The 144,179-nt window shown below is 36.3% G+C and overlaps 1 protein-coding gene across 1 annotated transcript; it reads right to left on the bottom strand.

Annotated features, from left to right (window-relative positions):
* Window positions 1-26,039: 26,039 nt before the first annotated feature.
* On the bottom strand, window positions 26,040-79,662 carry NAA11 (N-alpha-acetyltransferase 11, NatA catalytic subunit). The gene is made up of 4 exons (XM_063107458.1): window positions 78,958-79,662; window positions 69,557-69,690; window positions 54,179-54,500; window positions 26,040-26,129 (listed from the first exon to the last, which is right to left on the bottom strand). Exons 1-4 carry the CDS (start codon window positions 79,660-79,662, stop codon window positions 26,040-26,042), a joined length of 1,251 nt encoding a protein of 416 aa, XP_062963528.1.
* Window positions 79,663-144,179: the final 64,517 nt, after the last annotated feature.

Below are 144,179 nucleotides of genomic sequence, written 5' to 3' on the forward strand. Positions count from 1 at the left end.
TATAGGAGTAAACTATATTCAGAATGCTGCACTTGGAACTGTTTTGAAATTTGAAAGATTCATGGTTTGGGGTCAGTAAAACTAATAGTCATATTTACTGTACACTTACTATGTACCAGGTATCATATTAGGTTCTTTCTATATATTACACCAAATTCTTAAGTGATAAATCTGAGCAATAACAATTCCATTTTACAGACAAGGAAACTAAGATGGAAGTAGAGGAAATGTAACTCAAACCCAGATAGGTCTTACTCCAAAATGAGGGCTCTAGTGACTCAGCAGTGAAAATAAAAGCGCCTACTTTAATGAGCGGACTTTATAGAGACGGTGGAACCAATCAGGTTGAGCTAAAGTGTTTTTTCAAGCTAGGCTTGAATTTGAGACTGCTTTGTGTAAACACTTCATTCATTTCATGTCTGAAAATAAAAATTTCCAGAATTTTTAGTTTTATGTTTTGGTTAATAATTTTGTTTTAATTCAAGTGGAAAACCATGAAGAATGCATAGAAAAGAATTGATCAGTATCAATAATAAAAATGAAAGTATTAGTTCTGGGCACAAAATGAATTCATTCTTTTTTTCTTCTTAAAGAAATTTATTACTGCTGGGAATCAAGAATTTTTGGCACTATCTTCCCTTATTCACCTATGGTTTTGTCATAGTTACAAGAAAACAATACCTGACCTCTAACCTACCTTAGCCAGCTCCCATGCTTGCCTAATTTAATCTTTACAATAGACACTATCAATTAGATACTATTTTTTATTTTATTGATTAGGAAACAAGACTCGAGAAGTTATCATTTGCCTAAATTCGTTTAGATAATAGGTGGCAGAAGTGACATGTTAATTATGGTCTATGTGACTCTGAAGTTCATTAAGCATATTCATTGTAAATTATAGCAATGACAGTCACTATAACTGCTTAACTGTTTAGAAAGCACTTCCATATCCTTTATCATATTTGATCTTAACAAAACTGATGTGAGATAAGCAAGTAAGATGAAAGAAAGACCTGAAAAACCTTAAGTTGAGATAAGCTATTTATGTATTTAATATTTCCAAATATTTACTGCTAAAATAAAGTTTATAAAATAATATTACATGCAAAAAAGGAAAAAAAATTTATAGAGAATAAATTCTCAATTACATACATATAAATTCGTATGTTTCTACGTACTATGGTTTGAATATGTCCCCCAAAAGTTCATGTGTTGAAAACTTGATCCCCAATGCAACAGTGTTGGGAAATGAAGCTTAATGAGTGGTGATTGGGTCATGAGGGCAGAGCCCTCATGAATGAACTAATGTTCTCGTCCCAGGAGCTGCTTACTTATCTTGAAAGAGTGTTGTTATAAAGTACGTCTTGTCCCTGGTGCTTCTCTGTGTCACACACGCTTGCTTCTGCCCTTTGCCTTCTGTCATGGGATGACCCTCACCAGATGCTGGTGCCATGCTCTTGGACTTCCTGGCCTTCAGAACTGCAAGCTGAATAAGATTTTATTGTTTATAATTCACCCAGTCTGTGGTATTATGCTTTAGCAAGAGAAAATGGACTATGAATTAAAAAATTTGAAAGAAAATGAACCAAAAGCTTTATTTTTATTTATTTATTTAAAAATTTATTTATTTATTATTATTATTTTTTACATTCTAAGATGCTGTTACAGAACAGTCGGGGTGGAGGGGAGAGAGGAAAGGGGAAGAGGATAGAGTGAGAGGATGAGGAAGGGGGGAGGGGGACATGGTTGAGGCCCGTGACACCCCCCTCATTGTGGCAGAGGAGTCCAGAGGGTTTCCAGTGGCAGCTCCGTCACGGCTGGGCTAGATGTGGATGTCAAAGGGATGTGGCTTAGGCCTTCAGCTCACCCTGCCCCTGCTCAGGAGCCCAGGTTGCTTCCGGAGGTGGCCTGGTGGTTGTGGCTGGGCTGAATGTGGATGTCGGGGGAACATGGCTGAGGCCCTCGGACTCTACTGCGCCGGCTCGGGAGCTGTGGGTGCTTCTCATGGCTTGGTGATCATTGCTGGGCTGGATGTGGATGTTGCGGGGGTGGCATGTTTGAATCCCTCAGCCCTGCAACCTGGCTTGAGAGCCCAGGGTGCTTCCAGTGGTGGCCTTGTGGTTGTCACTGGGCTGAATGTGGATATTAGGGGGGCATGGCTGAGGCCTTCAGTCCCCTCCATCCCTGCTCGGGAGTCTGTGGTGCTTCCGGTGGCAACCTGGTGGTTATTGCTGGGCTGGATGTGAACCTTGCAGAGTCCTGGCTGAGGCCCTTGGCCCCTCCACTGTGGCTTGGGAGCCTGGGGCACTTCTGGTGGCAGCCTGGTGGGTGTCACTGGGCTGGATGTGGATGTTGGGGGATGTGGTTGAGGTCCTTGGCACCCCCCCACCCCAGCTCAGGAGCCCAGGGGTCTTTGATCGAGGGTTTGGTCATCGCTGGGCTGAATGTAGATATCGGGAGGGCATGGCTGAGGCCCTTGGCCCTCTCCTCAATCCTGGCTTGGGAGCCCAGGGGGCTTCTGGTCCTACTAGGTTTTACAGATGTTCTTTGGTGGTGTTAGACTTTTACAAGTTAATATCAAAATTTTGTCTCTGATGTGTGGGTATTTTGTTATTTCTTTCAGTTCTGTGTTGGATTATTAGGTACCTTCACTACTTAAAACTCTGCACTGGAACTAATTTGTGGTCCTTTGCTTACTTCTAAAATGGGGGAACTTCCTGTGGGGACCAGCACTTGAACTCTGTGGTTGAGCTAAACTGCTGCTTTGCTGCTGATTTCCTGGGGAAGGCTTTTTGTGCAGCTCAGGTTTTAATTGTTGACCTTTTCAGCACTTCCAGGTCTTCTGAGATTTGGTACATCTGTGTTGTGTGGGAACTCTGGTCTGGCCCTGAGTCTTTTTGGCAAATTGCATTCCCCTGAAATTATATATTCCTGACCAGTCTCCACTGAATGGGACTGTGCTGATTGGAGAGCAGATCAGCTTTCCATGCTGTGCCCCAGTGTTACCCTGGTAGCCTGTCTCCCCCACCGTCCATGCTCCAAACACTTCCCATGGGACAGGCCATGCACTGGTCCCTTGCAATGACTCACCAGCCTCTGAGTGGCTCCTTTTTTCCGTTGTCTATTGCTCCTTACTCCTATGTGGGTCCATGGTGACCCTGTTAGTGGTCTTGCTGTCCTGGGGGTCACCAAAGCCCTCTTCTTCCCTGCAGCCTCCGAGCAACTTCATATGAAGGTCACAGCAGTGGCTTTTGCCGGTTCTTGGTCTGTGTCCTCACCAGGGCCAGCACTGAAGTGGCTGGGGCTTGAAAAAGTTGGACTGGTTCTTTCTTTCTCTCATTGTGGTTTCTCCCACCTTCGTGAACTCTGTAGATCTCTCCTCCTCTTCCCCTGAGCTCTAGCAGCCCCAGCTTGGCTGTCATTCCTTTTTAAAAGTTGTAAATTGGTTGATTATGGGATAGGGTGATGCTGGGTACTGTCTATTCTGCAATCTTCAGTGGAAGTCAAGAGACTAAACCAAAACTTTTAAATAGTTGAAATTTTGTGGTAGAGTAATATGGATTATGCCTAATTGTTTCCTTTACAGATTGACTAATATTCTTAATACTGTAAAACTAGTGCATGAAATCAAGAGCTCATTTCTTCACCTGTAAGTTATAAAGTGAATTTACATAAACCTTTGAGCTCAGCTCTCTCAGACCTTCCACCCCACACATCATCATATAGCCATCTTCCTCCAAAGGGACGAAAAACCAGGCCATTACCTTTCAGTAAGGCAGGCCAATTAGTACTTTAGACAGAGTCCACTTTTCAATTCCTCTGTTGATTATTTCATCTTGAGAATAATTTAGGCATAAAAGAGAAAGTAGAGCACTACTTTCATGTGGTTCAGGAAGCCATTTTGATTTGTATTATAAACTGAAAGAGGAAGGAAAAAGCCCTGTTATGACCAAAATTGGCAATGCATTGATAAGGAAAAATAAACAATATGTAAGTAGAGTTTAAATTGATCTTTTTTTAAAAAAATGATGTGCTTAAGGATTTAATAAAACAGAGTAAATTTAAAGAACAGATGGCAGCAAAGGGTAAGGTGTTTATTTTTTTTTTCAGCTTTATTGAGGTATAATTGACAAATAAAAATTGCATGTATTCAAGGTGTTCTACATGAAGTTTTGATATGTGTATACATTGTGAAATGATTGCTACAATCAAGATAATTAAATTATTTATCACTTCACATAATTACCTTTTTTGTTGTTGTGATGAGAATACTTAAGATCTACTCTCAGCAAATTTCAAATGTATATTAGTTCTTTCTAACTTATTCATCTTATAACTGCAGGTTTGTACCCTTTCACCAACATCTTCTCATTTCCCCCAGCCCCAGCCCCTGGTAACCATTCTTCTTTCTGTTTTCTGAGTTACACTTTTTTAGGTTCAACATTTAAGTGCTATTATACAGTATTTGTCTTTCTTTTCTGTGTCTGGCTTATCTCACTTAGCATAGTGTCTTCAGGGTTCATCCTTGTTGCCGAAAATGGCAGAATTTCCTTTTTTTTTTTTTTTTTAATTTTATTTTGTCGATATACATTGTAGCTGATTAATGCTCCCCATCACCAAAACCTCCCTCCCTTCTCCCTCCCCCCCTCCCCCCCAACAATGTCCTTTCTGTTTGTTTGTTGTATCAACTTCAAATAATTGTGGTTGTTATATCTTCTTCCCCCCCCCCCGGTTTGTGTGTGTGTGTGTGTATGTGTGTGTGTGAATTTATATATTAATTTTTAGCTCCCTCCAATAAGTGAGAACATGTGGTATTTCTCTTTCTGTGCCTGACTTGTTTCACTTAATATAATTCTCTCAAGGTCCATCCATGTTGTTGCAAATGGCAGTATTTCATTCGTTTTTATAGCTGAGTAGTATTCCATTGTGTAGATGTACCACATTTTCTGTATCCACTCATCTGATGATGGGCATTTGGGCTGGTTCCAACTCTTGGCTATTGTAAAGAGTGCTGTGATGAACATTGGGGAACAGGTATACCTTCGACTTGATGATTTCCATTCCTCTGGGTATATTCCCAGCAGTGGGATGGCTGGGTCGTATGGTAGATCTATTTGCAATTGTTTAAGGAACCTCCATACCATTTTCCATAGAGGCTGCACCATTTTGCAGTCCCACCAACAATGTATGAGAGTACCTTTTTCTCCGCAGCCTCGCCAGCATTTATCGTTCATAGTCTTTTGGATTTTAGCCATCCTAACTGGGGTTAGATGGTATCTCAATGTGGTTTTGATTTGCATTTCCCGGATGCTGAGTGATGTTGAGCATTTTTTCATATGTCTGTTGGCCATTTGGATATCTTCCTTAGAGAAATGCCTACTTAGCTCTTTTGCCCATTTTTTAATTGGGTTGCTTGTTTTCTTCTTGTAAAGTTGTTTGAGTTCCTTATATATTCTGGATATTAATCCTTTGTCAGATGTATATTTTGCAAATATTTTCTCCCACTCTGTTGGTTGTCTTTTAACTCTTTTAATTGTTTCTTTTGCTGTGCAGAAGCTTTTTAGTTTGATATAATCCCATTTGTTTATTTTTCCTTTGGTTGCCCGTGCTTTTGGGGTCGTATTCATGAAGTCTGTGCCCAGTCCTATTTCCTGAAGTGTTTCTCCTATGTTTTCTTTAAGAAGTTTTATTGTCTCAGGGTGTATATTTAAATCCTTAATCCATTTTGAGTTGATTTTAGTATACGGTGAGAGGTATGGATCTAGTTTCATTCTCCTGCATATGGATATCCAGTTATCCCAGCACCACTTGCTGAAGAGGCAGTCCCTTCCCCAGTGAATAGGCTTGGTGCCTTTGTCAAAGATCAGATGGCAGTAAGTGTGTGGGTTGATTTCTGGATTCTCTATTCTATTCCATTGGTCAGTGTGTCTGTTTTTATGCCAGTACCATACTGTTTTGGTTATTATAGCTTTGTAGTATAGCTTAAAGTCAGGTAGTGTTATGCCTCCAGCTTTATTTTTTTTGCTGAGCATTGCTTTGGCTATTCGTGGTCTTTTATTGTTCCATAAGAATTTCCTTCTTTTTTAAGGCTGAATTACATTCCTCGGTGTGTGTGTGTGTGTGTGTGTGTGTGTGTGTGTGTGTGTGTAGCACATTTTCTTAATTCATTTATTCATTGAGGGACATTAGGTTGTTTCCATATCTTGGCTATTGAGAATAATTCTGCAATAAATATGGAATTGCAAATATCTCTTAGAGATAGTGATTTGATTTACTTTATATCCTTCCCCTTAAGTGGAATTGCTGGATCCTATGCTAGTTTTATTTTAATATTTTTTGAGGAGCCTCCAAACTGTTTTCCATAGTGGCAATACCAATTTATATTCCTCCCAACAATGTATAAGGGTTCCCTTGAGAAAAACTTTAAAAATGCATGAAAGACTGTATTAAAGTTATGTACTACCATTCATCAAAATATATCTCTAAGAGGGTGAAAAGTTAAGACAAAATGAGACAAAATAATCTTAAAACATATATCCACCAAACAAAATAATTTTTAAAAAAGCAAATAAGCCATTAGAAAAATGAGAAAAGACTTCAATAGGCACTTCACTAACACAAGGATATTCATAGACCAATAAATGTAAGAAAAGATGCTCAACTTGATTTGTCATCAAGAAATGCAATTAAATCTATGATGCATACCATTTTGTTTAAAATAAAAAGATGTTAGTGAGGGTACCAGACCTCTCATAAACTTCTGGTGGGAGGATGCATTTAAAATACTTTGTAAAGCTATTTGTCAATTACCTACTAAAGCTGAATATATGCATACCCACCACATGTCCTAACAATACCACTCTTAAGAATACATTCAACTTAAATGCATATATATGAGCACCTAAAGACATGCAATTATGTTTCATAGAAGCATTATTTGTAATACTGTAAAATAGTAAACTATCCAAATGCTCATTAACAATAAAATGGATAAATAAGTGTGGCATATAGTCACATAATGAAATGATACACAGAAATGATAATGCATTATAATTACATACAGTAACATGGAAGAAACTCCCAAACAAAATGTGAAGTGAAAAAAGGCAGACAAAAAATAATACATACTGTATGGTTCCATTTATGTAAATTTCAAAAACAGTGAAAACTAATCGATACTGTTAGAAGTCAAGATAGTGATCACACTTGGGGTGGTAGTGACTGGAAGAGGGCTTGAGAAGGGCATGCATTTCAACAAGTTATTCTATTGTTGATGGATATTTGCACTGTTTTCAGTTTTTGGTTATTATGAATAGAGCTGCTATGAACATTTTTGTATGTGTCTTTTGGTGGGCATATATGTTTTAGTAATATTTCTTTCTTAAGTTTTCTTTTGGCTAGTATGTCTTTTTTATCCTAAATGTGACCTTAAAAGACTATCTCTTGTAAACTGCATTTAATTGAGTCTTAAAAAATAAAGACAATATTAGTCTTTTATTTGAAGAGTTTAATCCACTTCTATTTAATGTAATTTATTAGTATAGTTGTTTTATTTATATCATCTTGCTATTTGTTTTCAATTTATCCCAGCTGTTCTTTAATTTCTCTATTCCCTTTTTCTTGCCTTATTTTGGAATAATCAAATAATTTTATAATTTAATATTTTTCTTTTATATTAAGTTTTTAGTTATACTTTCTTATATTATTTCTTTCATGTATTTTGAGAACTACAGCAATTTCTTCTGTCTGGAAAATGAGTTGAGAAGTAGGAAATATTTCTAGTATTTTCAGTGTTGCACTTATGACTTTGAGTACTTTTGCATATGATTCAGTTCAACATGTTCCTTTATCCTGAAAATGGACATATGCACCAAAAGATTTGATTGGACTCTGGTTGAACCCCTTTGACAAGACAATAAATGGTGTCATGTTCCTACATCAGAGACACATAGAAGACATATGAACTTTATTTTCACGTTAGCAGCTATTGATGCTCAGTGACTAAATTCATTAAGTCTTTGAGGGTTCCAAAATGGTGATATTCTAACTCAGTGCTATCCAACAGAAATAATGTAAACTGCAGAGTGAACCATGTATGTAACCATAAATATTTTTGTAGCTATGTCAGAACAGTTTACAGAAACTTGTAAAATTAATTATAACACATTTTATGATATATAAATATATATTTAATTAACCAAATATATAACAAGATATTACCACTTCAACATGTAAATCAAATGTCCATACTACCCAAAGTGATCTACAGATTCAACACAATCCCCATCAAAACACCAATGACATTCTTCACAGAAATGGAAAAAACAATCATAACATTCATAAAAATTGTTAATGAAATATTCTACCTTCTCTTTTTTTGTGCTAAACCTTTGAAATATGTTGTGTATAAGTTAAAATTTCTTTTGCATATTCCCTTTCCACTTTTCCCCTATGTTTTATAGTTGTACTATTACTACATTGACAGAGCATAGTTGTTACATTATATACTCTTTCTTTTAACTTTTAGTCAAAATTAATTACACCAGTTACTGTATATTTAATGCTTACCACCAGTCTTTATGTTGATGGTTCTCTAGTCATTTTGGTTGTCTGAAGCTTGTTTCTAGAAGATTTCTCAGAGAGAGATTCTGAAAGCAAGTGCATGTTTCTGACAAATTTTCTATGCTCTTTGTTTTTGAAAATAAGTTTTCTGGAAATAAAATACCTAGCTCACATTTTTTTCCCCTTGAGAATTTTAAATATGTTGCTTCTCTCTTATATTTTTGGCCTACAGTGTTGCTGTAAGAAAATAGAATAATAATTTTATTTCTGTCCCCTATATGTCACTTGCTTTTTTTTAGATGTGCAAAGTTTGTTTTTATTATATATCTTGGTGTAGGTCATTGTGTTTCAATATTCTTGGGTATACACTGTGAAGTTTTAATGGGTAGTTTCAAGTATTTTAAAAAAATTATTTTGCAAAAGTTTTCTTGAATTACTGCTTTTAGTTTAGTATTTAGTTGATTATTTCATTCCCTTGCTTTGGTTTTCTTTCTTAGATCTTTTATATTTGTAAGATGGATCTTCTTTTCCTATCTTTATTATGTGCCACTTTCAAGACCTTTTAAACTCTTCATTTCATTTTGATTCTAAAATACCCCTATTTTTATTTTCTATTTTGTTTAAGCTGTTATTTTTTTGTGTTTATTTTTCTATTACTTCTAATTTGATCTTCCTTTTAAAACCTTTTTTCTTTTTATTTCTAATTCTTCCTTGAGTTCTGTCACCTCATTTCTGAGCTTTTCTAATTTTCACTTATGCTGTTATCACAAATCTTGCATCATTTTATTAATGTTTATTAGCTCATTTAAGAATGTATCCTGCCATTTTATCTATATTGAGTATGTTTTTTTTGGTGGCATACTTCCATTGCTTGCAGGGATATTATTCTGCTTCATAGTCTCTTCTTTAAAATTTTTATTTTATTCTATTTTTTTAAGTTGACAGAAAGTTAAATGTATTTGTCATGTTCAACATGGTGTTTTGAAATATATATACATTGTAGAATGGCTAAACTCATAGAAAGTCACTATAAGAGAATGTGAAGCAAATTAACATATGCGAGGTAATGTGTATATTAATTTGCTTCACATTCTCGCGTAGTGATTTCCTATGAGTTTAGACCTTGATACTTTCCTCTTACTCATATTTATGTGAATCTGTTTCCTGAAATTGCAGAAGGAGGTTTAGTTCAGATAGCTTTCTGAGATTTCCTGGCTTTATTTTCCTCCCTCACATTTATCCAAATCTTCACATTTTTTCATTTCATGGGTCCTGTCCTGCTTATTTTTATCCCACTCACAGAAGTTTCTTGTCGGTGTGGAGATCTGTCTTGGAAGGAGCCCTCCTAGGTCATTTTTGAGAGTTCGTGGGGTTCAGAGTGCAACAGACTCTTTACGACTTATTGCAGGCTTGTTAGATTTACCCTCATTTGTTTTTTTTTTTTTTTTTGTCTTTTTCGTGACCGGCACTCAGCGTGCAGCGTGCACCGGCCATTACCCACATAGGATCTGAACCCGCGGCGGGAGCGTCGCCGCGCTCCCAGTGCCGCACACTCCCGAGTGCGCCACGGGCTCGGCCCTACCCTCATTTGGATTGGGCAAAACCCGTTACAGTTTTAGCTGTGTCAGTTTGGCTCACTGCACTTTCCAGTGAGTATTTGGTGTTTTGGGGTTACCCTAATCTGAAGTCCATCAGACATCCTGTTGTTTCCTTCTGCTTTCTCCTGCATACATGCCAGTAACGGGCACATATTGTGGTCTTGTGGTTACTGGTGGTTTGTCCTCATCCACTTTTATTTTGAGGTTAATGGAAACACTTTGTCATTTAGTTTTGTTGTAAATGTCCATTGGTTTTGGTTTTGCCATATGTTTGGATGTGGCAATTTTGGAAGATGCAAAAACTGTGCTGACACCACAGCTTTCATCTTTCCATAATAGGAAAGATGAATATGAAATCTGTTTTAAATCACTTTCCAGATTATCCAAACCACAATAAAGAACCCTTAACTGGCACCTGACTAGCCCATTCTGGGACCCTTTGTAGGGGAGGGGAGGGCATTTGGACATTAGGTACAGTGTACATAAAGTCCCTATTTTGGCTATCCATCCTCTGGGTTACAAAAGCATATACAGGAGTATAGCCAGCTGATTTCCATTTCTGCTGAACGCTGATTGAGTCTAACCTGAATATAGGCATGGCCTGGAAATAAACTCTAAGAAGGGAAGGGAAACTCAACTCCATGCAAAAAAGTTGTATTAAAATCTTGATCATGAATGTACTATTTCTTTGACTTCGAGGAAGTCGCTTATACTCACTAAAACTTAGCTTTTTATTCCTAAAAACATTTTCTTTATTTGGCTAGGAATAATTGGAAAATATTGGGAAAGAACAAAAGATGCAATGTTTTAGAGAGCTCTTTTAAAACCAGCAAATCACTTTCTCATTTAAGTTACTTTTGTAGAGTCTTTTCTAAATATTACTTCTGTGGTGTTAACAAAAACCAGTTGTGGATCTTCTTTGGCCTTAGGGCTGTATGTCACTGTTTAGAACTATAGCAGCAGGCCTTGAAGTGAAAATGAAAAAGACAGGTTACCAATTGTATTACTAAGCACATTGATACATGGTTTAAATTGTCTTTGGAATGGGCTAAAATAAAGTGGCACCACTGAGACATTTGAGAGTACTCTAGCAAAGATTTTATTCTGTGTAATAAATAGCCTAGTTATTTTTTTAATGCAGCCCCTTGTTGATGACACTGGTGAATTTTGGCTTTAATTTTTAGTCTGGCTGGACACCCGTGGGCCAGACAGCCATCTGCCTTGTATGCTTCAGGTGTTGTTTTGGCTGAGTAGGAGACCAAATGACCTCTGAATCACTTTCTAGGATTCTACTATTTCATTAGGAAACAGTGTGTATATTCAGAAGTTGTATTATATGAGGGGTCTTCAGAAAGTTAGTGGAAAGATTCATATTTTCTTTTAATTTGTTTTTACAAACTTTTTGAAATACCCTTGTACTGTAGTCACCATACTCTCCAAGAAAACTATATAAATTGGAGTCTAAGAATCAATGGAATAGAAAAGCTCAGGTGGTCATGATTTTCATATTAATCTGCATCACTGATTTGGGAGAAGTGATAAGGGTAGGAAAGGGGCACAGTGCACGTTTATTATGGACTAGAGCTAAAGCCCATGAGTATGTATCAACTGGAAAATAGATAATTATTCAGAAGTTCAACTTTGAAGAGTATAGGGCTTCTGGGACCTCTGAGGCCATGAGGTTATAGTTGGGTAGCATAATTGTATTCTGTGCCATTTTAAGTTATTTAAGGTCTTGAATAGAAATGGCATACAATTGTATAGAAATACCTAGATCAGCATTCTGAAAGATTTTTTTCTTTAAACATTGGTTCTACAAATGTTGTCCAAAAAGACAAATCCTATAATTAAATATATTGAAAACAATGTACGTGTATGTTGTATACTCCTTTCAGAGAGTTGATTGAATATTACCATATTAAAGGAGCTAAAAAATATTCAAGTTTAGAAACCTACTTATCTATCTGTAATCTAGTTCTTCCAGGTGATACTCTTCCACACTCTCTTTTTATTTTCAAAAGGCTACTAATATGTTGGAGAGAACTGGATATCTAAGGACAACCTAAAAACTTTGAATTTAATGGTGTAAGCTGAAAGTTTGCAGGAATAGAAGTGTCATGGATTCATAACCAGGCTTTAATCAATTATAATGATATTTCGGTGCCTAAATCTGAAAAACAAGCGACCAGAAGTATAATTTCCAATTATATTAGTGTATATGAGGAAGAACTAGAACCCCTGCTGAAATACATGGAAGGACAAACTTGTTAAATAAGAGGAGAAAAGGACCTCCAGATATGGGACACAGCATGATGGCATAGCGATGTTTTTGAGTTTGAAATCTGTGCAAAGAATAAATGGGTTTGTTTGGAAGAAATGAGCTAAACAAATTTTGTAAACAAACAATTTTTTTGTTAATACAACTGTTATTCATAATTCCCTCTGTCTTTGCCATGTGTATATGGACGCTGAAGAACTCTAGATAGTCGCTTTTCTAGTCTCACTTGTAGTTATGAGTGACCATGTGACTGAGTAATGATTAGTAGTAAGTAGGCGGAGGTTGGGAAACTTGTGAGAAACATCTTGTTTTTCAACAAAAATGGAGACATCTCTGTCTTTTATAAGTACACGCCCGTCTTACATTCTTTTGTGGAACAAAGCTTGCTTCCAGTGGGAAGCCTAAGGACAAAACGATAGCAGAGTCTGTGATAACTAAGTAGCTGGACCAATTACAAGTACCGCCTTCATAGAAAAAAAACCAAAACCCTATTTGTTTAAGTCATTGTTAGTTGAGTTTCTGTCAATTGACGACCAAAACACCCAAATTGATATAGTAAATGTATTCTAAAGGGCATAAATATGAGATATTTTGTAAACTCTACATTTCAAAGACATGCAATTCCTAAGTCCTAATAAGGTTAGTAAGTCAGCAAGTATTTATTAAATGAGTACTCTATATCTAGCACCATGCTAGGGAAATATGAAAAACATAAGTCTGCCCCTGTTCTTGAGAAACTTACACACTACCAGGGATGACAAGATTTAAATAAATACTCATAAAATAGCTAGAGAATACCTAAGGCATAAATAGTCAAAATACATAGATTCATGTTGTAAACTATAAATACTATAAAAATTCAGACAAGGGAGAGAATAATGTTATCTGGATCAAAAAGAGCAAGGAAACTCATGAAGATTTTATCCTTGTTATGTAGAACAACAACTGGTACATAATAGGTATCCACTAAAAGCTTATTTTTTATTGAAACAATTATCACACATATTTGTGGGGTACAGAGTGGACCATCAGTATTTGTGTACAATATGTGATCAAATAGGGATAATTAGAATATTTGTCATTACAAAACATAATCATTTTTTGTGTCCATTAACCAATTTCTCCCCAAGCCCCTCCCCCATCCCCACTTCTAGTGACCACAGTTCTGTTCTTTCTGAAAGTTCAACATATTATTGTGATCTTTGTCTTTCTTTCTTTTTCTTTCTTTCTTTCTTTCTTTCTTTCTTTCTTTCTTTCTTTCTTTCTTTCTTTCTTTCTTTCTTTCTTTCTTTCTTTCTTTCTTTCCTTCCTTCCTTCCTTCCTTCCTTCCTTCCTTCCTTCCTTCTTTCTTTCTTTCTTTCTTTCTTTTCTTCCTTCTTTCCTTCCTTCCTTCCTTCTTTCTCTTCCTTTCTCTCTCTCTCTCTTTTTCTTTCTTTCTTCTTCCTTCCTTCTATGATATGGATTGAATTGCCCTCCAATGTCATTTAAGCTTAATTCCCACTGTAACCATTTAGGATGGTAAATCCTATTATGGTAATTGAAAGGTGGGACCTTGAAGAGGTGATTAGATTCTGAGGACCATGCCCTAGGGAATAGATTAATAACGGTGGTCATGGGCATGGTTCTGAGGGCTTTACAAGGAGAGGACGTGAAAGTCTCTCTCTCTCTCTGCTCTGCCATTTTGCCATGTGAAGCCCCTGTGTCACTGTTGCCATCAACGAGCCCTTCACCAGATGTGTCCCCTGGCTTTGGACTTCCCAGTTTCTGAAACTGTAAGCAATAAATTTTGTTTTCTTATAAATTACCCAGTTCCAGATATTGTGTTTTAAGCAACAGAAATGGACTAATTTTCTTTCTCTCTCTCTCTCTCTCTCCTTCTTTTTCTTTTTCTTTCTTTCTTTCTTTCTTTCTTTCTTTCTTTCTTTCTTTCTTTCTTTCTTTCTTTCTTTCTTTCTTTCTTTCTTTCTTTCTTTCTTTCTTTCTTTCTCTCTCTCTCTCTCTCTCTCTCTCTCTCTCTCTCTCTCTTTCCAATCAAAGCTTATTAAATTGAAATGTGATTTTAACACTCTTGAAAAAAGTTCAGGATCTAGATGTTGTGCAGGAAGAGGAAAACCAAAACTATCGGGTCTATACATATACTGGTGCCTGGGTGTGTGAAGGTAGGGGTGTGGGCGTGGATGTATATGTGTATAAGCTAGGGATATTCACAGGGAACAATGACCTGAAGAATTGACACAGTGCATGCTCAAGGAAATGAAAAGTATGAGCTCTAGGAGGTCTTGAATGGCAGCCAGGATTTGTTTCTAGAACAAAAAGGAAGCAGTGTGAGTTCTTGGTCCAACTGAATGAGATCATGAATGTAGAGTTCTAGCAAGAATCATGTGGTTGTAGTATGCAGGATCCATTGGCAAAGGAAAATCAGTTAGGGAATTATTACAGTAAATAAGACCTTTAACAATGAGTGCTTTTACAAGAATGTTTGCAGCAGAATTGTAGGAGGGTGTATTTATCCGAGAGATGCTATCAAAAAACACTTTCTCCTCCTTTGCTTTCTTTCCCCCTGTCATACCCTCTCTGACCCTGGTTAAATACAACCCTTCTCCTATTCCCCGCCTGCATCCAAGAAGGCATATTTGGTAGGAGAAAAATATACATCTATGTCAGCTGAACTAACTTTAAATTCATGACTCCAAATCTCAGGTGAGTCCTTAGTACTACTTGGCAATCCCACTATATTTCCTTAGTCAATTTTTACTCTCATTCTCATATCTTCTACTTCATGTCTTCTCTCTCTTCAATCCTCCAACACCCCATCCCTCATCTTCACTCTCGCTCTATCCTCACTGAGGAAGCAGAAGCAAGAAGAAGAAACCCTTAAATGCTCCCAGAAGTCTTCCATTCTATCTTCATTTGAGCCATATACTCTGCCTTCCCAATATTTAACTTTGGATGTACTGTCCATTCTCCCATTTGTCAACACTTTTTGGGCACTAGATCAGTATTATTTAAAGTACAAATTATGGACCACTGCTGGTCATGGACTTGTAATTGTTGCTAGCCTGTGATGAGGCAATACAGAAATGAAGAATAGATTTATAGAAACTTTCATAACAATTTGACATTTTATTTTATGTCTGTTGAATCTTATTGCAGCAACATGGATGACCTTGGAGAAAATTATGTTAAGTGAAATGAGCCAAGCACAGGAAGAGCAATACTGCATGTTCTCACTTGTAAGTGGGAGCTAAAAAACAAACAAACAAAAAAAATTAAAAAGGAAGATACAACAGTCACAATAACATGTTGAACTTTCAAAAGGAGAGAGACTGTGGTTACTAGAGGTGGGAAAGGGGGAGCAGGAGGGGCTAGCAAGAAATTGGTAAGGGGTCATGAAGAATGACTACGTTTTAAAATGATGATTATACTAATTATCCTGATTTGATCACCACATATGGTAAATAGGTATTGAAATTCAACTCTGTACCCCACAAATATGTGTAATTAATTATGTTTCAATAAAAAAAATGGCCTTATATATGATGTGTCTGCAATTTCTTATTTCATCACTCTAATAATTCTTTTCTATTATATTTTTGAAAAGTATTGGTCTTTGACAGATAGGGGAAAAAACTGGTTTTTCGTTACCAGGTAGTTTTGAAAACACTGCATTAGGTTTTATCCCTTTTGAGGACTTATCTTCTGCAATTGTTCCTTCTCTTGTAACATAAAATTTTTCTTTAAATGTTTATCATTACCAATGTTATACAAATTAGCCCTGATACCTCCCATATTAAAATAAACTTCCTTTGATCTATCATTCCTCTTCAATTCCTGCTCTGTTTCACTGCTCCTTTTGCAGGAAAACCAACCGAAAGAGCTGTCTATTCTCACGGTCTCTCACATACTTTCCTCTAATTCTCTTTGCATCATTCCAATAAGACTTTTTCCACATCATTCCAAAATACTTGACTTTGTCAAGCACACCCGTGATCTCCATATAGCCAAATGTAATGGTTAATTCTTATCCTTGTGTTTCTTAAGTTATCACCAGCATTTGGCACAGTTCTTCACCCTCTGCCTTGAAACAGTTTTGTGTGTAGCTGGGGTGGTACACTTTTGTTTTTCTTCCCTTGCTGGCCACTTCTTAATTTCCTTTATTGGACCATTCTTACCTTTCTCTAAGTGGTGGGTTGCTTCAGGAGTCAGTTGTTGAACTTTTTCTAATCTGTGCCCTTTTCCTGGATGATCTGATCCAGTTCCATTGCTTTAATGACCATCTCTATATTCTGATGAGACTCCAGCCCCCACTTCCTTCTTATTGCTAGATCCCATTGATAGGGCATCTCTGCACTGTGAATTCCATATTCACATGACCAGTTTCTACTCAACTTCTCTGTTCGAATATCTAATTGACATTTCGAACTTAAAATGTCTAAAATAGACTTCTTAATTTTCTACTAAAACCTTTTCTTCCCTCAGTCTTCCCATCTCAATAAATGCTCAGATTAAAATCTCCAGAGTCATGCTCACTCCATTCATTTTCTTAAGCCCTGTATTCAATTTATCAGCCTCCCGTTGGATTTCAGGTCTGACCTTTTTGTTTTTTCCTACTTCTGTTAATACAACTGCACTCCAAGCCACCATCATTTCTCTTCTGGATTCTTCAGTAACTCCAAACTGGTATTCCTGCTTCCATTTTTGCTCCCCAGCAATTTGTTCACCACACAGCAGCAGGGCGATTTCTTTTAAAACCCTAAGTCAGAACAAGTCAATTCTCTGTTCAAAACTCTCCACTGTTACCCCTCTCACTCAGGAAAAGCCTTCCCATTGTCACACTGGACCACTGGCTCTCCTTGGCCTGGCCCCTGCTGCCTTTTAGACTCTGCCCCTTTGCCCTCCCTCTAGCTTACATTGTTTCACCACCCACAGGGGTGTCTTGCTGTTCTTTGAACACACTAAGCCCTCCTGCTCAACAACCAGTGTGTTCCTACCTCAGGACCTTTGCACTTTCTGTTCTTTCTTCTTGAAATGCTTCCTCCAGTCAAATGCATGACTTACTTCTTCTCTTCATTGCTCCTCAGCTCATGTTACCTTATTAGAGAGGGATTTCCTGACCAAGTTTTATAAAACAATCCCCTCTGTTTCACTCTCTACTCCCTGACTCTTATTTTTCTTTAGAACACTTTTCACCACCTGTTTACTGTTTGTTTCTCTCCTCTAGAATTATGATGAAATCCTAGTAAAATTTTTCTTTGTTCCTTTAAACTAGTTGAGTCTATGCTTGGTCCTTTTGCCAGTTGGGCAAACTTGGTCATAAGGGTACATTCCGGTACTCCCCCTCTCCAGGGGTGTTGTCTATGCCACTTAGACATGTCTCTCTCCCACCCACCTGTCCTCATTCACCACTTCTCCTCAGTATCCATTACATGGGCATTCAGTTTTATAACAGAGCATGGAACTTGCAGCCCTCTGCCAAAGCCCTGCTCATCCAAAGTCATTTAGTGAAGGAGTCCATTATGATTGGCACATGCAGAGATAAATCCCCCGTGATGGCGGTAGCTCACTCACAGCAGACGCAGCTCTCCTCGTAATGGCATTCTGTTCTGACTGGCAGGCAACCTGATGGGGACTCTGCCCCTCTGGAAATACACCAATCAAATAGAAACATCCAATGATGACAATCACCACAGCAATAAAAAAAACAAATACTCACAGGATTGCCCGAAGAGACACAAAAGAAACCAGCTTTCCAATCACAATGATTGTTCAGGTTTTCGCCCCTCAGCACAATGGAACAGCTAGTTCAAGCACCCGGGCTCCCGAGCTCTCTTGCAGTTTGGTGTGCTGGTCCCTGTAACTGGCTGACTCAAGTGGACAGAGGCAAAGTTCTTGCAGAAGCTGACAGTTTTGCACCTCCACACTCAAGAATCCTTTTGTGCAGGGAAAGGAGAATTTTTTTTAAAAAGTCTTCTTTTAGTTGAAGGCAACTGAAGAACTCTTCCAAATGACTAGTGCAAGGAAATTTCATTTTTAGGGTGCAATCAGACCACAGAGAATCCCTCTCTTCCCATTCTTTATTAGCTTTATTGAGTCACTACTCCATTGGGTATAGAAAGCAGGCACCAAGAGGAAGCAAAGGGTACATTTATTAAAAGTGCAATTTTGGCTTCACTCTTCCAATGAAGATATTTTCTGTAAAGTCTTTTGGAATAACATACTCCACCCAATGATGAATTTCAAACTGTTCATTTAAATAGAAAGTACACTGAAAGACAAAAAGAATGTTTGGTTAAATTATCTTTATACCATAGACTTCCTAGAATGGAGATAATTCAGTCGTATATTATCAAGTTTATATTTTTAAGCAATAGGAATCCTTTGAGTAGAAATAAATATAAATAGTCAAAAACATAGACTTAGATCACAACTTTTTTCCTGGAGCAACTTCATTTATGTAGTTTGATGAAGGGAAAGTTGAGAGAAATTTAATAACAGTCTTGAAAAAGATCAGGTTTATTATATACCAAATGTACTTTAGTGCTGCAGAGAACAGAATGAAGAAAATGAATCGCAACAGTAGAGATTTAGGTAAAAGTTGGATGAATTTTCAGTAGTAAAGATCATTCCACTTGGGAGAGGCTTAGTAATGAAGGACGGACCACTTTAGCAGTGCAATTCCAGGGAAGCTGAAAGCGTTTAATATTCATCCAGACTTGGACTCCGAACATTTGGACAAGTCATAGAATGTTCCTGTTTTGTTCACTGTAAAATGAATGAGGCAGATCCTGATAACTCCTTCTATCTATAAACACATACTTGTTTAGAGGCAAAGAGCTAAACTATTTTCATGGTTGAGGTCTTCCCTCGTGAAGGTTTTTTATGATGAAATCTCATAACTGCGAATTTTGTACTTTGACACAACAGCTTCCACAAGAACTTTTGATTATGTGTCCTCCTATTCTTGGAAAAACAGACATTCGGTTCCTGTAGCTGCTGGCATGACATCACATATAGAATTTATTTTCCATCCTGATGACTGGAAAACGGCATGTGCACTAAGCCCTCAACAGCACTGGAGAGTTTTAGGGTATGTGTCTTCAATACTGTGGGAGCTGACGTTTCCGTAGCTGTTTCCTAGGAGGAAACAGCAGCTTCTGCTTGCCATATGTTCATGTAACACTGCATGCCAACTTGCATGCCATATCATGCCAGCCTGGAAGCAAGTATGTTCACCAGTACTATATTAGCATCATTCTACTTGCAATCTAATTAATAATTAGCTGTCTTCCTGCAGCCCTAGAAGACAAATGTGAGAGCAACTTTGTCATGTTTATTAAGAGTATACTTATCTTCTGGTATTTTATTATGGAAAGTGTAAAGGGATAATTTCAAAATCTGTGGATCACTGGTGAATCTCTGTGAAATGTCCAAAGGACTCTTTCTTCTGTTTTTGAAATGTCTTGTGAATCTATAATCATTTCAAAATAAAAAGTTAAAAAAAATCTGTGATACAAACTTAGGGTGGTATCATCTATCAATAGAGTAAGCAATAACTTATATAGTATCAATTCAGGCATTTACAAAGAAGTACATGTAAAAATTATCTTCCATTCCATTAGATCTTCTAAATATCACCTTAGCATAAATGAAAGATCGAGGGAAAAGTTACTAGAAGGTGAATGATGAATATCATGAAGGCTGATGGTCAGACCTTTCCCTGCTTTATGACCATGCCCAAAGTTAGCCCTTAGCAAAGTACTTTATTGTACTAAGATTGGACAGTTGGTGAGAAAGGAGTCTGATTTTTTTTTATTGGAGTACAAGTTATCAGGACCATTTTATAATTAAAAATTTAAAAAACCTGATTCCAAGAAAGTGATTATATATCTTGGACATCTTTACTTTGAAGATATCTCAATGAAGGGTCAAATAATTGCACAAAGAATTTTTTCTTACTCTTAATCAAACTATATGCAGGAGTAAAGACACTATAATTTTTTTCTTTTCGTAAAAATGGTTTTTTTTTCTTCTGCACATTAAATGGTGTGATTTCTTGATAGTATAAGAAAACTTGTGCCATTGCTAAATGACTGAATTCAATTAAGGGAAATATTTCTTTTCAACTTAAGTGAGTGAGTTAATGTTGGTACTTTGGCATTTTAAAGTAATTAAGAGCGAAGTAGCTAGCAGTTTCCTGATTTTGCTACAAAATGAGACAAAATTAAGAAAACAATTTTTATTTAAGTAAGTTTGAAATGTTAAATTTCTTACTAAAAATGTAAAATAGAAATTAGGCTGTATAAATCTATTTGGCTAATGTATAAGCAATAATTGAGGTAAGAAAATGCAGTAAGACTGTTATAATGAGTTTTAGTAGTGAAAGGGAACGCACAGCGTCATGCCAGTCTTCTGAGTATCAGGTGAAGGATGTGGTAAGAAGGCTGGAGTGGTGAGTTAGAATCCTGAGTGTCTATGTTCTAGTGCAATACATTCTCTTCTCATGACCATTAAGCAGATGTAAAGTGGATGAAAGAATGCTATACATTCGTTAATGTATTTTAGAACTATTCTTAACTAAAAGATATATATGTGTATATACACACACACACACACTCCACACACAAAATGTATGCTGTATACACAAATAAGGCTTTATTGTAAAAAGAACATATTTGTAAGTAACACAAATCACTTCTTAAGGTTTCAAAACTAGTGCTTTTCCCCAATAGCATCTACAAATTTATATTTAATATTGCAAAAAGAGAATGTGTACAATTTGCCAAACTTGGAGTTCTATTAAAAGGACCAAATTTCCTGGAAGTAAGTGAGAATATTTTTCTAATTCAAACCAGACTGTCAGATATTTATATAAACCAGAAAAACTAAGTACAGTGATTTGAATTGATACCTTGTGCTGTAGCAGAGACATGAAATATATAATACCTTATTTTATGGACAAAACTATGTAGTAAACCCCTCATTGACAATGGAGTGAGACATGGATTTAGAGGAAAAGGAAAGTAGTAAAGTCATTATGAGTACTTACTTTTTTTCTTTTTGTTCCTTGTAATTAGAAACTACGATGTTATTTATTGTATAAATTATGATTTAATAGAGAGATTTCTCATCAGTGTTGTAGAGCAATGCTAAGAAAGTGACAGATAGTGATTCATAGAAAGTAGGGTGGGGACCGTACTCTAGTTACCAATTGATACAGAACATTAAACAACTTTATTATGCTCACAATTCTGTGGATCAATAGTTCAAGGACGTCCTGTCTCTACTGCATGATATCTAGAGCTTCAGCTTGGACAGTTTGAACTGGTAGAAGATGGGATCCCAGAATGGCTGGCACAGCTGGAGGAGGGCTGTTATCACTTTTTTTCCATACAGTCCCTCCACTTGGCTACCTTGGGCTTCCCCAGAGCACGGAGGCCTGAGTTCTTATATGACATTTGGCTTCCCTCAAAGCAAGACTTTCAAGAGAAGGGAAATAGAAACTGCAAGTCCTCTCAAGGATCAGGCCCAGAACTGGCAAAGCATCACTTCTGGCATATTCTATTGGTCAAAGCAATCAGAGGCCAGCCCAGATTCAAAGGACTCTGTAGATTCCACCTTTTGATGGGGAAATGATATGCAAGTACATAGAAGGGAGGAATTGATGATGGGCACCTTGGACATAAGCTACAACAAGCAATAAAGAAAATTTTCAGTTTATGTAGCTTTGTAAATACTCACGTAGTTTTAAGTAATGACAATCTTTTTTTATAGGTTAAAAAATCAGTGTATAAAAAAATATGTGTTTGAATGTATAGAAAGTCAATTTTTTTGGGGGGGGGTATAATTTCCCTCTGTAAATTTTTGCTTAGTTTTATTTTTTTAATTTATTTTTTTTAAATTTTATTTTGTCGATATACATTGTGGCTGATTATTGCTCCCCATCACCAAAATCTCCCTCCCTCCCTTCTCCCTCCCCCCTCCCCCAACAATGTCCTTTCTGTTTGCTTGTCATATCAACTTCAAGTAGTTGTGGTTGTTATATCTTCTTCTCCCCCCCCCGGTTTGTGTGTGTGTGTGTGTGTGTGTGTGTGTGTGTGTGTGTGTTTCAAACATAAATTCAGAGGAAACTGGATCACAAAGTTGAATTAGACTCTGGAATAGTCTCCACAGAAAACATAGTAAAGACCAATTGCCTGGGTCACTTAAAAGTTGACTGGAAAAGATAAGCAGTAGGGATCAATGTTGCATTTGGCAAGGAGCTATCATTGATCTTTTTAACTCCAATGTCTATGATGTGTTGTAATATTTGTATTCTTTTGTGACCAATAAAACTATGTAATGAGGTTCACTGAACTGTTAACATTGTCTGTACATTTTGGGGATTGTAGCCAAGCATGTGACCAGGTCCCTGGGATGCTATTGAACTGCGTAATCTATCACCTAATACAATTTGTTGGTGCGTTAAAGGAAGTTAAACACATTGCAGTTACAAAACTCCTCTAAGCAGAACACTTCCTCTTATGTGAAAAAAGTGCAGAAATTCTTTCATCAGGCTATTTGCAAGTCCCTTGCTTCTCCATGTCAGCTGCCCTTGGCTGCAAGATAACCATAAAACATTTACTGCAAAGCCATGAAGAATCCATATGTCCATTTGATGTGTCAGGCCACCAAGAAGCCAGAGCTTGTGGGGTAGCATAAGGATATCTGAAGGTGACACATGCTGTCAGTTGATGAACAGAGATGCAGAAGGGGATTCTGGCAGCCTCTATCTTGGCCTTGACAACTTGTGATGGTGACCAGGTGGGGTGTGTTATCTTAATAGTCTGGAGCTCTTGTGAATTATTTGCTGATAGATGTAAACAGCTGTTATTCTTGGTAATGGAAAGCAATTAGAAACATCTGTACTCTTGGCTATGAGTAATGCCTCCTATCCTCACTGCTCCCAAGTGCCAATTGGAAATAACTACATCATCGGGATGGTGTTGGCAATTCTACACTGCATTATGGGCTGATGATTAGTACTGAGCTGTGAAGAACAAGAGGTGAAGTGTGGGAGAAAGAGGCTTTACCTGGGATTTGCAAAGCAAGAAGGGAAACTTACTGCTTTATTTCTGCAACAGAAGGCAAGCACTACGGCTTTGGAAAAGGTACATTTGCGTCAACCCCAGAGCCATAACAATATAAAAAGTTATTTGTTCCTAAAGAAACAATGTTGATTCATTGTTATTCATTCAAGGAGTCTAACATAGTGATTAAGCATGGGCTATAAAGTTGGATTGCCTAGGTTTCTGTCCTAGCTCTGCCACCTGTGTGACCTTGGGTACATTGTTTCACCTCTCAGCTTCAGTTTTCTCTCCCATAAAATGGACATAATGCCTCTTCTATGTATAAGCATGAGAATCAAATGACTTGGTATGTGAAAAGTGCTTATAAACGTGCATGGCATATAAGTTCCCAGGCAATCTTAGCTACTGTTATTGTTATTGAACACTTACTATTGTGTTTGGTGCTCCTAGAATCTGGGTACAGCCTTGAGTATCACGGTCAAGATGGCTGCTTTGATGTTGGGATCACAAGTTAGTGTAATATTCATAAGTATCTAATCTACAGCCAAGCACATGGTAGAAATTTAACATAGTTTATTTCCTTTTTTTCTTTTGCTTTCTAGGATAGGGTCTACGTGCTAGTTTCCTAAAGACTGAAGAGTAGGCCTTATATGGGGTCCTACATACTACTGCAGGTCCTAGTTGTCGATGGCTTAAAAGAAATATGAATTTGTGTATAGTTACCTTCAGGGCAGATAAAAAATTACTCAGAACAATTTTGTGGCTAGATATGAGTAATTACACTCCAATTCTTATTTTCTCCTTGCAAGGATTCCTGTGGATTTCTTCTTTCTGATGCTCATGAAGTTAAATAGTACACACACACATTGCCACTTTGAAATATAGTATTATCTGTGTGCCTCATAATTTGGAGAAAATAAAGACTAAATTCTGTCCCTGAATATAATTGTCATGGTGTATAGTTTCAAGATAGGGATTTCCAAGAAAGACACATGTTTGCCATAGGAAGAAGTGAGGAAGAATTGGAAGGAATTCTGTCATACGAAAGAGGAAACTTGAGGCAATTTTTTTTCCTATTAGCTGAGTATCATTTTAAGAATTATAGTCTACCAGACAGAGACTTTGTTTTAGGGTAAGACAATAGTTTCACTTACTCATTCAACAAACATATGGGTTCCCCTTTTCTGTCTTATGTATACTAGGAAAATAAATACAAATAAGACATAGACCCTGCAAAGTTACATAGATTTTTATGTGCGTTCTGTTGATTTGGAATTTATATTTGCTGTTTGTATGAAGCTAGTGGGTTATCCTGAAATCTCAGTATACAATCAGATCTGGAATTATTAAAACAGAGTAGGGCTCTAGTTTACTAGAAATAAGGATTACAAAATTAAGATGTGAAAATTAATGGAAAAGAAGTGAAAGAGTTTCAATAAAAATGAGAAGATTCTCCAAGGTAGGTGAGTTAGGACTTAACAAGATATGCTGTAAGCAGCGTCCTAAAAGCTATGGTTTGAATGTTTGTCCCTTGTTAAGCATGTTGAAACTTAATCCCCAATGTGGCAGTGCTGAGAGGTGAGGCCTTTAGGAGATGATTGGATAGTGAGGGCTCTGCCTTCATAAATGAATTAATTCATTCATGGATTAATAGATTAATGAGTTAACGGATTAGTGGGCTGTCATGAGAGTGTCACTTCTGCTTCATAAGGAGTGGAAGAAGCACATTTGGACACTCTTGCCTCCTTTGCCATGTCATGCCCTGAGCCACTGCCGGAGTCTGCAGAGAATCCCCACCAGGAATAAGGCCCTCACAAGATGCACCTCAACCTTGGACTTTCCAGTCGCCCAAACTGTGAGAAATAAATTACCCAGTTTTGATATCATCAGCTGTCCAGAGCAGGTGCTTCCCGGAGTACCAACATGGTCCCGAATCATGTGCTGGCAGCTTGTAGTGGAACCTGACCTTCAAGCTGTCCCTGAAAAGACAGCAGAGAGAACCCGGTCGCCCAGAAACCCAGGTGTGGAGATTGATTCTGTGGGAGGAAAGGGTTCATCAAGGCGGATGACCTAAAGTGATTCCTGTATAAAAAGTTACCAAGTGTTGAAGGGCTCCATGCTATTGTGTCAGGAAGAGAGAGAGTACTTGTTATTAAATTGGCCAATGATAATGCTCCAGGCCATGCTTTGAGACCTGGTTTCTTATCTACTTTTGCCCTTGCAACAGGCCAAAGGAGCAAACATGGACTTTCAAAAAATAAAAGTATCATCTGTTACTACAACACCTCTCAGGTGGTTCAGTTTAATTATTTGTCTTTGGTGGTGAGTTTTGTAGCAAGCAGCAATGCCAACACAGGACTCATTGCCTACCTAGAAAAAGAACTTGCTCTAGTATTTGAAGAATTGAGACAAAGTTGTGGAAGCTTCTTAATCTATGTGTTCTTTATCATAACAATGCAATATCAATCCAGTAATCTTTAAGCCACAATGATACTTTTATCCATGTACACAAGAAATGGCCCTTTTTCCACGTTATACTAAAGAAAGAGCCTGTAGATACAATTTATAGACAGACTGATTGTTATATTCCATTATGTAGGGTCTTTTCTTATTTAGTGAGATCTGGGGATAACACAAAAATGGTTAAGTCTATCACAGCTCTTGTGGAATTAGTCCAGTCACCAAATAAAGATGAGATTCTATTCAGGGGATCAGAAACAAAATAGTACATTGATCCACTCAAGCCATCAAGTGTTTGCTATTGTACAATATGCCCAGGTCTGCAGAATGACACAAACCCTTTTTATTGCGAAAAGTAAGAAAGACATATTTTCTTCAGATAATGTCTTATTTATTTGCATTGAGTGTGAGGAAGATAAAATGGCTTGGTAAAAATAATAAAATCAGTGCAATCATTAAAAAAATAAAATTAAAAAAAATTACCCGGTTTCAAGTATTCTGTCATAAAAGACAGAAAATGGACTAAGATGCTAAATTTACAGTGAGTCTGGCATTCTGTTTGGATACCAATAAATGCTCGTTTATTTCGCTATGTTTAAGAGCCTTACAAAACAGGGAGAGGAGACCTTCACCAAACCAATGCTTTATCATCCTGACAAGGCATTTGCTATTTTAAAAGGACTAGATTATTTTACTGATTTTTTTGTTGTTGTTGTTGCCAAGCATTCTTACATGTCTTGCTCAATTGCTCACATGAATGGGAAGTGTGGATTCTGCTATTTTATTGGCTATAGAAAGTACGACTTAGATCCTCTAATCCATTTTATAGTGATTAATAAAACAAGAATGACTTTCAAATCTTCTGACTCCTACTCAGAAATCTTGTCTTTTGGTCTTGTTCTTGCTTTCAAGGAGAACACATCTAAAATTCAAAGTTTGACTAGAAAAGACAGTAAACGCCAGTGGAGACTGGTAAGTCCTCAAAGACATATCTAACTACCATGAGATAAGAGACAGGCATATGATACCACAAGAACAGCTGAAAACACACTCTTTCTTACCAGGTATGCTGGAGTGATTTGTTTACAAAGTCCTCTAGAAAGAATTTGGTCAGTGGAAGTTTTCCTTTTTAAAAATTTCCATTTGTTGAACTTCCCATGACTACTTCCCTTACCAGCCTCAACCTGACCCCATCCAATCAGCCAGTTCTAGAGATTTGAATTTTTTCTTTAACCTCTTCGCCCCTCTCCACTGCTTTACTTTTGTCCCTTGTTGTCTCCCACCTCAGTTCTTGCAGTAACTCCCCAATTGAAATCCCTGTTCTTGTCCCTTTAAATTCATCCTCATCCAATTTTCAGTGATTTAGCCAATGTGCATCTGATCATGCTCTTTGCTTTCTTAAACACATCCTATTATCTCACAATGCCAAGAGAAAAAATATCAAGTTTCCTGTCATGTTGTACAAGGCCCTGAATTACCCAGTTTTTACCTCTCCAATCTAATCTTTCACCTTCCCTACTTTGAAATGTTTTCCCTAAACTGCTTGTTATCACCCTGCATGTATGCCTTTGTTCATGCTGTTATTTTTGATGACAATGCCTTGTTCATATGTATTTACCTGAAAAACTTATAAATAATCCCATAAAATCTCCAGCATTATCTGCCAGAAAGCCCTTTGGGGCCCCTCAGGGCATAATAGTGGTGTTTTCCCTGTGAGTATCTTTGGCTTACCTCAATCATATCATATATCATGTCATATCATATTATATCATAAATTGTTGTATTTAATTTATCTGTTTGAGGTCTAGACTATGAAATAATTGAAAGCTGAAAATCAGATCTTATTGATATTTGCGTCCTCAATACCCTTTATAGTAAGCATCTTTGTATGTTTGTGTTGCTAGAAGAGAATATCACAGACTGGGTAATTTATAAAAAACAGAAATTTATTTGTCTTGGTTCTGGGGTCTGGGAAATCCAAGATCAAGGTGCTGGCATCTAGTGTCAGCCTTCTTACTGTGTCCTTACATGGTGGAAGACAGAAGAGCAAGAGAGAGTGAACCCATTTCCACAAGCCATTTTATAGCAGCATTAATCCACTTAAACATCTCTCAAAAGACCCCTCCTTCCAACACTGTTGTACTGGGGATTAAGTTTCCAGCACATGAATTTTGGAATACACTTTCAGATCATAGCAGTAAGTCCTCAACAAATGTTTGTTTGATAATAAAAAAATGAATGATGACTATAATAGTGAAGTATATTGGTTACTTACTATGTGCCAGGCACTACAGTAAGTTCTTTGCATGAATTTTCTTACCAAATTCTCCTAACAAATTTAAGAGATGTGCACTGCCTTTATTCTCATTTAACAAATGAGAAACTGAGGCTCAGAGTGAACATATAACTTGTTTTTGATCACACAGTGGAGCTAGGGTTGTAACGTAAGTCTGACTGGCTCTCTTAAGTGCTCTGCTAAATTGAACTAAATTTTGCCTAGGTCCTGGGTTCTCAATTCAGCTCTGCAATTTGCTTGTTATGTAACTTGGGGAATTTGACTCCTCCAATTCTTTTTTATTTTTTAATTTAAGGAAATTTATGTTTAATTAAAACATATTGATTGTACATATTTATGGGGCAGAATTATATTTCAATATAGGTATACAATGTGTCATGATCAAATCAGGGTAGTTAGCAAATTCATCACTACAAAAATTTATCTTCTCTTTTTGGATAAAATTTGAGCTCCTCTTTTCTAGCCATTTGAGAACATATAATAAATCATTGTTAATTATAGATGCCTAGCACTCCTGTATACCACTAGAACTTATTTTTACTATCTAGCTGTAATTTTCTCTTGATTAACCAACCTCTTCATACCCATCTCCCCCTCCTCTTTTCAGGTTCTAGTAACCACAATTATATTCTCTAATCCTAAAAGTTCAACTTATTATTATTTTTAGCTCCCACATATGAGTGAGAACACTGTATTCATCTTCCTGTGCCTGACTTATTTAACTTAACATGGCATCTTCTGGACTCATCCATGTAGCTGCAGATGATAGGGTTTCATTCTTTTTCATGGCTGAGTACACATATATATTGTGTATATATACCACATTTTCTTTATCTGTTCTTCTGTCAATTGACATCTAGGTGGATTCCATATCTTGGCTATTGTGAATAGTGCTGCAGTAAACATGGTGGGGGGCAGATATCTCTTCCGTGGTGTGATTTCCCTTACTTTGGATAGATACCCAGCAGTGGGATTGCTGGATCAAATGGTAGTTCTATTTTTAGTTTTTTGAGGACCCTCCACGCAATTTTCCATAATGGCTGTACTAATTCACAGTCCCACCAGCACTGCATAAAGAATTCCCCTTTCTCACGAGCATTTGTCATTTTTTTGGTTTTTTTGATAATAGCCATTCTGCCTAGGGTGATATGATATCTCATTGTGGATTTGATTTGCATTTCCCTGATGGTTAGTGATGTTGATGGAATTTGGATGTGTTGTCACCTCCAAAACTCATGTGGAAATTTGATCCCCAATGTGGTAGTGTTGGAAACTGATCGAGTCATGGGGGCAGATCCCTCATGAATGGATTAATGCTCTCCCTGGGGGAGGGGGAATTAATGAGTGAGTTCTCACTCTGTTAGTCCCCATGAGAGCTTGTTGTTTAAAACACCCTGACACCTCCCCTCTCTCTCTGGCTTCCTCTTTCTTGCTTCCTCTCACCATGTGATCTGCTTGTACCCACCGGCTGCCTGCCACTTTCCACCATGAGTAGAAGCAGCCTGAGGCCCGTGCTAGATGCAGCTGTTCCAGAATTGTAAGACAAATATACCTCTCTTCTTTATAAATTACCCAGTCTCAGGTATTCTGTTAGAGCAACACAAAATGGACTAATACAGATGTTGAGCATTTTTTCATGTGCCTGTTAGCTATGTGTATGACTTTTGAGAAATGTCTATTAAGTCATTTGTCCAATTCTATTACCTTATCTAGAAGGCAGAATAACGATGTCTTCTCTATGTACACATAATGGTTGCTGTTGCCCCAATTAGTTTGATATCTCTATCCCATCCCCACCTATGAACAAGGCCAGAGAGACCCTATAAATAGCTCTCTGTCTCTCACTACCAAGATTTCACAAAATCCATCCTGGCTTCACCCTCGCATGCCTTGTCCATCTAGACTTATTGCAACAGAGTGTCCTGGTGGTTGCTGAGCCTACTGAGCCTTATGATGGTCTTTTGTGTTTCTTACCCATTGACTCTTTTAACAAATATTTATCAAGCGCCTTCTCTGTGTCAGATTTATTCTAGAGACTTGGAGTACATTAGGGAACAAAGATCTCTGATCTTGAAGAACTTGTATTCCAGTGGAAGTGACAGAAAGTAAAAAGCAAAGATAATAAATAAGTTGATTACATAGTAGATTAGAAGGTGATGCTGTGGGTATCCCAATTCCTGGTCATCACTTTGCTACTCTGATGGCCAATCTTGACTTTGAGAATCCAATGCTGGCCAAAGCCTCTGAGCTCTTCCATGTACATAATAGATTATTTTGGATAAATGATGTGATCAAATGAGTTAATAAATTTGAGTGTGTGTTATAAATTATCTCAGAACCTCGTTGCCTTCTAAGGTGTTAGTGGACAAGGTCTTAGAGGAGATAACCCAGGTCCTCTCAGGTAATAAACAATAGCCTTGGCCTTACTGTCTAAATCAAATCTCTGGTGCTATGTGTGGGGGGTGGTAGAGGAGGGGTGGGTGGGAGATAGGGATTCAGTGGAAAAAGAAAGCAAGCATAAAAGACATATTCAGGGAAAGGGAAATACATCCATCTGCTGTCAGACAACCAGTACCAGCAAACATTCACAGCCATTTTTCTGCCTGGGGTATACTAAGAGAAGTTCTAAAGGTACCACAGTGCTGCTCCACAGAGAGGCTATGATTGTCATTTTCTTGAGGATTTATAATATTTACATAAAAACATATAAATGACTATGCTAGAAGACAATGCTAAGTGCTGAATGCTAGGTGTAAATCATTAACTTACATAGATATTTGCAGAAAAAATAATGATGATTGAAATCCAGGGCAGATTGTGAAGCCTCCAGGAAGGCAATAGGGCTTGAACTGTACATTGAGGAAAGCGTTGAAGGACAAACCAAAGTCTTAATTATTTGGGCATTGGGAGGCTTTGAGAGTTTTCTTTGCAGGGTTGCAGGGTAGGATGGGTGAAGAAGTAATATAGAAAGAACAGTGTTCTAGAAAGCTTAACTAATCAGGCAGGGAAGCAACTAACACTTATCAATGCTTTCTAGGCTCTGGTTCAAATGCTTCCCATGGATTAACTCACCAATTCCTCACAACTGTCTGTGAGATGAGTACCATCATTATCCCCATTTTACAGTTCATGAAACAGAGACACAAACTGGCCAAACAATTTACGCAAGGCCGAGCAGCTAGCACGTGGCAAAAGTGTGATTAAACCTACAGGGAGTCTGACCGAAGAGCCCGTGCTATAACCACTCCATGGTGTGCCTTCAAAGCATGGTTATGCAGGTGGGGAGAAGAGGACATTTTCAAGGAGGCAGTGAATCCAAGTTATAAGGATCGTGGCAAGCTGTAGGAATGGAGAGGAATAGATGAATAGATTTTATAAAGAAGAATTGTCAGAACTTGACCCAGCTTGATGTGGGCTGATATCAGAGAAAAATCAAGGCCCACCCAATTATTAATTAATTAACCAGTAATTTATGCATTAATTCCACAAACACTTATTGAACACCTACCAAATGTTATGCACTGTTCGATTGGCTAAGGATACCATGTGAGCATGGCAGACAAGTTCTTTATTGATGTGGGGTACACATTCTACTAGGAGGGAACTGAGAGTAAACAAATGAACAGACAAAAATATCAGATAGCAGTAGTGCTATGATGAAAATAGAAGAGTAAAGGTGTAAGAAAGGAATTAGGGTCTGCTCACATGAACCAAATGTCAAGGAAGGCTTCTCTGAGGAACTGACATGTACACAATGAGGAATTGCATCCCCATTACCTGCCACAGAGCACAGGGCCTTTAACAAATATTTGTTGAATGAATAAATAACATAGTATGAGAAACATGGAAGGCAAATTTATATTTTTCCAGGATGAGTGGGACAGTACATAAAGGAAACAAAGCTTTGTTCAGAGATCTGAAGGATGGGACGAAACAATCCTCTAAAGATCTGGGGGTGAAGTGTCCCAAGTACAAAATCCCCAAGGAAAGATTGAGTTTGTTATGTGTGAAGAGCTCAGACAAGGCAAGTGTGTCTAGGGAGTAGTGGCCAAAGAGTTACAGGAGATGAGGAAGACAGAGAAGTAAACAAAGCCCACATTATGCAGGGCACTGGATGCTAGGATTAGGTTTTAATTTGGAAGGTTTAAGTAGAACAGTTACTGATAAAGATTCTGCTTTAAAGGAAGTCACTCTGGCTAATGTGTGAAAAAGGAATTGTAGCATGACAAGAGTGGGAGCCATGCAATGTAGTAGGAGACAATAGTAGCAGTCCAGTTTGTGGCTATGGAGATGGAGTTCATGGGTTTGAGAGATATTTCAGAGGTAGAATTGACAGGACTTGCTGATGAATTTAGATATAGGGTGGAGAGGAAAGGAAAGAATTTCTGAACATTTGCTAGCGTAACTAGGTAGATTGTGGTTTTATGTATGGATAATGTTAAAAAAAACAAGAGGAAGATAAGTTTTGTAGGACTTATCAGTTTTGTTTGATGTATGTTAATGAGATGCATACTAGAAATTCCAGTAGAAATATCAAGAAGTCAATTGGATTTAAAAGTCAATTTCAGGTAAAGTACAAGGCTAGAGAAATAAATCTCAGAATCACTGGAAATATGGATATACTTTAAAGCCATGAAACTGTATGAAAGCACCTAGTGAGAGGGTATAGATAAAGAAGAGTGGGATCCCCAGCTCCTGACTCTGAGGTTTTCCAATGTTTCAGATCTAGCAGAGAATAAAGAGCCAGCAAGGGAATGTCCAGGAAGAATAGAGGAAAAACCAGCAGAGTGAAGTATCTGAGAGTCAAACAGAGAAGCCTTCCAGGATAGAAACGGTTAATTATGTCCAGTGCTGCTGAGACATCTATAAAGATGAGAACAGAAGTGTTACTGTTGGATGTGAAAACAAGCAGATCATCAGGGACCTCAACATGCAATCTCAGTGGATGGTGAAGCAGAAAATCTGCTGGAATGGGTTGAGGAGAAAATGGATTGATTGATGCAAGAGTGGCAGAGACTGTGGACATACTTTTCAAGGAATTTTGCTGTGAGGGCGGTAGTATAATGGGGTAGCAGACAGTAGAATGTCAAGGAGTTTTGTTTCTTTTAAAGTGCAAAACTAAAGGTTCTTGTTATCTTAATGAGAATTATCCAATGGAAAGGGCGTAATTGATAATGCGGTATAAGAAGAGTTACAATAGCAGGAGGAAATTTTTTTGAAGAGGCTGGGGCATGGTGTAGGGTGCAGTGGAGATGAGCTTTGATAGGAGGGACACATCTTCCATTGAAACAGGCAGGAAGGCAGAGATTACAGTCACAGATGCAATTAGATTGGTAGATTTAGTGTGGGGAAGATGAGGGAATTTCCATCTGATTGCTTCTATTTTAATCAGAAAAGCTAAAGCAAGATTTCAAGTTTGGATAACTGGGAAGATAATGGAACAAATTATATACCAAAAAGAAAATCACCCAGGGTATATGTAAACCTCACAGAATATGTAAAGAGAAACAGGGTTTAGAACAGCTGTAAATCACTTCATCTGTTTGCGATTAAAAAATAGCCTCACTTTCTGTGCATATAATTCAAACGGTAGAAGTTGGGAAAGGGGATATATGATTTTGCAAAATCTGAAAAGGTATTTCTAATATCAGTATTAGAAATTTTGGTATAGTAGTATATTTCAATTCTTTGCGGAACCAAGGAACATATAAATTAATAAATATATTTAACCTTTAATTATGTTAATTAGAATTGTATTTTTTACATTCCCATTGCATGCCACCTAGCCTATGGCTTTTATCAAATGTTTGTTGAAAGAATAAATGAAGTAATTTGAGGAACTTGCAGAAGAAGGAATTACATTTTTCCAGGATGGGACAGTACATAAAAGAAATAAAGCTCTTATAAATGTAATTCTTTGTCACTAAACTTAAAAAAAAAAGACTTCATTCGAGAGGGAGCAGAGCTAAGGCATCAAGTTCTAAAAAAATGTAACTCTTATTCAGCTCTGGAAATTACTAATCATAGTAATTTGAAAGGCTCCATAGATGGTTGTGGCCCTAGGCTACAATTCCATGTCCCTTTCAGGGCAGTAGTATTTCACTAAAGTCAATGCTAAACCCTGGCTATTGAGTAACGGAAGACAACGTGAGTCAGTATAAAAGGGCTGCATCAACAAAATGTCTTTCTGTTTAGTTCTTAAATAGAATCCTGACTGCCATAAGGTATCTTCTTCTGTGGCAGGGCACAAATTTTGATATCCCTGTCTATCAATCAATTCTGATCCGAGGGTGTCAGGCTTATTATGTGAAAAAAACCAAAAAACAAACAAAAAAACCCTGTAGCTAATCATCATAGGGGACAGCATCTAATATAACAGATCTTAGTTATTGTAGTTTCTTGAAGAATTGTTCATTTCTCTAAGAATGTGCAAATGAATACTAAAATATTGGTTAGGAGGAAAGTGACCAGTTTAGCAAATTCTTTGAAAGAGTGCTTATAGACTTTTCAGTAGGGTGCATTTAGAATCAGTCAGTTGGATATTACACTGATAGCTTTTGCAGCATTGGGCAGAGCCAGTAGATGGTGGTCTTAAGTTGCAAGCTGCTTTTACACTAACACCTGTCAGCATGTAAAATAACTACTAATTCCCACAAAATGTCAAAATTCACTTTTCTATTCATCAGATGCTATAAATTTGAATAAGGTGGCTCATGAGAGCATTCTGAGTCGACATGCTAACTGTTGTTTATTTTTCAAAACTACACTCTTCTTAAAAATACACACAGGAATTTTATTGCAGTATGTTAAAATTATGCAGCGTTTTTAAAATCAGACTCTGATATAAATAGCTTTATCCATTGTTAATCTTTTCTTCAAAAATGCAAGAAATTGTTAATTTCTGAATTAGAATGCTGTCTGATGGAATGCTGAAAAACCAAGACCAACTCTAAGCTACACTACCTAAATAAGATATCCACTTATCGTCCCCTATTGTTAAATGCACTTCAGAGATTCAATTGCAAGAGTATTACAATACCTTGTAATTATGCAGACTGACTAGAATTAAAGACTTTGGAAATTAATTTTGAGTTGAAATATTAAATTAAGTAGACTGTTTTATCATAATGGCATAATTTAAAACTAACTAAAAATAGAATTAATAATAATCACGATCACTCTCCTTTCATTAAAAGAAGAGATTTAGCACTAAATTATTAAATGATCAAATTTATGGTGCCCAAGTTAGTAAAGATTTTGTAGTAGTGTAAATCATGCTACATGATTTCTGTCCAGTGACTATAGCAAATTAGTCAGTAGAGTAAATTTTAGAGGGTGTTAATAATACAAACACTTTGATGTTGGAAGCTTTGGTAGAACGATACTGCATGCAACCTTGGGCATTCAAATATTCCATTTTTTTCTCCCAGCAGTGTATTATACAACTGCCATGGGTAGTAGCAGGGATGGACAATTACACCTTGAGCCAAAGAGAGGAATAAGCCTTTTATTTTTATAAGCCAATGATTTATGAGAAGTGATTTCTTCTTCCCAACATTAACCTTCATCCTCTTTCTAGTCAAGTCTTCTGATTTTACTCTGAAATTGTATTTTCTATGTTCTAAGCAGAAAATATGTTGCTCATTTTCTTTAATAAATTCTCAGATCAACTCAATTTAAAAGAACTCTGCAAACCCAAAAGGGCAAGAAATAATATGCTTTTAAACTTATTTTAAGTCATCCTAATATATATGCAAGAGTTTTTTTATAATTGAACCAGCTGTACTAATATACAAGTTGAAATGGGTAAGCAACCTAAAATAGAAAGCAAATACACACACCAACCTCTTAGTATTGATTACTTGAGCAATGGCTGGCGGGGGGGGGGGGGGTTGTTGATAAGGCTGGTGATAAAGGGATTTGTTTTATTTATTCTATATGTTTCTTAAATAAAATTTTTATCAGTGTTTTAAAGTATACTTATGCTGTAGATTTTTGTTTAATACCTTTGAATGTCTCCTTCTTCTTTAACCATGGACATGAATTTTATTATATGATCTATATTTTAGAAAGTTGTCAGATCTGAGGATCTCAAAAGTCACATGAGATTACAATCTACTAGAACATGTGTAAAAGTGTGACTCACCCAAATAACTCCTGAAAATTTTAACTCTTCTGGTTTAAAAATCAACGTCTATGGGAGTTCCGTACTACAAAAATATGTATTGCTTATCTGTTAATACAAAATGGAGGTTTTGGAAAGTTGTGGGCAAATAAGTCACCTCACCAGATTTACCACTATGGAACAACTTTTGAGAATGCTAGAATTATTTTGGATCAAGAATGTTAATTTAGGACAAACCAGGCACTTGTTATTATTATTTTTTAATGTAATAACATTTTGATGATGAGTCTTAAACAGTACTCCCAAATCGTTTTGGCACAAGGGAATACCTGCTGCTGAAGAAAGTTCTAATCAAAAATGTGGACTGAAGATGGTGTGGGCAAAACCCAGGTAGTTCACTCTTCCTCACAGAGCTGTGAGGTGTCATTAACAAGACACTGGTTACTAACAATCGCACATTCTTGGCCATTTATTTAGCACGTTCATTGCACTTTATAAGGAGCTATGTGAATGAAATCAACACAATTGGCATTATCTATAGTCTCAAACTCAATATAGCCTAAAATAATTGTGTATATGTATTTTTGAAATATATTTATTCAACAGCTGGGATATTCAGTAGAGAACCACATATGTCATATGGAGACATTTAACTAGACTCAGGAGTCAGACGTACATCTGAAAACATCTATCGACTCATTAGTATTGTTTCAGTAACTCCTCTGGCTTTTATATAACTCAGGAAATAGGAAATCATAACATCGTAAATAGTGTTAATCTGAACCTATCGATGTAGCCAGAGCAATTTTAAGCCAATCATTTCTCATTAGGCTAATGCTAGTAAAGTTTCTTATTCAGATAATTTTTTTTCTTTTTTCTTCTTTTGGCTATTCAGTGGCCAATGAGGTGTAATAAGTTTTAGCAAATTGGGGTTGAGGTCTCTTAGGTTAGCTTTATTCTTTGCTGTAAATTACAGCAGTTTTATAACTGCTTAACACAGCTCTTGAATCAAGAAATGTCACACCCGAATTTTTCTGTTCAGGCTGAATGACTGGCAGTAAAGACAGAGGGAAAGAGAGAGAGAATAAGAGAGAAAGAGAAAGCTCCTGGAATTTATGATTAAAACTGCTGCTCTCAGATTGTCAAACTGATTTATATTTTAACTATTGGGCAGCTGAAGTGGCACCTAATAGAATCTTAATATGCTTGCATATTCCCACATTTTTTCTCTTTGCAGATTGTAATTTGGTAAATTGTTAAAATTTTGAATTGTACTCTGTGTACCATCTTCGGCTGACATTGAATTGGATTTTGGATTTTAGATTTTATTTTGTATTTCAGGCTCAAAACAATAACGTGAGATCTGACTGACTTGCTTCTCAAACTTCACATTTGTTATTGTAAGCACAAGAAAGCCAGTCACTGCTATGAGAAGAACCCTCACTTATTAAGCAGCAGGCTTATGTAAAGCAACTCTGCAACAATAAAAAAGAGTACTGGTATAGAAGTGCCCTCTCTCTCAGCAGCTTTCAGTAAACCAGCAATTGTGCATTGTTTGCTGCTTTCCTGCATTGATAGTTCATTACAAAATGAGGTGGGTTTTTTTTTTTTTCGGACTGGATTAGCAAAAACAGAAAAGTAATTAAAACATAAAGTACCAAATTTGAAATATTACTCTACACAGAGGCATTTCACACTTCATTGATTTCATGAGTAGGCCAGAGGTGCCAGGCAATAATTAAAATGTTGTAAGGGAAAAATTATCATGCAAGGTCAGCAGCATTGGAAGACTTTGCAAAGAAGAGGCATTAAAAGATATTCTGAAACTATTTCTTAAATAGGGCTTTAAATTGGGTTTTAAATGAATATTTGAAGAAATACACAGATTTTTAATGAGAAATTAGGAATTTTTCATCTCAGTGAAAGTATGCATGTGTATGCAAACATAATGCATGTCAATATATGGCATTTTAGGGAAAATAAAATAAATATATGTGGATTTATATTTAGGTGTACACATATGCTATTTATATTTCTAAATTTTCAATGAAATAGTAAAATCTAAAACTCAAGAAAATTCATTTTATATTATTTTAAAATTACTAACCAAAACATTTTTTTCAAAAAATAATTTGAATTTCAGAAAAGTGAAAACAAAACCCTGAAATAAAATCATCCATAATTCTATCATGTTGAGATAAAGGTGTTACTGTTTTGTTGCACATCCTTTCAATATTTTTTCTCTATGAAATATTTTTAAAAAAATTGTATACAGTAATTTTTTTTTCAGTTTGCTTTTTTCACTTATTAAGTGATTGTTTCCTTATATCATTCAATATTTTTCTACAATATTTTTAATGGCTACATAATGCTCCACTGGATATATCATAATGTATTTAAGCAATCTTCTGTGGATGAATATACAAGTGGTTTCCAATTTTTAGCAAATTGCAGTGAACACCACTAGAGCTATTTCTTGATCATGCCCGTCAGACACCTCTTTAGAAATGGAATTCTGATTGCTTTGACAGATATTGCCAAATTGTCCTCCAGAAAGGTCGTCACAGTTTACTCTCAAACCAGTGTCTGTTTCAAATTTACTCTTAGTTGCAATTATAAAGCTCTTCTTTACTCCGACATTATGTAGTAAATAATGGATTTACCAGGATTAATTGAAGGCAATTGAGAAAAAACCTCTTGAAAGAATTTCAAAAGCAAAATATTTCCAGTGATTGTCTTAAGACCAAAATAAGCAGATCATTTGACACCATATTTTTGTCCCAAATTAAAAACTGCTAATAGGTTATTATTTACTGAATGCTTACCATGGATCAGTAATAACTTTGCAATGGTTCTATGTGCTTTACACCAATTATCTCATTTTTTATCCTCACAATTACCCTGTGAAATAAGTTTTTTATGCTCCTTTTAAAGGCAAGGAAGCTAAACCTCACACAATTTATGAATAAATTTTCCAAAGTCACACAGCTAGTTGGTGGAGAGCTTGGATTCGAATCCAGAACAGTCTGATTCAAAAGATCATATTTCAGCTACTGGAAAGATTTTAAACTTGTAGTTCTGAAAATATTGTACCTCAAAACAGCACATATTGTACCATATTTGTATGTTTGCAACAACAACCTTTTATTTCAATTTATTGTCATTTGGTATTATGATTGAAGATTCCTGCTTGGATAAACTATAGATGTTTACCACCTGGACCTGCATTAACAAACAGTGGGTCTCTCATTTCTCAAACATGAGGTGTTAGGAAGACTGCTGCTGGGTTGGCAAAGGAGATTCTCACCCGTTCTCGGTGCATATGGCTCTTTGAGGTAGAAAGCAACCACTGGCCCTCTCTTTTTCTCTCCTCTTCTCACAAGCTGTAGTCCATAATGATAGTTTGTCTTCCTTGTTAACCTCCTTTTATATGGGTGAACTTGAGATGACATAAAGTAACAGAAAGCCAGAAAACTGACAGTGGGGCAATATTGGGTCTTCCTGGAAAGGTTTCCTTGGCCCACAAATTTTATTTTCTGAAATTGGACCAAAGGAGAGTGGCTTCTGTAATGCGTTGTTTCTCTGGTGAGACAGTTGTGGGAGGGTTAGGATGGGGAAATGGGAAGAAGATATGTTAGAGACAATAGTCAAGCCTCAATGTAATGGGACTTAGTAGAGGGAAAGGATGAGGGTGTGCTCTATTCCAGAAATGGAGCTCAACAAAGTAACATAATGCGGGACAGAAATTATCCTGTTGTGGCATTCCAAAAGCATACTGAGCCTCTGTCCTGCTCATTATGAATCTTTATCCTTTCCTCTCCCTCTGCTCCCTCTCTCATCAGCAGGCTAAAGAGAGGATACATCTCTCGCTTAAGCTTGGGGCTTTTTGGCACGAAGCTTGATTGTCTCCGTTTCTTCTTGGCAGATTTAAATTGTTAGAGAAATGAAACTCGTTTGAAAACAGTAGGTCCTGGCAGGCCCTCTCCCAGGCATTGCCCAGGACTCCAGGAACAGTTGTCAACTTGCTGCATGGCATTTGTCTAGGTTGGGTTTGATCTTAGTCTCAGATCCCATATGGTAAGAAATAATTCAGTTTTAAAGTTTTGTGTATTTATGATTGTGGGGAGTGAGGTCAGAAGAGGGAGAGATATTGCTGCATATGGAATTTACAAGTTTTTATACTGAAATTAAAGTTTAATGAAGATGGGAGATTAAGAATAAAAATTCTCTTGTTTGCATGAAAATGAGACAAAACTGAAAAGGATACTTTTCTTTCATCTGAATGTAAATTTCTATTTGACTATGATGCCCTTATTTTGATGATATTTCTACCATTATGGAAGTATAAGGATACTGATGACTAACATGTGCATATGTTGCATTAGCTATTAAAAGCACATTTGCATATACATTACTCACTTTGAAAAAAACAATTTTACTATAAATGGAGAAACAAAATAAAATAGTACCATTTCTGGTAGTATTAGTTCTAATATAATCAGTTATTCAAGTTTTTAGCTTATTTTACAAGTGCACGTACAGCATCATATAAAGAAACTAGTAGTAAGTAATAGTGTGCTTAGTGGTTCTAATGAGGTATGTTCTTGCATATACGCAAGGTCTTTTTTTAGCCTTCTAATAGGACAAAGTAATACACCTCCTGAAAAACTTGGGATAAATTTATAAATAGGTATAATTTTAGAATAAATTTCTAGTTAAATCTATACTGCAATTTAATTATTTAATTACAAATTTCATCTTTCCTCCTCTATCCTCATACCACCATGAGGGAAGAGAGAAGAATACTTAACAGCTGGAGCTGTGAACACAAAATGTGTTTCAGGGCCACTAAATGTGTATGCTTCTCCAAAGAATATTTTAAGCATCAGAAATAGCCAGTGTTCTCTACTACTGTCTCACATCTGCTACCTCTTTTGGCCCTTTCACCACTATTTTTCCTTTTTTTACATGTGATGTCTTCTTATTTCGGCATCTCAAAGAACCAAACACTAGGCCCTTTTCACAGATTCAGCTTAATATAGACTAATATGCACAATGATACACAAAGAACTGTCAATGAAAACTTTCTGAATTCGGTGGTTCCTGAAGTTAAAATCAGTTTGCCACCTGACATTACAAATCTGATTTTTGACCTGGATTTATTCCTTACATACACACACATATGACTATCTACTTCAGTTAACCCAGGTTACACAGAAGCTTGTTTGAGAGTAGACTAAACCAAGGGGGAGAGGACCAATCTGATTAAATCTAACAATTTGTACATCTGTGTCTGACTTTCATCACTTCTTATGATTGTGTGTAAAGTACCTGCTGTTGAATGAAGGATTAAGCCCATTCCAATTACTGATGCCTTTTAACTTTACAGATGTCAAATGCATTCCTTCAAACCTGTTCATTTCCAGAGCAAGGCTTTTCCAGATGGGAATTAGAAAGCAAGATTTGACAAAATCTGCTTCTCTATTACTCAACACAAAGGAATATTATAGTAACGCTCTCGTTTCTGCTAATCCATTCATTTCAGGTTTGATTTACCTTTTTTGCCTTGATCTGAAAATCTCTGTGGCTTTATAGGATTATATGTTGCTATATTCAGGTTTTGAATGAATCACAGTGTATGCATTTTAATATGATTTTTCTGATTCTAAAGCCGGGATTAACCTGTTGTTTTTTATTAAAAAGATTTTATGCTTAGAATTTAGAGGAAGAGTAGTGTTAAATTTCTCTAGTTACCTACTGTTTCTCTTCTGTTTAAATAGACAAAAGAAATTATATTTGTTGGCTATACTGATGTAATAAAGGAAGCAGAGTTTTGTAAATAATTTAAAATATTAATACTCGATGTAAACTTGTGTAAATAATAGTGGAAGATTCCTTAGCACCAAGTTTTGCATTCCCTCTGTTGAAATCTTGCTAAGTTGAGAAAACTGAAGTAGATTTCATTTGAACCATAGTAGAGAGAAATTTTGGTGACTGGTTAGGTCATAGAAATTGGATATATGTGTGAAGAAAATTGTTCAAGTTTAGACGGCAGAACCATGGTCCAAACTTGGGAAATGTGGCTCTAGTCCATGCTCTTAACCACTGTGCTAGTTATGTTTGCGTGGTCACACAACCAGTTGCTGATCAACCCAGGAATTATATAAAGTAAATTAAATTCAATCTAAGGAGAAATGGTAAAGACCAAATGAGAATTGAATAAATAACTGGTTCATTTTTATCTCCTTCACAAGCTCCCTTTTTTAAAGTAGAAATTCCAAATATGGGTTCAGTGACACACCATCTGCTGAGTCCATTACTAGATTTTAAGCACAGCTCATGTGCCAAGCTGCTAAGGTTTTAGCCTGTGACTCATCAGCTCTTTGGACTCATTGCCTTGTAATCTCCCTTTGGTCTCCCCCCTACACTTGAGGAACAGAAATATAGGGTGGAAAAGAATCTAGTTGTGAAAACTACACTCAAACAATTAGCCAGTGTTCGTGGAGGGCACACACTAATTTTCCTAAGTCAGTGATGGGGAAGAAAGAGAAGTTTATTTACATATTGTTAAATAAGGGGAGGAACAAGGCAACACAAAATGAATTTTGACAAGTTGAAAAAGGAAATGTTTATAAACACATGTAAAGGAAAACTAGAAACTAACCATTCCTGATTAGGATTAATTTTACTTAATCTTTGAAATTTCTAATATTTACTAGGAAAGACCCCTTTCTTCTATTTACATCTGATGGCTTTTTCAAATCACTCTCTATGGTCCTTTTACCCAGTTTCTTATAAAGAAATCAAACATTACTTGATCTAGTTGAAAATACACACAAGAGTACACAAACTGTGTATTCCCAGAAAACTATAGATCACAATTTAAATTTCACATTTAAATGTAAGTATCTGTAAGCATTTTAGTGTATCTGAAAATAAAAATGAAGCTAAACGAACAGCCTAAAACCTCTACAAAAAAACTGTTGGAATTGATAAATGATTTCAGCACAGTAGCAGGATACAAAATCAACACACAAAAATCAGTAGCATTTCTTTTCTCCAATAGTGAACATGCAGAACGAGAAATCAAGAAAGCCTGCCCATTTACAATAGCCACCAAAAAAATAAAATACTTAGGAATTGAGTTAACCAAGGAGCTGAAAAATCTCTATAATGAGAACTACAAACCACTGCTGAGAGAAATTAGAGAGGATACAAGAAGATGGAAAGATATCCCATGCTCTTGGATTGGAAGAATCAACATAGTGAAAATGTCCATACTACCCAAAGTGATATACAAATTCAATGCAATCCCCATCAAAATTCCAAAGACATTTTTCTCAGAAATGGAAAAAACTATCCAGACATTTCTATGGAACAATAAAAGACCACGCATAGCCAAAGCAATGCTGAGCAAAAAAAATAAAGCTGGAGGCATAACACTACCTGACTTTAAGCTATACTACAAAGCTATAATAACCAAAACAGTATGGTACTGGCATAAAAACAGACACACTGACCAATGGAATAGAATAGAGAATCCAGAAATCAACCCACACACTTACTGCCATCTGATCTTTGACAAAGGCACCAACCCTATTCACTGGGGAAGGGACTGCCTCTTCAGCAAATGGTGCTGGGATAACTGGATATCCATATGCAGGAGAATGAAACTAGATCCATACCTCTCACCGTATACTAAAATCAACTCAAAATGGATTAAGGATTTAAATATACACCCTGAAACAATAAAACTTCTTAAAGAAAACATAGGAGAAACACTTCAGGAAATAGGACTGGACACAGACTTCATGAATACGACCCCAAAAGCACGGGCAACCAAAGGAAAAATAAACAAATGGGATTATATCAAACTAAAAAGCTTCTGCACAGCAAAAGAAACAATTAACAGAGTTAAAAGACAACCAACAGAGTGGGAGAAAATATTTGCAAAATATACATCTGACAAAGGATTAATATCCAGAATATATAAGGAACTCAAACAACTTTACAAGAAGAAAACAAGCAACCCAATTAAAAAATGGGCAAAAGAGCTAAGTAGGCATTTCTCTAAGGAAGATATACAAATGGCCAACAGACATATGAAAAAATGCTCAACATCACTCAGCATCCGGGAAAAGCAAATCAAAACCACACTGAGATACCATCTAACCCCAGTTAGGATGGCTAAAATCCAAAAGACCCTGAACGATAAATGCTGGCGAGGTTGCAGAGAAAAAGGAACTCTCATACATTGTTGGTGGGACTGCAAAATGGTGCAGCCTCTATGGAAAATGGTATGGAGGTTCCTCAAACAATTGCAGATAGATCTACCATACGACCCAGCTATCCCACTGTTGGGAATATACCCAGAGGAATGGAAATCATCAAGTCGAAGGTATACCTGTTCCCCAATGTTCATTGCAGCACTCTTTACAATAGCCAAGAGTTGGAACCAGCCCAAATGTCCATCATCAGATGAGTGGATACGGAAAATGTGGTACATCTACACAATGGAATACTACTCAGCTACAAAAACGAATGAAATACTGCCATTTGCAACAACATGGATGGACCTCGAGAGAATTACATTAAGTGAAACAAGTCAGGCACAGAAAGAGAAATACCACATGTTCTCACTTATTGGTGGGAGCTAAAAATTAATATATAAATTCACACACACACACAAACACACATACACACACACAAAACCGGGGGGCGGGGGGGGAAGAAGATATAACAACCACAATTACTTGAAGTTGATACGACAAGCAAACAGAAAGGACATTGCTGGGGGGGGAGGGGGGAAGGGAGAAGGGAGGGAGGTTTTGGTGATGGGGAGCAATAATCAGCCACAATGTATATTGACAAAATAAAATTTAAAAAATAAAATAAAAATAAATAAATAAAATAAATAAATAAATAAATAAATAAATAAAATTTCTGGCAAAGATGCAAAAAAAAAAAAAAAATGAAGCTAAAAAAGGAAAAATTGTGATACCTCACACTATATTGCTTTCAGTGACGTGCATGTTGTAGGTTCTTAATAAATATTTGCTGTGTGAATAAATTGCTTTCCATTACCAAAGCTACATTTGGGATTATAAAGGGGCTCAGAAAGAATATAGTAGACAAGGTTTGAAATAGGGTTTTAATGTATATCAAGCATCTGACTCCAGGTACGTCTTTGATTTTGACATAATCCAAATGCTTGACTGTAAATCAAATAGGCCTACCAGTGCATCTTCTCCTGTGGAAGGGGCTCAAAAGGTGTAATGAAAAAGAAGAGGTGATGTTGGAACTTGCTTTCTGGGTGCATGCTTTGCCTTTCCCGTACTGAGTGAGCTGTAGCATAAGGTGTGAAATTAGGACAAATGTTCCAAGTACTAGAAAGTGAGTATTTTATTTAACTCCATCTTGCTCAGGAAATCTGTTTCAGGATTACAGGCTTTCAGGAGAGATTGGTGACTAAGTGATGTTCAGGTTGATAAACAGAGACAAGAAAACTATGTGATCATTGACAATGAAAGCCAAAATAAATGCTGACACACAGGAGCAGCTTTGAGAATGATGCTCGCAACAGTAATTTAGAGTTTAGTTTCAGACACGTAAGAAAGGACCCTTCAATAAGGGTAAACTCTTAGGAGTTTGTTTGTTGCCCCAAACTCTAATATCCCTAATGTTAAACACTGGGAATGTATATTACTCCAATTTTCCAGGTTTTCTGGATAAACTCAAAGTTTGCAAGAATCAAGAAAGAGGCAGCCCAGTCAGAAAAGGTGGAGCAAGAGAGAAAATGTTTGAAATGCTACACATTCTATGAGTAGTATAAATAATCATCAGTTGCAAAAGATCTTCTTGTTCAATCAAAAAAAGACAGCTTAGAAAACCTAGGTAGTCAAGGATAAAGTATTAGGCTTTTCATAATGTTTTCTATCTCCATCTCCATCACTGGTAAAGTAATGCAGAACAGATTGAATTATTACAACCTATTCCTCTGAGAGATAACAGGTTTTTAAATTATTGGATTAGATGAAGCCTCTAGTAGCTTGTATTCAGTCTTGAGTTGAGCAAATATTAATAGTTGGATTCTTAAAAGCCACTTTAAAAAAAAACATTTCTTTTTTTGCTATTTGAAATGTCTTTTCTTCACCTAACCAAAATTCTTCCTTCTGAAATGAATTCATTTCGTGTAATTCTATGGGGAAGCAGAAGTAGCTGACATACACTGAACACTTTGTTTTATGGCAGGAATTCTTTTGCGTGCCTTAGCTTACTTAATCGTCATAATAATGTTATGAGGAATGTTATCAATTATCCCCGTTTTACAGAGTAGAAAACTAAGGCACAAGGAAGGTAAGTGACTTGCCCAGGGTTATACGTCTTATAAGCTATGGAGCCAGGCTTCAACTCCGGGAAGCCATACGTTTAACCAATAAGCCATTCCTGGGCAGAGAGGACAATGTATTGTTCATCTTTGTGTTCTTACACCTAACCCAGTGCCTAGTACACTTAGTAGCCACTTGCAAAATATTTGTAAAATGAAATGTTTGTAAAACAAAACACTTAATAAGCTCTAAAATGTACCTCTCTTCATTTCTGTTTTCATTTCTGCAGCCAGATCCACATTTTGTCCCTTCTTATCTGGATAAGAGCTCCTCATTAATTTCCACATTCAGTCTTCAATTGATACCAGTTCCAAGTACAGTTTTGAACTTTTCATTCCCTTGGCTCAGAAACCCACCATGGATCTCCATTACTTCTGAACTCTTGTGTCTGGCATTCAAGGCTCTCTATTCGTTATCCGAGCCCATCTTAGTTCTCATTTCCCAGAGCCCTGTACACACATTCAGCATGCCAAGTTGTACTACTCAGTGTTGTCACAGCATGCCCTGTAATTTAACATTTATCTCCATCCATAGACTGATGAATGTTTTTTCCTTGCTGCTGTATGCTCCTGAGATTCTCACCTTCATCTAATCCCTGTCTACGACTGAGGTTATTGATTCTTCCAGGCTCAAGTCAGACGTTGAAACTTTAATAACATGTTCTTTGCTGATTTCACTTGATTATATTTCCTTCCTCTTTGATACTCAAATAGTACTTTACCACATTCTGCTTTATATTAAATGCCTTTGTCTTTTTCTTCTTACTAGATTGTAAAACTCATGAGAAAAAGGATCTTACTCATATTTATTAAGAACTGACAATTGAACACACAAGAAAATCCATGGATGCACTATCAGTTTATCACCAAGTATTAAAAACTATCCTTTTTCTATGAGGCCTATTTTGATAAAACTTGCTACCACAGAATCATTAAACTTTATAGCAGGAAGGGACTCTTGCAATGGTTTCATTTACCTGCCTTCTTTTACCAATAAGTAAACAGATATGTAAAAGTTAAGAGACTTTCTGAATGCTGATGCCTAATCTTCATGATGACTTATGTTCAATCCTGAGTCTTTTCCTCCACATCATGCTGCCATATCATATTTCTGAAAGATGAAGAAATTTGATAACAACAAGATCAAGGATTTTGGAAGTTTACAGATGGCCTCAGGCTATCTTTTTATAGACTCTTCAATGATTTGTCTGACAGAAAGAAGCTAAAAAGGGTGGTAAGTGTATTAAGGCCCCAGTGTTGTAACTATGGTTTGACTTTTTAATTAATCTCTGACTAATGGTTTTTATAGAGATTGGTTATAAAAAATCACTTGCTTGAATTGAATCTTGGCTTATACTTTATCTTTTTTTTATATTCATTGTGTATCAGTTGACACTTCAACCTCCCTCTCCCCAAACAAACAAATAACAGCCAAAACAAAAACTGTCAGATATTTTGGATAGATGTTATTTCCCAATTTATGGATAAAGAATCTGAAAGGAAGCAACTCTGACAATATTGGGATCATGGCCTTAGCCAGGTCAGTAGCCAGGAGGAATCTGCTCTCACATTGTGGATACCAGGGCATTGCGCTTCCTCGAGAGGGTAACTCTAACCTCTTCATGTGACTCTGCAACATGCTGGGAATAATTTTATTAGCAATGGAGGCTGCAAGTGACAGGTGCTGTGAAGTCTGAAGTCAGTACTGTAGAAGCACCACTATCAACGAGCTGTGGCCTTATTCAGCTTGGTTTTCTATTCCCTTTCCGGTGATGGAGATGTCATGCTTTAATATGTTTGGTTATGCTACTAATGGCAATCTGTTGTACCTTCTCAAAAGAGACATTGATGCCCATAGAAGCAAGTGTTTCTAAGCACTAAAATGTAGAACTGTTTTGAGAAGTTGTGATGATGATGTGGAATGACATTGAGAACTGCTTCTTCTGAAGGATGTAGGCAAATGATTTTCCTAAGGTGCGGTGCATAATCCCTGCCTGCATTTGTGTATGGGAAGAATGAAATTTACAATTAAATTTGGTTTTCTACCTTGTCATATATTTCAACACATGGTTCAACCCAAAGAGCATTTTGCTGACTATTTCAAGTGAAAATACAAACTTCTTTTTTTTTTTTCCCCTTAATTTTATTTTGTCGATATACAATGTGGTTGATTACTGTGGCCAATTACCAAAACCCCCCTCCCTCTCCCCCCACCCACCCAACAATGTCCTTTCTGTTTGCTTGTCGTATCAACTTCAAGAAATTGTAGTTGTTGTGTCTTCTCCCCCACCCCCGGTTTTTTTTGTGTGTGTGTGAATTGATTTATTTATTTTTAGCTCCCACCAATAAGTGAGAACATGTGGTATTTCTCTTTCTGTGCCTGACTCGTTTCACTTAATATAATTCTCTCAAGGTCCATCCATGTTGTTGCAAATGGCAGTATTTCATTCGTTTTTATAGCTGAGTAGTATTCCATTGTGTAGATGTACCACATTTTCTGTATCCACTCATCTGATGATGGACATTTGGGCTGGTTCCAACTCTTGGCTATTGTAAAGAGTGCTGCAATGAACATTGGGGAACAGGTATACCTTCGACTTGATGATTTCCATTCCTCTGGGAATATTCCCAACAGTGGGATGGCTGGGTTGTATGGTAGATCTATCTGCATTTGTTTGAGGAACCTCCATACCATTTTCCATAGAGGCTGCACCATTTTGCAGTCCCACCAACAATGTATGAGAGTTCCTTTTTCTCCGCAACCTCGCCAGCATTTATCGTTCAGAGTCTTTTGGATTTTAGCCATCCTAACTGGGGTGAGATGGTATCTCAGTGTGGTTTTGATTTGCATTTCCCGGATGCTGAGTGATGTTGAGCATTTTTTCATATGTCTGTTGGCCATTTGTACATCTTCCTTAGAGAAATGCCTACTTAGCTCTTTTGCCCATTTTTTAATTGGGTTGCTTGTTTTCTTCTTGTAAAGTTGTTTGAGTTCCTTATATATTCTGGATATTAATCCTTTGTCAGATGTATATTTTGCAAATATTTTCTCCCACTCTGTTGGTTGTCTTTTAACTCTGTTAATTGTTTCTTTTGCTGTGCAGAAGCTTTTTAGTTTGATATAATCCCATTTGTTTATTTTTCCTTTGGTTGCCCGTGCTTTTGGGGTCGTATTCATGAAGTCTGTGTCCAGTCATATTTCCTGAAGTGTTTCTCCTATGTTTTCTTTAAGAAGTTTTATTGTTTCAGGGTGTATATTTAAATCCTTAATCCATTTTGAGTTGATTTTAGTATATGGTGAGAGGTATGGGTCTAGTTTCATTCTCCTGCATGTGGATATCCAGTTATCCCAGCACCATTTGCTGAAGAGGCAGTCCCTTCCCCAGTGAATAGGCTTGGTGTCTTTGTCAAAGATCAGATGGAAGTAAGTGTGTAGGTTGATTTCTGGATTCGCTATTCTATTCCATTGACCAGTGTGTCTGTTTTAATGCCAGTACCATACTGTTTTGGTTATAATAGCTTTGTGGTATAGCTTAAAGTCGGGTAGTGTTATGCCTCCAGCTTTATTTTTTTTGCTCAGCCTTGCTTTGGCTATGTGTGGTCTTTTATTATTCCATATAAATGTCTGGATAGTTTTTTCCATTTCTGAGAAAAATGTCTTTGGAATTTTGATGGGGATTGCATTGAATTTGTATATCACTTTGGGTAGTATGGACATTTTCACTATGTTGATTCTTCCAATCCAAGAGCATGGGATATCTTTCCATCTTCTTGTATCCTCTCTAATTTCTCTCAGCAGTGGTTTTTAGTTCACCTCCTTGGTTAACTCAATTCCTAAGTATTTTATTTTTTTGGTGGCTATTGTAAATGGGCAGGCTTTCTTGATTTCTCGTTCTGCATGTTCCCTATTGGAGAAAAGAAATGCTACTGATTTTTGTGTGTTGATTTTGTATCCTGCTACTGTGCTGAAATCATTTATCAATTCCAGCAGTTTTTTTGTATAGGTTTTAGGCTGTTCGATATATAGGATCATGTCATCTGCAAACAGGGACAGTTTGACTTCATCTTTTCCAATCTGGATGCCCTGTATTTCCTTCTCTTCTCTGATTGCTCTGGCTAGTACTTCCAACACTATGTTGAATAGGAGTGGTGAGAGTGGGCATCCTTGTCTAGTTCCTGTTCTTAAAGGAAAAGCTTTCAGCTTTTCCCCATTCAGGATGATATTGGCAGTGGGTTTGTCATATATGGCTTTAATTATGTTGAGATACTTTCCCTCTATACCTAACTTATAGAGGGTCTTTGTCATGAATGAGTGCTGAACTTTATCAAATGCTTTTTCAGCATCTATAGATATGATCATATGGTCCTTGTGTTTGAGTTTATTAATATGGTGTATCACATTTATTGATTTGCGTATGTTGAACCAACCTTGCATCCCTGGGATGAATCCCATTTGATCGTGGTGAATAATTTTACGTATGTGTTGCTGTATTCTGTTTGCTAGTATTTTAGTGAGGATTTTTGCATCTATATTCATCAAGGATATCGGCCTGTAGTTTTTTTTTTTTTTTTTTGGTTATATCTTTACCTGGCTTTGGCATCAGGATGATGTTTGCTTTATAGAATGAGTTTGGGAGATTTGTGTCCGTTTCAATCTTTTGGAATAGTTTGTAAAGAATCGGTGTCAATTCCTGTTTGAATGTTTGGTAAAATTCTGCTGTGAATCCATTTGGTCCTGGGCTTTTCTTTGTTGGGAGCCTTCTGATAACAGCTTCAGTCTCCTTTATTGTTATTGGTCTGTTCAAATTTTCTACGTCTTCATGGTTCATTTTTGGGAGCTTGCGTGTGTCCAGAAATTTATCCATTTCCTCCAGATTTTCAAATTTGTTGGCGTATAGTTGTTTATAGTAGTCTTGAATGATTCCTTGTATTTCAGATGAATCAGTTGTAATATCACGTTTTTCATTTCTAATTTTTGTTATTTGAGTCTTCTCTCTTCTTTTTAGTTAGCCATGCTAATGGTTTGTCAATTTTATTTATCTTTTCAAAAAACCAACTTTTTGATTCATTGATCTTTTGAATTGTTTTTTTGGTCTCAATTTCATTCAGTTCTTCTCTGATCTTAATGATTTCTTTCCATCTGCTAACTTTAGGTTTGCATTGTTCTTGTTTTTCTAGATCTTTAAGGTGAAGTGTTAGGTTGTTCACTTGCCGTCTTTCCATTCTTCTGAGGTGAGCATTTAATGCAATAAATTTGCCCCTTAATACTGCTTTTGCAGTATCCCACAGGTTTTGGTATGATGTATCATTATTTTCATTAGTTTCAATAAATTTTTTGATTTCCTGCTTGATTTCTTCTTGGACCCATATGTCATTAAGTAGAATGCTGTTTAATTTCCATGTGTTTGTATAGTTTCCAGAGTTTCGTTTGTTATTAATTTCTAGTTTTAATCCATTGTGGCCTGAGAAAATACATGGGATAATTCCAATTCTTTTGAATTTGTTGAGACTTGATTTGTGACCTAATATGTGATCTATCTTGGAGAATGATCCATGTGCTGATGAGAAGAATGAATATTCTGAGGTTGTTGGGTGGAATGTTCTGTAGATATCTGCCAAGTCCAATTCATCTAGAGTATTGTTTAGATCTTGTGTTTCTCTGCTGATTCTTTGCCTAGATGATCTGTCCAGTATTGACAGTGGGGTGTTCAGGTCCCCTGCTATTATGGTATTAGTGTCTATTTCCTTCTTTAGGTCTAATAGAGTTTGTTTTATAAATCTGGCTGCTCCAATATTGGGTGCGTACATATTTATGATTGTTATGTCTTCTTGATGGATCAGTCCTTTTATCATTATATATTGTCCCTCATTGTCTCTTTTTATGGTTTTTAGTTTAAAGTCTTCTTTGTCAGATAGCTACTCCAGCTCGTTTTTCTTTTCTGTTTGCATGATAAATCTTTTTCCATCCTTTCACTCTTAGTGTATGTGAGTCTTTTTGGGTGAGGTGGTTCTCTTGTAGGCAGCATATAGTTGGGTCCTCCTTTTTAATCCAGTCAGCCAATCTGTGTCTTTTGATTGGAGAATTTAAGCCTTTTCCCTTAAGAGTTGTTATTGAAATGTGTTGATTTATTCCTAGCATTTTATTGATTGTTGTTTGGTTGTCTTAGGTGTCTTTTGTTCCTTGCTTTCTGATTTACTGTTTGTTTTCTGTGTTTGTTGATTCCTTAGGTTGTAGATAGCCTTTTTGTTTGTTTTTTTTCTCTTCATGAATGCCATTTTTATTATACTAGTGGGTTTATATTTTTCTTGGTTTTTTATGGCAGTGGTAGTTATTTTTCAGGAATCAAACCCAGTACTCCCTTCAGAATTTCTTATAAGGGTGGTTGTGTGGTAGTGAACTCCCGCAGTTATTGTTTGTCTGAGAAATATACTATTTGCCATTCATTTTGGAAGGATACCCTTACAGGGTAGCGTATTCTTGGCTGACAATCTCTGTCTTTTAGTATTTTGAATATATCATCCCATTCCTTTCTGGCTTTTAGGGTTTGTGATGAAAAGTCTGATGTTAGCCTGATTGGGGCTCCCTTATAGGTGATTTGATGCTTCTCTCTTGCAGCTTTTAAGATTCTCTCTTTGTCTCTTAGTTTTGCCAGTTTGACTATAACATGTCTTGGAGAAGACCTTTTTGAGTTGAATACATTTGGAGATCGTTGAGTTTCCTGGATCTGAAGATCTGTGATTTTTCCTATACCTGGGAAGTTTTCTGCCACTATTTTGTTGAATATGTTTTCAATGGACTCTCCATTTTCCTCCCCTTCTGGAATACCCATGACTCGGATATTTGAGCACTTAAGGTTGTCTGATTTCTCTCTCAGATTTTTTCAATGCCTTTGATTCTTTTTTCTTTTTTTTTTTTTTCTGCTTATGTTATTCAAACAGCCCATCTTCAAGTTCAGAGGTTCTCTCTTCAACTTCGACAAGCCTGCTGGTTAAACTCTCCGTTGTGTTTTTTATTTCACGGAATAACTTCTTCAGTTCTGCAAGTTCTGCTACATTTTTTTTCAGGGCATTGATTTCCTTGTACATTTCCTCTTTCAGGTCCTGTATACTTTTCCTCATTTCATCATGATGTCTAGCTGAGTTTTCTTGTATCTCATTCAGTTTCCTTAGAATTATCACTCGAAATTCCTTGTCAGTCATTTCAAGGGCTTCTTGTTCTATAGGATCTAGATCTTGGGATTTATTATCTTTTGGTGGTGTACTTTCTTAATTTTTCGTATTTCTGGTATCTTTTCTTTGATGTTTATTCATTGTGGCAGGGGTTTTCACAGACCACAGATCAGATGAAATGAGCTGAGTATCTTCTGTTCCACTGGGCAGTCTGATGAACACAGCAGGCAGACCGGCTCTCTTAGGGCGATTTGGTGGGAGCAGTTGGCTGGTAAATGTCCTTTAGTCAGGCCAGGTCCCGAGGAGGAGTTGGGTGGGAGGGTGTGCAAATGCAGTCCTTGGGGTCCTGCGGCTTTGGCTTGAGGAGATATTGTTGGGGCGCCTGGGTCTGGAGGGCTCTGATGTTCGGGTGAGGAGGGGCCGCCACTGCCGCCACCACTGCTGCCGCCACTGCCGGGTGAGGAGGCTATACCAGTGCTATTGCTGCTGCTGCTACCACCGCCACCGCAGCAGCCGCTCCGGTCCTGGGTCCGGTTCCTGCTGCAGCCGCTGAGCCTTTCATGGCAATATCCAAAAGTCTTTATCTCAAACAATTTTTGATTCTCCAACTCACTTTCTGAGGCTAGGAAGTCCAAAGTCCATCTGGTGGTGGCAACAGTGACCCAGGTGTCTCACGATTCTAGGACAGCTGCATCTGGCATGGGCCTCAGGCTGCTTCTACTCATGGCGGAAAAACAGTAGGCAGCTGGTGGGTACAAGCAGATCACATGGCGAAAGGAAGCAAGAGTGAAAATCCAAACTTCTCATACTGATGTTCAAGGAATTCCCACAATCTAGCCTACCTATCCTGCCACTTCTGCCCTGTCTTCCCTTCACAGGTCACCTGCTCCAGTCAACATAGGCTGCTCACTGTGCTTACAACATGCGGGTTCAACAAAACTCGAATAAACCAACATTTGTTAAATGTCCACCATATGCTTGGAATTTTGCTCGGAACTATAGAAAAAAGGAGGAGGAGATGGCATTTTTCTGTCTTTAAATAGTTGGAAGTCTAGTGTGAAAGACAAGCAAGTACATAAATTAATTTGATATGAAATAGAGTGGGAAGTGGAGAAGACAAAGTGTTGAAAAGTAAATTTTAAAAAGTGCTAAAAAAGTAAATATGAGAACGTCAAAAGAGTTTGTTTAATTGAGTGTGTATCTGTCTGTCTGTCTGTGTGTTTGTTTAACACAGTGGGAGTTCCTAAAATGTTTTGAATAGGAAATGAATGATCAGGACATGGGGTGGGCATTATGAAGGGTAAACTGGAGAGACAGATATTAAAATTAGGGAAGCCATACTTTAAGTAAGTTGTAATAGCAGATCATGTTGAGTGTGGTAAGGGTCTAAAAGGCAACACTGATAGTAGAAGTGAGATGAAAGGGATGAATTCCAATAACATTGCAATAGGAATGCCGCTATATTATAATGGTTAAGCGTGTAAATCCAGAGTCAGACACAGCTTTGCATCCTGTCTCTGCCATTGATAATCTTTTTCACCTTAAATAATAAATTGAGCTATGTATCAGAATCCTCATCTATAAAATGGAGATTATTCTGGCATCCCACTCAGAAGTGTGTTTTCAGTTCATATGAAATAATCCAGTAAAATAGGTTAAAAATACTCCTGCACAGAGTGATGGTAAAGACTGTGTACTATGGAAAAACAGAAGAGCTCCACCCTGAGGACTAGCGAGCACCAGAGCTCCATCTTGCTCAGGAACAAAGCAGGAAGTAGTGACTCTGTGTACCATTATATGATACAACCCACAGTAAATACTTGAATTTGATTCAACTTTGTAGGGAAAAGATAGTCTTTCAACAGAAGCTAATTTTCATTCCACAATTTACTGTATTCTAAAAGAAGCTTAAAATTATTATTATTATTATTATTATTATTGGAAATGGGAGGCAGTCCTACTTTAAGGAATCTCTAATTTTTTTGAATCTGGCAGATGCTAAGATGCTCCTGTAGCAGAAACAGAAAAATAGACTGGCTGAACTAATTTCCTCTCATTCTATTGAGCTGGCTTATTTGGCCTTATATTAGTAGAACTACATATGTAATTTTACAAAACAACTTATGGAATACATCGAGAGTATGAATGTATATGTGGGCTACAAGGGCATCAGAGGAGTTTTTCTTTGAAATATGCACTTTTAATATAGATCGATACCATAAAGTACAATGTTTTAACATTATATTGCAGATGTCTGCTTTTAATAACTTTAATTACGAGTTTTTCAGAAAAGATCGAAATCCTTCTCATCTAAAGATCTAAGTCATCTCTTCTCTTTTCTCTCTCCCCAAATGTATTAATTTCTTATTTTGTAGGATGTACCATTTATATTGCTATACAAGATAGTTATTCAAAGAAAATGTGACTGACTTACTCTTGTTCATTTTGGGTTGCAAATGTAAAAATCTATAAAACAACCAAAATGGTGGTAGACAAAAATGAGAAGGGATAAGCATTGCTGACTAATGTTAATCTGACGAGTATTAAATAAGTTTTCTACAAAAATACCCAAATGTTTCTTACCACAGTCTCATTTCAGTTGTGTCATCCCATTGTCTGAGGTTATACAAATATATGCATATATAATGTATGTATCTTTATTGTATGTTTAGTGTATTTATTTGTATTACATATGTGTGTATTTTGTGTGTTATGTGTGTTCACATATATTTCACATGTCATATCTATGGCAACAACTACCTCAGAATAAAAGTGATTTGTGTAACTTCCAAGTAACATGAGGTAAAAAAAATTGCTTGCTTGCCACTTCATCTGTTTTTTCCTTCTTACAAAACAGAATGTGGGCTAGCATGGGCAATACAACCTCAACCAGTACAGAGAAGAACAGCCTAGAAAATCAAAGAGTAACAAGATATCTGCAGGAAAGAGCTCTCCCACCAGCCTGGACATGCTGATCCCTGGGCTGTAATCTAAGAAAGAAATAAAATTTTATTTTATTTGAGCCATTGAATTTTAGGGTCTATTTGTTACAGGTATGTAAAATATACCCGAAGTAATATATTTGCCATCTTTTTTTAAAATACGTACCTTCCAATATAAATACTATTTTTTAAAAAGAATGCAAAAACATCCCTAATTGGGAAGGAAAAAACACAAGAGGTAAACACACAGGTTAGTTTTTATTGCTGACATGGATCATCAGAGAAAACAGTGCAAAGTCACTCACTTTTCCCAAGGTTTATTTTCAGATGCAAATCTAATAATTTCTTCTTGGCCTTTATTAATTACAATGATGATGATCAAGATAACATAGTGGGGGACTTGGTGAGGTAGGACTTAATTTACAGGGAAAGAGAAAAGGAGCCAAGTTCCACTTTAAAGTAGCTAGCTGTTCTATTCCTACTTGTGAAGAAGGGAGGGCTCCATGGAGCAGATGGACTTTGGTCTGAGAAAGAAACATTTGGTTGACCTTTTAGAAGTTAGTCAATATTGCTCACCCCATGGTTTTGGGGAGCAATGTAATTGATTTTCTTTTGACTTGGATAATGCATGCTACCTCTCTTTCATTCTTCTTGGTAGGTTTAAAAGTTGTTGATTTGCATAGGGACCAAGTAGCATTCTAGGAGTTAGAGCTTGAAAACACAGATCTTTTCTCTTTAAGGATCAAAATTATTAGAATGTCTCCAGTGGACCTAGATGGCTCAGGCTGAGGAAGAAATCACCAGTTTTTCCCTGAGATCTTTCATCTTTACATCATGCTTTTGTTTTTAAGATACTATTGTTCTATTAATTTTTAAAAACTCATGTTGGCCTATTTGGTTATAATTTTCCTCTACTCCATGATTTATTTTTCTTAGTGAGAGTTCTTCATCTGTCATTTATTTTTTCCTGTTCTTGCACCTCTTTTTTCTTTTAATTGTTAACATATTTGGACTGAAATATTTATATATTTTAATGTAATTAGAATTGAGAATGTCCTCTCTTTAGCAGAATTTTCTCTGATCTTATCAAGAATTGTTGAATATACTAATTATCCTTATTTGAGCATCACATATTGTACACAGGTATTGATATTCAACTCAGTATCCCACAGATATGTACAATCAACTGTTATAATAATTTAAAAAAATAGAACCTCAGCATTTATAAATAGTAATTTCTCAACTAAAAGTATTACAGTCTACAGAACAAAGTCAATTGAGTGTCAGCAATTTTAATTTCATCACAAAATACAATTTTTGAAGAAAATGCAAGTAATTTTATTTTATTTTTGTTCATCTCTTTTTTTCTAATTTTTTTTCATTTACATATTTATGGGATATAGTTTGTTGTTTCAATACATGCATAAATTGTATAATCATCCAATCAGAATAGTCAGCATAGCTATCACTTAAACATTTCTTTGCGGTTATATCATTCAAGATTTTTTTTCTGGCTATCTTGAAATATGCAATGCAATATTATTAGCTATTGTCACCCTAGAGCACCAGAACTTATTCTTTCTATCTAACTGTAACAGGCAATTTTATTTAAAAAATTAAAATAACACAATATTAAAAAATATATTCTTCAGAAAAATGCCAATGACACAGTGTTTGAGACAGGTATAGGCAAAAAAATTGATAACAAATAAAAATATGAACCAAAGCCAATTATCCTGTTTATTTTTTAATGTTCAGATCATTCATATAAAGACATTTTTGTTTTGCTTTAATGTACACAGATGTGTTATTTTTTAGCAAGAGTATTATTTCAAGAGTCATTGTACAGAAATATTTCACTGGACAGTCAATATAATAAAACCAAATTGTAAGTCAATATGTATACTTTGAAGACATTGTATAATTTTGACTATTAGTACCCTTTTTCGTTCTCGAGCATATCTTGGTTTCGGATTCTTATATGATCACTCTCCCTGGAAGTTATGTGTGTCAGGAAATGCAATACCTGAACCTAAGAAGTGACAGGGGAGGGCTGGTTTCAGGCAGATCGTAAGACTGATTTGGGAACACTTGCTGAGCATCTTGTCCTAATATAATGGATGTGCTATACCGTTTGGGGGAAAATTAAAAGAGCTCTGTCAATAAAAAGGTGGAATACTGAGTAGCTAGGTCTCCTGTGTTAAGGAACAGATATAACTGAGTGCAAGCCTAGAAATAAAGAAACGATTGCCTTTCTCTTCCCACTAGTCCTCTGTCTCCGACACGCTGCACTAAGAAATTGTCACCAGATTGGCACTGGTACCTCATGTCTCTGTCATAGTAGCAGTCACCTCTACTCATGGGCTAAATTCTTTCTTGAGATGTTCTTTGATTCTTCATTCAGAGAATGCTGATGGAACTGATTTATGTCTTTTCTGTGTCATATCTGACACACAGCCAGGTAGGTCAGCCCTCTCATGAATAGAGTCTATTTTAAAAGAGACCCCTCCCCCACCATGTATGCAAATGAAGTAGTGATTAATAACTGGGATAAATATTTACTTTTTTTATAGATCTTAAATATTTGTTCAAGAAATCTTGGAGGACAAGGTCATTATTATTATGCTGCTTTTTATGTTTTGTTTTTTGGTTTATGTTCTATATATTTCCCAAAGTAAAACATTACAACTGCTACGGTCACGTGGTAATCAGTTCATTTAGATGTTCTGAGATCTAGAAGGGGCATATTTTTCATTTAGTAGAGTCTGAAGTGCCTAAAATTTCCCAAATCATTTAAAAGATTGTTAATTTGCTCTAGAAAAGCTGGCATGGATGAAATGAACAGAGCCCTCTTCCTAAGCTATGCGTCTGGGTAGCAGGCTGGCACATGTTTGTTTCATGAGAGTGATGTCCTGGTTCTCAAAGGCTTTAGTTTACTTCCTGCTCTCATCTGATAGGAAGCAGTGAGATGGGGAAGCTTTTCATACAAACATCAGCAAGGTCATGTGACCCTATCATTTCCTTATTTGTTATAAGGACACAAAGGAATAGAATGTTTGGGGGAAAAAACCCCAACTTGTCATCTTTAATATGAAGATCTCAAACTGGGCCTCTTTTCCTCATTTTCTAGATTTATTCAAAGAATCTAAAATGGCAAACTCAATAATCCTCGAAAGTCTAGTTTCCATCATTTTTTTCTACTAGTAATTTGCATATTCTCTTCTTTACACCCTCTTTGAAATCAATTTGCAGATACTACTTCTAAGTATACTTCTTCAGAGTTAATCCACTTGTAAAAACAGATATTTCTACGGGAAATATGCTTTCATGTTTGCTCTTTGCAGCTCCAGCAAGCCTCTTTCTAACCAGCTATGTGACATTTCCCTCTTCTTAATAAAGAAAGTGGGGTGAGACAATATTCACAGCCAAAGTTTAAGCAATTAGGAACATTGACTTCCATATGGAATCACTGAAAAGCTGGAGGTTTACACTAAGTATCAGAATTTTGTTTGAGCAAGGTAGAAATGACTTAATTTTGAGCCTTTCTATCTTTAAATAAGGATCTGTATTGTATTAGATTGCCAGGGCTGTGATAAAGGACCACAGACCATTGTGGCATTAAACAACAGAAATATACTATCTCACAGTTCTGGGTGCTGGAAGTCTGAGATCAAAGTGTTGGCAGAGTTGGTTTTCTAAGCTTTCTCCTTGGCTTGCAGATGGCCGTCTTCTCCCTATATCTTCACATTGTCTTCCCTCACTTCTGTGCCCCAATCTCCTCTTCTCTCTCTCTCTCTCTTTTTTAAAAAATGTGACCAGTACGGGGATCGGAACGCTTGGCTTGGTGTCGCCTGCACCGCGCTCAGCCAGTGAGCGCACCGCCATCCCTATATAGGATCCGAACCAGTGCGCTCCCAGCACCGCACTCTCCCGAGTGAGCCACGGGGTCAGCCCTAATCTCCTCTTCTTAGAAGGACACCAGTAAATCAGGTTAGGGGCTATCCTAGTGAGCTCATTTTAACTTACACTTACATTCTCAGGTACTAGGGGTAGAACTTCAACACGTGAATTTAGGAGGGTGGGCATAATTCAGCCCATAATAGGAACCATGCCTATTACTTTTATTTTTCAATAATAGTACTTTTAAGAATGACATTGTCTCTTTTCTTACACTTAAAAAGTGATAGAACATGTTTAAGACTGCAGGGCATCTACATAGGTAGTTTATATCTCGTTGGCCTTTTAATTTTCTCACTGGAAATCTTGTTTCCATGTGCAAGTACTGAAGCTTCTGGGAGATTTTTTTCATCGTTGCTGTCCTTATGAAAGCAGCTGTTCCATGGGCATGGTGTATTTTCTTACCTCATCAACAAGCAGAGGAAGATTATGTTGTGATCAAGTTTTGTATGGCTATAGTCAATGCTTTTCTGATTGTTTGAGCCCTAGTGATTGATTTAACGGGTCTACTCCTGGGCAGTTACTCATCCCTGATATTTGTCGAACCTAGAGCTCCATGTTATTTATGTAAACGATGCTTTATATGCCTTCCTTGCAGATAAATCCAAGTTGACAGAACTGTTTAAGAGATGAGTGTAATTCCAGTTGGGATTATGGTCACTATATTTATCTATATCAAATTTGATGTTACTTCACTGGCAAATTTGGAGCTTTGGGGGATATGAAGATGTGACTGGGAGAATCTATTTTCTGCTCTGAAGGTAGTATCTTAACATTTCAGAGGACAGTCCATCTAGGAAATATCGGAACACAAAGAAAACAGTCTTGGGAGTGGATGATTTGTCTTTTCAAAATGAGAACACCTCTAAACCGTGGGGAAAACGTTAAACCAGAGCCATTAACATGTACTCAGAACCTGGAAAATTTTCTTATGCATAATAAGTTCTGCATTTTTAAGTTTGGCCAGGGATTTTTTTTTCTTTTGTATGATAGAACATGAGCCTTATATGTTCTTACACATATGATTAGTAGAAAATCAAAATGTTACATGTGATTTCTGGTTTAAAAATGGTGGAGTGAGGACTGTGTTTTCCCTCTTTTTATAAGTTACCCAAAAGCCAAAAAAAGAACGAGCAGAAAAGTAACTCAAACTTGATCTCTGCTAGAACTGGGAGACGCATGAAATCTCAAAACAATAACAAAATAGAAAAGGAATACATTACTTGTTTTCTATGGCTGATTCAACTCAAATGTTTATTGATAAAAATAACTGCACAAAGATTCAATTTTACTTATGATGTAAGAGGCTAGAGTGATCTCGAGAGAAAATTCTGTTTTATTGATATATTTCTAAAATATTCCACTCATATCATTTTATATCATTTACTATGTGAAGGGTACCTGCAATTCTACATTAGAAATATATAGGTCAAGTTTCCATATGTCCAAATAAATCACAACTATGTTCTAGTTTGATAATTTTGCTCCTATGTAACCCCATGGATATGAAATTATATATGGGAAATACAAAGATAATTATTTTATAAAGGGAAACTAGTGCTCTCTCATGCCGTATAGCCTTTGAAAAGATAAAAAGAAGGAAAAAAATCCTCATTAATGTATGGTTGCAAAACAATTGCAGTAATTTTCCTGGCTGAAGACTAAATTATTGTGTATTATAGTGTGCATATCTATGATAAGTAGATTACTATAGATCATTCCAAGAGGAGGTAGAGGGAAGATTGCACTAACATTAGCTTCTCTGGTATTTGCAGGCTGTAAATTTCGTTAAATGATAGATGCAAAGATGGAAGACAGATGGATAGAGGAAAAGACAGAATCAGATACCGGATGAGTTAGTACTGCAGCTTGTGCTTCAGGGCTGTCTTATTATCACAAAGCCAGCAAGCATCAATGTCCCCACATCCCCCATTCCCTCCCCCTGAAATGTACCGATTTATATGAAAATTAAGATTACAAATTAAAGCCTGGCTATCCTGGAGTTTTCCAGTTCATCAGCCATCCAATAAAAATGATGTCAAGCCTGTATGCATAATTCCCAGAAGATTACTTTGTCCTTACAGCTAAGCCCTGTCCCTGATATGAAAGATCTCTATCCACTTTTATTGAAATAAAGAACTAACATCATAATCCCAATATTGAGGTATAATCTTCATTATCTCTGACCCTCTTGAGGTTCTCCCAATCTATATTACTTCAGATTTGGTTTATTTATAATCCTTATGTATTTACTTTTATTGAGATAGGATTAAAAACTAAAAAAAAAAAAAAAAAAAAAAGCTTCAAAAAATCCTTATGATCTCATGATTGAGTTTCAATTCACCAACAATCAACTAATGTGTTAGACTGAGGTTTTTTTAAAAGTGGTTCTTATAGTTGTATAGTCTAAGCTTGAAACGGCAATAATTGGTCTCCTGAGTGTCCCCGTTTCATTACATGAGTTATTTCCAGTTTGAATTGGTTTGTGAAACGATGGCATCATCTTTTCCTGTTATTAAAAAGGTATGGGAGTGCATAAAAAAGTAAACATAGACATTGACTCATCCAGATTAACGTTCTCTTTTCTTAGGAAGTTTTGATCCATACCTATAGTTAATTATTGGTAAACCACAATCCCCCAACCTTTTCTTTCCCCAAGAGCCTTAACGGCCTCTGGCTATGTCTCAAGCTGTTAACTACCAAACTAGTCATTAATGCTGGTCAAGATGATTTCTTGGAGATTATTGCTCTTTTTTTTTTTTTAATAGACAAAATAGACTTTGCTCAGCACAAAGAATAAAATGGTCTTTTAGCCTTTTTTTTTCATTCAAAAGCATAAACACCTATGAAAATCACATTGTTATGTGGTATTTTCAAAGCATTTAATGTATTATTTCAGTTGTATTTCCAAAGTAAAAACTGGATTTGTGGTGTTCAGGATTTTACTGGTAATTATCATGCTTTCTTATTCTAAATAATTTTTTTGCAATTATATTTGCAGAAGCATCTTGATTAAGAGATTTGAAATGTTCTTTATTTACTTGTGCCTCTTATTTTAACCTTTTGTGCCAGGGTGTTTTAGGAAAATATTTGGCTTTCAGATTTGAAAACAGGGAATGGAAATAGAAGTACTTCACTATTGGTGTAAAAATGCACTGGAGTGTTTTCTTCTTAAAGTAGTATTTATTGTTAGATTGAAACAGAAATCTTGTTCTTCCATTATTGATATGATGTGAGATTCAGTATAATTTTTATTGACTCAATTATTCCTCATCTGTGAACCCTTCCTTTTCATTTATTCATGTTTTTACTTGGGTCACTACTACTGCCCAGGCACATTCAGAGACAAATCAGAAGAGAATGAAGAGACTGGGCAGACACAAACAGCCTATAGTCACCGAATCATCTTTTTGCCTAAAGTGATATTCAAACAATATCCCATATTGGAATTATTATTCTTATTAAAATGTTTACTCACTTACTAAAAGGGAGGTAGCTGAACCAATATTTTTGTATACCTAATATTTTCTGGATGTTGGTTTAGGTAATTTACATGAATTTTCTTATTTAACCCTCATAACAACTCAACAGTCCTACAGCAACCCTACTATTATTCTTATTTTATAAATGTGGAAATTTAGACTTTACTATTGTTGAAGATATGGGAAAAGGAACAAAAAAGTACTGTAGGAAAGATGTAGAAAAGAAAGTTTCAGGACTTCAAACATAACATAGCTTACTTACTTACTTAGTATCCTATTCCATTATTTGCTCAGATATAGAAAATGCTTTCTTCCTTTCCTTTGAAAATTGTGGCCCAAGATGGCAAGACACCCAATGGAGTCTTCTCAGTTTAGGTCTTCCAACAGGTGGAATAAGAATGATGTTGATGAGATAGGTTTATTCTACCAATCACAGATTCATTTGAACTAAATATATTCTTTATAGGAGCAAGTCCACCAGTTATTAATAATTTAGTGTGAATTTTAAAAATTGCCTATTAACAGCTACAATATAGGTTTGATTGATTTATCAGTTGATTTAATTATAAGAAGAAGGAATAGAAGGGGAAAAGAAGTGAAAAAGTGATAAGGGAATGTGGGCTATTTTGTAAGAATTCCAGTTTTGGCCAGGGGTGTACAATGTAAGTGGAAAAGAATAAGTGAATACTGGGTATCAGGGATGAGGATGAATGAAGAATTCGTTTATGCTCTTGGCTTAGCCTCGCTCTATCTGACATAAGACAGTGTGTGTCATGTCCTGGGAAAGGTTTATAATTTATAAAGCTTTGAATTCTCGGGATAAGCCATGAATTACAGGGTGATTCTAAAAGCTTTACATTCTAAGATGAGCCACTATTATGCTTTTTCCTCATTAAAAACAGTAACTTCTGTTTTTTAGCAAAACTGTCCCAAATGTTTTCCAACACAATTGTATTGGCATACAAAAATTTAAACTATAAATACAGCCTTCTTTCTTTATTCAGGGTGCCCAATTATTGAGAAAATTTCTCCATTTCATTGTGCAAATAAAATTCCTATCAGTAATAAAAAAAAAAGATACTTTTTTTTTTTTTGGATAAGAATAACAGAAGACCCAATACAAATTTTGTAAACAATCTGTGACTTTCTAACAGCTGACAATTTTCTCTATTACACACTGTCTCTCCTAAATTGATTTTCTAACTCTAAATTCAGATTTCTATCATCCACTGACAAATGACTGTTTTGGGTTATTTTGTGGCACTGCTGTTTGCCTGCAAAGGGTTTAGTTTTGAAAGGGTTGCTATCTTTATAAAGTAGGTATATGTAATTATTTGAATATTTCCAAAGCCAATGCCCCAGGATATAACTCTAGGTATAACCTAGAGTGAATGACGGTTTTAGTCCATTTAGTCCATTACATTGCTTGTAACAGAAATACTTGGAACTGGGTGATTTATAAGAAAACAAAATTTATTGCTTATAGTTTCAGAGTATAGGGAACACATCTGGTGAGGGTCTTCTTTGGTGGTGGCTTTACAGCAATGCAGGGGTATCATGGCAGAAAATGTTGGAGCAGAGAGAGGGAGGCTCATGTACTCTCCTTTTAAAGCCCTCAAAACCGTGCTCTTGACCACGATTATTAATCCATTCACTATGGCACAGTCCTACAATCTAATCACCTCTCCAAGACCCCACCTTTCAATTACCATAATAGGATTTTCCACTCTCAATAGTTACAGTGGGAATTAAGCTTCTAATACATGAACTTTGGGGGACACAATTCAATCAATTCATGCCAATGAGTTTAACGCTATACTACCACCCATTAATTTAATGCAGTTGAGGCAAAGATGCTAATTAGGTACAGTAAAGCTGTGACACTAGCCTTAGATGCCTACTGAATATATAAGGAACATGCATGAAATGTTGGAAAATGTATCATAGATTGTTGCTTTTCAAGGAATACGAAGGCATGAGTAATTTTAAGGAACTCAAATTCTATATCCTCAAGTTCCATATGTACACCTTCCTAAAATGATCTGCCTAGGAGCACTTCTGTGGTCTGGTTCTTTCTCTCCTTTTCTCCACACTAATCTTTCTGCCACTTTACAAAAGAAATATATACCTCTCACCTACCAGAAATCTTACTAAGCAAGGCACACTGTCCCAGGATGCAAAGATGTCTTGAATACCAAAGGAACAATTGGAAATATTTGTTTTCTAGAAGCCTCTTTATACAATGGAGTACATAATTTTTCAAAATTTTTTATAACATCTATTACTTAACAGTCAAACTTTTAACTTTTGTACCTGCTTTCAGGAATAAAAGACTATTCGACTTAACACTTTGCTTAGAGTTCGGGTGATAGAAAATCAGCTAGGTGCTTGCCCTAATGAACCACCATGGTTTACTAGAGTTTTTGAGTATGTGAAAACTTTGGTCACTTTTTGTGCATGTGTGTGTGAATCTCTTTTAATCAAAACCATGTAAATGGGAGAATAAGTACGTTTGATTTACGGAAGTAATTTATTACATATGAATGCTTAGGACTTAGAGACCAAGAGGTGAACAACTTTTATCATCTTTTCTTTTTAAATGAATATATAGAAAGTTGATTTGCTACATTTACATAAATTTACTCCCTTCTTCATATTTCATCCTGTAAAATATCTACATACATGCACAAACATTTGTCATTGCCAACATAGTTAATGTTTTGATAATAAATTCTCTGAAACACTGAATTCTTTCTGTACTGCTAGAGAGGAAAAAGTGATCACTGCTATTTTGCACCAGTTTAAATTTACAGATAAAAATTTCTGAAAATAAAAATGTTAGCAATAACATGTGCATGTCTTTTTACAAATTGCCATGCAGTTTTTTTATACTACCTCTTTACGCAATAACCTGAGGGCATAAGAGTTATTTTTATCTGTTTTACAAATGAGAAAATTGGTGTGCCAGAGGATATCCAGGTGGTATTAAGACAAAATGTGAGCCTTTGTACTCTGAGGTCTGTGATTTCCCACTCTATTAAACTGCCTCTTGTGAAAATCACTCAACTTGCTAAGGACTGTGCTCTGTAGGTAAGCTTTTATAATATGCAGTTGAGGTGATGACCCAATTCCAAAGGTGCAAATTCTATCTTAATTTTGGTTAGGAAAGCAATATATGTATTATTTATAATGAAAGGTTTTATTATTTTTTTTCAGAATTTTACAAAATGTAATTCCTGTGCCCATATAAGGAAACATAGTGTTTAAATAACCTTTCAAGTGTGCTTCAAGGAAACGATCTTTGTCTTTCAAGATTTTCAAGAAGCATTGATATTTAGGACAAAGTATAAAGAAGGACCTTGATAAGTCACTTGGTCTGTTTCACTGGTTTTTGGCTAGGTATGATATTAATAAAAGTTCTAACTCAGAATGCCCAGATGGTAATGGGCTATGAGGAATTAATGACACATAAGTGGAAAGCCACGTGGTTCCAGACTTGCCAGGTGTCCGGTTCCTAACAGGACACTGCAATATTTTTTTGTCCTGGAAAAATATTGGAAAAATTCCATAGTGTGATTTGTATGAGTGTTCTCACTCTTCAAGCTTGTGTTATACACCATCATTGCCAAGTTATAGCTATTGCTTGCTTGAAAAGAAAGGATGGGACTTGGGGGTGGGAAGTAACAATGACAGAAAAATAAAGCCCTAAATATAACACACATGATATCACATTTATGTACAATATATGTGCAATAATATGTATACATCGAATGTTCACACTTTGGTAAAACTTTATATATATCTTTTTATTTTTTAATTAATAGATTATTTTTGGAGTTTTAGGTTTACAGAAAACGAGCAGGAAAAAGTTCCCATGTACCACCACAACCCCTCCTGTATGCAAAATGGTAAACAAAAATTTGTTATATATGCTCTGAGTTCTTTGCTTCCTTTAATGAATTAATTTAAATCTGGAGAGTATTACCATAGAAAGAACTACCTTTAAATGATCTTCATGAAGAAGTCAATACTTTGTACTAATCAGTGATTTTCAGATGACAGTATACAAAATAATCATCTAGAGGCTTGTTAAAAATACAGGAGTCTGATTTTGTAAATGTAAGCCAGGGTCAAAGAAACTGCATTTTTAACAAAGCACTGTGGTGATTCTGATGCAATAGATATTTGAACTATACTTCGAGAAACACTGGGTTAAAAATTCTTATCGTTGAATGGAAAATCTCTTGGAAGTGTTTCCCATACCTCCTCCACCTATGTAAAGTTCTGCTGCTCCTCAAAATAAATAAAACATTACCCCTCCCCCCCCCAAAAAAAACACTCAGTAGTCCTTTTCAAACCCATCAAATGTTGGCAGCATGAAAAACAATTTTAGTGTCTGAGATAATTTATTGACGAATCAACACAATAAATTGAGTGAGAGTTAAAAGTGATATTTAAAAAAATCTCATATAGTATTCATTTGTGTACAAGCCAAAGATGAGGAAAAATTAATACATGAAAACATTCTAATATAATAGATATCATGTTTATTATCAATACATTTCAAGCACTGTATACATAAGTATTTTTTGTACACATTTTGATGGAATATGTTTGGAATTTTTATTGAAAATATTAGATCAACCTTATGTGAGACAATCTGAAAGACAAACAGGATTTACGTGTGTATTTAAGAATGGGATTTTGAATAATTTGGGTCTAATCCAGACTAACCTAAAGGCTAGTCACAGGTGTTTTGGACTGCAGCACCAGGGTTAGAGATGAGCTTTAAGACCCTTATTAGCCAAAGTTTGGTTCCTGCACCAGCAACATCAGCATTGTCTAGGAACATGTTAGAAATGCAGATACTCAGGCCACACCCCAGACCTACTGAAACAAAATTTGCATTTTTAACATGATTCCCCAGATGACTTAGCTGCATGTAAAAATTTGAAGAACTTCCTTTCAGCTATTTCAGAGTCGTGATCCTTTTTGAATTTCCCAGCTTTGGACTAATTCCAGCACTAGACCCAATTTCTTCTACATTTCCACACACCCCATTATTTTTATTTCAGATGGTCATCCCTTGCCTCTTGCTCTTATCTCCAAAGGGAAAATCATACAGATTCTAACTAGGTAACTCACGGGTTTCCTTCACAAGTTTCTCTCTCTTAAACAAAGAAAACTTTGCAATCTAATGGTAATATCTTTCAACAATTTGCTGACAGACCTGAGACCATCCAGTAGTTTCTTTAAAGTTACAAGTGAGGGAAGGGGCTGTAGACCATTCTCTATAGCTTGTACAAGAATATTCACACCATTAACTATCTTACATCCTTGCTTCAAAGCCTTGCTTTGGCCTCTCTAAGATTATGTTTAAGTGAAAAACAGTGAGTCCATTCAGAAACACACACACACACACACAAACATAATTTGTCCTGTGTAAAAAGAACAATGCTATTACAAAAAGTAATGCCAGAAGCTCCCACATTTTCAGTGTTGCAAAAAGCCACGGCTGGTGCTAAATCACCATTACTACCCTGGGACCACTTGGGAACATGCTAATTTATAACCAAAGCAATATCAGTATTCTTGTTTATTTTACTTTCATCATCTAAATAAGTGCAGCTCAAACTAGGTAAATTGTTATAATTGTCTTCTGAAATGAGACTGGAAAAGAGAATATAACGGTAACAAACAAAAGCAGCCAATAGTTTTAGTAAATACCACTGCAAAAGTCAGATATTTCTTATCTCTAATTGCTCCAACTCCTATCATCAAGTTACTAGAGACAATCAGTGTGCCTGATGCTGGAGAGAAATCCTTCAGGTAAGCGGAGGCTACTCCTTCTGTTTCTCCATCTGCTAAGCTGTTAACACAAAGACATATTGACAAGGGCTCAAGGAAAACATGGAATATTTCATCAGTAAGATTATGCTACCCTATAGACAGATGTTAGAAAGCTGTAATATTTAAAAATAAAGAGATAAACACATGCTTGAGGCAAAAAGAATAAAGTAAGTTTTAGAGTGAGAGAGAAAATTAAAAGGAAAAAAAGATGGAAAGATAAATGAGAGGTTTGTATTGGCACACAAAATGGCAAATCCTTCTTATGTAGAAAAAAATCCCTTTATATTTGTCTCAGGCAATCATCAACCATTATGTACACATTCTTAGAGTGTAATGGGGTAAATTTGTAAGAAGTGCTTGGCAGGGCTGATTATGATTACAGAGAACAGACTTATCTCTTGTCATCAGATGGTTAATATCAGGGCTTTGACTTAAATCCATACACATTAGTTTTCATAAACATTTGAACATGAAAATGTTATATACTTTGGTAATTCACATTCATTGAACAAAAAAACAACATGAAGTAAAGATAACACTGGATTTACCAAGTGACTTTCACTGCAGTAGTCAAAGCACTTTGTCTTATTTTTACTGAATAAAATAATAAAAGGGGATTATAGTTGTAGATTATAAAAATATTTATAATTGACAAACAGTTGCCATATATTAAGCCAACATTTAACATTTTTAAACAATAGATTCTCCTTTTTACTGAAGTTTTAACACATTTGTAAATAAAATTCAAAGAGCAGCAATAGGAAAGTAGAAGAAACTTTGGCTTTAAATTCAAACAGTCTTGGGTTCAGATCCAGAATGTTTACTTTGTTTCCTTGAGTTTCAGTTTCCTTATCTGTAAAACAGGGAAAATAACACCTACCTCATAGGGTTGCTGAGAGGATTAAATGTATTACTAATAAAGGCCCTAGCTTTGTGCATGAACATTACAGGATATCAATAAGTGGCAAATTACATCATTAAAAAAATAATAATAACACTAACAAATTGACACGAACAAGCAAATTAGAGTTTTGAATTTAATTACTGGTTGTCTTTTTCTTAAATCTCCAAATTCTGATTGCATTGTAGATGCCTTACTTACCACCTTCTCCCACTGGGAAGGAGAAGGAGAATACTTCCTCAAGAACGGGGAGAATAGGACAAATGGAGAGTTCCCAGAGAAAGGAAGAGGAAACAGAATACTTGTACCAGAAAAGACGAGGAAGGGAGAATGAGGTCTAACTTGATGGTCCTGACTACCCCCTCAAGGATGAAAAAAATTGAAAAAATTGGCAAAAATAGCAAAAATTGGAAGCCAGGGAGCTTCAAGAGTTTTTCCTGCTTCCTGTTCAGCATTCTAGGAGGAGACAATGTTGCAGGATAACCATTTCCAACCTAGGACTACTACAGTAGAATAAAATTGGGGTATGGCATGAGTAGGCCAAGGAAGGTTCTATAAGGCAGGCCTCAAACTTCTCTGACTCTTGTGCAGCAAGCTCTCGTATCCAGGTATTCCTTCATGATCCCGGTAGGGTATGTAAAAGGTGGTTGTTGAGAGTCGAGAGTGAGAAGCCATTTGGGTCACTGCGAGATGTCCACAGAGCAGATGCTGCAGAGCAGACAGGCTAAGCCAGGGTTCAGAGGATAGATGTGGCTGAGACACAAGGACCTGCAATGCTGTTAACAAGTGACGAGACAGTAGGTGAGCAAGGGAGGGCTGTAGGCTCTGACCATTCTAAAAGAGCTGAATATGGACTTAAACAATGACCTCAGCAACAGATCAACAAGGTACCCAGTAACCCATTTGGACTAGATACATCTCCATGGAAGTCACTGAGAATTCAGATGACAGCACAAAGAACAACACACAGATCTGGGGCTCTCTCTCCTTCCTGTCCTAAGGACACACGAACCTCTCCTTACACCTAAAGGCCCTTTCTGTCAGGAGAAAAAGGAGGAAGGAAAACATTGAAAGACTGAGATTTACCCCCAAAGAACCTATTTTAAAAGTAGAGAAACTGAGATACATTTTCTTGCCATCTTCAAGTTGTATTCCATCCTACTCCACTCCAAAGAAAGCTTCAACTCAAATGAAAGGCTTTTTTAGCTCTTGATAAGTTAGATGCAATGTGTCCAGTTCTATAAGTTGTATTTCCTTTCTGAGAGACCTGGAGAAGAAACCAAAATACCATTACATTTCTTTACTCATAATTTAAATTGTCCTAATTACATTATGTAATAGCAAGTAGTATCTTATATACATTATTTTCTCTCCTTTCTGTTTTAAATTACTGTATGGGTAATTTGGGAAGTTCATTCATCCATTCACTCATTCATTCGATGAATATTTACTGAGTACTTACCATGAGTGAATAGACATGACCTCTGTCTTTAATAAGTTAAAAAGGATTATGTGATGTGTGAATGGAATATTTAAGTTAAAGAAAGGCTAGTGGAGTATTGCTGCCTATTTTAACTACAAACAAAACAAAACAGCGGCAGAACCCCACAACTGTAAAAATGTGTTATCTTTTCCTATCTATCATATGCACACATAAGTAATAAGATAGAGATTGACTAGTATGCACAGAACAGTTAAAAAGCATTTTTGTACAAAATCATTATGACAGAAAAGTCTGTTTCCAGAATAACAACAGCGAATCAGGTTGTAGAAGGCAATACTATGCAAAGTTTTATTTTTTTAAAAGTATATTTGCTATAAAAGAAGAGGAATAAGATGTGGAAGAACAGGTCAGAAAGACTACCATTATTACTTTTTTCGATTTATGAACATTGTTTAATATAGGCATGCAAAAGAAGTTGTATAAAAACTAAATATTATATAGTGGTTTTAATTATCTCAGTAAATATGGCTTGGTAATTTTAACGAGGTTTGTGGAAACTCGAGAAGTATATGTCAATTGTCAATATGACCTTATGAACACAAAATAAAATTTTATGGCTTTACTTTTAAAAAATCCTATGATGTTCTGATGATATTAATCTATGGAAATGGCATGGCAGAATATTTTCAGAACTTTTACTCTGGCTCTTTGAACGTGTCCATTCACAGAATTTTTAACGTTCTATCTTTCTTACCTCTTCCACTGTAAAGCTTGTTAGATTTTATATAATGGACCATAGGGAGAGCACACAATTAAGAACAAACTTCTGCTTTTATCAGTTAACCTCTGACAAAGTTGGCATTTCAGTCATCCTAAATGTACACCATACACTGATTGAAAGGTGACATTGTTAGAGATTATAAATAATTCAACGAACGGTATCTATCTGATTAGTATTTCAAAACAATATTTTATGTCTTCCCAACCCTTTCTTTATTTTCATAGAGTGCAGTTACATTTGAAATCTATGGTTTCTGGCATATCTGGGGTAAGGTTATACTAGGAATTTACCAGACCTGTCAGTCTCTAACTTTCTTCCATATTTCATTATATCATTCCGGTTATAATTAGTTGTCTGGTAAAATTAAGAACAGTCTATTTCAGTGAATGCTCATAGGAACATTTAACAACTTTTTGTTAGAATGACAGCTTAGCGACAGAAAGAATAAACCAGAAAGAGAGAGTCACTGAAGTAACCTTAGTTAACTCAATATTGCCAGCTCAACTGAAAATGCTAGGATTTTGCATTTTTTTCTTTTTCGTTATTAATCATCAAGCACATATTTCTTGTCAGGAGATGAGCAGCAGTTTGATGGCATTCCTGCCTCAACCAGCATGTTTTGAACTGACCTGTCTTCATTGCTTTAGCTCCCTAGAAACTTTGCTGTTGATGAGCGTTGATTCAGCTGAATGCTTTGACATTCAGCTTGTCAGTGAAAGCTATTTTAATCATTAAGATGCATCTCCCTTCCAAGATTGCAAACTGTTGCTGCTCATACACGACATTCTATCATTTGACTACTGTGGAGAAGAAAAGAACCTGAATAGTTACTATTAAGGGCTAAAATTTACAGAATATTTAACTATGTAAGGAGTTGTGCTTAGCAATTTACAGGAACTACCTTATTTAATCCTCACAATCGTGGAATCTGACTTCCTGAGTTTGCATCCCCATTCTGCACTTACTATCTGTATGACATGCAGCCCTTTCTGTGACATGACTTCCTCATGTGTAAAATGGAATAATAGTACCTACCTCACAGGGATGAGGCTTAAATGAGACATTTCGTCATCCTCAGAATAGTACGTGCGACATAGTGAATTTTCATAGTGTTAGTAATAATTTTTATGACTATATTTTACAGTCGGCCACCCAGTCCTCCTTCACCAATTGTTCTGTGAACCATCACTTCTAACTTTAACCATCTCTGCTGCCCTGACTCCAAAGTGGAGACAAGGGAAAATGACATTTTTCTGTAGGTATCTGAATTCTAGCTCCACAGGAGGGAGCACCACAATTGTGGCAGAATAATACTTTTGTAGTATAAACATTTTTAATTTTTTCCTGTTTTTTCTCTCTTCATAGTAGCCTTTACCTGTTCAGGCAGCTAGGCCTATGTGCTGGTGAATCCCTGTTGAATGGGATGAAAGTAAAGCTTTAGATAGTTTTGGGGATTTCAGAATAGAAGGGTCATTTCTTCTAGGCTTTAATGAGAGGCATAAAGATGGCAAGGTGGCAGAATCCCATACTTGCTCATGCCTATGTTTGTGCAAGCACAGAAGAAATACGAGTATGTGTCATATGCCTATGCAGACAACCCTAGATGGTCTCACAGAGTTCCCTGTGCCATATCACGGAGAGGGAGCAGAGTGATCCCGTGCTCCCAGTTGGGCATGTAAGCAAAACTTCCCATAGTCTAGAGCACAGTTAGGATGTTTCCCATTGTGGCAGAAACTATGCCGTGTGGTGACCTGAACTTCTGTTCCCTCCTGAGCACAAAGCTAACAACTTCATTTCCTAGCCTCTCCTGCTGTTAGTTAGGAAACGGGACTGACTTTCAAAACCTATATAATGTCTATGTACATTCTCTTCCCTTGGTGGCCAGCTGAATACATAGTCATGCATTACTTGTACGGGGATATTTTCTGAGAAATGTGTCATTAGGTGATTTCAACATTGTGGGAACATCATAGAGTATACTTAGAGACCTAGACGGTATAGCCTACTATACACAGAGGCTATGTGCTATTAGCCTATGGCTCCTAAACTACAAAACATTACAGCATGTTACTGTACTGAATAATGTTGGCAATTATAACACAATGGTATTTGTGTATCTAAACATAGAAAAGGTACAGTAAAAATATGGTATTGTAATCTTATGGGACCACCATCGTATATGCCATCTGTTGTTGACCTAAATGACATTACATGGTGCATGACTACATATGAACCAGTGAAGAACACCTAATTCTAGAAAATGGCAGAATCACTGAACCAGGGGTTCTTAACCTGGGATCTATTTAATAAAATTTAGGAAAATTATGACCTTGGATTTGGAACAAAAACAATTCTGTATTTTCACCAACCTCTAACTGAAATTTAGCATTTCGTTCAATTACAAATGTAAGCACCAATGCACAGTAGTATTGGTAATACTTGTGACTGTCACCAATAAAAAAAATCACAGGTATTTACATCTCATATTGCAGCTATTGGAAGTATATCAAATATCATCTGTACTAAAGTTTGTTTTAAAATAACAGCAGGTATTAGACACACTGTTATTTTTATTTCATATGCTAATAAAAAAGCATATAACAAAATAACAAAAATATTTTAAAAAATTATTAAGTTTTTCAATAAAATTGTTTTCCTTTGTAATCTGTATCATTTTTATGCCTTTAAAAACATTTTTCTGAGGTGTCTTTGGGCTTCACCAGATTGCCAAAGAGGGTTATAGAATAAAAGTTAAAAATGCCTGTTCTAGATTGATCCCTGAATGACTTCATGAAGTAGGGCCCCTCTTTCTCTCTGCTCCACATTCTCACCACACTGCTGACCCACTTTGTACGTGATGTGAAAAATTTTACTATATTAAGTTATTGAGATTTGAAGGTTAATCTTTAGAGTAGTTAGCCTATGCAGATTAATTAATATACCCTTGTTACCCAAATGACCCAAACATTGCAGAGCACACCTGAGACCTGAAGAGGCCTCTGGTTGGAAAACACCCAGAAGTGACTAGTGAGGAACACAGATTAGATGGGGACATTGAAGATGCCTTAGCAGATATCAACCTGGGAAGAGATGAAGCTCTGTACAGAATCATCTCTTTCATTTTAGAACTAAGTTCACTTACATTAATATGAAAAAACAGTTCAATTATTCTTGAATTGATACATGGAAATAATAAATAATTTCTTTATTGTTTCTCTCTTCCCCTACTAGGGTGGCAGTTATTTTTGTTTCTCATAGCAGATGTTAAGTGCTTTTGAATTCATCAAACTTTGTAAATATGTGTGTGTGTACATATATACATGATTTTAAAGCAATCTCTGGTTAGCTCTGTTCTCAGCTAGAACTTAACACTGAAGAGAAGCAAATGACAACAAAGATGAGATTGATGTTACATAAGTCCTTCTGTATAGGAATTTGAAAGTTGGTAATTTTTTAAAAGGCCTGTTTATTTAAATACTCTTAATAGAGCCCTCCAGAGATTTCAAGACAGGTGTAAATTTGACACCACTTCTCTCATGGCATTAAGTACTGTTAAAGTTCCCTTTTAAACTGTTCTGCTGCCTATATTTCAACCTTAGACCAATTAAATCAGTCATTGTAAGACCTTCATTTTATTAAAAGTCAGATGCAGACTCCTCTGAGGATAGACTCTTTCTAACCCCCAAGGATTTAATGTATCTAAATTTTTACAACCTATGGAACTATAAGAGAATGAAAATAAAATGGGGTTAGTGTGTTATATAGTTTGGTTTCAGCATTAAAATGCATAAAAAATATAGTCCATTTATTCATAAATAGTATATAATGTAAACATCAGTCTTTCCTGACCACGGTTGCATATCCAGGTCCAGGCAAATAAAATTTATTTTTATTTTTTATTTTTATTTGCCTAATGCCTAGCAAATAAAAATTTTTATGAACGAGCAAATTAATCAAATAGTATTTATTCTAATCATATGCAATGTATCTCTCTCATGACTGGGCTTTGCCATGAGAAAATTGTTGCCATTTTCACATGCATGAGTGAAGTGACTAGGTTAGGAAGTTAAAGCCCCTAAATTGCCAGCAGCTCACTGACCCTTGAAATTCTTAAGGAGACACAAAGTTCTTTGCTGGAAGAAATACTGTGGTATTATTACAACTGAGCCTGTTCCTGAGATACAAGTTTTTTTAAACTACTTTTCTTTTCTTTTCTTTTTTTAATTTTTAAATTTTTATTTTTATTTTTGTCTTTTTTTAAATTAAAAAAATTTTTTTTTTTTTTTTGTGACTGGTAAGGTGATCGCAACCCTTGGCTTGGTGTCGTCTGCACCGCGCTCAGCCAGTGAGTGCACCGGCCATCCCTATATAGGATCCGAACCCGCTGCGCTCCCAGCGCCGCACTCTCCCGAGTGCGCCACGGTGTCGGCCCTTAAAACTACTTTTCAGTGGCTGCTTAGTATTACTATGTATTAGGAAGTACAATAATTGGTTTTGCTCTTTCACTTTCATGTTAATTTTCACACATTCAAAAAAGTAAAAGAATAGCTTAATAAACACCCTAAGTACCCATTTTCCAACTTCAACAGTCATCATACATTGCCATTCTTATTTTATTTTCCCTCCTCCAACTTTTTTTTTTTCTTTTGCTTGAGTATTTTGAAGCAAATCCTAGGCATCATTTTTTTTTTCAGCTATAATAATTTCAGTATGTATCACTAACTAATAAAGACTTTTTAAAAAACATAATGCAATACCATTTAGCCCACCTAACAAAAATATTAACAATTCCTTAACAGAATACAGTCCATGTCCAAATTTTGTCTGTTTGTCTCATACTTGGTTTGTCTGAATTAGAATCCAAACAATGTAATAGTTGAATTTGTTTGATGTATCTGTAAAGTTTGCTTTAATAGGTAATTCTTTCTCCTTTTTTTAAAAAAAAATGACATTTATTTATTGAAGAAATCATATGTTCTGTAGAAATTCCCTCATTCTGGATTTGGTTGATTGCATCATGGTACACTTTAACATGTCCCTCTATTTTCTGTAAAAATGGTAATTACATCTCACACACAAAAGAATTTCTTTTGGCAGGAATATTTCATAGGTGGCACTGTGCACTTTATATTGCATTAGGAGGCACATAATATTTGTCTCCATTTTTAGTGATGTTAAGATTGACTACTGACTTCAAGTGTTATCTGTCTGATCCATCATTACAAAGTGTTCCTACTTTCACCTAACAGTGTTAGCCATTGATGACTGTTGGCTAGATCCATTATTTCATCAAGAGTTGTAAAAAGGTGATTTTATAATTCTATCATTCTTTTTCATTTATTAACTGGGATTCTGTAAAGAAGAAATTCTTTAATCAACTATATGGTTACCCTGAAATACAACTCATACCAAAAAAAGCAGGATGAATGCTTTTTTCTATTACTGAATTTAATCTAATGTAAGTATGTGAGCTCGTGTCCCATTGACTTCCAACAGTGAGCTATGAGTCTCCCCCAAACCCATCCTACACTCCTCCCCAAGGTCACCAGGTGGTTTTCACTGTGAAACCTAGCAGGGCTAGAATGGGATGTGATAGGATTGGGATGGTGCAGGGATTTAGGGTAGGGAGGGACCAGGTCAGGAAAGAGAGAATACCTCGAGCAGGATCTCGGAGGTGGAATCTGAGTCTTCTGTGCTGTCCTGTGCACCGGAGCTCTCCGTGGACTCGCTGGGTTCCTTGCTGTCAATGCCACTAGAATTGGCAACCGGGTTCTCCTGCTGACAGGCCTCTTCAGAACCAGGAAGTGTGCTGCCCTGAGTCTCCTGGTTCTCCTTGGAGCCCAGCACCACATACCTGCCCTTCTCTTTCAGCTCCAGCTGCCATCCCAGCTCATCTGCCATCTGTGAGAGATCCCGCTTCATAGCATAAGCATCTTCCCCATCTGCGTAGTATTTGGGTTCCACTTCACTAACTTGAAAGTTGAGGGTTTTAGAATAGAGGTGCAAAGCTGCCCGGTTACTCTTCCTGACATGCAGAGACACGTATTTGGCGCTAAAGTTCTCTATCATGGCCGTGGAGGCCTGGTCCATCAGCTTCTGGGCCAGGCCGAGGCGCCGGTGTGAACGCTTCACGGCCAGTGAGGTGATATGGCCGTGAGGGACATCATCTGGGTCCTCCTCCATTTTGGCCAAAACATAGCCCACAATCTTCCCGTCTTCATCCTCAGCAATGTAGGAGAGCTGGGGCCAGGAAAGGCCATGATATAAATAGTATTTCATCTGGTAGTTCTCGGGAAGGCAAAGGAGGTTGCAGTGTTGCATGTTCATCAGGTCGTCTGGGCGAGCATTGCGGATGTTCATATCGGCGGCTGGTAGGGAGCCGGTCGGACTGCGGTGAAAGGGGGAAAGGCTACTGACCAAGCGCAAAAGACAATCGTTGGCCTCAGGAGCTTGAGCTCAGAGGCCAAAACCACAAAGTGGACTGTGTGGAGGTGAGATGGAGGGAACGCAAGACGACAAGGAGGCGGAAGGGGCGGTGCTAAGCTGCGGCTTCCGGAAGTGCACCACCCTGCCCTAGCCAATGAGGTTTTCACTTCGTTGTGCGTGTGCGCGCATCTGGGTTAGGGGGGTGGGGAGAGAAGAGTTCATTATGATCTCCTTGGTTTCAAATAAATTGCTTGACCCATTCTTTTGTTTCAATTTTAACTTTTTAATTTGGGCACATGTGAATAAACTTTTACAAACGGAACAAACCCATGTAACCAGAACTTACATCCAGAACCAGTACATTGCCTTTACCCCCGAAACTCCCCTCCCGTCCCCGTTCAGTACACAGGCCCACTGACACGTCTCAAGAGTAACCATCACCTGGACTTGTAACAGACTTTATGTAAACGGAATCGTAGTGCATGCATCCTTTTTTACGTCAGGTCCCCCCGCCCCCATTTATGAGTTCCAGCCACTTTGTCGTAAATAGTTGACAGTTCATGTTTAATATTTCATTGCCTAAATATATCATAATTTATTTATTCATTCTACTGTTGATCGCCATTTATGTTATTTCCAGTTTAGGAATGGAATAGATACGAGGGTACTTTAAAAAGATCATGGAAAAATTAAATGGAAAAATAATAAGAATCTTTCCATGAACTTTTTGAAGTATATTCACAGGGTAGCTGAACACTCTAGAACAGTCTTTTGTTGACACATAAGCATGTAAATATGCAGGAGTAGAATTACTAGATCAGAGAATATAATGATCAACTTTTATAAATACTGGCTAGCACCTTTCCAAAGCGGTTGCTCCAGACTCGCAACAACATTTGGTATTTCCCTATCTTTTTCATTTAGCTATTCATGTGGGTAGGAGGAGGTATTACGTTGTGGTTTTATTTTGCATTTTCCTGATGACTAGTGAAGTTGAACATCTTTTCATATGTTTATTAGCTTTTCTTTGTTCTCTTTTGTGAAGTGGCTGCTCAAGTCTTTTGCTCATTTTTCTGTTGGGTTGTGTGTCTTTTTCACACTAATTTTTAAGAGTTTCTTTTTTTCTTTCAAAAATAAGTGAATCCTTTGTCAGATGTATTTATACTGACTCTCATCCTCTTTTATTGGTTGATTTTTCCTTCTCTTAATGATGTTTTTTGACACCACGCATAAATTTTAAAATAGTTCAATTTGTCCAGTTTTTAAATTTTATGGCTAATGCTTTTTGTGTCTTGTTTAGGGAATCTTTGCCTACTCCATGATTACAGAGGCTTATTCTATGTTTTCTATTTAAATCACTATTGTTTTACATTTTATATTTAGATCTGCAATCCACTGGAATTTAGATTCGTGTATGTCATGAGGTACCAGTTTGGCTAATTTTTTCTTTTGTGGATATGTGACATATTTAGCACCATTTATTGAAAAAAAAATCATCCTTTCTCCATGGCACTGCATTTTTACTTTGGTCATAAATCATAAGTTCCATTTCCAGATACATTTAAAAATTTTATGCCATTTTGATAAAGCAAGATTTTGAGTATTTTTTTAATAGTGTGAGGAAGCCACATTTTACTAGGACTGCCTACACATAAGCTGACTATAAATCCTAGAATTGTCTATATGTCTTGTATAGTTTTCCTTCCCAGTTTCTTAGCAGACCTAGAAACACAAACATTGAAGTTTATTCTGTTGTAATTATATCACTAGCTGGGCCATGGATGTACTCTAACTCATCTAGAATATGTGTGCAGCATTCTTTCCAGTGAGGGTACTCACTCCTTTAATAGCTGAAGTAACCTAGAGCCATGTGATCTGTGAAACATGGCTTGAATAGCCACTATTTTTTGTTGTAATTTAACAATTAGAAGTGTTTTTGTTAATACTTTTTTTTTTTTTTTAAGATTTAAGATAATCGTTTTAGCTCCTTTGTGTTTTGATAGACTCCATACATTGGAAAAGTTATTTCCCAGTATCATTCCTATTGAGAAATTTATTTTTTATATTGTGCCTTACACTATGGACAGTGATATGTGCTTTGAGGTGAAGTAGCTCTAAAAGCACAACCGAGATGAGTTACTTGGTTGATTCTCCTATAATAGGTTCTTCTTTAAAAAGCGTGGACTACCAAAACTTGTGTATATTGCATTCTTTGATAGAACATTTAAAATGAAGCCCAGGCGTAGCCAAAGCAATGCTGAGCAAAAAAAATAAAGCTGGAGGCATAACACTACCTGACTTTAAGCTATACTACAAAGCTATACTAACCAAAACAGTATGGTACTGGCATAAAAACAGACACACTGATCAATGGAATAGAAGAGAGAATCCAGAAATCAACCCACACACTTACTGCCATCTGATCTTTGACAAAGGAACCAAGCCTATTCACTGGGGAAGGGACTGCCTCTTCAGCAAATGGTGCTGGGATAACTGGATATCCACATGCAGGAGAATGAAACTAGACCCATACCTCTCACCATATACTAAAATCAACTCAAAATGGATTAAGGATTTAAATATACACCCTGAAACAATAAAACTTCTTAAAGAAAACATAGGAGAAAGACTTCAGGAAATAGGACTGGACACAGACTTCATGAATACGACCCCAAAAGCATGGGCAACGAAAGGAAAAATAAACAAATGGGATTATATCAAACTAAAAAGCTTCTGCACAGCAAAAGAAACAATTAACAGAGTTAAAAGACAACTAACAGAGTGGGAGAAAATATTTGCAAAATATACATCTGACAAAGGATTAATATCCAAAATAGATAAGGAACTCAAACAACTTTACAAGAAGAAAACAAGCAACCCGATTAAAAAATGGGCAAAAGAGCTAAGTAGGCATTTCTCTAAGGAAGATATACAAATGGCCAACAGACATATGAAAAAATGCTCAACATCACTCAGCATCCGGGAAAAGGAAATCAAAACCATACTGAGATACCATCTCACCCCAGTTAGGATGGCTAAAATCCAAAAGACTCTGAACGATAAATGCTGGCGAGGTTGCAGAGAAAAAGGAACTCTCATACATTGTTGGTGGGACTGCAAAATGGTGCAGCCTCTATGGAAAATGGTATGGAGGTTCCTCAAACAATTGCAGATAGATCTACCATCCGACCCAGCTATCCCACTGTTGGGAATATACCCAGAGGAGTGGAAATCATCAAGTCCAAGGTATACCTGTTCCCCAATGTTCATTGCAGCACTCTTTACAATAGCTAAGAGTTGGAACCAGCCCAAATGTCCATCATCGGATGAGTGGATACGGAAAATGTGGTATATCTACACAATGGAATACTACACAGCTATAAAAATGAATCAAATACTGCCATTTGCAACAACATGGATGGACCCTGAGAGAATTATATTAAGTGAAACGAGTCAGGCACAGAAAGAGAAATACCACATGTTCTCATTTATTGGTGGGAGCTAAAAATTAATATATAAATTCACACACACACACACACACACACACACACACACACACACACACACACAAACAAAAACCGGGGGGGTGGGGAAGAAGATATAACAACCACAATTACATGAAGTTGATATGACAAGCAAACAGAAAGGACATTGTTGGGGGGGATTGAGGAGAGGGAGGAGGGAGGGAGGTTTTGGTAAGGGGCAACAATAATCAACCACAATGTCTATCGACAAAATAAAAGTTAAAAAATAAAAAATAAAAAAAATAAAAAATAAAATGCAGCCCAGGTTAACTATAGATAGTACATCCTACCATGCAGAATAATTGCTGACTTAATGCTAGAAATTAGGAACAGTAGTAGCCAGCAGTTGGGCAATACACTGAACTTATTCCCGAATCGGAAGGGTACCAAAAACTATTGAAAGTATGGTTTTAAATACATGACAAGGTAATCTTTACACATATGTAAACACAGAGGGAATATATCTCCTCTGTCGAGGGAGAAGAGTCTACCAGATTTAATGACCAGAGCAGCTAAGGCAAAAAAATGTACCAAGTTCTTTTGTTCTGATAGACCTTTCTTCCTTGACAGAGAAGTTGCCATCATGTTCCTTCTGTATTTGCTTATTCATTTCAACTTCAGTGGAAAGCATGGATCCAAGACAAAAGACTCTTGACACTTTTAGGTGGTGTTGGTAGTAAGTAGGACTTGACTTGGCCCCTCCTACTGAAATCAAGTATGCCCTTTGTATGAAGTTGCTTGGAGGCTGCAGGGAAGAAGAAGGCCTTGGTGGCCCCCAAGCCAGCAAGACCACTAACAGGGTTCCCGTGGACCCACATAGGAGTGAGGACCCACAGACAACTGTAAAAAGGAGCCACTCAGAGGCTGGTGAGTCATCACAAGGGACTGGCACATGACCCATCCCATGGGAAGTGTTTGGGGTGTGTGAGGGGGTGTTGGGGAGACAGGCCAACCAGGGGAAGAGTCCCACTCAGTGTAGACTGGACAGGAATATAGAACTGCAGGGGATGCAGTTTGCTGAGAAGACTCAGGCCCAGAGCAGTTTCCACACAGCCCAGGTGTACCAGACCTCACAAGACCTGGAAGTGCTGAAAAGGTCAACAATTACAACCTGAACTACACAAAAAGCTTTCCCCAGAGAATCAGCAGCAAAGCAGCAATTTAGCTCAACCTCAGGGTTCAAGTGCTGGTCCCCACAGGAAGTTTCCCCATTTTAGAAATAAGCAAAGGACAACAAATTAGTTCTAGTGCAGAGTTTAAGTGATGGGAGCAGCTAATAATGCAACACAGAGCTGAAAGTAAAAACAAAATACCCACAGATCAGAGACAAAGTTCTGATATTAACCAGTAAAGGTCTAACATCACCAAGGAACACCTATAAAACTTAGAAGGACTGGAAGCCACACAGGCTCCCAAGATGGGGTAAAGGGAGGGCTGAGAGCCTCAGCCACACCCTTCAGACATTGGCATCCAGCCCAGCGATGACCATCAGGCTACTGCTGGAAGCACCCTGGCCTCCTCAACCAGGGCAGCAAGAGAGCCAAGAGCCTCAGCCATGCTCCCCCCAAAGTCGACATCCAGCCCAGCCACAACTGAGCTGCTGCCAGAAGCCCCCTGGATTTCTGAGGGGGTGCCACAGACCTTGACCATGCCCCTCCTCCTTCCTAGACTTCCACCTTTTTCCCTCTCCCCCCCTTCACAACTGCTCCACAACAATATCTTGGAATGTAAAATAAACAAATAAATAAATATATTTCATAAAATTGACTTCTGTAAAATATTTAGTAATATGTGGATGCAAGATAACAAAGGCATGAGGTTGGGAATGACAGAAAAGAAAGTAATGCTGTAGCATGTGCTGCTTGAAGATCTTCGTAATTGTGAATATTTCTGCTAGGTTTTTTGCATTGCCAGATGAATAGAAATGTGAGGAATTATTTTCAAGCATTTTCTTGAATTATCCAGATGATTCAGCACTGTGATTGATCCAGAAGTACAATCAGACTTGCTTTCCAGATGTGGTATAGAAGCGATCATTGTAATGATGGTGGTTGTGTATGGGATGAGAGCCTGGGCAGGCTCCAGAATGACATAGCACTTGCTTTGATTCATCCTTATCTCATCAAATTTGACTCAAATGTCACCTTTTATGTGAAGCCTTTTCTGACTCCCTTTCCCCTGGAAAAATTAATTGCTTCCTTACTTGTGTGCCACTTTGTTATATCTATGTTGTTTGTGTATCTCATACTTTATTCTTAATTGCTTTTCTCTTTGTTTCTTGAGGACATGACCCTAACCTATGAAAACAGTTGTTTTTCAAGGGACTATCAAATTGCATGCTGCATAGTAGGTCTTGAGTGAACGCTTATAGATGAATGTGTAATTGGAGGTGTAAATATATTAACACAGACTGAATAAATTCTTTCTTCATGAAGACCAAGTAAATTGCATGTTTATAGTACATATTTTTGTTTAGTGATATCCATTATTATTGCTTAAGTGTGTAATGAGGAAATATGGTGGTTCTTATGCTGCACCACTTTCTGCCCTTAGCAGTATTTTCACTAACCAAATACATTATCTACTGCATGCTACGACGTCTAGGCTACTCAGAGATTTGCAGTTCATTTTTATTATTTAAAAGAAAAGTAAGTTGAACATAATTTAGCAATCAGTTTACAGCTCTAAGTTTCTCCTTTATGCCTTGGGAAATGAGTTGATCATTATCTGTTGTACTAATATTCATTTCTGACACTTCACCTGTAAACTATGTTTCTCAGATTTCATTGATGTCTGGTTTCCAGGTATATTTGGCCCATGAGAGGCAGGGGAGAAACAGAAGAGAGGAGGGATGGGAGAAGCCAGAGTATTTCTCCCCTTCTAGCTCATTCTCAGTTGCATCTTGCAGTGGTGGATGGTTTCCCCTGTTATTTTAGCTTCTCACTAGACCGCATTTGCTCAGTTCTAGTTCCTACCAGACAACCCTGGCTTCTAGTCTCTGGTAATAAGACTTTTCTGTCACTCCAGCCCTAGAAATGGTAGTGGCTTCTTATAATTGATAATCTTTTGGTTGCTTCATCATCCTGTTGGCTTCCCAGTTCTTCCATCACTCATTACCTGTGTATTAAATTTCCTCAATTTAAATTACCTAGAGAGGTTTCCTGCCTGCTTTCTGACTGATATAAGAATTATAGTAATTGGGAGGTTTTCAAGATGGCAGTGGCTGCAGCAGTTGGCGCGGAGTAGCAGAGGTGGAAAAGGCGGCCACTGGGCCCCAGGCAGCCGGGAAACTTGTGGACCTTCCTCTTGCCATCTTTTAAGGGAGGACCGCTGCTGGTGGCTGGTCGTGGGGGGTGACCGCCACTTTGCCCTCGGCAGGAGAGGCTGCCTCATTTAGAGGAAACAGCTTTGAAGTGTGGAGGAGGAAAAGAACTGTTTCTTAGCTGCAAAAGCGAGTCTCAAAACAGGGAACACGGCGCCAGGGCTGCTGTGGATGCAGACAGGAGCCCGGAGGCCGGGGCCGCGCTGAAGGCGGCCAACTGCCCTATTCAGGATTCGAGGTTTCAGGCCGGCATTAAAGAAGATTCATGGGAGCGCCCGAGCCGCGCCGCGACTGAACAGCCCGAGGAGGCAGCAGCCGAGAACAGGGAAGGCAGCAAACCAGAGGCAGAGAGTGAGCGCCCGACCTGGCACAACCCTGTGAGTGACCCCTGGACCAGCCCTGTTTAGGGGGCTAACGCCCACCCGGCTCCCGCCTGCATCACCGGTTCACTCACTGCCCTGGGGCTGCCTCCATTTTCCCAGGTCCTGGCAGCTCTGCCCGGCTCGGCCATCACTGAGACTTCCCACCTGCTTGGCCCAGCGCAGGGCTTTCCGGAGCCTGTGGGTCGGCCTCCCCTCCCACTCCCTCTGCGGTTCTCTGGCGGGGCTGGTGGCGTGGGGCGTCCACGGCCAGTGTCAGGAGGGCAAGGAAGTACAGGCGGGCCGACTGTCACTCCACCACACCCTGGACTCCGGCCCCCGGTAAACTTCCTGTTGCTGGGAGGCAGATACCGTCTCTGCGGCCACCAGTTTGGAAAAAAGCCTAACGAATTTCTGGTTGGGAATAGTGTGGTAGGAGAGTTCCCAGGTCCGCTTGAACCTGCCGGAGAGCTGGCTGCAGGCGGGAGCTAGACTCGGTTTATACCGGGGGGATACAAAGGTGAATAAGTCCTGAGAAAGATCTACACAGTGCTACAAAGGCACCCAGAGCGACCAGTTGTCTGTGCCTAGCAGAAACCTGGTAGACTTCCTGGGCGAGGCGGTGCCGAGCAGGGTCTTGAAGGCCCAGCTGATAGACGAGGGTTGCAGCAGACACGCCCCAGCCCAGCACAGTGCGCACAGAGTGGGGAGATGTGCCGCCAGGGAGGTGGAGACTCAACAGAAACTACACACCCTGTGAGGTCGCCACTGCACGATGAAACAGCCTGGGCCAGAGCACACGGAACAGGGAGAAGTCCTGCACAGGAAGTGAAAGCTCAACAGCGATCACGCACCCTGTGGTACGTGATCCACCAGCCCAGCAGAGTCCAAGCTGACCAGAAAGGTGGCTCCCCGGAGAAGCCCAAGACCTGAGGCAACCACACACACAAGGCACTAGAGGCCAACTGAGCAGCCACGGAGGTAGCCATACGAAATTGGCAACCACAGCAACATCCCAGTTATTCATTAGTCTCAAACCGGTGGACTGTGAAACCCCCTGCCACAATGAATAAACATCAAAAAAAAGATACCAGAAATACAAAAAATCAAGAAAGTACACCAGCAAAAGTTAATAAATCTCAAACTCTAGATCCTATCGAACAAGAAGCCCTTGAAATGACTGACAAGGAATTTCGAGTGATAATTCTAAGGAAACTGAATGAGATACAAGAAAACACAGCTAGACATCATGATGAAATGAGGAAAAGTATACAGGATCTGAAAGAGGAAATGTACAAAGAAATCAATGTCCTGAAAAAAAATGTAGCAGAACTTGCAGAACTGAAGAAGTTATTTAGCGAAATACAAAACACAACAGAGAGTTTAACCAGCAGGCTTGTCGAAGTTGAAGAGAGAACCTCTGAACTTGAAGATGGGCTGTTTGAAATAACACAAGCAGACAAAAAGAAAGAAAAAAGAATCAAGGACATTGAAGAAAATCTGAGAGAGATATCAGACAACCTTAAGCGCTCAAATATCCGAGTCATGGGTATTCCAGAAGGGGAGGAAAATGGAGATTCCATTGAAAACATATTCAACAAAATAGTGGCAGAAAACTTCCCAGGTATAGGAAAAGTCACAGATCTTCAGATCCAGGAAGCTCAATGATCTCCAAACGTATTCAACCCAAAAAGGCCTTCTCCAAGACATGTCATAGTCAAATTGGCAAAACTCAGAGACAAAGAGAGAATCTTAAAAGCTGCAAGAGAGACGCATCAAATCACCTATAAGGGAGCCCCAATCAGGCTAACATCAGACTTTTCATCACAAACCCTAAAAGCTAGAAAGGAATGGAATGATATTTTCAAAATACTAAAAGACAGAGATTGCCAGCCAAGAATACTCTACCCTGCAAGGCTATCCTTCTGAAATGAAGGGCAAATAGTATATTTCTCAGACAAACAGAAACTGCAGGAGTTCACTATCACACGACCACCATTACAAGAAATCCTCAAGGGAGTACTGGGTTTGGTTCCTGAAAAATAACTACCACTGCCATAAAAACCCAAGAAAAATCAATACCCACTAGTATAATAAAAATGGCATTGATGAAGAGAAAACAAGCAAACAAAAATGCTATCTACAACCTAAGGAACCAACAAACACAGAAAACAAACAGTAAATCAGAAAGCAAGGAACAAAAGACACCTAAGACAACCAAACAACCAATAAAATGCTAGGAATAAATCAACACCTTTCAATAACAACTCTTAATGTAAAAGGCTTAAATTCCCCAATTAAAAGACGCAGATTGGCTGACTGGATCAAAAAGGAGGACCCAACTATATGCTGCCTACAAGAGACCCACCTCACCCATAAAGATTCACACAGACTAAGAGTGAAAGGATGGAAAAAGATTTACCATGCAAACAGAAAAGAAAAACGAGCTGGAGTAGCTATTCTTATATCTGACCAAATAGACTTTAAACTAAAAACCATAAAAAGAGACAATGAGGGACACTACTTAATGATAAAAGGACTGATCCATCAAGAAGACATAACAGTCATAAATATGTATGCGCCCAATGTTGGAGCAGCCAGATTTATAAAACAAACTCTATTAGACCTAAAGAAGGAAATAGACACTAATACCATAATAGCAGGGGACCTGAACACCCCACTGTCAATATTAGACAGATCATCTAGGCAAAGAATCAGTAGAGAAACACAAGATCTAAAGAAGACTCTAGACCAATTGGAATTGGCAGATATCTACAGAACATTCCATCCAACAACCTCAGAATATTCATTCTTCTCATCAGCACATGGATCATTCTCCAGGATAGATCACATATTAGGTCACAAATCAAGTCTCAATAAATTCAAAAAAATTGGAATTATCCCATGTATCTTCTCAGACCACAATGGATTAAAACTAGAAATTAATAACAAACGAAACTCTGGAAACTATACAAACACATGGAAATTAAACAGCATTCTACTTAATGACATATGGGTCCAAGAAGAAATCAAGCAGGAAATCAAAAAATTTATTGAAACTAATGAAAACAATGATACATCATACCAAAACCTGTGGGATACTGCAAAAGCAGTATTGAGGGGAAATTTATTGCATTAAATGCTCACTTCAGAAGAATGGAAAGATGGCAAGTGAACAACCTAACACTTCACCTTAAAGAACTAGAAAAACAAGAACCATCCAAACCTAAAGTTAGCAGATGGAAAGAAATCATTAAGATCAGAGCAGAACTGAATGAAATTGAAAACCAAAAAACAATTCAAAAGATCAACACATCAAAAAGTTGGTTTTTTGAAAAGATAAATAAAATTGACAAACCATTAGCATGGCTAACAAAAAAAAGAAGAGAGAAGACTCAAATAACAAAATTTAGAAATGAAAAAGGCGATATTACAACTGATTCATCTGAAATACAAGGAACCATTCGAGACTACTATAAACAACTATACGCCAACAAATTTGAAAATCTGGAGGAAATGGATAAATTTCTGGACACACACAAGCTCCCAAAACTGAACCATGAAGACTTAGAAAATTTGAACAGACCAATAACAATAAAGGAGATTGAAGCTGTTATCAGAAGGCTCCCAACAAAGAAAAGCCCAGGACCAGATGGATTCACAGCAGAATTTTACCAAACATTCAAAGAGGAATTGACACCGATTCTTTACAAACTATTCCAAAAGATTGAAACGGACGCAAATCTCCCAAACTCATTCTATGAAGCAAACATCATCCTGATACCCAAACCAGGTAAAGATATAACCAAAAAAGAAAACTACAGGCCAATATCCTTGATGAATATAGATGCAAAAATCCTCACTAAAATACTAGTAAACAGAATACAGAAACACATACGAAAAATTATTCACCACGATCAAGTGGGATTCATCCCAGGGATGCAAGGTTGGTTCAACATATGCAAATCAATAAATGTGATACACCATATTAATAAACTCAAACACAAGGACCATATGATCATCTCTATAGATGCTGAAAAAGCATTTGATAAAGTTCAGCACTCATTCATGACAAAGACCCTCTATAAGTTAGGTATAGAGGGAAAGTATCTCAACATAATTAAAGCCATATATGCCAAACCCACTGCCAATATCATCCTGAATGGGGAAAAGCTGAAAGCTTTTCCTTTAAGAACAGGAACTAGACAAGGATGCCCACTCTCACCACTCCTCTTCAACATAGTGTTGGAAGTACTAGCCAGAGCAATCAGAGAAGAGAAGGAAATAAAGGGCATCCAGATTGGAAAAGATGAAGTCAAATTGTCCCTGTTTGCAGATGACATGATCCTATATATTGAACAGCCTAAAACCTCTACAAAAAAACTGCTGGAATTGATAAATGATTTCAGCACAGTAGCAGGATACAAAATCAACACACAAAAATCAGTAGCATTTCTTTTCTCCAATAGTGAACATGCAGAACGAGAAATCAAGAAAGCCTGCCCATTTACAATAGCCACCAAAAAAAATAAAATACTTAGGAATTGAGTTAACCAAGGAGGTGAAAAATCTCTATAATTAGAACTACAAACCACTGCTGAGAGAAATTAGAGAGGATACAAGAAGATGGAAAGATATCCCATGCTCTTGGATTGGAAAAATCAACATAGTGAAAATGTCCATACTACCCAAAGTGATATACAAATTCAATGCAATCCCCATCAAAATTCCAAAGACATTTTTCTCAGAAATGGAAAAAACTATCCAGTCATTTCTATGGAACAATAAAAGACCGTGCATAGCCAAAGCAATGCTGAGCAAAAAAAATAAAGCTGGAGGCATAACACTACCTGACTTTAAGCTATACTACAAAGCTATAATAAGCAAAACAGTATGCTACTGGCATAAAAACAGACAACCTGACCAATGGAATAGAATAGAGAATCCAGAAATCAACCCACACACTTACTGCTATCTGATCTTTGACAAAGGCACCAAGCCTATTCACTGGGGAAGGGACTGCCTCTTCAGCAAATGGTGCTGGGATAACTGGATATCCACATGCAGGAGAATGAAACTAGACCCATACCTCTCACCATATACTAAAATCAACTCAAAATGGATTAAGGATTTAAATATACACCCTGAAACAATAAAACTTCTTAAAGAAAACATAGGAGAAAGACTTCAGGAAATAGGACTGGACACAGACTTCATGAATACGACCCCAAAAGCACGGGCAACGAAAGGAAAAATAAACAAATGGGATTATATCAATCTAAAAAGCTTCTGCACAGCAAAAGAAACAATTAACAGAGTTAAAAGACAACTAACAGAGTGGGAGAAAATATTTGCAAAATATACATCTGACAAAGGATTAATATCCAAAATAGATAAGGAACTCAAACAACTTTACAAGAAGAAAACAAGCAACCCGATTAAAAAATGGGCAAAAGAGCTAAGTAGGCATTTCTCTAAGGAAGATATACAAATGGCCAACAGACATATGAAAAAATGCTCAACATCACTCAGCATCCGGGAAAAGCAAATCAAAACCATACTGAGATACCATCTCACCCCAGTTAGGATGGCTAAAATCCAAAGGACTCTGAACGATAAATGCTGGCGAGGTTGTGGAGAAAAAGGAACTCTCATACATTGTTGGTGGGACTCCAAAATGGTGCAGCCTCTATGGAAAATGGTATGGAGGTTCCTCAAACAATTGCAGATTGATCTACCATCCGACCCAGCTATCCCACTTTTGGGAATATACCCAGAGGAGTGGAAATCATCAAGTCCAAGGTATACCTGTTCCCTAATGTTCATTGCAGCACTCTTTACAAAAGCCAAGAGTTGGAACCAGCCCAAATGTCCATCATCAGATGAGTGGATACGGAAAATGTGGTACATCTACACAATGGTATACTACTCAGCTATAAAAACGAATGAAATACTGCCATTTGCAACAACATGTATGGACCTTGAGAGAATTACATTAAGTGAAACGAGTCAGGCACAGAAAGAGAAATACCACTTGTTCTCACTTATTGGTGGGAGCTAAAAATTAATATAAATTCACACACACACACACAAACACACACACACACACACACACACACAAAACCGGGGGGGGGAGAAGATATAACAACCACAATTACTTGAAGTTGATACAACAAGCAAACAGAAAGGACATTGTTGGGGGGAAGGGGGGGAGGGCGAAGGGAGGGAGGTTTTGGTGATGGGGAGCAATAATCAGCCACAATGTATATCGACAAAATAAAATTTAAAAAAAAAGAATTATAGTAATTGAATATGTTTTTAATGTAAATTTAAATTTTATAATTCTTTTCCCAGTTTGACATATGAAACTTAAATACTCCAGTCATTAATGAGTGATATAATAAGGCGAAATGTTGAAAGACAGTCATGTATTCATTGTTCTCAGGTATGAAAAGGGAAGACCTCTTTAAATTTACAAAATTGCTACTGGCAGAGCTACAAGAAACCTGTCCTATTAGCTCCAGATTATTTTCATGTAAGTGTCCAAGTTGTCCCTACGTGCCATTGGCAAGTCAACCACTTCCAATGATTAGGAGATAGAAGTCACTGGTAGTTAGTATTGTGTCATCAGCAATTTGTATAAAAGTGCATAAACATTATTTCATGGGAATATATGTAGGATTGAAGAGTTAAAATGGAGAGGGACTAGCTGATATAGCTAAAGAAATGAGGTGGCATTAAAAAATTGTTCTGGGGACTGTGAGAAGAAACTTGACTTACATTCTTGGTTTAATCAGTTACTTAACTATGATATTGGGCAGACCACTTAACTTTTCTGGTTCCTCTCTTTTCTCTTATAGAGGATGGAAATCTGTATAATAACCCTGCTACCTTGTTTTCAGAACAAAATGGAATAATATATATGAGAGTTTTGGGTAAAAGATTATTATTATCAGATGTATTATTTCTAAGGAAGAAGTCATCATGAAGCCCCCAGGTGTGTGCTGACAGACACACTTGATGAGAACAGGAATATTTGGCAAAGTCAAAGAAATATAGAAGGTGCAGAAGAGCAGGAATTACAGACAAGTTTTTAGAAAAAGTACACGGGAATGACAAACAACAACAAACAAACAAACAAGGAAACAATAGTCTCTAGCTTTTGAAGGACACAAGAGGAGAAAATGAATTTATCTCACATTTTCCCATTTAGATCTTGTAATGTGTTTCATTGTCAGTTATAGGACCAGCCTTCTTTAAAACCTCACTGACATATTTTATCCCACAGTCCCTTTGGAGCGTCGGATATGGGGATATGGCCAAATGCTCTCAACTATATTGTGAAGTAGGAAGTGGAGTGATTAAATGAAAGAAATAAAACCAATTGAGAAATTAGTCATAGAATTTTAGGGAAAATCTAGGATGCCAAACTCCTACATAAATTGCTTTTGGTTTCCTGGTGTACGACTGGTTGCCAACATTTATAAATGTTGTTTCTTTATAATGTCTGTTCTGTATGGTACTGTCTCTTTGAAAATAGTTGACTTTATTACTTTGTATGAGTGTGTGCCAGCATTCAGTTGCATAAAAAGTTAATTCTTTCTCAAACTCTGTTAGGTAAACCTTTTCAATGATTGTCTATAGGAAAAGTTTAGTTTTATTTTTCTCGTGTTTTTTTCAAAAAGAAATTTTTTTAGCAAACATGACAAATATAGTTTTTTTGTTGGGTTGAACCATGTGATATTTTGGATCTGTTCTAGTTCTAAAATTCTGTGAGTATTAGTCTAGCACAGAAAAATTATGCTTTTGTTGGGATGAACTGGTGGGAGTCAAAATGGATATGGATGATGTGGTGACATAGTACTTTAATATTAAGTTGGAATTCACTAAGTGAAAATAATTTTCTCTACCCCTCCAGCAAATGTCTATGAACATTTTTACAATGAAAGGGAAGATTTGGTGGATTCTCTTTTCCTTGATGATAATTCTTCATAGTAAATAATTTACTATCTTTTTCAAGCCACAACAGTAACATTTATACAGTGCTGCCCGTTTTACACTCATTTTTCTAGTTCTAAGCTAGAATTAATTTGCAATCTGGAAAGTGCTAAAAGTGTATAGTAATTTGATCCTTGCTAGCTGATTATGGTAAATTAAGCTTTGGGAAATCTGATTTAGAATCTCTTCATTACAAGTGAGGAGAGTGCAAGAGGCAATGGATATATCTATTCAAAGTCTTATTGCAAAGTGTTTTCCTGTCATGGGTCTAGGCCAGAGAATTTGCATTAGCCATAGTGGTCACCAAATTCAAAACTGGCTTTGGAGAAGTAGAACTAGATTTGGAGAATTGGTGTAAAAATATAGAAATGCCTTGTCTTTCAATACTTCTTCAAGAAGATTCAGGAATACAGGTGTGTTGGAGTTTCTTAGGACCCCTACTGAGGTAATTCCCCTGAATCAAGGGGAACTCAATACACCATTCAACATGTATAAGCAAAACAGCTTAATATTATGAACACAGACTGAATGTTTCAACTGGATAAATAATTCAACTACAATCATGTTGTCAGTTAAATACTAGTTTATGATTCACTTTCTCTTTAATTCAAGAAATGTAAAGTATATTTTAAATTTTTTCTCCCTCCCAATTTTCTGCCTCTGTGTCTTTCTCTCTTGCTGTCATTAGCTCTTGGGTTTTCTCTTGGCTTCACTTCTCCAACACAGCACAGATTGAACATGCAAAGCATACAAGACCAAAGAAAAAAGATGACACTTGGGTCACTTGTCTCCTGGTTCACTCTGCTAATCTGCCTCAACTGCCATCACTAATTAGGGTGAAGAGATGACTACTACTATGGCTGTTACTTGCTGTTGCTGTATTGAAATGCACTTGGAGAGTCTCACATAATTTTTTTCTGTTTGATGAACTTACTACTCTATGTCTGGGAAGAGAAGAGGTTAACCTTCTAGAATTTGGGAACGTTTTTGTAAATGAAATATATCTTCCACATTAAAAAATGTATATATAACACATAGGCAGTGTTTAAAAAATAATAAACACTCATGTATTCAATACTGAGCTAAGAAATAGGCTAACACTAATACCTTTGAAGCTGCTTTTATAATCCTCTAATTATTTTTCTCCTTTAGAGGTAATCTCTATCCTGACTTGTATATTAAACATTCCTAATTTATGTATATACTTAAATGAGAAATTATTCAATTTTTCCTGTTTTAATAATTATATGGAGGCTGGCTAGTTATCTCAGTTGGTTAGAGCATGATGTTATAACACCAAGTTCAAGGGTTTGGATCCCCATACCTGCTAGCCACCCCCTCCAAAAAAAATTATATAAATAGAATTATAGTGTATATACTTATGTGATTTGCATTTCTTTCCTCAGCAGGTTTTAGAGATCCATCTATGTTGGCATACATAGGTATAGTTTATTTAATTTTAGCATGATTTAGGCTTAGTATACCATTGTTTGCCTTTAATTAAGTAATTTATTGATTCATTTTGCCACCCATAGACATATGGGGTATTTCTAGTTTGCCTTTTTTCTTCTTTTTTTGCCATTAGAAACTGTGTTAGTTTTTTTATTGCTCATAATCATTATCAGAAACCAAGAAACTTAAAACCGCATAAATTTGTTATCTCAGTTTTGTGGCACTATACAGGTCAGTGGAGTTTCTTTGCTTAGAGTCTCACAAGGCCAATATAAAGGTGTTACTATGCGCCGATCCCATGGCTCACTTGGGAGAGTGAGGCGCTGGGAGCTCAGGGGTGCACCCACCGCAGGTTCGGATCCTATATAGGGATGGTTGGTGCACTCACTGGCTGAGCGCAGTGCGGGCGTCTCCAAGCCAAGGGTTGCGATCCCCTTACCGGTCACAAAAAAAAAATAAAATAAAATAAAATAAAGGTGTTACTACAGTCCCCTCTGAGGCTCAAGCTCCCCGTCCAAGCTCATTGAAGTTGTTCATAGAATTCAGTTCCTCACAGTTGTAACACTGAGGTTCCCACTTTCTTGCTGTCTGCCAGCTGGGGAACTTCCTTAGCTTCAGGGGACACCCACTATTCCCTGCCATGTGAGTCATCCCACAGCATGGAAGTTTACTTCAGGACAGCAGAAGATGTATATCTAACTTTGAATCTCTGATTGTACCAGGCCCACCAAGAGTGGTGTTCCTTTTGATGAACTCAAAGTCAACTAATCAGAGACCTTAATTACTTCTACAAAATTGTTTCCACAATGTAACATAACAAAATCATGGAGGTGAGATCTCATTGTACTCACAAGTTCTGCTCACACTCAAGGTGAAGGCATTATACAGGGTGTATACACCAGGGAGCTGGAAATCTTGGGGGACGTTTTGAAAATCTGCCTACCACACAAAGAATTTGTAAATGAAGATTCTTGAATATATTTCTTGTTTATTTTCTTGTAATTGTAGGAATTCATTATGTGCTTTCCAACTCTATGAGTTTGGCTGAACTGTTTCCAAAATGGTTTAATCATACATAACCACCATTAAGATATGAGAATTTATCCTGTATACATCCTCACCAACAATTGTAATTTATATTTTAATACATTTTCATAATTTTTTATCCATTATTTGTTAGATTTATTCCTAGACACCAATGTGTCATTTAATTAAGAATGATAGCTTTGTTCCACTGTTCAACCCTTATATTTTACACTGTCTTTTCATGTCTTAGTGAGCTGTCTCAGTTCTTCAGTACAATGTTGAGTAGAAATATTAATAAGAATTATCTTTATCTACTTTCTGATTTTAGAGGTAAAGCTTTTAATGCTTTTCCATAGAATATGGTGTTTATTACATGTTTTCAGTATATATCCTTTATCAGGTTCTTATCCTTGTATTTCACAAATTGATCTAAGTTTTAAAGGAATTCTAATCAAAACTTCAATAAGGATTTTTGGGGAACTTGACAAGATGATTTCAAAATGTATATGAAATAGCAAAGGACTTAGAATGACCAAGACACCACTGAAAAAAAAGAAAAATATATGAAGACATGAGCTACCAGATATCAAAGTGTATTACTACAAATAAAGAGGTTCATTTCATAATAATAAAGGATCAATTCACCAACAGAAAAGAACAATTCTAAAGGTTTATATACCTAATAACATAACTTCAAAATATGTGAAGCAAAAACTGACAGAACTGAAATAGACAAATCCTCAATTCTAGCTGGAAATTTCAATATCTTGTTCTCAAAAACTAATAGGATATGTAGGTGGAAAATTAGTAGGAATACACAATACTAAAAATTATAGGGCTATTAAACAACACTAACAACTAACTTTATCTAATTGAAATTAATGAAACAGTTTACCCAAAACAGCAGAATACACAGTATATATGGTATAGTTACCAAAATAGACCATATTCTGGGCCATAAAATAAATCAATAAATTTAAGAGAATTTAAATTTTTTCAGTGTATGTTCTATGACCTAAATGGAATTAAAATAAAAATTAATAACAAAAGATATTTGAAAATACCCAAATATTAGGAAACTATACAACACACTTCCAAATAACCGATAGGCCAAAGAAAAAATCATAAGGGCAATTAGACAGTATTTTAAGTTAAATGTAGTAACATTTTAAAAAGCAAGAGATGTCAATGATATTTGTAATGTTATCTTTCTTAAATTGGGTGGTAGTTGATAGATGTTTGCTTTGTTATTATGCTTTATAGCTTTAATATATATTGCATTATATTATATTAATAAATATGTATAATTATACATTACAGTACATAATTATATATTATATATAGTATATAAAAATATACAATTTAAATGGAAATCTGAAATAAACACATGGAAAACACTCCCTTAAGAAAGACTGGACAGGCATAATCCAAAGTATATTTGGGCTGGACATATCCATGTGATGATTTCAGCTTTAAAGAAAAGAGGTCATTAAATCTTAGGCTTTACATGAAATTTGTTGGTTAATTTTTATTATTATTGTTTTCTCTTCTAAAAACATTTGACCTGGAATAACACTTAAAACATACCACATTCCATGCTTGTTGCATGTTCAGATTCTCTGTGGTCTTTGTCAAAGAATAGAAAATGAACATATGTGCTTCATGCAGTTGCTTGTATCATTAGGCATCCAAAAAAAAAAAAATCACAGCATCTGCAATTCCCTGTTTTAATTAGATCCTGAAATAATGGCTGCAGCTGAGCCATTTATTGCTTCTGTAAACGAGAGCCAGTACAGGGAAGATGTTTTTCCCAACGTCGTCGCTTCTGAAAAAGGAATATGATAGCAACAGCATAGGTGAAACAATTCAGAGTGAGGACCTTTAACTGACCTCTGACATACTGGAAACGACTTAAGAGAGGACCACAGTCAGCACATAGTAGGGAGGGAGATGGGCGTGGGAACAGAAACTGACCCAGGACATAAAAGCAGCAAACATCCAGATTTCACTAAAGGCACCAACCAAAGGATAATGTCAGTAAAATGTCAGAAACTAATTCAGTTTTAAACTTAATAAAATAAATATATATTTTCATTCTTAAATCACACCTTAATTTAATATGAGATTGTTTTGGAATTGTGTGTGTAAAGAAAATTTTCCTGAGCTGTGGTCCTCAATAAAACACATATTCAATTATTGTTAACTTACCTGATTTTTTTTAGATTAAAGTAGAATAATCCTTCCTTGCCTCTCAATATTGACAAATTTTGTTTTTTAGAACAGAAATTTGCTTTTTGGAAAAGAATACATCATAAAGATTTCATAGGAGATTTTTATTCTTGGCTACAAAATAGATCTTTAAAAACTTTTAATATTGACAAGCTCAGAAAAATGAGGTTTTCATAATATTAAATGGGACCAGAAAAGCATGCCAGATTTATAAAATTGTTTGTACCTACAAAATTATATGAGTGGAAGGCTTTTGAAGAGGGTTGGCTTGAAGCACTTCATTATTTTGAATGCTGTATTAATGTTCACAGTTTTCTGTTGCTCACTTTTATGTGGGGGTTGGTCTGGAATGCAGTATATTATGCAATGGTTTTGTCATGTGTCAGTGATGGTATTAACAGTCTAATGCTAAACAGGTTCTGAGGAAATGAGGAGGGAAAAAAATGACTTACTATATTTACCCTGAAACAAGATTCAATCTGCCACTGTATTTAATACTATATTTTTCATTATCTCACAAGCATATGTTGAAACTGCTGCAGATGATGAAGTTAGCTGCTGGGCAGAGTTATCATCAGTGCTTTCCATTTTTATTTTAATAAGAGGAAAGAGCAAATTGTTTGTGACCTTTGTCAAGGGCTTTGTGGAAGACAAGAAACCTAACCACAAAATCAGTAGCCTGGAGCCCTATTAAATATTCAAAACCACCTTTCCTAGAATAAAATGTATTATAACAAAGCCATCATTTGTGATAGAGCCCTGTCTTGAACAAAAGGTGCAGTAGCTAAGGGTAAAATGTATTTTCCTTAGAAAAAAATTTGTATGTGTGTAAGATTTGTTAGTGGTCATGTTGGGTTTATAGGGAAAACACATTTCATAAGGTCAGTACATCCTTAAAAATAATAATGCCAGCTACTTCTTAGAACATTGGAATCTTAGTTAACTTTGACACATTTGTAAAACCAAACCTCAGGGTTGGGTAAAATCACCATATCTAATAGCAATAGCAACCATTTTTGAGTGCTTACCACTGTTACTGTGCTAAGCTCTTTATTCAGTTATTTCATATAATCCTTACTCTGGAAATAAATCCTGTGATCATCTCTGTTTTATAGATTTATAAACTGGGCAGAAAAAGATAAAGTAACTTACCTAAGATTACACAGCCTTGTGTCAGAGTTCAAATGATGAAGCTAAGACCCACATCTGATTCTGGGTGCTTAGTCACTGTTCAATACTGAAGGGAACTGGCATTCCCAAACTGCTGTTTTTTTGAATTATCTTAGATATAATATAAATGACACATCTGTTTTTTCTGGCTGTTAAAAAGATGAGTGTGAGAAGTCTTTGGCTTCTGTGACATACACTGAATCATCTTACAAAATTATAAGAACGGTGCATATCCTGTTTCCCTGTAGAAAGACTGCATTTGCCTCCTAGAGTTATCGTAATATATCTCTAGCTTGAAAGTATTTTAGACATATATTTGGCCCTATAGGTAGACCAATATATTTTAGACACAACTCATTTCATTGCCATCACACAAACAAGAAGATCTAAGTTAATATAGGCAGGTACTTGCAAGTTCTAGCCCCTCATTTTTAAATGGAAAACGGCCAAATTCCTTGATTTGTAACCCTGGATATAGAATGCTTTATTCCATAATAAAGATAAAATGAGCATTCACAACTTCCCCATAACTGTCAGTTAAGGGAACATCATTAAATATAACACAACTAACACATGTGAATTTTTGATATTTTGTGCTCAGTTGCTAAATTTTATTTTCCTACTACATGCAGTTTTCCCATCGTAGTATTTTTTCTGAAACTCTCATATAGCTATTTGTGTATGTGAAAATATGATTGGTTAAAAATATCAATTCCCTATTTTAAAACCTCATTGTTATTCACAAATAATTTTTAATTCTTGATCCCAGACAACTATTTACCTATAATGATGCATTAAATCATCTTTCTTTAGACAAATGGTATACAAAATATGGTTAGCCAACTGGTGACAATAACCAAACAGTTTGTTCCTAGTCCATCATGCAATAGGTAGCTTGTCCCAGAAAGTAAACGAACCCATTGTCTTTTTTATTGAGAATGTCTTTTAATGAAAAGATAGATGTAGCTGAACAAAACAGCTTTAGTTTATTTAATTCCCAGACTGGCACTTTGAGTAGGACTGCTATAAGCCACTTTCAAATTAGACTTCCACATTTAAAACTATTTTACTTACTGGATTGTCTTTGCTAAAAGCATTTATCCATTGTGTTTATTAGAGTCTCTTGGTTTCAATGTTTCTCAAAACTTTGATAAGAATATTAAGCAAACCTCATAAATACTTCTCAGTGTCCTCATTATGTTGAACAGTTGCTGATAGTCCTAATAGTTCTTAATTAATAAAGACATCATCAATTGTTGCAATTTTAGAATGAAGAACCCTGAACTAGAAGTCCTAGGACATGACTTGGTTTATTCTTACACTGAATAGTCATAAATTGCTCACTCAATCTTCTTTTGACTTTATTTCTTGAAAAAAAAAAAAAAGAAGAAAGAAAATCACTTTTCATTTAAAAAATAAATCATAGTAATGTTCTTTTTAAAATAGTCATACAAGCTACCATGTAAAAATTCAATAACAAGAAGGCAAGATGGTAGACTAGAAGTACCTAGGGCATGTTTCTCCCACAGAAAAAGACCAGAACAATTAACCGGTAGCTAAATATTAAGCATTGGTGGGAGAGCATAGGAGTGCAGCAGGAGATTGGTGAGGTTCCTGTGGAGTGCATGTATTAGTCAGTTTCTATTGCTTATAACAAAATATCTGGAACTGGGTGATTTGTAAGAAAATGAAATTTATTGCTTACAGTTTCATAGGCTTGAAAGTCCAAAGTCTAGGGAACACATCTGGTGGTAGCAACAGTGACTCAGGAGTCTTACATGGCAGAAAATGGCAGAGCAGAGAGAGACGAATCTCTCCTGTGCCCTACTTTTAAAGCCATCAGAACTATGCCCCTGACCACCACTATTAATCCAAAAAGAGATCAGTCCACTTAGGAGGGTATAGTCCTCACAATCAAATCACCTCTCCAAGGCCCTGTCTTTCAATTACCATAACAGTATTTCTTATGCTCAAAAGTTACAGTGGAAATTAAGCTTCAATAAATGAACTTTGGGTACACAATTCAATCAATCCACAGGAGTGCAGAAACTCAGATAGCCAAATAGAGCATGGAAGAAAATTTCCAGCCACTGCCATCCCATCCCCCAACTGGGAGAAGCAAAGACACAGGAGGAGCTTCTGTTTGCAAGAAAGAAGAAAAAGAAACCCCACCCAGGATTGTCCATTCAAGCTGAGGAATTTCAGAACACCCCAGTGCACCAATCAGAGTCACAGGAAACTAGTCACTGTGCCATCAAGTCTTCCCAGGGTCATCACCTCAACCAAGGAGTGATAGGGAACCCAGGCACTTCTCCCAAGAATGTGAGATCTCAACGAAGACCTGGATGACCCAATGCAGTGTCACTCATGTTAGCAAGAAGCCACTGAGTGTCCGAGCGCCTGGGCCAAAGAGGCACTCACAGACAACTCTGATGTTGAAGGAACCACTCAGAGACTACACTAGTCCCTCTATCTGTAACCAAAATTAAAACACCTTACCCAATGGTCAATATAAAATACATCTACAAGAGGGAATCTCTCTCCTCACAAGCCACTTCAGAGTAGAAAAAGCAAGTGCTCCCCCAGATGCTCAGATATCAACACAGGGATATTAGAAATATTAAAAAACAAGAAAATATGACACCCCCAAAGGAATACAATAATTTTCTAGCATCAGATCCCAAGCAGCAGGAAATCTTTGAAATAACTGAAACGAAATTTCAAGCAACGATCTTAAGGAAACTCAATGAGATACAAGAAGACTCAGATAGATGACACAATGAAATGAGAAAAACAATCCAGACCTGAAATACAAAGTTTACAAAGAGATAGATACCTGTAAAAAGAATGTAGCAGAACACCTGGAACTGAAGGATTCATTCAATGAAATGAAAAATAGAATGGACAGCTTAGGCAACAGGTTAGAGCAAAGAGAAGAAAGAATTTCTGATCTTGAAGGCAGACTTTTTGAAATAATCCAATACAGGCAGACAAGAAAAAAGGAAAAAGAATTTTTTAAAATGAAGAAAATCGATGAAAGCTATCAGAAAAACATTAAGCATACAGATATCCAAATGATGGATGTTCTGGAAGGGGAAGAGAATGAAAAAGGCATTGAACACTTACACAGTGAAATAATAGCAGAAAACTTCCCACATATTGGGAGAGATATGGACTTCTAGATTCCAAAAGCTCAAAGATCCCCAACAGATTTAATTTGAAAAGTCCTCCAGCTTCTAGTCAAGATGACAGAATAGACAATTTCCAGCACCACTCTCTCCTACAAATAAACTAATTTACAGCTATTAAAAAGAAATGACAGCCAAGCTGGGGCTACTAGAACTCGGGGAAGAAGAGGAGAGACCTACAGAATTCATGGAGGCAGGAGAAGCCATGATGAGAGAAAGAAAGGGCTCCTCCTACCATTTAGAGTCCCAGACACTTCAAGGCTGGAGCTGGAGAGCACACAGAGCAAGAGCTGGCAAAAACCACTGCTGTACCCTTCGTATGAAGTTGCTTGGATGCTGCAGGGGACAAAAGGGCCTTGGTGGCCCCCAGGCCAGCAAGACCACTAACAGGGTTCCTGTGGACCCACAATAGGAGCAAGGAACCAGAGAGAGCTGAAAGAAGCAGCAACTCAGAAGCTGGTGAGTCTTTGCAAGGGACTGGCACACAACCCACCCTATAGGAAGTGTTTGGGAAGAGGTGGGGAAGAAGGGACCACTGGGGAACACAGCAGCACAGCATGTACAGCTGATCTGCCCTCCAATCGGTATCCAACCACTCAGTGGTGGCTGGTTGGGAGTGTAGAACAGCATGGGGGGCAGTTTGCTGAGGGGACTCAGGCCCAAACCAGAGTTTCCATGCAGCCCAGGTGTACTGGACCTCACAGGACTTGGAAGCACGTACAAGGTCAACAATTAAAACCTGAGCTGCACAAAAAGCCTTCCCCAGGGAATTAGCAGCAAAGTAGCAATTTAGCTCGACCACAGGGCCCAAGTGCTGGTCCCCACAGGAATTTCCCACATTTTAGAAGTAAGCAAAGGGCAACAAATTAGTTCTAGTGCAGAGTTTAACTGGTGGGGGTGGCTGATAATCCAACTCAGAAGTGAAAGAAAACACAAAATACCCACATATTGAAGACAAAGTTTGATATTAACTAGTAAATGTCTAACACCACCAAAGAACACCTATAACACCTAGAAGGACTGGAAGCCTCCCAGGCTCCCAAGCCAGGGAAGGGGGAGGGCCATGGGCCTCATGCATCCCTTTCTGACAACCACACCCAGCCCAGTGAAAACCACCAGACTGTTGCCAGAAGCACCCCAGGCTCCAGAATTGGAGCTCTGGGGGGCTGCAGGCCTTAGCCACATCCCCATGACATCCACACCCAGCCCAGTGATGACCACCAAGCCATCTCCAGAAGTACCCCTTTCTCCTGAGCTGGGGTTATGGGGTACCAAGGGCCTCAGCCACACCCCTCTGATGTCTGCACCAAGCCCAGCAATGATCATGAGCTGTCACAGGAAGCACCCCAGGCTCATGAGTCAGAGTGGTGGGGGCTGACAGCCTCAGCCAAACACCCCAACGTCTGCAACCAGTCCAGTGACAACCACCAAGCTGCTACAGGAAAGACTCCAGACTCCCAGACTGGGGAGGTGGTGGGCTGATGGCTTCAGCTACACTCCCTTGATATCTGCATCCAGCCCAGCAATTACTGATCTACTCTTGAAAGACCACTGGTCTCCAGTGCTAGAATGAAGGGGGTACCATGGGCCTTGACTATGCCCCCCTATTTCCTCCTCCTCCCACCATTTCCCTCTCCCTTCCCCTTTCCCCCTCCTCCCAACTGCTCTGCAACAACATCTCAGAATGTATAAAAATAATATTAATAAATAAATAAAATAAAACAAAATAAAAAAATAAAATATAGTTCTGAAAGAAAAAAAAAAAAGTCCTTTCTGAGACACATTGTAACCAAACTATCAAAAGTCAAAGACAAAGAGAGAATCCTAGAAAGAACAAAGGAAAGTGTCAAATCACCTATAAGGGAGTCCCCATCAGATAAGCAGCAGATTTCTCAGCAGAAACCTTATAGGCCAGAAGAGAATGGGATGATATATTTACAGTACTAAAACAACAACAACAACAAAAAAAATCCTGCCAGCCTAGAATACTATACCCAGCAAAGCTATTTTTCAAAAATAAAGGGTGAATTGTATATTTCCCAAACAAATAAAACCTGCAGGAGTTCACCACCACACAACCAGCCGTACAAGAAATCCTCTAGGGAGTCCTATATATGGAATCCAAAAATTAATACTCATTACTATGAATACATGAGAAAGAATAAAACCCACTGATAGAGCAGACCTACAAATGAGAAAGAAAAAGAAACTAGATCTTGCCACTACAAGGAACTAGCAAACACCAAAAGCAAATAATAAAATGGAAAGAAAGGAGCAAAACACACATAAAGTAACCACAAAACCTAAATAAAATGCCAAGAGTAAGATGATACCTTTCAATAATAACCCTAAATGTAAATGGATTGAATTCTCCACTCAAAAGATATAGGCTGGCTGAATGGATTAAAAAAACTAGACCCAACTATAGTCCACCTACAAGAAACTCATCTCACCTGCAAAGACTCACACAGACTAATAGTGAAGAGATGAAAAAAGATACACCACACAAACGGAATCCAAGAACAAGCAGGAGTAGCTATTTTAATATTGGATAAAACAGACTTTAAACCAAAAACTATAAAAAGAGATAAAGAAGGTCATTATATAATGATAAAGGGATCTATTCAGCAAGAGGATATAACAAATGTAAACATATATACACCCAAAATTGGAGCACCCAGATATATAAAGCAAATATTCTTAAATCTAAAGAGAGAGAGAGATAGACCCCACTACAATAATAGTTGGGGACCTCAACACTCCTCTCTCAATATTGGACAGATCATCTAGCCAACATATCAGCAGATAAATAGAGAGTTTAAAATACACTTTAGACCAATTGGTCTTGACAGAAATCTATAGAACATTTCATCCAACAACTACAGAATATACATTCTTCTCATCAGCACATGGAACATTCTTCAGGATAGACCACATGTTAGGTCACAAATCAAGTCTCAACAAACTTAAGAAAACTAGAATCATTTTGAGTATCTTTTCAGACCACAATGGATTAAAACTGGAAATCAATAGCAAGTGAAACTTTGGAAACCATAAAAATATATGGAAATGAAAAACATGCTATTCAGTGAACTACGGTCAAAGAAGAAATTAAGCAGGAAATCAAAAAATTTCTTGGAACAAATGAAAACAAAAACACATCATACCAAAAACCTATGAGATACTGCAAAAGTAGTACTGAGATATGTTTATTGCAATAAATGCCTACATCAAAAGAATAGAAAGACTTCAAATAAATGACCTACTGTTAAACCTCAAAGATCTAGAAAAACAAGAACAATCCAACCCCAAAGTTAGTAGACAGAAAGAAATAATAAAGATATGAACAGAGCTAAATAAAATGGAGACCAAAAAACGATACAAGACATCAGTGAAACAAAAAGTTTTTTTTTTGAGAAGATAAATAAAATAGACAAACCATTATCTAGACTAAAAAAAAGACACAAATAACAAAAGTCATATATGAAAAAGGAGGCATTGCAACCTATACAACAGAAACACAATGAATCATTAGATAATATTATGAATAATTATACACTTACAAATTTGAAAATCTGGAGGAAATGGCTACATTTATGGACACACACAAACTACCAATACTGAACCAAGAGAAAACAGAAAACCTGAACAGACCAATAATAAGCAATGAGACTGAAGCAGTAATCAGCAGTATCCTAACAAAGAAACACCCAGGACTGGATGGCTTTACTGCTGAATTCTACCAAAACTTTAAAAAAGAATTAATATCAAACCTTCTCAAATTATTCCAAAAAATTGAAACAGAGACTATTCTCCCAAAGTCATTAAATGAGGCAAGTGTTATCATGATACCAAAGTTAAACAAAGGCAATAACAACAAAAAAAATCCTGCAGGCCAATGTCCTTGATGAATGTAGATGCAAAAATTCTCAACAAAGTATTATCAGATAGAATTCAACAGCACATCAAAAAGAGTATACACCATGATTAAGTGGGATTCATCCCAGGAATTCAAGGATGGTGCACCATATGCAAATCGATTAATGTGATACACTACATCAACAAAATCAAGGTTAAAAACCATATGATCATCTCAATAGATGCAGGATAAACATTTGACAAAATTCAACATCCCTTCATGATAAAGACTCCCAACAAATTAGGTATAGAAGGAAAGTAGCTCAACACAATAAAAGCCGTATATGACATACCCACTGCCAATATCATTCTGAATTTGGAAAAGCTGAAAGCTTTTCTTTTAAGAACAGGAACAAGACAGGATGTCTACTCTCACCACTCCTGTTTAACATAATACTGGAAGTACTAACCAGAGCAATCAGAAAAGACAAAGTCAAATTGTCTCTGTTTGCAGATGGTATGATTCTATATATAGAAAAACCTAGAGCATCTACCAAAAAAATCCAAGAGCTCATAAATATACTCAGTAAAGTGGCAGAATACAAAATCAATATTCAAAAATCAGTAGCATTCTTATACACCAATCACAAACTAGCAGAAAAAAAATCAAGAAAGCAAACCCATTTACAGTAACTCCCTAAAAAGCAAAATACCTAGGAATTAATTTAACCGAAGAAGTGAAGGATCTCTACAACTAAAGACCAGAAATATCCAAAGCAATCCTGAGCAAAAAAAGTAAATCTGGAGGCCTTACACTATCTTGCTTCAAATTATACTACAAGCTATAGTAACCAAAACAGCATGGTACTGGCATGAAAACAGACACATGGACCAATGAAACAGAATAGAGAACACAGCAATCAATCCACATGCTTACAGCCATCTGATCTTTGACAAAGGCACCTAGAACATGCATTGGGGAAAGGACAGCTTTTTGATAAATGGTGCTGGGAAAACTATATCCATGTGTAGATGAATGAAAGTAGACCCTTAGCTCTCACCATATACCAAAATCAACTCAAAATGGATTAAAGACTTACATATAAGACTGAAACTGTAAGACTACTGAAAGAAAACATAAGGGAAAGATGTCAGGATGTAAAATTGGGCAAAGACCTCAAAAGCACAGGCAACAACAACAAAAAAGAAACAATTTGGACTGTCTTAAACTAAAAAACCTCTGCACAGCAAAGGAAACAATCAACAGACTGAAAAGACAACCTACAGAATGAGAAGAAAATTTTGCAAAGTATGCTTTCAACAAGGGATTAATATCCAGAATATATACGGAACTCAAATAAAAAAAACAAATAATCCATTTGAAAAATTGGCAAAAGAGCTGAATAGACATCTCTTGAAAGAAGACATACAAATGGCCAACAGTTATGTGAAAACATTCTCAACATCACTAATCATTAGGGAAATACAAATCAAAACCACATTGACATAGCATCTCTTCCCAATTAGACTGGCTATTATCAAAAAGACAGAGACCAACAAATGCTGGCAAAGGTGTGGAGAAAGGGTGCCCTTATACACTGTTGGTGGGACTGTAAATTACACAGCTGTTATGGAAAACATTATGGAGATTTCTCAAATAACTACAGATAGAACTGCCATATGATCCAGCAATCCCATTGCTGGGTCAATACCCAAAAGAATGGAAATCATCACGCCAGAGGGATACCTGCACTGCCATGTTTATCACAGCTCGATTTACAGTAGTGAAGATATGGAACAAGCCTAAATGTCCATTGATAGACGACTGGGTAAGGAAAATGTGGTATATATACACCACAGAATACCACTCTGCCATGAAAAAGAATGAAATTCTGCCATTCGCAGCAGTATGAATGAGCTTGGAAAAATTATGTCAGGTGAAATAGGCCAGGCACAGAGAGAGAAATACTGCATGTACTCATTCATAAGTGGAAGCTATGAAAGGAAGGAAGGAAAGAAAAGAAAGAATCATATTAATATGTTGAACTTTCACAGGGAGAGAACAAAACTCTGTTTTCTAGAACCAGTAAAGGTGGAATGGGAGAGGGGATACCAAGAAATTGGTTGATGGACACAGAACAGCTAGTTAGGAAAAATAAGTTTTATTGATGTGGAAGCCAGGCAAGTGTCAAGACAGGCAACTATAATTAACAATAATTTACTGCATGTTATCAAATGACTAGAATAGAGGAGATTGAATGTCCTCAACACAAAGAAATGATTACATTTTGTAATAATGAATATGCTAATTATCCTGACGATCATTGCACATTGTACACAGGTATTGATATTCAATTCTGTACCTTACAAATATGTATAATCAATTGCATTTCAATTAAAAAAAAAATAAATTCAATAAACACTTCCATATTACCATTTCATAGATATTCCATTCTCTTATTATTAAATAGGGATATTTCAAGAACAATATTATGAACCAGTGCCTTGAATTTGCCCAAATTAAATGACTAAAGCCCCTGACACTGAATTTCAATCATATAATTTTATGTATGTGCATCTGTTAGTTGAAAAATTGAATATACACTGTCAAAAATTTTAAAACTGAAAGCTGTTTTGTAACATATTTTAAATGAAAAAATGGAATACAGTGTTATTCTCTTAGCTTGTTTCATTTTTGTTTGTTTTTTTTTTTAACTTCAGCAAAGAATTCCTGTCACAACATTAAAGAAATATGGATAGTCTTCAGCGATGTAATTGATAATGAATAAATATGAAAATAAAACCGTGGTTAATCATAAAAGACATAGTGAGAAAAACAAATTAAGATTTGGAAATGAGGAAAATCTGTAAGTAGTCACTTATGTAAGAATTACATAGTTGGAACAATGCTGCCAGTCCAACTTGACAGTCCTTTAAGCAGTGACATATAAATGACATCCCTGTATATGTACAGGATTAGTCCCTAGTGGCTTTACCTAATTTGAACATGATGCCTCTTTTCAACTCTCTCGAATCTCTCAGATCAATTTTTACTGATCATTATTCAGTTCTGATCTGGCCTAGCCTTTTAGGTGCTACATACAAATCCTCTATCAGTGACCTCACTCCTGGGAAGAACAGGATAAACAGGCATCCTGTTGTGAACTGGCTCCAAGAATGGCATGTCCACTTTCTTTGCCTTGCTCTCATGAGCAGGACTTGAACAGATGTGATAGAAAGTCTCACTGCTTTTTTGTCAATTAATGTTGATTGACTGTAATTCCATAGTGACTGCTACAAGAAGTTGCAAAAGAAAACATACCTCTTGAGAATAATAATATTAATGTCCTTCAGATTTGCATAAAGAAATTTTGAGAGGAGGAAAGTTACTTGAAAATGTCCTCCTAGTCGTATGTCTTCTTATGCTGTCATACAATTGGCTAACTCTGTCTTTTTCTGTCTGCATCGTAGTCTGATTACACTTAGGTAGAAATCATTTTTCAAGGATAGATGTGAACTAAAAGAAAAGGAGTGGAATTTGGAGTCAGAAAGTCTAATTATGGAGTAGCCACTGGAAGAACCCAGACAAGCCTCTCTGAGACATTTGTGGTTAGATGTATACAACACAGGGCTCTTAATTCCTCCTTCATAGGATATTTTTGAATACTAGAAGAAAAAAATACATTAAAGGCAGAATAGATCCTCATAGGCATTAGGTGATCAATTAATGTGTAAATATGTTTTCATCTAGATGCAGATATATTCACTCTTATTTTATAAATATAATTATGACCTTCTGTAACATGCCGAGGCCATTGCTACATGGTGATATAAGGTTCTCATTCATTCACCCATTCACCTTGTATATTCAGTGTGTATGTGTGTGCACACAGGAAAGAATGCACATGTACACGCACACTCACTCACATTTGCCTATACATTCAGATGGTTTGTAGATTCTCTAAAGCCCACTTAGTTTTTCTCTATGTCCATGAATCCCAGGATAAGAAACTTTGATTTAGAGTCTCTATCTCATGACATTTGTTTGAATGATTAAATTGATATAGCAGACGCTAACAATGCTATCTGCCAAATGGTGCTACATCCCTTTGTCTTCTTTGAGTAGGTGCTTGTTGGCTAAAGAATTAGAGAAGAAATTTCTAAAATTTGATTTTCCTTTGTAAAAGCTGATTGGCTATATTCCAAGGGAGCAAAGCCAGATTGTCTTTGGAAATTGAAACAAAACCCGCACTTATGATCAGAGACCTGAGTGCTGTGATTCATTAATACTATTTTGCTATCCAGTACTTGAAAAAATACTCTGTATGAACAATTGGGGAGTCTAGAAAAATAGTTTTGACATTTTGCTAACATTAGAGCTTCAACACTGAACCATCTGCTAGAGAGTTCCGAGTCTGAATGAAAGGTGTAAACCTGGATTAGCATCGATATGGTTTTCTATCAAGTTTGGCTTAGTCTCATCTCACTGGATGTTTTCCAGGTCCCTTTGGAAGCCAAGATTGCCATTGTAGAGTGCAGTGCCATATGTTAAGATTCATATGACATATTACCTAAAAGTCATGAATTATTATACCATGTCTCTTCATGGAGCTGTGATTAGAAATGTTTATGTAAATGTACCTCCAAAGAAAAATGGTACCCAGTGTTGGGCAACAGTTTGCGTGGTAGCATTGATGAGATTCCCTGACTTAGAGTGTATCTCAAAAAGAGCCTAATCTTGAAATAATGAAAAAATCAATGCCTTTTTCTAAATGTACTGATGTTAGAGGGGAGAGAACAGATTAGGGGAGTCATTAGGAATTAAGCTAGTAACTTCCTCAGCAAAACAATAAAATCACACACACACAAAATGAAATGACTCAAAATGCTTTATGTCTTAAGGCAAGTCAAAAATGGCAAAAGGACTTACGTTACTAAAGAGAACATAAATGTCAATGTTTTGTTCTGTTGACTATTTAAAATATATGTACATATAGATATATACACACATATTTATTCACACACACAAACATACACATGGTATTTTCTAGTTGTTAATCATAGATCCTGAAGGTTATAAATGGAGTTTGACACTTTTTTCTAATATCATTCAAGAAATGGATAAATAGAGGTCATCTTGGGATCTAAAAATATTACACAATAGGAATGTTTTTTTTTCCAGTGAACTGAACTTTTTTGTAAAGTGGGAACTCTGTAAGCAAATGTTTCACAGTGGTTTTTATAGGTGTTTCTAACCACATTGTTCAAAGCACAACTAGTAAAGATTTTCACATACGATTAAAAAATAAAAATGAAAATGTTGCACAACACTGGCTTTTAAAAGGCTTTGGAACTTCTAGTTCTGTATTTCTTTATGCACAAATAGAAAGTAAGTACTTTGAGCTACTCTTCTAGTAGAAGCAATAGACTTGAACAAATCCAGCTACCTTCTTTTATTCTAGTCTCTTGTCATCAAACTTGTCATGGGTTAATGCATAAAGATTAACTTTGCACAGGGAGAATGTTTCTACACTTTAATGTTCTATAGTCTACATTCTAACTAATGTTCATCATCATTTCCTGACAGATATGCACTTGTACTGCTCTTAGAGTATCTGAGATAAGATCATTTTTTGATTAATGCTTCATGTTAAAAGAAAATACTAGTCATCATGAGAAACAAAGATAAATTCCTGAGATCAAAACAGCTTGTCTAATCTTCTGAATATGTAACATTTGTTACATATCATTACTATACATAAATTAGTAATGAAAGATTAATCATGATTGGTAATTCTATAAATCACCTGTAGGAGACATACACATTTCTATACATAACAATAAATGATTTTGTCAGTAACATTTTGTGTGTATTTTAATGACCTAATAAATATGTCATTCAAATGTGAGAAATATTCTCACACATAACTAGTCTAAATTATGAAGATTTTCAATTCCTTAGGAAATTATACAGAAATAGGGTGTTTTTATACATAAGTACGTATAAATATACACATTTCATGTAGTAATAAAATGAATAGCTACACCCAAACTTGCTGGCCTGTATTTCTTAGCTCCAATCGAATTTAATGGGCATATAGTCAAGGTTCAGTGTCACTGTGATGGTGTGTGTGATCAGCATGATCGGCTGTCACTGGTTTCACTGACATCTGTCCCCACAGTGAGACAAGCTGCAACATGAATTATTGAAGACATGCACATGCAGATCTGTGTCATGATTATGCCAAATAATACATTTTGCCACACACTTGAGAGCTGAAAAAAGTCATGGCCCCTGATGTCTTTAACCCTTTTTGACAATCTGCTACCATGTTACAGATTTATAAAAAAAACACAACACTATGATACTTTGTGCTAGTTTTTGTCCAGATATATATGAAAAACAAATACCTCTCCAACCCCCTGGAAAGTTTTTAATCTGCTTTCTTTAGCAGAGACTAGCCAAATGATTTGAATATACTCATTTTAGCACATCTTTCTGTTACCCTATAGTTAAATAAGAATTTGTCTCCTCAATTGAAGAGTGATTTTGTGTGTTTATTTGCGTGTTTTTTGGAGGCTGGCCTTTACAGGGACCTGAACCTGTGATCTTGTTGTTACCAGCACCATGTACTCCCAAGTGACCTAACTGACCAGCCCTGTAGAGTGATTTTAATTTTTGCATATTAGTGGATGTTACTTCACGAAGGAAGTGTCTCTAATTCTAGGAGCTTGATGTGCTTTGCAAAAAACAAAAGTTGTTGCAGAATTTTAAAAAGTTGTTTGATGTTTTTATCAATCAGGAAATACATGCTGGAGCATGCATCATTTGAAAATTTCATACTACTCTGAAGCAGTGTTATACAATCCCTCCCCCAAACCCCATGAAAGTGTATTTAACACTCAATTTTCTCTACTATATATGTTTATGTATTAAAGGTTAGATGATGTACACATATTTATAATTCTGGGGCAAATTACATTGCTATATTGTTAATGATGTTACTATTTCATTGAATGATTCAAATACAACTTGTAAGGCCTTGAATAAGTTACTTAACCTCTCTGTGTCTCAGTTTTACTCAGCTATAAAATGGCACAATAGGAATGTACCTGCCTGTCATGAAGGGTTCTTATATATAGGCAGAATAAACCAGTAGATGTAAAAATATTTAATAAATTCAGAACACTAGTATTTCATATTTATAATAGCTGTTTAATAAGCTGATAGTTGTTATAATGGCTTGTCCTTCCAAAGACACCTGCATTCAACAGTGGTATTTTTCCCTTGGAAAAAAAGGCTAGGAAATTTTCCAGTAACATAGGTACGCTGTCCTGTTTTCCACCCGATTCCTATTTCTATCTCCAAGGTCAAACCCCCAGAGGCTTGAATGATAGCTATGACTCTTAGAAATACATTTTTTGTAAGTTGCTTAGAAGAATGGAGTTGGATATTGTTGGGAGACAATTTTTTTCTTGGTTCTCTCATGTTTTTTCACATCTTATGAGTAGAGAAACTGACAGTCACCTTTGTCCCATGCTAGCTTTTTAAGGATGTTTCTATAGTGAATAGCCTTGGAAGATGAGATGGCATCTTCCCCCCAGAGCAATAGGCATGTATGCTTACTGTCCAGTATAAAAAATGTGGGATCTCTAAGCTCAGGGTTCCTCTCTGTAATGCAACCCACTGCATGGGAAGGTGTTACCTACCTCTTTCTGTGGGAACTGGGGCATAGCACAAGTGCTGATTCTCTGGCTATTGCCATTTCTGTAAGTAATAAACTGTCCTTTGTCTTTGATGCAGAAGTCTTATATCTTCTGCCAGCATCAAGGAAACTGTCATGGTATAACTTGTTAGATTGCAAGTACAGTAAAATCTTAGACCCTTCACAGTTCTTTACAGATACTAAAAAAATCTCCCACTGGGTCCATGACCCAGGGAGATTACCCCTTTCATGATGATAGATTTGTGTGGGGGGAGGGAAACTTTGAAATAGAAGGATTAGAAGGCAAGAAAGAATTAATTGAGAGGAATCTAAGTTCATTGTTCACTGTTGCTGATACCAGTCTGTGAATAAAGGGGGGTTTAAATGTAGCATAAACCTGATAATATTGGCAATATCAGTTTCTTGTAGACAGATCTGGGGAATGAATGTCTGATTCTGCACCCTTAATCTGGCCACTGCACAGCGATGCCTCCTGAACACAAACCAAAGCAGCTCCTACACGGTTCTCATCCAGAAAACTGCTTGTTTCACTTCTGATCTGCTCCCATCTATTCCATTACCCATCCAGTCCCTAGATCTTGACATTATTGTCTAGTTAATGCCTTGTTTCTTCATTTTGAATCTGGTGTTTTCCTGGCTATGAACATTAACACACTTTAGTTAAGAGGTGTCTCCTTCCATTTCTTTATAAATGGTTGATAGAAAATTTTTGTTTCAGAGCTAGTATATATTTCTCTCATTTTTTTTCCTGGCAAAAATACCACAAACTTTATTTGGACAGATCACTCTCCCCTCATCCTCATCCATGTACTTGTGTCACATCAATCCTATTTCAAGCTCCAGGGGTGAGCTATGATTAGTTAAGCATATTTTATCTCCCTTTCTCCAATGATTCCAGGATGAGCATGTAACCTAACAAATCCATTAGGGCTAAGTCTCAGGTATTTTGCTGGTTGTGCTGAGTCAGAACTTTATGATCTAAACAAGGAGGTTGCACCACCCATCTTGTGACCATAAACGTACCTAAGGAGATAGAGAAATAGTGAAAAAGAGGTTTCTAGTCACATACTTTTTTTCTTCTAAATCAAAATTTATTTCCTGGTGCTATTGATGGGCTTTTCATTCAAGTAATGCCACAAATGTCCTTTCTTTTGTTGGGTTTTCTGTTACAAGTAAAGCATTGTAATTAATAGAGACTGATTGTTACAAAACCATGCTATCTTCCTTAAGTGAATCACTGTGCAGTCTATGAAAGTATCAAAACGACATAATATACCCCACAAATGTGTATGAGTAAATGTTAAAATATTTTGAATTAAAAAAAATAAAAGAAATGTACACTGCCCTGGATTCAGTCCTTTGGGACCCAATTCTTGGTATCGACTCAGTTGCTGTTCTAGTTTGTCCTATACAAATCCTTATGATGAAGTGTTTATAATATTCTGAGGAAAGATTAAAAAAAATGGAAATAAAAAAAGAGTATTGATAAAAGCCCTTGTTTGGGAATGCAAGTTGGCCCAGTCAATTCATGTAGTCCTTGCCTGGCTTGAGCAAAATTGTGAAGCCAACAAACTTGCTCCTATGGCTTTAGCATCTCTTTTATGTGTCCTCTTTGTCTATAGGTGTTGTGGGACCTTTGTCTTCTTATATCCTGCTTAGATGCCAGGCACCTGAAACTCTTTCTCTAGACCAGTATCCAATCTTATTCTCAAAGACTTCATTCACACTAAAGCATTGATTCTTAATTTGTGTGTGTGTGTGGTGAATGTGTATGCTCACTCAGGAATACGTAAAAATCAATGAGCCCTCTTCTTTCCAAATATTTACATAAATGCATTTAAACAAAAACTTGCATATAGTTTAAGAGGAGTTATTATTTTTCTAAATCCTGTTTATGGTTCATCAGTTCTAGGTTAAAAACTCCTTCATTAAGTCATAAAGGACAGATAATAGTTTTACGTGTTAACCCCTCCCCAAAATATTTCTATTTAAAAACAGTTAGAATCTTAAGATAAACAATATAACCCTAATTGTGTAACTTTGTGCACTATCCAATGGTTGGTAGAAGGTAATTTCGTGGAGGCATCTTCCTGTCTTTCCTGAAATCACATTGATTAAGATCTCACCTACTTTATTCTTACCGGCCTAGTATATGGCACTAGGCAACAATGAGAATCGGGAAGTAGTTTCTAGTCTTCACATTAGAATAAGAATCTTCTGTAATAATGAAGTAATGTATTATGTTAATCATGTAATAATGCTGACTATAGCAAGCAGATTTGACAGTTGTCTATGTGCAGTGATTTTCCCATTGTGTTCCATTATTCATTCTCTAGGCTAGTGTGAGACCACAGCAAACGTTGGAGAAGGTAAGTTTCCTTTCGGACTCAGCGTTGAAGGCATACAGTTAACTAAGTGAAGAAAGCATAACACACTTTCTTGGTACCTGACTGGGTTGTGAAATTTGCTAGGATTATATGACTATAAAGTTGTTTTGTGCTAAGATAAGAACAGAAGATGGGGTTTACCTTATACCATGTCTTATAATCCTGGGTACACATATGTTACTACAAAATTTAGTTTTAAAGCCTATCATATACACCACACTTTAAGTATTATTTGCACACAGCTGCAATATATTTTGCTTCTGAATACTGAAGCACTTTGAGCTTTCTTTGGATTTTTGAAGGCAGGGAAGGGAAAATTGAGAGGGAGAAACATAAAGAATTAATAGTCTCATTTAAAAGATAATTGTGGGAGAGAAAAAATTATTTTTCAAAAAATATATGGTACTCTATTCTACATCAATTCTAAAAGGAGTATGTGGAAAATATCTGCATTGTTTGCAGTTGATGTACTTGTCCTCTCCCTGTTAACTTATTTATGAGTATGCAAATTTTATGCAAAAATTAGGAAGCTCCCCTGGGGGTATAACATTCTACTATTAGCAAGATATTCTAAAAACAGATGTTTTAATATAGTCTTTAGGATTTGATGAGAGAAATTATGAAGTGCTATGTGAAGTCAGGTTTTTTTAATTTGAAAATTCTTCAAAACCATACTAATGCAGTCTTCCTTAGAACATATACATACACCCTTTCTTACTAGTAGTCAGAACAACAACAACAAAAGGTTCAGTATGGCAAAAAATAAAAAAATGTGCCATCTTAAAAGATTTTTCAGAGTTCAGGCATTTCTTACCTTTCTTTTGAGTGTTCTGTATCAAAAGCTTGCACTAATTTGAGTTTTGTTAGAATAGATTATTAAGATACACTCCAAAGACTAGGATAACTTGTGTAAAAAAATTGGGGATTACAGATTTTTCACTATTTTCAGAAATTGAGAGCCTTTATACAATTATTGTAAGTCTATGGTATGATATCATTTCCTCAAGATGGAACAGAAAAGTTCACTGATTTGATCTCTTTCTCTAGACTTCATTTAATTAGGGAAATAAACAAAAAGCTTTCTCATTGTATTTCACAGAAATGTGTGAATAGGTGTATGACATATGTCATGTCAGGTGAGAGAGAGGAGCCACTTCACCTCCTATTTCCATTTCCCATCCATCCATACCTTATTTTTCCAGCTGGTCTCTTAAAGCTACAGAAATATTCTCTAATGAGAATAAGATCAAATGCACCAAAGTTGCTAACTTTATGAGTTAACCTAATATTAAATATGGTATAATGGTGTATTCCTAACATTTGTAACCATAAGCTCCTATTGAACAATGAAGACTCCTCTAAACAGCTAAAGCTCAATAGGCCTGCGAGCAGGACCTTTTTTCCAATGATATATTCCTTTTAAAGAAAGAAAAAAACGGCTTTTGGCTCTCAATATCAATTTGCATGCTGTTTTGCATATATTTGCATATGACATTCTTGCGCCCCTAATTCCAAATATGCAAAATAAAATAAAATTAATTAAATAGGGTAAATGACTACAGTTGAATTCCAACTCAATGGGAAGGGCATGGCAGACACAAAATACATAACAGATTTAAAAACCAATCATTCTAATTGCATCCCAGATGAAGAGTCAGTAACCCTGAAGCTGAAAATGGCTGTGCCTCAACTTTTCTTGGCAGAGGGCTTGCCAGAGACTTCTTTGGCATATCCTGCCTTTGTAGCTATCCTAGTCCCATTCATTAGCAGTCACAGCATCATTATCATTTTTACATTTGTACATATACATACATGATCTCATTTGATTATTACATCAACTCCCTGAGAGAAGCAAGATAAAATTATAGTTTTCTTAATTTAGAAATGCAGAACGCAAGGGCAAGAGAGGTTAAATTTCCAGAAGTTTATTTATAGCAAGCAGCAGGATCGGAAAAACAAAAAAACCTGGGATAGTTTACTCAAAATGTAATGTTCTTTCCTCTACTCCAAGGTACTTCTCATATATCCCCCACCCTACTTTTGTAAATAGAATTATGGCTGATCAGTTTTATAGATTTCTTACCCCTACCTCCAAGCTTTTCCAGAGCTCCCTTATGTAGACTGTTGTTTTCTCCATCTCTTCAGATTCTTAATGTTTTAACATTTTCTCCATTTCACTCCTTTGGCTTGTTTTAAGAGGATTTTATAAACTCATTTGTACTACAATGTTTATGATTTAATGTATTGTAAAATAATTGTATTTCGGCAAACCTTATGAACACCTATTTATGAATTTATTGAGAATCTCTTCTATGAGAAGCCTTTCTCTGGATTCTGGGTACAACAGCACAGGACACAATAATAAAAAATATTGCCCTCATGAAACTTAAATTTTAGGATTGGGGGAAGCAAGGATAGACAATAAATAAACTGTAAAATATGTTAAATGATTATAAATACTATGCAGAAAAGAAAACAGGGATAGGGAGTACCAGATTTTGGTTTGAGGGATTGCTTCAATTTTAAATGATGTTCAAGGGAGGCCTTAATGAGAAAGTAACTTTTGAGAAACACCCTCAACAGGAGATGAGGATGTGAGCTCTACAGACATGCAGGGAAGAGTCTTCCAGGCAGATGCAAGAGCGAGCATGGCAACTCTGAGGCAAGAGAACGGCATATTCATTGAGCAGCGAGCTGGCCATTGTGGCCTTTGAGGGGACTTGAGCTTTTACTGTGAGTGAAATGAAAAGTCATCGGAGGGTCTGAGCAAAGGAATGTCATGATTTGTCTTACTCTTAGTGGTAGATTAAAAAAATGACCATAATATTTTGTAGCTCCTCCCAGCAAGAGGTGGAAACTTATCCTTCGGAGGCCAGTCTGGAGACAGAAAGCACACTGGTTACTTGAGAGAACTGACTATAAATAAATGTTTAGAGCCAGGTATAAAAGTATTAACTAGGTCTAAGTTATCACTGAGGTAGGAAGCAGCTACTTCTCTTAGGTCTGGGGAAAAAGATTGAAATACTGCTTTTCCTCCAAATTTTCTGAATGATAAATATATCTCTTAGGCTATGTTTTCTATTTTTTTCTTACATTTATTTTTAGATAGTCTGTATCTCCTTTAAGAGGAAATCTTGGCCTTATTTATTTTTGCATTCTTTGTGGTGCCAATGTGGTGAGTGGATAGATGGGTGGAAGAATGAATAGATGATACAAGAATGGATGGATGAATGAAGAATGTTTCATGCCTTTGAAATAATCCATACACTTAACCCACGTTTTTAATATTCCCAAGGGAATATTTTCTGTAAAAAATGTTTTCCTGACATCCTAAGATACATTAATGGGAAGTTACTGAATAGTATCGTAGAATTGTACAGGTAGGAGGCATATGCCATGTAGTTTGGCCTGACTGCCTAACTTCCCACAAAAATTACTCACTAATCATTCACTAATGATCGTTTCAAAATTACTCATCTAAATAATGTTTCTTTTATTAATTCATTTTGTGCATCTATTTGATTGTAAGTAACTATTCTACTGAAGTGCTAGATCTTTCTTATTTCCAACCTAAGTATTGCCTATTATAATATCAGCTTATATCTTCTTAATTTCTAGATCTGGAGATCACCTCAGATACTTAAAAAGGTAGATGAGGTACCCAGGGCTGTCACATGATTTGCAGGGCCCAGTGGAAAATGAAAATGTGGGCACCTTGTTCAAAAAATATTAAGAACTTCAAGATGGTGACAGCAGATCATTAAACCAAGCACAGGGCTCTGTATGACTCAAAGTGTTACCCACCCATAAAGTGGGCCCTGGAATTACCCTTGGCCTTTTCTTCTGTAGCCTCAACAAGGAGCTCCTTTGTCATGTAGACAGAGTGAAAGATCTACCTACCTCACTTTCCAGTGGGGAAAAAACAAACAAAAAAGCTCGATGTGTCATAGAATATGCATATGTGTGGGGGTGAGTGGGTTTTATATATATATCTGCTCTGGCTATAGAGACATTAGAACTTTATTGAAATACAATTTAATGCAGATAATTGCATATGTTATAGTAGTACAGCTCTATGAATTTTCACCAATTAAACACTCACAAGTAACCAGAAACAAAGAAACAAAATTATCTGCTTCTAGGAAATCCTCCTGTGTCCTCTTTGATTACTTAACAGTCTGCCTCCTCAAGTTAAGTATCATCCTGACTTTTAACAGCATAAATTAGTTTTGTATATCTTTATATAAATGTGATAATATGTTCTTTTAATGTCCAGCTTTTGTTCACTTAAAATTATGTTTGTGAGAATCATCTCTGTCATTGCATTCAGTTGTAGTTTACTCAATCTTGTTGCTGTGTAGGATTCTGCTTTGGAATATATGACAGTTTTTAAATATATTCTGTTGTTGGATGTTTGAACAATTTCCAGTGCTTAAGATATTACAAATAGTGCTGCTATAAAATAATGTTTCCATGATCATTCTTGTAATGTATTTTTGTGAACATATGTATTAATCTATCTCTATTGAATACATACCTAGGAGTGGGATTACTAAACCATGGGTATACATATGTTCAGCTTTAATGAATACTGTGAGACTTTTTCAAAGTTGCTGTACAAATTTATCTCCACACCAGCAATGTAGGAGAGTTCTGACTGCTCCACATTCTTTTTTATTTATTTATTTATTTTTTTGACATTTGGCTGGTATGGCTATCTGAACCTGTGACCTTGGTTTATAAGGCTGTGCTCTATGATTGCTCCACATTCTTGCCAACACTTGGTATTAAAGCCTTTTTTATTTTAGGTATTCTGGTGTATGTGTAGTGATATCATGTTGTGGTTTTAGTGTTCAGCACTCTGATAACCAATAAAGTTGAAGTCAAACTTTTGTACATGTTTATTGGGGATTTGGATATCCTTTTTGTGAAGCATCTGTAAAAATCTTTTAACCGTTTTTTTATTGGGTTGCCAGTATTTTTCTTATTTTTTTATAGGATTTTTTTCTATATTCCGGATATGGACTCTTTGTTGGGTATATGTGTTAAGAATATCTTCTTCCTCTTTGAGGGTGCCTATTCATTCTCTTAATGATGGTTTTTGATGAACAATGGTTCATATTTAGAAACACATCTCTTATTGTAAAATTATAGGACAAAAAACAACACTATGATACATCAAAATCAAATAATTTTCCATTGAAATAGTGTTAACTCCAACTGTCTGTGTTTGCATGCACAGTAGAAGCTCTGTGACATTGCCAAAGGTCATGTGGTAACCAGACTTCTTATCAGAGCACGAAACAACCAATGAATTCTAACATAACTTTAATTCATGAATACCAAAGTTTAATAACACTGCTTAATTCAGTGAGTTATTGGTATTTAGAACTTTTTCATACTTAAAAGACAAGTCTCTAACACAGGTCTAATTAATTTTGAATAATGAATGCAAATTATTTTTTGGCTTTTGCTTGCATTCAAATTTGTCTGTAGTTAACTATAACTTTTGGAAATTTTTCCTTCTATAAGAGCTGTATTAACCCGTCCTCTCAAATTTGTATTACTATTTTTTTGCCCCTTAACATGATACAAAATCACTTGTGATATACACCTCTTAAAGACATTTATATTTTTTCATCAATGGGCACGATTTTGTTTGTTAGACATTTTTGTTCATTCATTCATTCACTTTGTTCATGTATTCACTCATACATTCAATAAATAGTAATTGCACATCTGCTAGACACTAGGAAAACAGCAGTGAACAAAACAAACAAAAATCCCTGCCTACATTAAGCTTATATTTCAGTAGGAGGAGACAGATAAACAAGATATGTAAAAAATTATGTAAAATGTCAGATGATGAGAAATGCCATGGAGAAAAATAATGCAAGCAATGGAGATGGGGAGTAAGGGTCATTTGCAATGTTAATTATTGTAGTCAACAAAGGCCATACTGAGAAGGTGATATATAAGCAGAGACCTAAAGAGGTGAGGAAGAAGCCCTGGCTCTCTGGGGAAGAACATTCCAGGCAGGGAAAAGTTGAGAATGCAAAGATCTGGAGGCAGACGAATGCCTGGATGAAGGTGACTTCCACGTTGTTGTTGTTTCAGTGACTTCAATTTGACACTGATATGTAGTATCCTTGTAATCAAAATCACAATTCGGCAATTGGCAATATTAACCCACGAACTTAAACTGGAAATAAACCTGAAAACAAATGATTTGCCTGGAAGAAATAAAGTGCAACTTTGATAATTAGAAATTAGAACCACTAAAGTCATCAGACATTGAAAGATTTCTAGGGAAATTCTGAGGCAATTTGAAATCACAGGCCAAGTTGTGACCTGTGATTTTTATAACTGAGAGTGATAGATACATTGTTACTACTTTTGCACTAAAAAAATTTGATGTTACTTTATTTCTTGGGCATTGAATTATTAACAGTTTAAAATTAAGGAAGTGTAATTTTGTGAGAGTCTGTCAGGTATTCTAGGCTGTTTGTATCCCAACGTTCACAATGAGGCAAAAAGCCATGTGTTGATTGTTGTAACCTAACTGTAGACAGATGCGTTGTTACTGGGCACATTGGATTCCAGGGTTCTTCTATTAACCTAAAACTCTCATTTTAGTGTTCTTTTCCACATCTTTATTATTTGGGTAAATGGATAAACTGTTAAAAATATTAGATATTTATTCAATTGATATAATTAAGTGTATTAATAAATGTGAGCTTCTTAAAGAAAGAAGCAATAAGAATTTTGGTCAGGACTCTACAAATAACTATTATCACCTTAGAGATGGGATTTTCAAAGTTACTGTGCCCATGAAATTGATTTTAATCTAGCTCAGATCAACTTTTCACTATTTCTCTAAAAATGCAATAACTTTCTAGGAATTCCAATAAAATATTTTCATAAACATTTGTAGGAGTGATTATGAAAAATGTCTAAGGAAGAACCTCAGTGATTACTTAAATATATCATGGTTAAAAAATAATAATAATAAAATAAAATAAAAATAAATACATCATGGTTAAAACTGGCTAGCAAGAATTACTAAAGCAGTTAAAAAAAATCCACATGCCTAAACAGAAAGACAAGGCATCAGATTTACTGCAATCTTATTATTCCTTATTGTTGAATTAATTGAATATTGAATTCTTAATTCAATGGTACTCAACAAATTATAAATGACATTGTTTACTTATGCATTTTTTCTTACTGCATTAATATATTTCTAGAATGATCCTTCCTTCTTCCTCCCTTCCTCTCTCCTTTTTTTCTTTTCTGCTTTTTATCATTCTTTTATGTGTCTTTTTATGTTTATCTGTGTGACTTACTTGATTTGTCTAACTTTCAGAAGGGCAGCTATACGAACAGCAATCTCATGACTAATACACACCCCAGTATTGTGTATGTAGCGATATTATATGATGCTCCAGGGCAATCATTAACTCTTCAACCAATTGATAATGATGTGAGCAATAGATTTTAGTTTTTTTCCATCCCAAGCAGTAAGTTCACCTTTGTATTTGGTCAAATTTGATAGCTTCCTTTCTCTTTATTTTTTTTTATTTTTATTTATTTTTTTATTTTTATTTATTTATTTTTTTTTTGCCTGAATTCTCATCGTTAGTAAGGGTGGACAGCAAGGATTCAAAAGCAGATCCTCCTGACTCAAAACACATCTTCTAAATATGAGCCAGGGTTCCTGCCCTCCCTGGGCCATCTGGTCAACCCAGAAAGTATCCAAAATTTAAAACTCATTGCTTTTCACGGTGTTCCCCTCTGAAAAGTCTTTTTAAAAGGGAAGGCAGGAAAAGGGTAAAAAAGAAGATAGAAAGAAAGAAAGAAAAAGAGAGAGAGAAGAAAGAGAGAGAGAGAGAAAGAGAAAGAAAGAGAGAGAGAGAAAGAGAGAGAGAAAGAAAGAAAGAAAGAAAGAAAGAAAGAAAGAAAGAAAGAGAAAGTTCCTTTCTCTTTAAACTGCTACAAACCTTCTCAAAGTTAAAATAGGTCTCCAAGTTTTAATGGCACAGTATCTTGTTTGTAGAACGTGACAAAATACCTTGACAAGAATAATACTATGCAGTGTATGATGTAAACAGTTTGCAAAGTGATTTCTCTTTTGATCTTTCTTATTATCAAAATGCAGTGTAATTATTTAAAGTTACTTTTGAAAATATGGTTACCTTTCTGTCCTGTTTATTTGGTAAAATTAGGTTTTGCAGGAGATCCTTAACACTTAAAATGGAAAGAAAAACTGGGATTTGGATAGTCGTATATTAATAGAAAAGAAGCATGCAACAAAATTTTATTATTCACCTACAGACATGGTTCTTGTCTTACCTGAACTTAGAAGAGCATGTGTTGAGATAGACAATTGAGACATGAGCAAAGATACAAATATATAATCCAAATGGCAATGTGTGGAGTGAAGAAAAAGAAATAGGTTCTATGGAGAGAGAATGGACTAGAATAAAATTTTAAATTTTATTAGTTAAAAAAGCTTTCTGAAGAGGTGACAGTTAATCTGAGACCTGAAGCGAATCACTCAGAAGACTGGAGTGAAGAATATTCCAGGGAGAGAAACAATGTGGAAAAGTCCCAGGGCAAGAAAGAGTCTTGAACTTTTTTTGTTTCACCCTCAAGAAAGGCTCATGTTTCCACTTCTATTTCACCCACGATGTGAGATATATCTTGAGTAGCTACTAGAGGTTTTTTTCCTCCAAACTAAAGGACTATTTTGCCCTCATTAATCATTTTTTCATGATCTATCCTGTTTAAAACATCAATGTGACCTCCCAGTGTCAGTGATTTCAGTTCAGGACTCAATATGTGGTTTAGTAATCTTCCACTGTTGATATGAGTTTGAACTATGAGAGTACTGCAAAAGCTTGTGAAAAAATAGAATTAAAAGGTCATAAGAATCTTTCTACCAAAATCTTTTTTGAATGACCCTCGTATATGAAATTGCTGTTTTTGTAGGTCTAAACAAACAATGACTTGCAATTTCACTTGGTGTTGTCTGCATATTTCCATTTCTTCTTTGGACCCTGTAAGATCTCTAGTGCTAACTAGATTGCTGGAATATTTTTGGTGAATAAATTAGAGAGTACAGACTTATTTTGAATGGTATTCACCATCTCACTTTCTAAAAATGTTGAAATGTTGCAGAGAAAACTTTGCCTCCACGGAAATACTTTTCCCTAATATGGATCACCAAAAGATGTAAGGGAATTGTGCATATCTTTTACTTCTTACATTTTTGTTACATGTGGGCATCAAAATACCAATATTAAAACAGATTTTAAAAATATGAAATATTTTTGAAATATTTTTCAAAATACCTCAGGATATCACATTTCCTTCTTCTATACAATGTAAAATATTTTTGAAATTCTATGGTATTGATTGATGCAAAATTATTATTTTTTCTTTTTTTCTAGCATAATCATGTGAGGAGCTGTTAAAATGCAGATTGCTAGGCTCCAGCTTATGCTCAGTTGATACCAATTGAATCAGAATCTTCTGGGCCGAGCCTGTGGCGCACTTGGTAGAGTGCTGCGCTGGCAGCGTCGCGGGTTCGGGGTTCGGATCCTATATAGGACTGACCGGTGCACTCACTGGCTGAGTGCCGGTCACGAAAAAAAAAAAGAAAAAAAAAAAAAAAGAATCTTCAAGAATCTGCATTTTTAATAACTGCCATAGCTAATTCTTATGAACCTTAAAATTTGAGAAAACTTCTTTAACCAAATAAATCAAAGGTAAATGTATATTGACTTTTTTTTGTTTCTTCATTTTAAGTATATCTCCTGTGTCATTCCAGAATACATGCAGGTGAGGATTAAATAAAAGAGTGGTCATAGAGGACAGCTAACAGCGAAAAAGCTTGGTTCACCACTTGAAAATGCAAAGATATGCATGTGTGTTTGCACACATAAATATAAAAATATGTTATATTATACAATTTATATTTCTAAAGCTAACTGCCTGAAGAATACAATTCTCAAAACATCTTTTCTGAATGCAAAAAATCAAGAATAATTCTTCCTGAACATTAAGAAAGTCCCTGTGGTCAATTTTCCTCTTCTATACCAACAATCAAAAAAAGCCCTGAAATAAAATTGTAGGAATAATCATAGTAACATTCCATGCTACTATAGCAGTGTACACACTTTGCAATGTGCTTTCTATACATTATCAATTTTTTTTATCATTTGTATTCAGTTTAATTTCTTTCTTGTGTTCATTACCTGGATTCAGCTTAATTCCTTACTTGCTTGTTGCTTGGAAAATTATTCATGTTTTTATTAAATCTGTATTTGTATTGAATCTCTTTGGCTAACTTAGATATCGTTCATCTAAGTTCATTAGATTATTGCTCATCTTTGTCCATTATATTAAATCTCTTTTGGCTAACTTAGATATTGTTCATTTGTTCATCATTGTGAACAAATCTCCACTGAGAAAATAAGCCATGAGTTAGAGAGGATAAAGGTTACTATGATTCATGCTTCTCAGTCTCAGAAACTTTAACTCATGGTGTCTGTGTTTGGCTGGGGAAAGCCATATGGCCAATGAAAATATGCAGAAGTCGCCTGAAACCAATCCACAGAAAGCTGGTAAACTATTACTTTGAGCTGTGATGACCACATGCTGCCTTTCATCAGCCAAGAAAACCACAATAGCCAAGCTTTTTGTAATGATTTTAAAAAATTATAAATCCATGTTTGTATCGTCTCTCAGAAAGTCAGTAATACCTGCATCCTGGCTTCAGGCCTCATTAATCCTCAAAAAATAGTACCAGTAAGAAATTTTACATCACCAACTTTTTCTTAAGATAGTATCTTTCCTTTCATTTAGGGAGTTGCTTCTAGTGGTAGCTGAGTCAGTTGTGCAAGTAAGTCTTATGATTTGTTGATTCTGCAGCATAGGGGATTTCTTTGAAAGGTCCTCGAGACATTCACAGTCTTCTAAATGTCTCCCCTTGTTTCAGTTTCTTATATTGTGGGCTGTTTTAGTGAGGATATCTTTTTCTTGCTATAGTTATTCTCTTAAAAAGCCTTCAAAATATTAACTAGCCACTGAAGGTTCTTTGAAGAAAAATATGACTGCTCGTGTAAACAATTAATGGTTGTTAAGCATGGCAGTGTATATTATGACAAACAACACATGCTACATTATGCCAGCTGGTGTAATGATGTGATAATGTCTGACTCATTAACTCTGGCACACAGTTTATGATGCCCTTCTATGACAGGATTAATTGATTCACACATACATTAAAACAAAAATAACTAAACTGAAATTCAGCTGGAAGCCTGGCTTCTCATTTGTCATAAACTCTGCTGCTGGTGATAGCTCACAAAGACCCTCATGCTGAATGGATTGAGGTTCCCCTACTGACCTCACCTTTGTTTCTGAACGGGAACAAGAGCCTTGGAAACATACCAGAATTCTTTAAGGTAAAGGCTCTGCCTGCAGAAGAATTCGTGCTGAAAAAAATTATATATACACACATATAGTTTTAACAGTGAAATGGTTCAAAATACTTTTTAAAAGCAAGTTCAGCAACAAGCGACTGTTTATTGAAGAGTGTCTTATCTACTAGAAATATAGTTTAGGTGCTTTTTCAAAATAAATAGATGTTTAAAGAATTTTTTCAGGTAACTAAAAAATACTTCTCAGAGATACTTCTCAGAGTGCTTTTTAGAATTGTAAATAACTTTGACTGATATTAGGCACAGTAATAAGCAGAATGCTCACGAGAGTGCTAACTTTTCTCCTTGGTCTTATCTCCAATTTTATCTATTGATTGAGCTGTGATGGTTGATAATGCTTAAAATTTGAACCTATGCAACTTTTCTTCATCTAAAATCTGGAAATGCAATAACAATCCTGTTAAACTGGAAGGCTCACTCATTCTAACATAAAATCTATATTTGGTATTCTATGACATTGTCAACTAAGAACTAAATTACTTCTGTACTAAATGTCCTTAGTTTTACTTGAGACCATATTGCATTTAACAATTGCTAGTTATTTCATTAAATTAAAACTAAATTGTATAATATGATTCTCATTTCAAAAGTGCTTCAGATATACTGTATTTATTATTATTATTATTAGCAGTTGTGACATAAGTGTTAGAGGCTATAGAAAGCTTTGGAGTTTACCTGAGTGTATTTTATTCAGCATACTGTAAGATAAAATGTAATAGTGGGGAAAGTGCTAACTTTTTAAAAGTTATAATTCCCTTGATTATTTTAATTAATTATATTTATTTTTCTATTTTCTGTTTTTCAGAATCAAAGAAGGCGTGTCACATCTCCTTTTTTTCACATTGAGACTGAACATTCTTCTAGGCTGGTCAAGTAACTGTGATTGGTTAAGTGGTGTGTCCAAAAAGAGGCTCCGGAGTCATTGTCATCCTGGAAAAAAGATATGGAATAATTAATTTACCTCTTTTACTTTCTTAGTTCCATCATGGGATTAAAGTAGTAATTTTAAACCTATTTGTTACCAAGTGCTAATTTTTCCATTTTTTTAATAGATAACAGTTTATAAAATTTTATTTGTCCATATTATAAAATCCATGTCTAATGTAGACAACTTGGAAGAGTCAATAAAAATATAATAAAGAAAATTAAAAATCATTCATAATTTATGACCCAGAGATAATTACATTTAGTAGGCTAACATACTTCCTGTCAGTTATTTTATGTATATATTACATATCTCAATATTGCTGAACATTTACATTGTTTTTGTAATTTATATACAAGACATGCTGTAATAAATATGGGTCCCATACTTTGAAAAGTTTGGTCTCTAAAAGAAATTGAATTTATTCACAAATAATTAAGATGCTACACCATGTAAAAGTTACTGAAAAACATAGTAACTGCCATAAAATCTTCAGATCAACATTAGAAATAAGTGTCATTGTGCCTGAACTAGTAACATTAATATTTTATCCAAAGGGTGAAGGAAAGGTTATGTTTGTTTCTCTCCAGTTTGTCAGGAAAACACATGATCTACCTTTGATGTGTTGACAACATATGAGAAAAGCTCTGAGACCCACAAATTGACAACTACTACACTAGGGGATAACACTTAGTCACATTTTATAAGGGTAAGTAGGATTCACTACTCAATGTGTGGCATCACTCACTTTCCCTACCCTAAGAAAATGGAAATATGTTTTTCTGAAGAGGTAAGTGTGACTGTGTTAACTACAGCAATAGGAAGAGTAAGCACCAGAGAATTAAGATATAGACATAGATATAGGTGTAAAAAGAGATATATAGGTTGTTGGATATATCTATCAGCATAGGAACTGTTACTTTGAGAGAAATTGTGTTTTGCTCAATTCGGATGTGGGATGTGTTGCTTCTTTGCTTGCTGCCTCAGCTTCCTGACGATCTCTCATATTTGGCAGGTGCACTTAAAAGTCTGAAGTTTAGCATTGTGATATCTTCCTTATTTCACTGCGATCAGTGCATTGCCTCTATTCTTCATAGTTTTGTTTAATTTTTTGATTTTGGTTTTCTGTTGTGTGTGTGTGTGTGTATGTGGTTTATCTTTTTGTTTATAACTGTTGCTTTTACTGGCATTTGAGTAAAGAAATTGTGAAAATTTCTTAGTATATAATTTTTAACTAAAAAAATGTTTTTTAAATGTAAAAAGTAGATTGGCTTATCATAAGCTTATCATATACTTGTAATGTCTATATATCTGGTCCTTGCTGGCATTTGACCTTGCAACCCCTGGTCTGAGATTGAACTTGGTTGAGGAAAGAGTGGTGATGGTGAATTTGCCACTGCAGGAAGTAGAACAGAGTGAAGGGGAGGAAAGTGAGAGCAGGTTGCAATGGATTTTAGATTTCTTTATGCAACACTGGTTATAAGAATATTGAGGAAAAATGTTCCAATAATATAAGAAAACAATATATTTTGAGAGGAGGTGTTAGAGGCTATAAGCTCAAAAGATCTGTTGAAACTCCAGTTTATGCCATAATCCCTTCCTGGCCATACTACTTTATAATCTCCAGTAAGTAACTCATCTCACTCCTTCAAAGATGCTGAGTGATCAGAACAAAATATGCAAAAAGTAAAAGAAGTAAAATAGCATATACAAAGCAAATGAAGCATTTATATTAAATGAGATAGTTAGCATAAAGGGCTTAGAATTATGCCCACGAATAGCAAATATTCAGTAAGTATAAGATATATATCACGAAAGTAGTCACCCGAAAGACAAAGGAAAATGGTTAACAAATAATTGTTTATATGCTCAAAAAAATACAAACTATGTATTTATATTTACATATAAACTATGTAGTTATATAATATACATAGTTATACATATACATAAATTTACATATGTGTATACACAAAGAGAGAGAGCTGGAAAAGGAGACACAGTGATGCAAAGGAGATAACAAAGCAACAAAAGGAGATTAAAAGTTATTAGGTGGAGCTTAAAATAGAAATGGGAGACAAAAACAAACATGAGAAGAGACATGAAAGCTATATTAGAATCACTAAAAACAAGAAAAAATACAAATAAAATGATGTCAGGGATGTAAAATATGAATAGGTTTTGAAGAAATCACTCAAAATAGTTGATAATAGAAATAAAAGACCATCAATAGGGATTCAATAAATGCAGAGCTCATATTAAAATAGAAGAGAAAAAGAGATTAGATAAATAACAATAAATAAATAAATAAAAACATTTCTTAAAATAAAAAAAGAATTGAATTTGCAGATCAAAATGGCATACTGTGGCAAACTGTGATCTAATGTTCAACACCAAACTCCAATCTCTGCTTCCATCTTCACATGGCACTCTTTCTATCTTCACATAGTCTTATAAGGACACCAGTCATATTGGATTAAGGGCCTATTCTATTCCAGTTTGACCGTATATTAACTCTCTGCAATGACCTTATTTTCAAATAAGGTCATATTCTGAGGTACTGGGGATTAGAACATCAACATATCTTTTTGGGAGACACGTTCAACCCATGACACCCCTCCTTACCCTATAAGAGAAAAAAACGTTTTCTGGTTGATTTTGAGATGCCTGAAGATTTCTGAGATTGGAGCATTCTCTCTATTGCAATACAGTAGTCCTCCCTTATTCATGGATTTGCTTTCTCTAGTTTCAGTTACCTGTGCTCAAATGAGGTCTGAAAATAGTAAGATTTTCTTTTTTTTTTTTTTTTGTCTTTTTTGTGACTGGTAAGGGGATCGCAACCTGTGGCTTGGTGTTGCCCGCTCCGCGCACAGCCAGTGAGCACACCGGCCATCCTATATAGGATCCGAACCCGCGGCGGGAGCACCGCTGCGCTCCCAGCGCCGCACTCTCCCAAGTGCGCCACAGGGCCGGCCCTGAAAATAGTAAGATATTTTGAGAGAGAGACACCATATTCACATACTTTTATTACAATGTATTGTTATAATAATTTTATTTTATTATTAGTTATTATTAATCTCTTATTGTGCCTAATTTATGAATTAAGATTTATTTATTTATTTATTTATTTATTTATGTGACCGGTAAGGGGATCATAACCCTTGGCTTGGTGTCGCCTGCACCACGCTCAGCCAGTGAGCTCACTGGCCATCCCTATATAGGATCCGAACCTGTGGTGGGAGCGCCGCTGCGCTCCCAGTGCTGCACTCTCCCAAGTGAGCCATGGGGTCAGCCCAAGATTTATTAAAGATATACATGTATGTATAGCAACAAGCATGGTATATACAGGGTTTGTTACCATCTGTGGTTTCAGACATTCACTGGAGGTTGTGGAATATATTTCCCAAGGATAAGAAGAAACCACTATAGTCTTTTTCTGAATAAAGTCTCTCTTTATCTAATTTTATCCTATCCAAATTTGTTTTTATTTGCAAATATTTTATAGTATATGAAGATACTTCAGAAAGTTTGTGGAAAGATTTGTATAATCTTTTAATTCTATTTTTCCACAAACTTTTTGAAGTCCTCTCAAATATAGTATAATTCCATGTTTAAATTTGTTCTTTCTATTACCTCTCTGTTAATCCACACAAGATTAATATTCTCAAAAAGTTAATAATTTGGGAGATTTTTTGTTCATTTTTAATGATTACATGTCATTTTTACAAAAACATTAAAGTCATTTTTGCACTAAAATTTTTATTTAAAAAAGTCCTTTTTTCCTTTCTTACATAAGAAACAGAAAGGAAGACAGTTATAGGTGAAATGACAAGCGAACTATTGGCAATATAAAACTAAGGCTGACATCTTAATTGGTTAATTCAAATAGGGCTGCCTTCAAAATTAAAGACTATTCCAAAAAGTAACAGAATCAACCAGTCATCTCTATGGTTGACTTTGGCTTAATAACATTAAACCAAAATCTATAAATTTAATGCTTTATACTATAAAGAAGACATTAGAATGTTTTAATCATTGTTTAAATATTTTTTATTACAACCTCGCACCTCAACTTACGATGGGGTTATATCCCAATAAACTCACGGTAAGTTGAAAATACTATAAATCAAAGATACATTTAATACACATAACCTACCAGAACATCATAGCTTAGCCAAGCCTACCTTGAATGTGCTCAGAACACTCATATTAGCCCAAAGTTGGGTAAAGTCATCTAACACAAACCTATTTTGTAATAAAGTGTTGAATATATCATATAATTCATTGAATACTGTACAGAAAGTAAAAAACAGACAGGTTGTGTGGGTACCATGGTAAAGTTGAAAAATCATACATCAAACCATCATAAATCAGGGACTCTCTGTACTTTCCTTTAGAATTTATGGTTTATTGTGAGAAGTCAAGATGAGAATGCAGGAAATGATGAGTAGTTCACAAATGGGCCTTTAAAACATGGTTTTTGGAAATAGGTTATATTAAACATATAATTAAAGAAGTAACTGAAGATGTATAGCAGTATTGTTACAGTAAATATCTTTGATGAGATCAGAATCCTCAAATTTCAACATTTCTATTTCAAAAGGGAAAAAGACCTTTTAAGTCAATGATTGATCTTTGATAAATCACTTCATTCAGAGAATGGTAGAAATAAAGACAATGAAGCCATCAATACAACACTAAAGTCAAGTCCATAACGAGAGTTAGGAGTGTACAATAACTTGGAAATCTATATAGAAAATAATCCCTAAAGATAAGAATGATCTATGTGGTTATTTAAAAGGAGAAATAATAAAAAAGGTAGCTCTGCAATTAATCACAGAAAATCAAGAGATCCTGTTAAAGTCAAATGAATGCTATGCCTGTCCCTTAATATTTGACTCTGTTTCCTAACAGTAAACTGGAGATAATTGCAGGTAACCCTCCAGACTGTTATAAGAATTAAGAGAGATAACATATATTAAATTCTTAATGCATTGTGTAGTTCATTGTAGGTACTTAACCTTCCTCTAATTTCCTCTCCTCCAAACAACTGAGTTTCTATTCACTGGATGATAGGATAGATTAAATTTCAACTCTCAGTTCAGAATCACTTCAGCATCCCATTCAGAAAACAGCCTGAACTACACATTTATTTAAAAATTGCATTCTTTCAAAGAAATTTTTACTGAAGTTGTGTGTGTGTGTGTGTGTGTGTGTGTGTGTGTGTGTGTGTGTGTGTGTGTGTGTGTGACCGGTAAGAGGATCGTAACCCTTGGCTTGGTGTCGCCCACACCGCGCTCAGCCAGTGAGCGCACCGGCCAGTCCTATATAGGATCTGAACCCGTGGCCTCGGCGCTCCCAGCGCCGCTGCACTCCCAGCGCCGCACTCTCCCGAGTGAGCCACAGAGTCGGCCCTGAAGTTACTTTTACATTCTGATGCATCTGTGTCTTTCTTGGTCAAAATGTGAGTGTTTCTGTGTATATGAATTTATTATTTAACATCCTTACGAAAATATTTTCTGTGAATTAAAGTACGAATAAATGATATTTTAATTAGTGCATATGATATATAAAGTAGCCTTTGTATTCGTAATCACAGTGCAAATAAATATCCCCTGTCATGGAAATCAAAGAACTATTGCTTTGAATTGTAATGAGTTTTTCACATATTATGCAACGGTGCTAACTAGTGGTGTACATCTTGAAGAAAAACCCTTAAAATATGTATTTTGTATAGCAGAGTATGGAGTTCTAGTTCTAAATATCCACTTAATATGACACTATCCTTTAACATTATACTGCATTCTGTCATGCATTTATTCATTTATCCTGCACATTCATGAAGGTATTTGTTGACTCCTGGTTTGTGTACAGTGCTGTTTCAGACGTGGGTTCAAATACATAACTAAATACTATGGACAAACGCCATGTTCCAAAAAGTAAGGGAAGAATGTGTATTTAGAACACAGAGAATGAGGAGCCTCTAGACGGAAATGAGGCAGGTCCAGACCATGTGGAGCCTCGAAGGTCATGTCGAAGGTTTTGGTTTTATCCTGAGAACAGTGAAAAAGGAGAGATGAGACATGATTACATTTACATTTTAAATTGCAAATCATTTGGTTTTAAAGTGGAGAGTAGCCTGGAGAAAAACTAGAAGGATGAGAGGATCATAGTCGGAATGTTGTTAAAGTAAATATCTGGTGAGAAACAATGGTATATTGAACTAGGGTATCAGTAACAGAGCTGGAGGAATATGAATTGATTTAAGCAATGTTTATGATCTTAAAGAGTGGAGTGGCAGCCAACGGAACAGTTCCCCCTTTGGTAAAAAAAAAAAAAAAAATCTATATCTATATCTATAGATAGATAGATAGATAGATAGATAGATAGATAGATAGATAGATAGATAGATAGATAGATAGATAGATTAATAAATAAAATAAAATAAAAAAGGGAGATTGGCAGGACTTCACAAAAGCATGGGTATACAGTTGACCCTTGAACAACATGAAGACTGAGGTGCCATCCTCTACCCAGTCAAAAATCTGAGTATAACTTTTGACTCCCCCCAAACTTAACTAATGATAGCCTACTAATAGCCTACTGTGTGCTACTAATAGCTATATGTGCTAAGGGGGAGAGTGATGTCAAACAGGATTCTCACGTTTCTGGATTCCAAGACTGATGGTGACACAATTCACTAATACAGACAGAAAATACTGCATTAAGATCATGTTAGGGGATAAAGGTATTGAGTTTGATTTAATCTCCTTATTCGTCTTCCTCTCATTTCTAAAGTTTGTAATACTTTATTGCTTCTGTCATTTTTTTTGACTAGGTTTTCAGCTTTTTTATAAAAAAAAGAGAACTACGAAAAAAGATTTTAAAATTCTCCATTATTTTATCAATCGTAATAAAATAATTACAACAAAAATATTGGCTAGGCTAGCAAGCAAATATTTTACTTTACTTGAGATTTATGTCTTTGTAAGAGTATATTTGTTTTCAATCTAACTTTTAGAAAAGAGCCTAAAGAGTAAATCCGAGATAAATTTAAGATGTTAATTGCTGGGCCGGCCCGTGGCTCACTCGGGAGAGTGCCGCGGGTTCAGATCCCATACAGGGATGGCCGTGCGCTCACTGGCTGAGCGTGGTGCAGACTACACCGTGCTGAGGGTTGCAATCCCCGTACCAGTCAAAAAAAAAAAAAAAAAAAGATGTTAATTGCTAAAAATTAGAAAAAAGTTCTAATTAATCCTATACCTTATTCAGTTCAGGCTACCAAAACAAGTACTATAGACTGGGTAGACTATAAACAAAAGAAATTTATTTCTCATGGTTCTAGAGGCTAGAGGTCTGAGATCAGGGTGCCAGCATGGCTGAATCTGAGGGTCTTCTTCTAAGTTGCAGACTGCCATCTTCTAATAATCTCACATGGTGGAAAAAGGGCAAGATAGTTCTCTGGGGTCCCTTTCATAAGGGCACTAATCTCATTCATGAGGGCTCTTCACCCGTGACGTAGTTACCTCCCAGAGGCTTCACTGCCTAATATCATCATATTGAGGGTTAGTATTTCAACATACGTATTTGGGAGAGGAACAGAGTCTACTGCACACTAAAATTGGTTAATACTCATTACATTAGAGTTTTCTAGTCAATAGAAGCAAAAAAGGACTACCTGATTTTTTCAAATACATTGTTCACACCATGTATTAATGCAGCTGGCATTCTGAGAGCTTGTCATGATTCCTCAGGAGAGTGATGATCTAGCCGGACACACGAACATGTCCTGTAGTTTAAATAATGAAAGACTTTACACTTTTGGATTTTATATTGTAGACAAGACCCCTGCTAATATTCCATTGTTCAATAGATCCAGCTTTATTATGTAATATTGATTTTTTGTATTAGTCTGTTTCTGTTGCTTATAACAAAATGCTTGAAACTGGGTGATTTATGAAGAAAACAAAATTTATTGCTTACAGTTTCTGAGACTGGGAAGTTCAAAGTCCATCTGGTGGTGGCAATAGCGACCCAGTGGTCTCACATTGCAAGATGGTAGAAGCAGAGAGAGGAAGACAGATTCTCTTCTTTCTTCTCTTTTAAGAGAAGAAAGCCTTCAGTACCATACCCCTGACCACAATTTTTAATCCACTCACTCTGCACGGTCCTACAATTCAATCACCTCTTCAAGGCTACACTTTCCAATTACCATAATAGGATTTCCCACCCTGTTAGCAGTCACAGTGGCAGCCAAGTTTCTAATACCTAAAACTTGGAGGACACAATCCAAGCTTCAGTGAGTTTGGGGGGAACACAATTCAATCCACTACATTTTTCCAAATACAATATTATTATACTCAGTGGTTCTTTCATATAATCACAAAGTGTGTCATTAAGGGAATATGCTACATCCAGAATGAAGGAAATTTAGGCAAACATAAGTACAGAGATAACAAATAAACAAATTATTTGGTTTTTTTAATTTAATTTAATTTTGTTAGTATACAATGTGGTTGTTTATTGTGGCCCATTACCGAAACCTCCCTTCCTCCACCCTCTCCCCCCTCCCTCCCAACAATCTCCTTTCTGTTTGCTTGTTGTATCAACTTCAAGGAATTGTAATTGTTGTCTTCTTCTCTCCCCCACCAGCTTATCTGTGTATTTATTTATTTATTTTTAGCTTCCACAAATAAGTGAGAACATGTGATATTTCTCTTTCTGTGCCTGGCTTGTTTCACTTAATGTAATTCTCTCTAGGTCCATCCATGTTGTTGCAAATGGCAGTATTTCATTCTTTTTTGTGTGTGTGACTGGTAAGGGGATCATAACCCTTGGCTTGGTGTCGCTCGCACCGCACTCAGCCAGTGAGTGCACCGGCCATCCCTATATAGGATCCGAACCCGTGGCCTCGGCGCTCCCAGCGCTGCACTCACCTGAGTGAGCCGCGGGGTCGGCCCAGTATTTCATTCTTTTTTTATAGCAGAGTAGTATTTCATTGTGTAGATATATCACATTTTCCATATCCACTCATCTGATGATGGACATTTGGGCTGGTTCCAACTCTTAGCTATTGTAAAGAGTGATGCAGTGAACATTGGAGAACAGGTTTACATTTGACTTGATGATTTCCATTCCTCTGGATATAGTCCCAGCAGTGGGATAGCTGGGTCATATGGTAGATCTATCTGCAATTGTTTGAGGAGCCTCCATACCATTTTCCATAGAGGCTGCACCATTTTGCAGTCCCACCAACAGTGTATGAGAGTTCCTTATTCTCTGCAACCTCGCCAGCATTTATCATTCACAGTCTTTTGGATATTAGCCATCCTAACTGGGGAGAGATGGTATCTCAGTGTGGTTTTGATTTGCATTTCCCGAATGCTGAGTAATGTCGAGCATCTTTCATGTGTCTGTTGGCCATTCATATATCTTCCTCTGAGAAATGCCTATTTAGCTCTTTGCCCATTTTTTAATTGGGTTACTTGTTTTTTGTTGTAAAGCTGTTTCAGTTCCTTGTATATTCTGGATATTAATCCTTTGTCAGATGTATACTTGGCAAATATTTTCCCCCATTCTGTTGGTTGTCTTTTAAGTCTGTTAATTGTTTCTTTTACTGTGTAGAAGCTTTTTAGTTTGATATAATCCTATTTATTTATTTTTCCTTTGGTTGCCCATGCTTTTGGGGTCGTATTCATGAAGTTTGTGCCCAGTCCTACTTCCTGAAGTGTTTCTCCTATGTTTTCTTTAAGAAGTTTTATTGTTTCAGGGTGTATATTTAATTCTTTAATCCATTTTGAGTTGATTTTATTATATGGTGGGAGGTATGGGTCTAGTTTCATTCTCCTGCATATGGATATCCAGATATCCCAGCACCATTTGCTGAAGAGGCAGTCGCTTCCCCAGTGTATAGACTTGGTTCCTTTGTCAAAGATCAGATGGCTGTAGGGGTGTGGGTTGATTTCTGGATTCTCTAATTTATTCCATTGATCAGTGTGTCTGTTTTTATGCCAGTACGATACTGTTTTGGTTATTATAGCTTTGTAGTATAGTTTAAAGTCAGGTAGTGTTATGCCTCCAGCTTTTTTTTTTATTTGCTCAGAATTGCTTTGGCTATGCGTGGTCTTTTGTTATTCCATATAAATGTCTAGATAGTTTTTTCCATTTCTGAGAAAAATGTCATTGGAATTTTGATGGGGATTGCATTGAATTTGTATATCACTTTGGGTAGTATGGACATTTTCACAATGATGGTTCTTCCAATCCAAGAGCATGGGATTATCTTTCCATCTTCTTGTGTCCTCTATAATTTCTCTCAGCAGTGGTTTGTAATTCTCATTATAGAGATTTTTCACCTCCTTGGCTAACTCAATTCCTAAGTATTTTATTTTTTTGGTGGCTATTGTAAATATGCAAGCTTTCTTGATTTCTCTTTCTGCATGTTCACTATTGGAAAATAGAAATGTTACTGATTTTTGTGTGTTAATTTTGTATCTTGCAAATTTGCTGAATTCCTTTATCAACTCCAAGAGTTTTTTTGGAGAGGCTTTAGGCTGTTCAATATAGGATCATCTCATCTGCAAATAGAGACAGTTTGACTTCATCCTTTCCAATCTGGATGTCTTTTATTTCCTTCTCTTCTCTGATAACTCTGGCTAGTACTTCCAACACTGTGTTGAATAGGAGTGGTGAGAGTGGGCATCCTTGTCTAGTACCTGTTCTGAAAGGAAAAGCTTTCAGCTCTTCCCCATTCAGGATGATATTTGCAGTGGGTTTATCATATATGGCTTTAATTATGTTGAGATACTTTCCATCTATACCTAACTTGTAGAGAGTCTTTATCATGAATAAGTGTTAAATTTTATCAAATGCTTTTCCAGCATCTATAGAGATGATCATATGGTCCTTGTGTTTGATTTTATTGATATGGTGTATCACATTTATTGATGGTGTATCACATTTATTGATGTGCTGATATATTGAACCAACCTTGCATTCCTGGGATGAATCCCACTTGTTCATGGTGTATAATTTTGCATATGTGTTGCTGTATTCTGTTAGCTAGTATTTTATTGAGAATTTTTGCATCTATTTTCATGAAGGATATTGGCCTGTAGTTTTCTTTTTTAGTTGTATCTTTACCCGGTTTTGGTATCAGGGTGATGTTTGCTTCATAGAATGAGTTTGGGAGAATTGCCTCTGTTTCAATCTTTTGGAATAGTTTGTAGAGAATTGGTGTCAATTCCTCTTGGAATGTTTGGTAAAATTCTGCTGTGAATCCATCTGGTCCTGGGCTTTTCTTTGTTGGGAGCCTTCTGATAACAGCTTCAATCTCTTTTACTGTTATTGGTCTGTTCAGATTTTCTACATTTTCTTGGCTCAGTTTTGGTAGTTTGTGTGTGTCCAGAAATTTATCCATTTCCTCCAGATTTTCAAATTTGTTGGCATATAATTGTTTATAGTAGTCTCGAATGATTCCTTGTATTTCAAAGGTATCAGTAGTAATATCACCTTTTTCATTTCTAATTTTTTTATTTGGATCTTCTCTCTTTTTTTTTTTTTTTAGTTAGCCATGGTAATGTTTTGTCAATTTTATTTATCTTTTCTAAAAACCAACTTTTTGATTCATTGATCTTTTGTATCATTTTTGGGGTTTCAATTTCATGAAGTTCTGCTCTGATCTTAATGATTTCTTTCTGTCTGCTAACTTTGGGTTTGGGTTGTTCTTGTTTTTCTAGTTCTTTAAGGTGAAGTATTAGGTTGCTCACTTGCCATCTTTCCATTCTTCTGAAGTAAGCATTTAATGCGATAAATTTCCCCCTTAGTACTACTTTTGCAGTATCCCATGGATTTTGGTATGATGTATCATTGTTTTCATTAGCTTCAATAAATTTTTTGATTCCCTGTTTGATTTCTTCTTGGACCCATATGTCATTAAGTAGGATGCTGTTTAATTTCCATGTGTTTGTATAGTTTCCAGAGTTTCATATTTTTATTGATTTCTAATTTTAATCCATTGTGGTCTGAAAAAATACATGGGATAATTCCATTTTTTAAAAATTTGTTGAGACTTGATTTGTGACCTAACATGTGATCTATCTTGGAGAATGATCTATGTGCTGAAGAGAAGAATGAATATTCTGAGGTTGTTGGATGGAATGTTCTGTAGATATCTGTCAAGTCCAATTGGTCTAGAGTGTTGTTCAGATCTTTTGTTTCTCTGCTGATTCTTTGCCTAGATGATCTGTCCAATATTGATAGTAGGTTGTTCAGGTCCCCTGCTATTATGGTATTAGTGTCTATCTCCTTCTTTAGGTCTAGTAGGGTTTGCTTTATAAATCTGGCTGCTCTGACATTGGGTGTGCATATATTTATGATTGTTATGCCTTCTTGGTGGATCAATCCTTCTATCATTTTGTAGTGGCCCTCATTATCTCTTTTTATGGTTTTTGGTTTAAAGTCTATTTTACCAGATGTAGGAATAGCTACTCCAGCTCATGTTTCATTTCTATGTGCATGGTAAAACTTTTTACATCCTCTTAATCTATGTGAGTCTTTATGGGTGAGGTGGTTCTCTTGAAGGCAGCATATAGTTGGGTCTTCCTTTTTAATCCAGTCAGCAAGTTTGTGTTTTTTGATTGGGGAATTTAATCCTTTTACATTAAGAGTTGTTATTGAAAAGTGTTGATTTACTACTAGCGTTTTATTGATTTTTGTTTGGATGTCTTAAGTGTCTTTTGTTCCTTTCTTTCTGATTTACTGTTCATCTTCTGTATTTGTTGGTTTCTTGGGTGGTAGATAAACTTTTTTTTCCCCTCTTCATTGTTGGCATTTTAATTTTACTAGTGAGTTTTGACTTTTCTTGAGTTTTTATGGCAGTGATAGTTATTTTTTGGGGACCAAACCCAGTACTCCCTTGAGAATTTCTTGTAAGGGTGGTCGTGTGGTAATGAACTCCCACAGTTTTTGTTTGTCTGAGAAATATACTGTTTGCCCTTTATTTCAGAATGATAGCCTGTGGGGTAGAGTATTCTTGGCTGGCTATCTCTATCTTTTAGTATTTTGAATTTATCATCCCATTGTTTTCTGGCTTTTAGGGTTTGTGAGGAAAAGTCTGATGTTAGTCTGATTAGGGCTCCCTTATAGGTTATTTGACACTTCTCTCTTGCAGCTTTTAAGATTCTCTCTTTCTCTTTGAGTTTTGCCAATTTGACTACAACATGTCTTGGAGAAGACCTTTTTGGGTTTAATACATTTGGGGATCTTTGAGCTTCCTGAATCTGTAGATCTGTGTCTTTTCCTATACCTGCAAAGTTTTCTGCCAATATTCTGTTGAATATGTTTTCAATGCAATCTCCTTTTTCTTCCCCTTCTGGAATACCCAAGACTCAAATATTTGAGCACTTAGGGTTGTCTGATATCTCTCTTAGATTTTCTTCAATATTTTTAATTCTTTTTCCTTTTTTTTTTTTCTCTGCCTGTGTTATTTCAAACAGCCCATCTTCAAGGTCCGAATTTCTCTTTTCTCTTCTGCAAGGCTGCTGGTTAAACTCTCTGTTGTGTTTTTTATTTCATTGAATGAATTCTTCAGCTCAGCCTGCTCTGCTACATTCTTTTTCAGGGCATTGATTTTCTTGTACATTTCTTCTTTCAGATCCTGTATAGTTTTCCTCATTTCATCATTTTGTCTAGCTGGGTTTTCTTGTATCTCATTTAGCTTCCTTAGAATTATTGCTCGATATTCCTTGTCAGTCATTTCAAGGACTTTCTGTTCTATAGGGT

Source organism: Cynocephalus volans, chromosome 9, assembly GCF_027409185.1.
Source record: "Cynocephalus volans isolate mCynVol1 chromosome 9, mCynVol1.pri, whole genome shotgun sequence".
NCBI lineage: Eukaryota > Metazoa > Chordata > Mammalia > Dermoptera > Cynocephalidae > Cynocephalus > Cynocephalus volans.

Bases quoted from the DNA above. Each gene is read 5' to 3' on its own strand.
- NAA11 (XM_063107458.1), bottom strand. From the start codon at position 79,662: ATGAACATCCGCAATGCTCGCCCAGACGACCTGATGAACATGCAACAC. The intron at 54,501-69,556 runs GTCTGTCAGCAA...TTGCCATGAAAG, and splicing joins AAACTACTGGATGGTCTCAG to GCTCAGCGGCTGCAGCAGGA. The intron at 26,130-54,178 runs GTCTGCCTGCTG...TGTTATCCCCAG, and splicing joins AAATCGCCCTAAGAGAGCCG to ATCTCACTAAATAAGAAAAG.